The sequence below is a fragment of the Eptesicus fuscus genome, chromosome 21, assembly GCF_027574615.1.
Source record: "Eptesicus fuscus isolate TK198812 chromosome 21, DD_ASM_mEF_20220401, whole genome shotgun sequence".
In the NCBI taxonomy this organism is placed as follows: Eukaryota; Metazoa; Chordata; class Mammalia; order Chiroptera; family Vespertilionidae; genus Eptesicus; species Eptesicus fuscus.
In genome coordinates, this window is record NC_072493.1 from 44,097,300 (window position 1) to 44,233,621 (window position 136,322).

At 54.2% G+C, this 136,322-nt stretch overlaps 9 protein-coding genes, 2 long non-coding RNA genes, 4 other non-coding genes and 1 pseudogene across 22 annotated transcripts in view; 3 read left to right on the forward strand and 13 right to left on the reverse strand.

Annotated features, from left to right (window-relative positions):
- Positions 1–5,951: 5,951 nt before the first annotated feature.
- Positions 5,952–6,428, reverse strand: LOC114227344 (uncharacterized). The gene is made up of 3 exons (XR_003613387.2): positions 6,313–6,428; positions 6,176–6,235; positions 5,952–6,062 (listed from the first exon to the last, which is right to left on the reverse strand). It is a non-coding gene; the product is annotated as an uncharacterized LOC114227344 (long non-coding RNA).
- Positions 6,429–6,771: 343 nt separating this feature from the next.
- ACP4 (acid phosphatase 4) lies at positions 6,772–11,291 on the forward strand. Of its 2 annotated transcripts, none has more exons than XM_008154319.3 (11): positions 6,772–7,027; positions 7,103–7,207; positions 7,279–7,365; positions 8,230–8,376; positions 8,630–8,728; positions 8,803–8,898; positions 9,571–9,703; positions 9,787–9,869; positions 10,525–10,655; positions 10,866–11,044; positions 11,122–11,291. In XM_008154319.3, the coding sequence occupies exons 1-11, from the start codon at positions 6,923–6,925 to the stop codon at positions 11,235–11,237; spliced, it is 1,281 nt and encodes a 426-aa protein (XP_008152541.1). In that variant the 5' UTR covers positions 6,772–6,922; the 3' UTR covers positions 11,238–11,291. The 2 variants fall into 2 exon arrangements, with proteins under 2 accessions (XP_008152541.1, XP_054566125.1); XM_054710150.1 differs by having other exon boundaries at positions 10,552–10,655.
- A 1,464-nt stretch (positions 11,292–12,755) lies between these two features.
- On the reverse strand, positions 12,756–17,164 carry LOC103297747 (uncharacterized). The gene is made up of 4 exons (XR_008554896.1): positions 17,119–17,164; positions 15,591–15,636; positions 14,568–14,603; positions 12,756–14,166 (listed from the first exon to the last, which is right to left on the reverse strand). It is a non-coding gene; the product is annotated as an uncharacterized LOC103297747 (long non-coding RNA).
- On the reverse strand, positions 14,280–14,370 carry LOC114227386 (small nucleolar RNA SNORD88). Its single transcript, XR_003613429.1, has one exon. It is a non-coding gene; the product is annotated as a small nucleolar RNA SNORD88 (small nucleolar RNA).
- On the reverse strand, positions 14,683–14,774 carry LOC114227387 (small nucleolar RNA SNORD88). Its single transcript, XR_003613430.1, has one exon. It is a non-coding gene; the product is annotated as a small nucleolar RNA SNORD88 (small nucleolar RNA).
- LOC114227388 (small nucleolar RNA SNORD88) lies at positions 15,718–15,808 on the reverse strand. Its single transcript, XR_003613432.1, has one exon. It is a non-coding gene; the product is annotated as a small nucleolar RNA SNORD88 (small nucleolar RNA).
- Positions 17,165–17,211: 47 nt separating the features above from the next.
- On the reverse strand, positions 17,212–17,302 carry LOC114227389 (small nucleolar RNA SNORD88). The gene has a single exon (XR_003613433.1). It is a non-coding gene; the product is annotated as a small nucleolar RNA SNORD88 (small nucleolar RNA).
- A 4,431-nt stretch (positions 17,303–21,733) lies between these two features.
- LOC114227339 (uncharacterized) lies at positions 21,734–27,722 on the reverse strand. Its single transcript, XM_028129413.2, has 5 exons — positions 26,322–27,722; positions 25,358–25,641; positions 24,956–25,102; positions 22,393–22,524; positions 21,734–21,994 (listed from the first exon to the last, which is right to left on the reverse strand). The coding sequence occupies exons 1-5, from the start codon at positions 27,494–27,496 to the stop codon at positions 21,927–21,929; spliced, it is 1,806 nt and encodes a 601-aa protein (XP_027985214.2). The 5' UTR covers positions 27,497–27,722; the 3' UTR covers positions 21,734–21,926.
- A 35-nt stretch (positions 27,723–27,757) lies between these two features.
- Positions 27,758–38,075, forward strand: LOC114227338 (uncharacterized). Its single transcript, XM_054710162.1, has 5 exons — positions 27,758–27,813; positions 30,198–30,398; positions 36,656–36,802; positions 37,086–37,214; positions 37,382–38,075. The coding sequence occupies exons 1-5, from the start codon at positions 27,786–27,788 to the stop codon at positions 37,585–37,587; spliced, it is 711 nt and encodes a 236-aa protein (XP_054566137.1). The 5' UTR covers positions 27,758–27,785; the 3' UTR covers positions 37,588–38,075.
- Positions 38,076–38,350: 275 nt separating this feature from the next.
- On the reverse strand, positions 38,351–42,560 carry KLK1 (kallikrein 1). The gene is made up of 5 exons (XM_008154318.3): positions 42,515–42,560; positions 40,739–40,895; positions 39,373–39,659; positions 39,092–39,228; positions 38,351–38,557 (listed from the first exon to the last, which is right to left on the reverse strand). The coding sequence occupies exons 1-5, from the start codon at positions 42,558–42,560 to the stop codon at positions 38,402–38,404; spliced, it is 783 nt and encodes a 260-aa protein (XP_008152540.2). The 3' UTR covers positions 38,351–38,401.
- Positions 42,561–44,686: 2,126 nt separating this feature from the next.
- Positions 44,687–57,761, reverse strand: KLK15 (kallikrein related peptidase 15). Of its 2 annotated transcripts, XM_054710161.1 has the most exons (7): positions 57,746–57,761; positions 50,974–50,998; positions 50,449–50,519; positions 46,180–46,336; positions 45,558–45,841; positions 45,297–45,433; positions 44,687–44,839 (listed from the first exon to the last, which is right to left on the reverse strand). In XM_054710161.1, the coding sequence occupies exons 1-7, from the start codon at positions 57,759–57,761 to the stop codon at positions 44,687–44,689; spliced, it is 843 nt and encodes a 280-aa protein (XP_054566136.1). The 2 variants fall into 2 exon arrangements, with proteins under 2 accessions (XP_054566136.1, XP_008152539.1); XM_008154317.3 differs by lacking the exons at positions 50,974–50,998; positions 57,746–57,761 and having other exon boundaries at positions 46,180–46,333; positions 50,449–50,488.
- A 5,005-nt stretch (positions 57,762–62,766) lies between these two features.
- On the forward strand, positions 62,767–62,935 carry LOC129147839 (U4 spliceosomal RNA; annotated as a pseudogene).
- Positions 62,936–81,940: 19,005 nt separating this feature from the next.
- LOC103297746 (kallikrein-5-like) lies at positions 81,941–93,832 on the reverse strand. Of its 3 annotated transcripts, none has more exons than XM_054710152.1 (6): positions 93,690–93,832; positions 93,068–93,151; positions 89,823–90,282; positions 88,257–88,513; positions 87,742–87,875; positions 81,941–82,309 (listed from the first exon to the last, which is right to left on the reverse strand). In XM_054710152.1, exons 2-6 carry the CDS (start codon positions 93,138–93,140, stop codon positions 82,154–82,156), a joined length of 1,080 nt encoding a protein of 359 aa, XP_054566127.1. In that variant the 5' UTR covers positions 93,141–93,151; positions 93,690–93,832; the 3' UTR covers positions 81,941–82,153. The 3 variants fall into 3 exon arrangements, with proteins under 3 accessions (XP_054566127.1, XP_054566128.1, XP_054566126.1); XM_054710153.1 differs by lacking the exon at positions 93,690–93,832 and adding an exon at positions 93,602–93,683; XM_054710151.1 differs by lacking the exon at positions 93,690–93,832 and adding an exon at positions 93,355–93,461.
- Positions 93,833–99,796: 5,964 nt separating this feature from the next.
- Positions 99,797–109,364, reverse strand: LOC103297600 (kallikrein-6). 4 transcript variants are annotated; one of them, XM_054710157.1, is made up of 7 exons: positions 109,260–109,364; positions 107,489–107,561; positions 107,013–107,060; positions 106,492–106,648; positions 102,932–103,179; positions 101,593–101,729; positions 99,797–100,425 (listed from the first exon to the last, which is right to left on the reverse strand). In XM_054710157.1, the coding sequence occupies exons 2-7, from the start codon at positions 107,526–107,528 to the stop codon at positions 100,267–100,269; spliced, it is 789 nt and encodes a 262-aa protein (XP_054566132.1). In that variant the 5' UTR covers positions 107,529–107,561; positions 109,260–109,364; the 3' UTR covers positions 99,797–100,266. The 4 variants fall into 4 exon arrangements, with proteins under 4 accessions (XP_054566132.1, XP_054566131.1, XP_054566133.1 ...); XM_054710156.1 differs by having other exon boundaries at positions 109,256–109,364; XM_054710158.1 differs by lacking the exon at positions 107,013–107,060 and having other exon boundaries at positions 109,256–109,364.
- Positions 109,365–116,962: 7,598 nt separating this feature from the next.
- Positions 116,963–121,560, reverse strand: LOC103297599 (kallikrein-7-like). The gene is made up of 6 exons (XM_008154313.3): positions 121,516–121,560; positions 120,744–120,871; positions 120,141–120,294; positions 119,750–119,997; positions 119,329–119,465; positions 116,963–117,685 (listed from the first exon to the last, which is right to left on the reverse strand). Exons 2-6 carry the CDS (start codon positions 120,814–120,816, stop codon positions 117,530–117,532), a joined length of 768 nt encoding a protein of 255 aa, XP_008152535.2. The 5' UTR covers positions 120,817–120,871; positions 121,516–121,560; the 3' UTR covers positions 116,963–117,529.
- A 12,385-nt stretch (positions 121,561–133,945) lies between these two features.
- LOC103297743 (kallikrein-7-like) overlaps positions 133,946–136,322 on the reverse strand; it is a 3,249-nt gene continuing 872 nt past the window's right edge. Inside the window, exons 3-5 of the mRNA XM_054711143.1 lie at positions 135,739–135,986; positions 134,676–134,812; positions 133,946–133,951 (exon numbers count right to left, since the gene is read on the reverse strand). Of these exons, the coding sequence (XP_054567118.1) occupies positions 133,946–133,951; positions 134,676–134,812; positions 135,739–135,986 (391 nt within the window). The remainder of the gene's footprint in view (positions 133,952–134,675; positions 134,813–135,738; positions 135,987–136,322) is intronic.

Sequence of the window (136,322 nt, forward strand, 5' to 3'; positions counted from 1 at the left end):
GAGGGAGGCGGAGCCCCGGCCGCGGGTGGATGTGCTCCCGGCGGTGGGAGACAGACAGACTGTCACCCAAGTGGGGAAACAGCTGTCAGGAGACAGCGCATCCCCCTCACCTGACACCTCTCCGCGGCTCCCGGCCCTCCCTGCCGGCTGCAGGCTCCGTTCCTGGGGTCTGAGCACCCACCTCTCCGACCCTCCTGCCGGCGGGGGGGGGGGGGGGACCTGCCTGCCCAGGTCCCGGCCGGGTCCATGTCAGGGTCGGACTCTATCCCGGGAGCTCGGCTTATCGGGTCCCCGGCCTTGTTCGGTGAATAAAACGAAGAGGGGCGGAGCGGCAGCCTAACAGCCTCGTCCGTTCCATTTGCTCTGTGGGCGCCCCCCCCCAATCCTGGGACACGTCCTGTGGCGAGTGGGTGCCGTCCTCCCCCCAGTCTCAGGCTGACCTGACCGAGGACTGGGTTTAGGGTGTTAGTCACGTCCTCCTGTGAGGCTCCTGTGGTGATGACACTGGGGACCCCGGGGGACCCAGACCCAGACTCTAATCCGCAGGAGGCCCCGGCGATGGACAGGGAGGGGGTCGCGGCTGGGACGGAGCAGGTGGGCGGGCCGAGCTCCAGGGGACGCGGCGGGAGGTCGAGTTGAGGGCTTTGATGGGCCTCAGTGAAAGGCCAGGCGGAGGGGCTGGGACTTTGTCCAGGGGCAGTGGGGAGCCACGGCAGGTGTGTGAGCAGGGGAGGGGCGGGCTCAATGCCAAGTGAGGGAGAACGGTGGGGGAGGGGGCGCAGGCCAGGCCAGAAGGGGCCGGAGGGAGTGATGGGAGGGAGAGGCGGGGAGTGAGCGTCTCTAAACCAGGACCCCCTCTCCTCCTCCCTCACCGAGCCCCCCGCCCTGTTGGACACACTGAGGCCCACAGGAGCCTCAGGGCAAGGAGGGCAGAGCCCGGCACCCACTTCCCCTCAGGGCTCCCAGGGAGCTGCCCCACTTGTCCGGCCTGGCACTGAGCCCGCTGGTGTTCGGCTTTGGGGTGCCCCTGGGGTCCGGGGCGCCCTGCACAGCCTCCTGCAGGCCCAGCTGCGCCGGGCCGGGCTCACGGGGAGGCCCCCGCTGGGGGCGCTGCCCGGGGCCTCGGGGGCCCCGCTCTTCCTCCGCTGGCTCCCCTTCCACCTGCTGCTGCTGAGGCTGCTGGGGGCGCGGGAGGCCCGGCCGGACCTGGCCGAGGTCTGGGTGCTGCTCAGACCCCTGGGGCTCGCCCTGGCGGGGGCCAGCGGCTGCCTCAACCCCGGCTCCATGTGTGCGGGGACCAGGCCTTCCGGCAGCGGCTGTGGGGGACCCTCTGGTCTTGCCCAGGGAAAGGTTTGGGGCGGAGACAGGGGGGGTCGGGCGATGGGAATGCAGGTCCAACCTTCCTGCCAGGACCTGAGGGGGGGGCAGTGAGGGGAGGGGGGCAGTGAGGGGAGGGAGGGAGAAGGTGAGACTAGATGTGGATGTGGTGAGAGGTGGTGAGGAGAAGCAGGGGTGGGAGGGGACCTGGATGGAAGGAGACAGAGACCAGATGGAGGGGGACAGGGACCCAGAGGGAGGGGGCAGGGACCCAGATGGAGGGGGACAGGGACCCAGATGGAGGGGGACAGGGATCCAGTGGAGGGGGACAGGGACCCAGATGGAGGGGGACAGGGACCCAGATGGAGGGGGACAGGGATCCAGTGGAGGGGGACAGGGACCCAGATGGAGGGGGACAGGGACCCAGATGGAGGGGGACAGGGATCCAGTGGAGGGGGACAGGGACCCAGTGGAGGGGGACAGGGACCCAGAAGAGAGCAGGCGAAGTGGAAGAGGAGGTGCTGGGGGAGCAGTGGGTGATGCAGACGGGATGGGATCCTGCAGCCCCGAGGCCGAGGCCGCACGGGGAGGGGGTGAGACGGTCCGGCTGCCGGGAGGGACCACCTGGGAGATGAAACGGAGGCCCAGTGAGAGACGGAAACTGGGAGGCCCCGGACAGATGGACGAAGTTGGCATTGGGCCGAAGCCGAGGAGGAGGAGGAGGGGGGGGGGGGGAGGAGAGACAGATGGACGGACGGACAGACGGACAGTGAGTGACACAGCCCAGCGAGAGACGGAGAGCCGCGGCCGGATCTAAGATGGGAATGCAGACATGGGATGGGAATTGGGACCAGGCTCACAGCCCACCCGGGACTCGCTCAACTCCCTAAAACCGAGGGTCCCCGCACCCCGGACGCCTCGCTGGGCCTCCAGCTTCCCGGGGGCCCCAGGGCCTTCGTCCACACCCGGCTTCTCTGTGCCCCCAGCCAGCCCTGCTCTGGGAACCCCGTTGCCTTTCGAGTTCCAACGCCCAAATGTTCCCAAATTAAAGGTTCATTTTTGCTCCACGTTCTGACTTTTCCAACGTGTCCCCGGAGCGAGCTCAGAAACCTGCCGCTTTCTGTCCTCGGAAACCGCGGCAGCAACGCCCTGGACCTGCGGCTCCTGGGGCCTCCGGGGAGTCTTTACCGTTCTCCGCGGCCAGGCCCCGCCGGGCCCCGTGGGTTTGGTGGCCAGGGCGGGCCGGGCGTGGGGAGTTCCAAAGGCCCCAGGGAGCCCGCGCCGAGCCGAGCCCCATCCGTCTCCACGGCCTGTGGCTGTGGACCTGCAGCCGCAGCTCCCGGGGCCCAGCACTAAGTGCTCGGAAGGCCCAGGGGACGCCAAGACCCAGCTCTTTGCCAACAAATCGTTTTATAAACGCGACAGCCGAGATTCACGCTGCGGGTCCGGTCCAGCAGGAGTCTGATTCGATTCCGGGTCTTCCCCCCTCCCCTCCCCCCAGTTATAGCCACTGAAGATAGAGGGGGGAGTAGTGGGGGGGAGGTATATGTGATAGGGAGGGGTTTCCCAGGAAGCCTTCTGGAAGGGCTGACACAGAGCAGAGGTGGAAAAGGACACTCGCGGCAGAGGGCACAGCATGTGCAAAGTCAATGGGGCATGGCATTTACAAAAACAAAACCCTCTCTCAGTTACCGGTGGTTAAGGAGATGGATGAATTAAAAAAATATATATATGTGTGGGGTTTTTTTAAATTGATTTTTTACAGAGAGGAAGGGAGAGGGAGAGAGAGTTAGAAGCATCCATGAGAGAGAAACATCAATCAGCTGCCTCCTTCAAAATAAGATATGTGCAGTGTGCATAGGAATTTGCACACTCCCTACTGGGGATGTGTCTGTAACCAAGGTACATGCCCTTGACCGGAATCAAACACGGGACCCTTGAGTCTGCAGGCCGACGCTCTATCCACTGAGCCAAACCGGTTAGGGCAAAAAATATATATATTTTTTTAATTGATTTCAGAGAGTAAGGGAGAGGGAGAGAGAGAGAGAGAGAGAAACATCAATGATGAGAGAGAATTATTGATCGGCTGCCTCCTGCACGCCCCTTCCCCCCAACTGGGGATTGAGCCCGCAACCTGGGCAGGCGCCCTGACCTGAATTGAACCATGACCTGGTTCATAGGTCTCGGCTCAGGCGCTGAGCCACGCCGGCCGGGCCGGACGCAGGTTTTTAAAGAGGAAGACTGGGGAAGCCGGTGCCCACAGCCTTCAGTGCCGGCCGAGGGGCTGTGACAGGGAGGAGAGGGTCCACTTTGGGTGTAGAGAGACCCCTGTGAGGGGTGGAGGATAGAAATCGGGGGCTGGATCCCGGCCGGCGTGGCTCTGTGGTTGAGCACTGACCTATGTAGGAACCAGGAGGTCTCAGTTCGATTCCCGGTCAGGGCACAGGCCCGGGTTGCAGGCTCCATCCCCGGTGTGGGGCATGCAGGAGGCAGCCGATCAGTGATTCTCTCTCATCATTGGTGTTTCTCTTTCTCCCTCTCCCAAATCAATAAAAATATATTTTAAAAAAGAAAGAAAAAGGGGGTTGGGCCCTAAACGGTTTGGCTCAGTGGATAGAGTGTCGGCCTGCGGACTGAAGGGTCCCGGGTTCGATTCCGGTCAAGGGCATGTGCCTTGGTTGCGGGCACATCCCCAGTGGGGAGTGTGCAGGAGGCAGCTGATCAATGTCTCTCTCTCATCGATGTTTCTAACTCTCTCTCCCTCTCCCTTCCTCTCTGTAAAAAATATCAATAAAAAATATTTTTGGGGGGAGGGTAGGGAAAGGTGGGGGTAAAGGGGGAGATCAACCAAAGGACTTGTGTGCAGACATATGAGCCCAACCAGCGGTTAAGGACAACAGGGGGGTGGGGGCATGTGTGGGGAGGGGGGTGGGATGGAAATGGGGGGACGAGGACAAATATGTGATACCTTAATCAATAAAGAAATTTAAAAAATATATTTTTTAAAAAGGGGGTTGGGGCGAGGGTCCAAGGTAGGCCAGCCAGGGAAGTGTGGGGGTGGAAGCAGCGAGGACACCCCCCCCCCCCCCCACCACACACACACACAACACACACACACACACACACACACACACACACACTTCCCCAGCCTCCAAGTATTGGTTTTGCGGAACCCGCTTCCCTCCTGGAACGGACTCATTTCTGACTGGGAAGATGGCCCAACACTACCCCTATGTGGTGACTCCGAGTATTGCAGCCAAGACTCAATAAGTAAGACTGGCAACCAGGACGCCTGAGCGTTCAAGGGGGCGCAAGTACCAAGTGAGCGGAACCATTGGCCCACAGTGTGGGCGATCCCCAGCCCACGTGGTCCTTTCCCGGGAAGCCCAGCATGTCTGGCCATCCTATGAAGAGGCCGCCTTCTCCGATTTCCAGTTGAAATGCAATCGTTTCTTTTCGGATGAGAAAGTGGCGAAAGCTCAACCAGAGGCTGAGGCAGGGGTCCTCAAACTTTTTAAACAGGGGGCCAGTTCACTGTCCCTCAGACCGTGGGAGGGCCGGACTATAGTTTAAAAAAAACTATGAACAAATTCCTATGCACACTGCACATATCTTATTTTGAAGTAAAAAAACAAAACGGCAAAAACACCCTCATGTGGCCCGCGGGCCGTAGTTTGAGGACCCCCTGGCTGAGGTATCACCCAGGCAAGCCACGTGCTGGGGATGGAGGCGGGGCTGGAGGAGCCCGGGACTGACTCTGTCCTGGGCATCCCGACACTTCGGGAGGAAGGGGCATTGCCGGTGGGTTTTGAAGGTTGAATACAAGTTTGCTAAGGGAAGAAAAGACGTATTGCTATAATGTAACAAAAGAGATGATGACTGCAGGCGCTTGGACGCTTACGATGCTCGTCTTCGGTCTCGGGCTGTCCCTGCAGTGGCCTTCTGGGTCCAGAGGACATCTTTGTCCGATAAGAAAACCGGGGCTCAGAGAGAAGAAATGAAATCTGCTGTACAGAGCGGTCTGTGTTGGTACCGAGTGGCCAATCAGCCCTGCTCTCTCTCTCCTCTGTGCTCTTGCACCCAAAGGTGGAATAAATGCTCCCTCTCTAAACACTCCTGACAGACTCCTACTCACCCCTCAAAACCCAGCTCAAATTCTGGGCCCCTACCCTCAAATCTGAGAATATGGGCCCCCAGCCCCTCCTCCCTCAGCCCCAGGAGTCCAGGCCCCCAGCCCCTCCTCCCCCAGCCCCTCCTCCCCCAGCCCCAGGAGTCCAGGCCCCCAGCCCCTCCTCCCTCAGACCCAGGAGTCCAGGCCCCCAGCCCCTCCTCCCTCAGACCCAGGAGTCCAGGCCCCCAGCCCCTCCTCCCTCAGACCCAGGGGGCCAGGCCCCCAGGCCCTCCTCCCTCAGACCCAGGAGTCCAGGCCCCCAGCCCCTCCTCCCTCAGACCCAGGAGTCCAGGCCCCCAGCCCCTCCTCCCTCAGCCCCAGGGGTCCAGGCCCCCAGCCCCTCCTCCCTCAGACCCAGGAGTCCAGGCCCCAGTCCCTCCTCCCTCGTTCCCTCCTCCCTCAGACCCAGAGGCCTGGCCCCGGGACAGAGCCGCTGAGGTGTTGGGACTGGGACGGAGCTGGCTGTGCTGACTCAGTCACATTTATTAGGTCTCAGAGGCCAGAGTCATGGTCGGGGCAGAGGCAGGGCTCTTGGATTAAGCTGTCCTGTGTCTTCTCTTTCTCATCGCTGAGCCTACGAGAGGAGGAGAGACAGACAGGCATGCAGGGACGCGGGAGAGGGGAGGCCAGGACGCGGGCACGGGGACCCGCTGACAGAGCCGCCCGCCGCCTCCGCCCCGCGCTCACCTTGTTGAAGAAGTAGATGGAGGCCAGGATGGTGAACACGGCGATGGCCAGTGTCACGTTCTGTGGGGAGCGGGAGGTCAGGACCCAGCCCCTCCCGCCCCGCCCCGCCCTCCCCGTCCCACCGGACCCGCCCTCACTTCTTGAAAGTTCATGGCCATGAGTCCTCGGTGCAAGGTTGCTTGACCTCCCTCTGCTGCTCTTGGGCCTCTGAGGGGGAGAGGGGAGGTCAGCCAGTCACCAGAACCTGAGAGGGTTGTCTAGGAGACCAGAATGGTGGCCATGGTGATGGGGAAGGGCATTCTGGGTAGAGGGGCCATTGGGGCAGAGGCTTGGGGGGCCAGGAATGTCCTATGGGGGCCCGGCTGGTGTGGCTCAGTGGTTGAGTGTCGACCTATGAACCAGGAGGTCGCGGTTCGATTCCCGGTCAAGGGCACATGCCCGGGTTGCAGGCTCCATCCCCGGTGTGGGGCGTGCAGGAGGCAGTGGGTCAATGATTCTCTCTCATCATTGATGTTTCTCTCTCTCCTCTCCCTTCCTCTCTGATATCAAGCAAGTATATTAAAAAAAAAAAAAGAGGAAAAAGAAAAGAAAAGAATGCCCCATGGGGTAACCTGAGGCTGGCTAAGGCCGGGGGAGCCGGCTGCTGGGGAGCGTGCCGGGACCTGCTCTGGTGCGGCGCTGGGAGGTAATGGGCAGGTGGGGCTGTGCACAGACGGCCGGCTGAGCTCAGCGTCTGGCTGTGTGGACATGGCCGGGCCGGGGTTTCGGGGCCACCCCATCGGACCTCTCCTGCTCCTGCTGCTGCTCCTGCCCCAGGCCCTGGCGGAAGGACCCTTGGTGTTCGTGGCTGTGGTGAGGTGCCCCCACCCCGGCCCGGTCCCCGCCCCCCCCGCCCCCAGGCCGGCCCTGACTAGGTCCCCTCCCCAGGTGTTCCGCCACGGTGACCGGGCCCCGCTGGCCTCCTACCCCACCGACCCGCACAAGGAGGCCGTGTCCGCCCTGTGGCCGCGCGGCCTGGGCCAGCTGACCTCGGTGAGGAGCTGGGGTGGGTGTGAGCGGTGCGGCCGGGCGGGGAGGGGTCTGCTGAGCCTCTCTGTCCCCAGGAGGGGGTCCGCCAGCAGCTGGAGCTGGGCCGCTTCCTGAGGAGTCGCTATGAGGCCTTTCTGAGCCCCGAGTACCGGCGGGAGGAGGTACTGCCCTGTCGACCTTCCCCTGGCCCCTGACCTCCCACCTCTGACCCCTGCTGACTCCCATGCTCTCCTTGGGCCTCCACCTCTGGCCTTTGATCCCCATCAACTTGATCTGCACCTATGTCTGACCTCTGATCTTGAATCATCGACTTCTGACCTCATCCCAATCTGAGTCACACCTTGACCTCTGACATCTGACCTCCATCAATTCTAGCTTTATTTTCTGGCCTTTACGTCTGTCTTCTCATTCTCACCAACACCAACCAGACCTGCTGACCTCCACCCTCTCACTCCAAAACTTGACCGATTCTGTCTTTAACCTTCATTGAATCAACTTGCCCTCCTGACCTCAAACCTTTGACCTCTACCCTTCACCAAATCTTTCTTTTCCTATCACCTCTTCTGTCTTCTGACATCCCCTAATTAATATCATTCCTCCTGACCTCTGACCTCTGATCCCTGATAGACATGTACTGAACTCTGACCCCGTGTCCTCCATCCCGCTCTCCTATTCTTGGCCTCCAGCTTCCATTCTGATCTTCCTTTTTGACTTTCAATGACTCGGCTGACCCCCTTAATCCTACACACCCACCCAGTCTCTGACCTCCAACCCGGCTGTTCCTGCCATTGACCTCTGACCCTTGATCCCAACTTCTGACCTCCAACCCAGCTGCTCCTGCCATTGACCTCTGACCCTTGATCCCAACTTCCAACATTGAAGTTCAGACATTCAAATCTGACCTGATGTTTTGACTCCTGCCCCCTTTCAACTCCAAAGCGAATCCAAAGCTTTGCGGCTAACCTCTGACCCCGACTGTGGTCCCCTTGTGACCGTCGCCCCCTCGCCTGCCCCTCCCGCCCCAGGTGTATGTCCGCAGCACAGACTTTGACCGGACGCTGGAGAGCGCTCAGGCCAACCTGGCGGGGCTGTTCCCCGAGGCCGGCCCGGGGCGCCCTGAGGCCGCCTGGAGGCCCATCCCTGTGCACACGGTGCCGGTCACTGAGGACAAGGTCAGGGGGTCGGCCAGGCCAGGGTGGGAGGCGTGGAGAGAGGCGGAGGCCCCGAGGAGAGGAGGTGCCGGGCTTGGCGGGCGGCTCCCGGGAGCCTGAGTGGGAGCAGCAGGAGCTCCGGGGGCAGAGTTGTCCGGGTGGGTGAGCCGTGTCCCCGTGCTGCGCAGCCAGGCCTGGGAGAGACAGGGCCACGGCCCCGACTCCCCCACCCCCAGCCATGCTGCTGTCCTCTCTGAGCCTCAGTTTCCCCCAGCTGCTGAGGTTCCCCACGCGCAGCTGTCCCCGATACCACGAGCTGCTGCGGGAGGCCACGGAGGCCGCCGAGTACCAGACGGCGCTGGAGGGCTGGACGGTGAGAGGGCCGGTGGGACGGGGCGGGGAGCGGGCGTGGCGGCCCTCCAGACTCACCGGGCCCCGTCCATCCAGGACTTCCTGGCTCACCTGGAGAACTGCACGGGGCTGTCCCTGGTTGGGGAGCCGCTCCGCAGGGCATGGAAGGTTCTGGACACACTGATGTGCCAGGTGAGCTTCCACCCAGCCAAGTGGCTAAGGCAAGCGGAGTTCAAATCCCAGCTTTGCAGCCCAATACCCATGTTCCTGCAGGCTAGTCACTCAGGCCTCAGTGCCTCAGTTTCTCCATGTGCACCATGGGGCTGGGGACACCGAGTGAACACCTGGGGTTGCTGTGAAGATCAAAATGGGTCAATCCATGCAACGTGCCACACTCAGGTTCAAGGCTACGTGTTGGCAATTCCTCTTTGTGGTTGTCATCCCCGGCGTGGCCTGGTGCTTAGGCCTGGCTTCCCCCACTTGCTGGGAATGTTCCCAACCGCACGGTGGGACTAGCAATGTGTGCGATTAGGGGGCTGCCCCAGACCCTACGGGATGCTAGGAGGTATGTGGTTACCGGCACCATGAGACGGGGCCAACCTCCCAAATGGCTGAATTCCGGAACACCTCTGGCCCCAAGGTCTCAGGTAAAGGCTGCCGGGCTGCGGGGTGATGGTGATTACTAGAAAGAATCGCTATTGCCCAAGCCACCACTTCCTGACCCGGCCAGCCCCAGCCCGTGCAGGGTTCAGATGGGGGTGGAGAGAGGATCGCAGGAACAAGCACAGGCACTGGGAGGGCGAGGGGACCCCGAAGAGCTCAGGACATCCGGTCGCATTGTCCTCTCTCCCCGTCTCTCCCCAGCGAGCCCACGGTCTCCCCCTCCCGTCCTGGGCCTCCCCGGATGTCCTGCAGACACTAGCCCGGATCTCAGCTCTGGACATTGGGGCCCACGTGGGCCCACCCCGGGCAGCAGAGAAGGCCCAGCTGACAGGGGGTGAGGTGTGGGGCTGGTGTGGGGCGGGGGCGGCCGGGCACCTCCCTCTGGGGGTTCTCAGCACCCTGGTCTTGCCCCCTCAGGGATCCTGCTGGATTCCATCCTTGCTAACTTCTCTCGGGTCCAGCGCCTGGGGCTGCCCCTCAAGATGGTGATGTACTCGGCTGTGAGTCTTTGGCCAGGGAGGCGGCGAGGGCACAGGGATGAGGGGGATGGCCGTTGGGGTGAGGAAGAGCCAGTGGTCTCGATGGAACCTCAGCACTGCCTTGGGTAACTCACAGCTGCAGACATATCACTAGAGGTATAGCGTCTGGAAGGAGGGAGGAGATGGTGTTCTGAGAAAGAATTCAGCTCCTCTAGGGGGACAGGCTGTTGGATTGAGCTGTCCAATCATATTTTGCATCCATTTGACCAATGTGTTTTTTTAAAAAAAATATTTTTATTGATTTCAGAGAGGAAGAGGGAGAGATAGAAACATCAATGATGAGAGAGAATCATTGATCGGCTGCCTCCTGCACGCCCCACACTGGGGATCAAGCCCACAACCTGGGTATGTGCCCTTGAACCAGAATCGAACCTCGACCACGTGGTTCACAGGTCGATGCTCAACTACTGAGCCACCGGCAGGGCCATGTGACCAATCTGTATTAAATGATCCCCTGTAACGGGTGGGACTGCCTCCAGGTGAGCAGATTTGGGGGCTGGGATTCTAAGGGGCCTGGGGACAGCTGGGAGGCAGCTGGATGCAGGAGTCTAGAGCGCAGGGAAAGAGGTCGCCAGGGGAGGAGGGAGGAGCCAGCTCAGCCCTGATGTGCCTGCAGCACGACAGCACCCTGCTGGCCCTCCAGGGGGCCCTGGGCCTCTACGACGGGCACACCCCGCCCTACGCTGCCTGCCTGGGCTTCGAGTTCCGGAGGCGTCTGGGGGACCTCGACGAGGACGACGATGCAGGGTGAGGAGGGGGGCGCCTGGGAATGGGCGGGTAGAGCTGTCAAGAGGAGGGATGGTGGCGGGCAGAGGACCGCCCAGGCACGGGCCTGGAGGGGGCGTTGGCCAGGGAGGCCATCAGGAGGGTGACAGGCGGCCAGGAGCCCAGCTCCTCCGCTCACACGCTCTTGTCTAGATTTGGGGTCAGTGGCTGCCACGCCTGCTCTCTCTGCAGGAATGTCACCATCTCCCTCTTCTACCGCAACGACTCCACCGGCCTGCCCCTGAGCCTCAGCCTCCCAGGGTGCCCAGCCCCCTGCCCACTAGGCCGCTTCCGCCAGCTGACCGCCCCGGCCCGGCCCCCAGCTCACGGGGTCCCCTGCCACGGCGCCCGTGAGCCTGCCACTCCCACGGGTGAGGCCCTTGGTGTTGGGTGGGAATAGGAGGGTTCCAGTCCTGACCCTGAGACTCACCCCTCGTTCTCCCCGCAGCCACCATGGTGCCCCTGTTGGCTGGGGCTGTGGCCATGCTGGCGGCGCTCTGCACAGGGCTGGGGCTGCTGGCCTGGAGACCCGGCTGCCTGCGGGCCTGGGGAGACCCTGTGTGAGCCACGGAACGGGGCACCCCTCCCCACCGCTGACCCTGGACCCCAACATGTGCACTCACCCGCTGTACCAGCTTCTGTGACTTTCTGTGTGCGTGTGTGTTGGGGGGGGTGGGCGGATGGACACACAGGGCACCCAGGCCTGGAAGTCACAAGTGGTTGTGTGCACACACATGTACATGCATAGATGTCTGAATGTTTCTGCACTTTATATGTGCAGACTTTCTGCATGTGATGGCACACCTCTGCATGTTGACAGGCCCCTATGCACACATGCAGTCTGTGTTGGTATGTGTGTAGGTGCCTCTAGGGGCGTACTGATGTGTTTCTCTACATGCATGATGGCATGTGGTGGGTATGCTGGGATGGTATTAGTAGGTATGGCACATGTGGTGTGAGAAACAAGGCTGAGTCCTTAGACTTGATGTCCACGAGACAAGTGGCACCTCCAGCCCTCTGAGCTCCTGGGGTGGGGTCAGGCCTGTCTTGTATCTGGAGCTAAGCCTGGCCCCACGGCTGCTCAGCACCGAGCCTGAGGCTGCGTGACTCAGGAAGCCACAGGCCACGTCAAGACTCAGACCGCAGCACCCGAGATTAACCTCCCAGGACCCGCAGAGCAGGTGCAGCTGCACCGTTCTCAGGACCGCCACCCGGTCCCAGCCACACCTCAATGGCTCATGTGCCACACATGGCTGGTGTGGCAGGCCAGTGAGCCCAGGACTCATACAGCACTTCTGCTCCCGCAGCCACTGCCCTCCCCACCAGCCAGGCATCAGGCCCAAGTGTGTGAACACCCCGGATCAAAACACCAGGGGTGGGGGTGTTGGTGTGTACCAGCTGTCACTCACTCTGTGCCCACTACAAATGGTAGAGTTGGAGAATTGGAGGTTGTCAATCCCAGCTACCCGGACCCTCCAACCCTCCCTCCCCTGAGGGAAAACAGGGTGCAGAGCCCCCTGGACTGAGAAGAAAGCTGGGGCGACCAACAGAGCCTGGCCCAGGTCTACCTAATCTCAGCATTGTGGGCAGGGGACAATGCCCTGGGCTCTGAAGGTAGCCATCACCCCACCACCACACCCAGAATACCCTCTGTACTTGGTCCTGGGAGGGACCCAGCTTCTTCTCACTCAGGGAAGGCCCAACTGAGTTCTCAGGTTTCCCTGCCCTGCTGCTGGGGGCGGCTCCCAGGGCTTGGCGGAGCACGGCCCTCTCAGCAGGGCCCATGGAGACAGGCCTGTGTCCAGAACCCTGCGCCATGAGGGTGCTGGAAATGGCTTTGCATGGGGGCCACATCAGGCACCACAGTTCATACACAGCGATGCTCACCATTTAAGCCCTCACTCCCCACCCCCAGCGGGATTCCTGGTGCCAACACTTAACCCAGACACTGGCCAGAAACCACACATGCAGCTGGACACGGGGACTGGCCTGGAAGTCCCTTCCCAGGTGAGCAAACAGCAAGCTGGCTTCAGAAGGGAAAGGCGTTACAAACAAAAGTCTTAAGAGAAAAAGACAAACGAGTGCGCTTAGAACTGAAGTGCTGTATATGCTTAAATATTAAGTGAAAACAATGCATTACAAATAAAAACAGTGCAAGCTTCATGTTGTAGGTCACGGGGCCTCCCCGCTGGGCCTATAGTGCTTTGGGGGCCCACCCAATATGCCATTTCAGCTTAAATGTAAGACACCTGCTGGGTTCTCTATGGAACCACTATGCCCAGCTAGCTAGCTCCCCTCCACCAGCTCTGGCCAGTGACACCCATGAAGTAGCTAGGGGCAAGGACACCTTATTTTTCTGGGCTCCTCAAAACCTAGGTGAGGGTGGCCTGCCCATAAAAAACTCAACAGCCTTAGCCAGCTTGGCTCAGTGGATAGAGCATTGGTCTTCGGACTGAAAGGTCCCTGGTTCGATTGTGATCAAGGGCACTTGCTCGGCTTGCAGGCTCCATCTCCAGTAGCGGGTGTGCAGGAGGCAGCCAATCAGTGATTCTCATCATTGATGTTTCTCTCCCCCTTCCTCTCTGAAATCTATATACATACATACATATATATATGCTCAACCCTTACATCTTAAAAACAGAACAGATGGGCGGTCCGGTCCCTCAGGGGACTTTACATCTTCCCAAGAGCCCAGCTCCCTGAGCCCTGGAAATTAAGGCTCCTAGGCAGGGCCCACAGGCAGGTAAGGAGCCATTGGCTCCTACCCGCAGGCCTGGATAGAGTAAGGGGGAGGCGGGGGCTGCTCCTACTCCAGCATGTAATCCGGGAGCCTGCGGCTACGTGTGGCCTCCTTGACGTGGAGCATCACCCTCCTTGTCCACCCTCTCCTGGGACATGCCGTGGCTCAGGAGCTAGGACAGGTGGTCCCTGAGCTGGTCTCTGCCCTGGACCTCCATCACCGTCATGTCATTGCCTGGCAGGGCGACCAGCGGCAGCTGCATCTCGGAGCACCTGGCCAGTGCCACCAGGCGCTGATGCAAGCCCTTTGTGAAGGGCATGTCCTCAGGCACAGGACATGGTGCCTGCTCAAATGCAGGCTCATGGTAGATCCACTCCAGCATGCTCAGCTGGCGTGCAGCTGGATACCCTGCTCCACGGTGACTCCGAAGGCCCTCTCGGTGACCTCGAAGTGCAGGAAGGACTGCCAGCGCTGGCGCCAGGCCTTCAGCAGCCAGGCGAGCAGTGCCTTGCGGCCGACCCACCGATCCCTGCAGAGGCAGTTGAAGATGGTGTTGCTGGTCAGGTCGCTGGTCAAGTTCCTGGGAACTCAGGACCAGGGCCATGCCGCCTTGGCCATACACCCGCAGGATCCAGGCGATCACGTGCTCGTTGGGCTTCTGCTTGGAAGTGTTGTGCAATGGCCAGCAGCTCGGTGTATGTGTGGTGGCGGTGCGCCTGCGCCATCATGTTCTCGGCCATGGTCACAGCTGCCCTGGAGGGAAACAGCAGGAAGCCTGAGGGGTGCTACCAAGGGAGCTGCAGGCAGGGACACAGGGGCACCAGGCGTGGGAAACAGTTACAGCCCACACCACCTCCCTGGAGCTGGGGCCCCTCAGACCCCTGGGTGTCAAAGGTCCCAGGGGGCACAGAGTCCTCATGAGAGGTCAGAGCCCAGTGCTGGACATCATGGGGGCCCCAAGCACAGCCCCTGACACAGGGTGTCTCTCTGCAGTGCCCCCAGCCCCTCCTACATAAACCTCCCCTTACCCAATGGTATTACTGTGCAGATTCAACCAATTGAGAAGCATGCCTGGCTCAGCTCACTGCTCAGCCTTTGCCTTGACCTTAGCATAATGCACATTCTATGAATGAGGGAGCCTCTTCTGTTCTTACCTAGAGCAATGGCCCTTCAATCCCTGGAGGAAACACCTGCAGGAAGAAGTGGGGGAGGGGAGGTCAGTGGGGCACAGGGCAACCGTGGTCCCCCATCCATACCTCCCAAGAGCCAGGGCCCCTCAGACCCCCAGGTGTCAAAGGTCCTGGGGGGGCACCATGTCTTCAAGGGAAGTCAGAGCCCAGTGCTGGACATCATAGGGGCCCCAAGCACCCCCCACACCGTGTTTCTAATCTAATCCCAACTGCTCCTGCATCTACCTCCTTACACATCTCATCTCTGCACAGTGGAGGTCACATGATTCAGGGGTGGCTTGACAGTTTTGGGGGATGCCCTCCCTGGAGACCCCGCTTTAAGGCCAGGCCACAGCACCCACACAAGAACCTTCACCTCAGCCAGGCAGACAAGTCACAAATGGCCCCTCAGGTCAAAGTGGCATTAGTGGGGATCAAAACCAATCTCTTTAGCCCTAGCAGGCTTAGCTCAGTGGTTAGAGCGTTGGCCCATGGACTGAAAAGTCCCAAGATTTGATTCTGGTCAAGGGCATGTACCTCGGTTGCAGGCTCAATCCCCAGTCCTGGTCAGGGAGGCAACCAATTGTTGTGTCTCTCCCTCTCCCTTCCACTCTCTCTAAAAAAAAAAAAAAAAAAAAAAAAATGGGAAAAATACCCTTGGGTGAGAATTAATAACAACAACAAAAGCCAACCTCCTTGGTTCTGCCGCCTTAGCTGCAGGGAAGAGGGAAACAGAGAGCACCCCCATCACCCTGCAGCACCCCAATGTGCATGGAGGTTGCAGAAATAAGGCCCTTTCCCCTTTCCAAAAAGGAGAGGGGCGCGGGGAAATCAGAGTCTCTGTACATGCAGGTCCTCAGCTGTGGAACACGAACAAACCACCCAGCTCACTGGGCTCCTGAGGTCTGAAGGAACACCACCACCACAATCTAGGTCTTACTAACTAGAAATTTGTAACATTAGAGACGTAACATGACTATGGAGTTAAGAAGACACTTCTGTTCTTACCAAAAAGGATGGGGGTTTGGGGGCTGTTGACTCCTGGAGGCACCACCTGCAGGAAGGAGCAGGGAGGGGAAGCAGTCAGTGGGGTGCAGGGCAGCCACGGTCCCCCATGCATCCCTCCCCAGAGCCAGGGCCCCTCAGACCCCTGGGTGTCAAAGATCCCAGGGGGCACCATGTCCTCAGGGGAGATCAGAGCCCAGTGCTGGACATCACAGGGACCCTAGTCCCCCTCCTCACCCAGGCCCCAGAGCCACTTGCCTACAGATGAACTACCAATAAATAGCATACGTATCAAATCGCATATATATCAACCTACGTGGAACTCCATCTATTGAAAAAAATCCCCATTATTAACCGGTACACCTGTATGCAATACTTTCAACAATAAAGAAAAGAAAAAAAGACAGAGACACTATCTCCCCCGCCCCCCATACACCTGTCCAGCTGGCACCTCCCTCCCTCCACACTTTCCCAGAAATTCCCTCACAGAGGGCGCTTACAGTGAAGAGCATCAGCCCCTCAAAAGACAATTAGGGCCCCGCCGGTGTGGCTCAGTGGTTGAGTGTCAACCTATGAACCAGGAGGTCACAGTTGGATTCCTGGTCATAGACACAATGCCTGGGTTGTGGGCTTGAACCCCGGGGGCGGGTGGTGGAGTGCAGGAGGCAGCCAATCAATGATTTTTCTCTCATTATCGATCTATCTATCTATCCATCCCCCTTCCTCTGAAATCAATTAAAAAATATAAATATGACAATTAGATGATCCAAAACTTGAGCTGACCACAAAAAGCAGCTTCTCCTCCCTAAAGGGCCTGCCAGCAAGTGTGGGAAGACCCGAGAACAGGGAGCAGAGGGAAGGCCCTCCTACAGCCAGAACACGTGCTTCTCTTTGCGTAACTTGTATCCAGGCCCATGTTACGACTTAGATCTTTGAAACACTTGTGAACTACCTGCCATGGTGCCCTAGCATTTTAACAGCTGTAGGTCAGTAAAGGGTAACTTTATTAAATCTAAGTTTATATGTGCATGATTCATGGAAAGCTGTCTCAACTTGGCTGATATACTGTATCCAGTTTAGAAACCAGTGACAGTATTAACTGCTAGCCACTGTTTCTTTTCTCCTGCTAAGTCTGAAAACTAATTTTGATTAGTCCCCCACCAAACCAAAAATATATGTATATTTCTTCCTTTCACAGCTTGTGCAGTTCATTTTATTCAACCCTTCCTTTCGAAGGCAGGATATATCATGCCGCCTCCACTCCTCCCCCACCCCCAACTATGAGAGGGCAACCTCTCTGCTCTTGACATGCTGTGTCAGATGCTAGACACAGAAACTGAGACTGAGGCTCAGGAGTACAATCACTTGACTGACACCTCAAACCCACCAATAGCAGAGCTGGGATTTGTATGTAAATACTGAGCATGACTGTTCATATAAATTAGGTCCCAGGGATATCTGATGTGAAGTCACTTAAAATGCAGGTGTTTTAGACCTGGGTGGGTCAGGGAGTGGGAGCAAGGATTCTTACCAAGATGGGGTAGGTGGTGGGTGACCCCTCAGCTTGAAGAGACACCTGTAACACAGGAAGGCCTTGGTGAGGGTGTGCAAAGAAACAGTCTGGGGGTCCCTTGAACCCCCATGTGTCAAACGTCCCAGGAGGCACTGTGTCCTTAGGGGTGATCGGAGTCTAGTGCTGAGCATCATGGGAGCCCCAGTCCCTCTGCAACCAGGCCCCAAAGCCACTCACCTTCAGGGACTGAGACCACCAGCACTTAAGAGACTGGGAAACATTAGGGGTGACAACGGCATTGTCATTAAATAGGAAATATTATTTCAGGAACGCAACTGGCAACTACTTTGGATGAAATGAATTTACTTTCAAAACACTAAGTGCAGGGGAAAAAACAAACCCTTTAAGTGCAAATAACACAAACATGTGACTTGTTTCAGATATCAAGATTATGTGTATTTCCTGTATGTCTGAATATTTCAATAATAAAAAGTAAAAAGTGTTGCTCAGTAGTTGAGAGTGGACCAATGAACCAGGAAGTCACGGTTCAATTCCCTGGTCAGGGCACATGCCCGGTTGTGGACTCGATCCCCAGTAGGGGGCGCGCAGGAGGCATTGACATTTCGATCTCTCCCTCTCCCACCCTCTCTGAAAAAAATAAAAATAAAAATAAAAAGAGGCACGAATAAAGAAACGCATGGGGCAGTGGCAAAAAGACGGCATGCCAATGACGAATGGATGAGAAAAACCTTTCCACTTGGGACATGACGGTTTGGTGGGGGAGACAGAAAATTAGCTTCAAAAAAAAAAAAAAAAAAAAAGAAAGAAAATTAGCTTCACTGCCGGTAGGCTGGGCGCCTGCCATTGCTCAGCAGCCAGGAAACCCAAGTCCAAGACATTAAGGACCGACTAGCTCAGAACTAACGTTTAACAGACTATTCGGAGGGAAATGATTCCTGAAGGTGAACAAAGGCCTCGTCTGCTTTCTCCTAAGACCATTCCTGTCTGCTTCTCCGAACACCAGTCATTCACGCGGAGACCCCACTCCCACCTTTTCCTTCGTGACCTCTGGGACCCTAACTCCCCTACGTCTTTGTTCGAGGCGGCAAAACAGGCCAGCCGCCGGGGGTTGAAAACACAGAAGCGCGGTCCTAAGGGCAGCACGAGCGGTAAATCTCAGAAGAACTCCGCGCCTCACGCATCGCGCCCCCGAGGAAGACGGACAAAATGGCGGAGGCCCGGGCAGCGCGCCGGCCGACGGCGCAGACGAGGGCGGGACAGCCCAGCCCCGGCGACAAGAGTCCTCCCCACGGCGAGCGTCCCCCACTCGCTCCAGACGCCCCAGCCCACCCCGCGGGGCGAAGGCCGCGACCCCAACCACGCGACAACGTCGCCATCCCGCCACAGCCCCGGGCACCTTACACGCGCGGCCCAGATCCCAACGCCCCGCCGCGCAGACGGAACGAAACCAGAGAAGGAAGAAGAACTCAACCAGTTCTAACTTTCTCCACCAGGAACGCGGCCGGCCTCGCGTCCCACTTTATAGAGCGCGCCGCTCGCAAGGACCCCCACGGCCCGTCTGGGCTCCGCCCCGAGGCGTCTAGTGTCGGCGCCGGTGCCAGAAACCCCGCTTCGGTGCTTGGGGAGGGAACAGTGTCTGTTCCCGTTAGAATCCTCCTGAACGGGACTTAATACGTTGCCCCTGTAGGCGGAGAATAAAAACCAAGGAAATATCGCCGCCTGTTGTCCTGTTATGAGCGTCAGGCAATTCTGTGGATGGCCCCAAAGAAGGATCGGGCAGGGGAAGGACCCCGAATGGGGGCGGGGCCAGAAAGGGGAAACTGGCCCAGCCTGAGCCACAGCCCCGGCGGAAGGGGCGGGGCCGACTCGGTGTAATCCCAGCGGCAGAGCGGGAGGCGGGGCCAGGGCTGAGATTGACAGTGGGGAGTTCTGGGAGAGCGCTCACGTGGCGCGGCGTTAGAGGCTTAGCCTGGACTCCGGGACCGGAGGACTGGACTCTGGTTCGGGGCCGGGAGGCGGGTGAGGGGTGGGGGGAGCGGGTGGCTGGGGTCCTGGACTCCCGGTCCGAGGGAGGAGGGGCTGGGGACAGGACTCTGGGGCTGAGGCAGGACCGGATTGGGGGCTCGTTTCCGGGTTTTTAGATCGCCAGAGGCCTGGGGGCTGGGTTTCATGGTAGGGTTGGCGACCTAAGGCGTGTCTTTCAACAGACATGATTGTAAAACGTTTTGTGTTTTTTTTTCAAATATGAAAAAGGAAACTTTTTTATATCAACCCACACACCGGAGGTCGCCGTTGTGGACAATTTGGTGTGGACTCTATGGCCATACACACACACACACACACACACACACACACACGTGTTCCCTGTGCGACTAGAACACATGTTGTTTAGCTGGTTCCCCTCGTCGTTTGGGATTTTCCTTCCTTCCCGTTGGGAGATTCCTCCCGTGAAGTCTGTAGTCTGAAGTGCAAGGAAGAGACGCGAACTCCTCTCTTGGGAAAACGAGGCATTTCCTACGCGGACCGCACGCCGCGGGAAGCCGGGTCTTCGCTGTGGCCGCCAGGCGGGGAGGGACGCGCCGCGGCCCCCTCTGCGCCCGCCTCCCCCCTCCTCTCTCTTGCCCTCTCCCTTGCCCAGGCCGCACTAGCACGCCGGTCCCCCTGGCCTTCGTAGGATCTGCCAAGCACAGTTGTACCCCAGGACCTTTGCATTTGCTGTTCCCTCTGCCTGGAACTCTTTCCCCCAGTCTAACCGCACTGCTCTCTTCCTCTCTTGAGCCATGATTCCGCTCAGATGTCACCTTAGCATAGAACCCCCCTCCCCCCCAAACCCGCTCCCCTCTATATAACAGACTGGTCTCCCTTACACTCCTTTATTTCTCTTCATAGCACGGATCCCCTAACAGACCTAACGCTTTGTTTGTGGTCATATTATTTTGCCTCCCAGTTGAAATGTCAGTTCCATAAAGACAAGGATTTGTGTCCAATTTGATCACTGCTATAGATCCAGTGTCTGGCACATAGTTACAAATCAGCCTGCGTTAAAAAAAAAAAAAAGAACCAATTTGAGCCCTGGCCAGGTAGCTCAGTTGATTGGAGCATTGTCCTGTACACCAAAAGGTTGCAGGTTCAATCCCTGGTCAGGGCACATACAAGAAGCAACCAATGAATGCATAAATACGTGGAACAACACCCCCCCCCTCCTTTTCCTCCCTCCTTTCCTCTCTCTCAAATCAATAAAAAAAAATTATTGAAAAACGAACAAATTTGAAAGCCGTTTTGTGGGAGACATGAGGAAAGATTATTGTAGCAACACTTACAGAGCCCATACTATATGGATCAGGTGTGATGTTAAACTGCCCACACTGAGGTACTATCATTATCCCCATTTGACAGACGAGGACACTGAGACCCAGATAGGTTCAACGCCTTGCCACAGGCCACAGAGCTAGTAAGTGGTTGATTTTTTAGACTCAAAACCTGGCAGCTTAACCACGGTGTGAGAGGGAGATGGATGGGACTTCCAGGTGGGAGCCCTGCAGGGGGACTGAGGCAATGCTATAACGCTGTACTTGAGTTTCAACCCTACCCTGTCCCAGTAAGTGACTCTCCCGTAGCCCGAGACCATCTGCAAAAGTCTGCTACATACAACAGCCTTCAAAATAAAATACATACATACACACATACATATATACATACATACATACATAAATTAGGGAAAGAATGGGATCCTATAGAAAGAAACTTTAAAAAAGAACATCCTTGCCCTGGCTGGTTTGGCTCAGTGGATAGAGCATCAGCCTGTGGACTGAAGGGTCCCAGGTTCGGTTCCGGTCAAGGGCACATGACCAGGGTTGCCAGCTTGATCCCCAGTAGGGGGCTTGCAGAGAGCAGCCGATCAGTGATTCTCTTTCATCATGGATGTTTCTATCTCTCCCCTCTCCCTTCCTCTCTGAAATCAATAAAAAAATATTAAAAAAAAAAAACAAACAGCCTTGTGTGGGGAGAAAAATGAGGAGGTGGGCAAGGGCAAGAGGTGAAGTGTGGGTGCAAGGAGAATTTGCCTCAGGAGGTGCAAATTATGAAGGGGCCTCAAAAGTAAAGAATGAAGCCCAAAGGGCTTGGGGAGAATCAGCTATTCACTAAACAGTGATTGGGCCCTGGCCAGTGTTGCTAAGTGGGTAGAGTGTCGGCCAGTGCACCTAAGGGTCTTGGGTTCAATTCCAGGTCAAGGGCACGTACCTGGGTTTTGGGTTCACTCCCCACCCACGGTCGGGGCGCCTATAGGAGACAATGTCTCTCTTACATTGATGTTTCTCTCTCTCTCTCTCTCTCTCTCTCTCTCTCTCTCTCTCTCTCTCTCCACCTCTCTCTCTCTCTCTCTCTCTCTCTCTCCTCTCCACCTCTCTCTCTCTCTCTCTCTCTCTCTCTCTCTCTGAAAAGCAATGGAAAAAATATCCTCGTTGGCCTAATTCTTGGCTGACCTTGTGCCTCAAGTCTCTGTCTTGTAATTCCCTTCCCTCACTTCTACCCGTAAGTCCCATCCTTCTACCCAACAGGGCCCAAGGGATGACCTCAGGAGGTATGACAATTCCACGGGACACTTACAAGGTACTAAGCCAAAAGCATATTCTGGGCAAAAGTACAGATTTAAAAATACCGATTAGTAATTTTCAGTGGGGGAGATGCAGAGGGGACTGAAAAGGGACAAGAGTCGTGGTGGGTGTGAGGGCCAGAGAGCAGGCTTGTGAGTTCCTTGGCAGGGAGCGGTGTGAGCAGGAAGGAAGTAGGATCATTCCCGTGTCCTAAGTCCAGACGCCCTGGGGTGCCAGGATGTACCAGAAATTCACGTAGTTCATGTAGGAAATTAAACCTGAGGGAGGAAGAAAGCAGAGGGGGTGAGACGTAGCGTTCACCAGTCCCACCTTGACCCCAGTCCTCTCCCCAAGCCCAATGACACCCCCTACCCTGTCCCCACATCCATCCCTAGACCCAACACCCTCAACCCCATTCCCTCCACGGTCCGAATCCATTTCCAAATTCAATCCCACCCCCAGTTCCATCTCATCCCCTACCCTGTCCCCAACCCCCTTCACCTACATTTTCCTCAACCCTCCACCTTCAAACCCAAACTTAACCCATCCCCTATCCTGTCCCCCATCCATTTCCTAACCCCAAACCCAGCCCCATCCTCATCCCCAACTCCTTCCCGGGCAGTCCCCCTCTGTATCACTGGACCCTGTCCAAACCCAACCCCATCCCAGCTCAGACCAATCGCAAGGAAGAAGAAGATGCCAATCCACGCCAGGTAGAAGCTGCGCCCCAGACTGTAGGTCATGCCTTCCTGCAGGAATTCCCGGGCCTGCAGCAGGTAGAACAGGACGCCCAGTACCATGCTGGTCCCTGCGGGAGGACAGGTGTTAGGAGGCTGGGCAGCAGGTGTGTGAAGACCCTTGCCCATGGTTGTGTCACTGCCTGGCTCTTGCCCATTATTTTCCCACGTCCTTGACCTCCCTGTATCTCTGCTCCCCAGGCAGGGTGAGAGGCTCCCGACAGTGTCATAGTAGATGACAATGCAAGTGCAAGTCTTGGTCTTTCTGTAGGCAATGGGGGTGTCTAAAACCACAGGCTTTGGGGCCAACTGACTGGGACGCTTGTCTTGCCTCTGCACCCCCCCCCCCGCCCCCCGCCTTCGGGACACACTCCGTCTCTCTGAGCCTCATTTCCCCCATCTGTAAAGTGGGCATAATTGCAGGAACCATCTCCTTGGTGGTCACGAAGCGTTATTGAGATTGGCACATTTCCTGGCACACAGTGAGCTCTCAAGAATCAAGCCAGATTAATATCACGGTACTGGGTCTTTCTGAGGTAGTGGATAAGGAACTCTGTCATTCTGGATATTTTAGCTGTGTTTTGAAACGACACGAGTTAAAGATAATTTGTGGAAAGGACAAGTTTTGTGTTTTTTTTTTCAGGTGGTGAATGGAGTACTGGATAATTTTTATTTATACATTTTTGAGAGAGAGGAATGGAGAGAGAGGAAGAAAGAGAGAGAGAGGGAGAGAGAGGAAGAAAGAGAGAGAAAGAAAGAGAGAGGGAAACATCGATTTGTTGTTCCTCTTATTTATACATTCATTGGTTGATTCTTTTAAAAATATATATTTTATTGATTTTTTTTACAGAGAGGAAGGGAGAGGGATAGAGAGTTAGAAACATCGATGAGAGAGAAACATCCATCAGCTGCCTCCTGCACACCTCCTACTGGGGATGTGCCTGCAACCAAGGTACATGCCCTTGACCGGAATCGAACCTGGGACCCTTCAGTCCGCAGGCCAACGCTCTAGCCACTGAGCCAAACCGGTCAGGGCCATTGGTTGATTCTTGTATGTGCCCTGACTGAGGATAAAAATCACAACCTTGGTGTATCAGGACGATGCTCTAACCAACTGAGCTACCTAGTTAGGGCCTGAGTAATTTTTTCTTTATTTTCATAGCATAGGGCGTGTTTTCCATTTAATTGAAAGGGAGACTGGGTGGAAATTATTTTCTTATAGGAAAATGTCCTAGTTTAGATGACCTAAAACCGAGGTGTTTTCCACCCCATGTCCCTTATATTTAAACAACCGGGAAGAGCTAATAGACAAACTGGACACAACATTTGCTAACAAGGAAATGGGACGTTGAGTGGTTGCCCTTCTTGGCTTTATTGTCACTCTCCAAAAATGCTCTCTTGATGCAACTGAGAGTTGTGGTCAACTTCTGCAAGAGAAGACAATAACCTTCATTTCCAAATTAAAGTGCTCCCCACGGCCCCCTTTTCTAAAATGTGTGATTTGACATGCAAATGGAACCAAACTATTCTCATCGGAATATAAATTTCGAGTTACTTGGGGGGGGGGGGCGTGTGGAGATAAGGACATGTACAGTATCTACATTGGGTACTGACATTTTCCAACTCAGTCCTCTCGACATCTCCACGTGGTAGGAAGTGTTACTCCCACCCTCCAGAGGAAACTGTGGCTCAGGAAGACGAAGTAGCTTGAACTAAGTCACTGGTGGTGGCGAGGAGGTGGGATTTGGGGTGGGGCTGGAACTGGAACTAGAGGTGGGTACTTGGTAGAGGTGGACGTTTGAGTGATCAGGATGGAGGAGGTTGAGGTTGGTGTTGGTGTTGGGTGGTGGTTGGGGTTAAGGATGGACTGGAGACTGGCCAGAGGATGGAGCTGGGCATGGGTTAGGTTGAGATTCAGAGTGAGGTTCACACGTGGTAGGGATGGGGTTGCAGTTGGACGTTGACATTGGTAAAGGGACTGGATATGGCTTGGATACTGGAGAGAAGATTGAATTGGAATGGGGGTGGGGATGGGCCTGGACAGCTTGGAAGGGGAGGTGGATGCGTATGTGATGTGTTGGTGATGGAGTTGGGAAGGGAAGTGGGGGCTGGAGATGGGGTTAGGCTGAAAATTGATATATATATATATATATATATATATATATATATATATATATATTTTATTGGGATGGGTTAGGACAGTGGTTGGCAAACTGCAGCTCGCGAGTCACGGTATGCCGTTCTGTTGACTAATGGAGTTTGCCGACCACTGCTAGGGGCTTAATCACAAGGAACAACAACAGCCTGCAATGATTGGAATCGAGAGTCTAGGTCAGTTTGCCAACCACTGGGTTAGGAAATAGGATTTGAATTGGGACTGAAGGTGAGGATGGGGGGGGGGTGCGGTTGGAGTTTGGTGGGAGGGGGTTGGGTGTCATGGTAGGCACTGGGCAAGGTTCGCCTTGTCTTGGTGTCCCTCTGGGAAGGATCCCCGTGCCATGCCTGTCAGGTTGCTGAGGATGATGTTGGAGAAGTCCAGAAGGGGCACGTTGGAGCTGCTGAAGAAGGTGATGTCTATGAGTATGAGGCAGAGGCAGAAGCTGGTGAAGCTGGAAATGAGGAAGAAGGCCCAGGCAGAGTCCAGCAAGTCTAGGGAAGGAAGAGAATCAGGAACACCAGGATGAGGGTCACGTAGGTGAGGAGGAACACAAGGCGGCGAGGATGGTCTTGCAGCAGGGAGGACCCTCCTGGGGAAGGGAGGCTGATCCAGGGGTAGTGAGGACCATTGCGGAGAAGAGAGGACACGCCCAGGGCAGTGGGGTCATCCCAGGGGAGGCAGAAAGGGGTCCCTAGGGACAGAGGAGAAATGAGCGCCAGGAATGGTGTGCCTAGGGCAGGCCTTACAAGCATTGTGGTCTTGCTCATGCAGGCAGGAGATGTCAGGACACCGCACAAAGAAGATGGTGTTGATGGGCATGGTCTGGGGCGGAGGGTCAGCAGGACCCCCAGGGGGTGTCAGTGGCACCTGGAAGTGGACCCAGGGCTGGCCCAGAGTGATGAGACTGATGATCAGTGTGCCCAATAGGCTCATCACCAGGCTCAGCTGGCGGCTGATCTTCTTGGCCTCATGCAGCAGCTTCGTGCCTATGGGCAGCTGTGAGTATCTGCGTTTAGCCCCTTCCAGAAACCTGCAGCAGATATCCCACCAGCAGTGTCAGCACCGAGTCCAGCTCCCCAGCCCAACCATCCCAGGTCCAGCTGCCAGACCCAGTCCCACCCAGTCTAGCCTTTAGATTCTTATCTTCTTTACTAGAGGCCCGTTGCATGAAGATTTGTGCAATAGGCATTCCTTCCCCTGGCTGCCGTCACCAGTTTTCCTCCGGCACCTGGGACCCGGGCCACAGAGGAGCCAAGCCTTCAGTCTTCAGTCTTCGCTCCATGCCTGCATATGCAAATTAACCCAACGTCTTTGTCGGGTTAATTTGCATGCTCACTCCCGATTGGCTGGTGGGCACCATGGAGGCATGGTCAATTTGCATATTTCTCTTTTATTAGTGTAGGTGTCCATCCTCTATACCCTGTATCCCCCAGGTCCTGCCTCTGGGACATGCCCTCCAGGCTCACTTGCCTCCAGATCTAGCTTCTAGACCCTGCCACCCCAAAATTCAATCTCCAGGTTCTGTGTCATGCCCTACCCAGGGCCAGTCTTCAGGTCCAGCTTCCTAGACCTGCCACACCTACGTCCAACCTCCAATCTCTGATATGCCAGCCATGTTCTGGTCCCCGTCCTTTGACTGCTGTCTCTCCCCACCCCCACCCCCAATTCTAACCCAGAACCTGGCCTTCTGCCTGGACCTCTGCCTCTTACCTGGCAGAACTGGCCTCTGTGGAGCTGCGTGGCGGCATGCTGTAGATGTTGCTATCTGGAGTATTTTTGCTGAATTGGAGGCTGTACAAAGAGTTTTTTAAATCCTCCTGAGAGGTCCAGAGAATTGACTCCATGGTTTCCATGCTGGGCTCAGGGCTGTCAGTAATTGAAGGGGGGACATCCACACTGGCCCGGTTTGGGAACTTGATGCCTTGACTCTGGGTTGTTGTCAAGTTGTCTTCCAAACTGATCTGACTGCTGTAGGCAACTGACTCAATACAGGCCAGGGGGATGCGGGGCTTTACCGGAGACCTTGGAATACTTAAGCTGCGAATTTGGAAACTTGGTGGGACAATTTGGGTGGTCAAATGGGAATCGTAGGTAACCGACGGTGTGTCTTGGGTCCTGTCTTGGAGAATGCTGCTAATGGATGGCGCCTCTTGGATACTTTTTTGGATAATGTTACCAGTGGATGGTGCCTCTTTGATACGGCCCCAGAGACTGTTGTCAATGGGTGATGGCTCTTGGACGCTGGCCCGGCGAGTGCGCAAGATGGGTGGAGGTTCTTGGATGCTGACCCGGCGAGCGTGGATTATGGGTGGAGGTTCTTGGATGCTGACCCGGCGAGTGTGGATTAGGGGTAGTGTCTCTTGGATAATGGGTGGATGGTCTTGGACGCTGACGCGGCGAGTGTGGACAATCGGTGGGTGTTCTTGGATGCTGACCCGGCGAGAGTGGGTACCGGGTGGAGGTTCTTGGATGCTGACCCGGCGAGAGTGGGTACCGGGTGGAGGTTCTTGGATGCTGACCCGGCGAGAGTGGGTGCTGGATGGAGGTTCTTGGATGCTGACCCGGCGAGAGTGGGTAATGGGTGGAGGTTCTTGGATGCTGACCCGGCGAGAGTGGGTAACGGGTGGAGGTTCTTGGATGCTGACCCGGCGAGAGTGGGTAACGGGTGGAGGTTCTTGGATGCTGACCCGGCGAGAGTGGGTAACGGGTAGAGGTTCTTGGAAGCTGGCCCGGCGGGAGTGCAGAATGGATGGAGGGTCCTGGACACTTAACCTGTTGGGATTGGGCAAAGGCTCTGAGGTCTCATCTTGGGCGTCATTGTCGGGATCTTCTGGGAGAACATCTGACGGGTTGCTTTGCTGGCCAGATTGGGACTTCCGGGACATGTGGTGGTAGAGGGCCAAGCCAGTCCCTAGGTGCACTCAACAGTCTGCCAACTGCCTCTCAGACCTTCTTTCCTGGCACCTCAGTGGCCACTGGAAGTCTGTTGGTCTCTCTCTGGGGTTCAGGCTCTGTCCCTTGGGCTTTTGATCTCTTTGTTCCTTCTTTAGTGTTTCTTGGTCTCCCCTATTGTCCTCAGGCAAGCCTCAAGGCTCCAGACTGGCCTGCAGCTGGGGCTGGGAGGAGGAGGTTCCGTGACAGTTGGAGAGGTTCCAGGAAGTTGGGACATTGGCCATGGACTCATCCTGCACACTAGACCTGTGTGAGTGACATGGGGGTTGGGACTGGGTCTAAGTGTGAGGTCTGGGCAGGGTCAGGATTGGGACAAGAAGAGGTCACAGCTGGGTCAGAGAGGTGTCAGGACAGGGCAAGGGGTGGGTTGGGAGGTAGGGAGCAATCTCACGGTGGAGAAATTCGTGCACTGGAGGGGGGGGTATCCCTCAGCCCAGCCTGCACCCTCTTGCAGTCCGGGACCCTTTGGGGGATGTCTGCCTGCCCCCAGGGATTGGGCCTAAGTGGGCAGCCAGACATCCCTCTTGCAGTCCGGGACCCCTTGCTCCTTACCACCCGCCTGCAGCCAGGTGGGAGAGGCTCCCGCTGTGCTCCCCCTGTGGAAGCTCTGCTATGACTACCAGGGGACAGCTCCTGCATTGAGCGCCTGCCCCCTGGTGGCCAGTGCGCATCATAGCGACCGGTCATTCCGCAGGTCGTTCCGCCATTTGGTCAGTTTGCATATTAGGGTTTTATTACATAGGATTTCCATGCCCCTCCTGGCTCCCTTTCTGTCTCTGTCTCTGTCTCTGTTCACCGTTCCCTGAGGCCTCGGAGACCCAGAGAAGGTGGGCTGCTCTCCACCCTCAAAGACCTACAATTCACAGCACAAGAAGGGCCCAACAGGGGTGCAGGTGCCCCACGCATACGTGCAGCCTTTCCCATCAGGAGCGGTGACTTGCAAACTGCTGCTTCCCTCTTCCTTTCCTTTGGCTTTTGTGGAGATCTTTTGAAAAACAAACAACCAAACAAACCCCCACCAACCTTTATATCGTTAATTGCATGAATATCCCTTTAACTACTCGATGCCTCTGTTTTCTCATCAGTCAATGAGGATGAAACAGGTGAATGGCATGAAAAAAAGCACTTAGAATCCATCGTGGTAAAAACCTGTTGAATTTTTACTCTTCATGGATATTGATTTCGATTTTTAAAATGTGTGTGGTGTTTTTTTTTCACCATCCTCCACGCTCCTTTCTGAGTTCCTGACCCATATACCCTACTTCCTCTGAAATCCATATTGAGACATACCACTGAAGAAGAGAAAGGAGTGACTATTACTGGGTACCAATAATGCACCCACACCCATTCATTTCTTCACACATTCATTCATTACTCCTTTTACTGAAAAATAGCAAAGGCTGTGTACCAGGCGATAGGGGTGCAGATTTGTTCTCTATCCTAATGGGTGTCTGTCCAGGAAACCTGGTAGGGAGAAAAAAAAAAAAAATCAGTGAAGCCTTAGCTGATTTGACTCAGTGGATAGAATGTTGGCCTGTGGACCGAAGGGTCCTGGGTTCGATTCCAGTCAAGGGCAGGTACCTCGGTTGCAGGTTCCTCCCCCGCCTGGGCCCGGGTCGGGGCTCCTGCAGGAGGCAACCAATCGATGTGCTTCTCTCACATCGATATTTCTCTCTCTCTTTCCTCTCTCTTCCACTCTCTAAAAAATCAATGGAAAACTGCCCTCGGGTCAGGATTAAAAAAAAAAAAAAAGTCAGTGGAATAATGACTGACAAGTCCATGCGGAATTGCACATTGTACTGTAGGAACATTTAATGGGCAACCTGACTAAGAACTGAGGCTGGGGGAGGGGAGGGTGTCAGAAAGGAGATGGGGAAGAAGGGACATTAGAGGTGAGGGTGATTAAGGCAGTCTGGGCAGAGGTGGGAGGAGAGAGCCCCAGGGCGGAGGAGCAGCCAGGACTGTGTGGAGGCGCCCAGGTGGGAAAACTCTTGGAGTGCGGGAGGGACCCTGTGAAGTCTAGTAAGTGGACAGTGAGGCCTGGGGCGGGGGTGGGGGGGTGGGGGGCTGGGGGGTGGAGGGGGAGGGGTCCCTGCCAGCTGGGAAGGTTGGCGGGGTCACAGGGGCTTGGTGAATATTGGGTGCATCCCCTGTGTTCACTCTTTTGACACCATGGGTCATGGCCTTGTGAACATGCTCTGGAACCTGTGTCATTGTGGTGTGTGTCCTGCATTGGGATTTGTGACGTCGAAGGAGCTAAGGGGATGAGGTCAAGAGTGGGATGGTTCTAGCTAGGGCTTGAGGAATAGGGACGGGAGGGCGGGCTTGAGCTTGGAATAGGACTGAGGATGGGGGATGAGTTGGGCGTGAGGGTTGGAGATGGGAATGGGGATGTGTTTGGGGTTGAGGACAGAGACTATTGTGGATGGCATGGGGCTGTGAATGGTGCTGGAGACAAAGTGAAAACTGGGGATGAGACAGGAACAGAGATGGGGATGAGGATGGCATCGGGGTTGGGGTGGAAGGGGATTGAGAATGGGGTTAAAGGGGAGGCTTGGGTGGGGATGGAGACATGGCTGTGCTCAGGGATGGGTGCAGGCCGATCCCGACCTCCAGTACTCGATTCTTTCCCAGCGGACCCAAACTACTCCTGGGAGGAGGACAGGAAGTACATCCTGCGGGGCTGGGCCCTGCTCTTCAGCATCCTCGCGACCCTGATGGTGCTCAGCGCGCTGGATGGGCGGATGGCCTACCTGAAGGGCTCCTACACTGGCTACGTGGGCCTGTGGATTAACTGCAGGAAGTACACGTGCCCCAACCTGGGCCAAGTCACGGGTCAGTGGGGCCATGGACGGGGCTATGGGGCACGCCACAGGGGATCCTTGGAGATGATCAGGGGCAGGGATCTTCAGGGGTCCCTGGGGGGAAATCTTTTCAGAGCCTTTGAGAAAGGGACTCTGGAGATTCTCTGAAGGCCTTGTGAGGGGGTCTCTTGGAGTTCTTTTCTTCTTCTTCTTTTTTTTAAATCACCACTGAAGAAAGAAAAAGAAAAATCACTGAAGTGAGAAGAGAGCTGATATGTTTTTTAAAATAATTTTTTCTTTTTAAATATGTTTTTTAATTGATTTGAGAGAGAGAGGAAGAGAGAGAGAGAGAGAGAGAGAGAGAAACATCGATGAGAGAGAACCACCAATTGGCTGCCCCCTGCACGGCTCCCACTGGAGAGCAAACCAGCAACCTGGGCATGTGCCCTGATCGGGAATCCAACCCGTGACCTTTTGGTGCCCGGGACAACGCTCAGCCAACCGAGCCACGCCGGCCAGGGCTCCTGGAGCTCTTTCTGGCTCATAAGGAAAAGGGACTGTCATATGCTTTGGAAGGTGAGCACTATATTTGACCGGAAACCAGTCTGCCTCATCACTAGGTGGCTGAAAACACCATCATTTTCTCTCTTTCTTTCCCTTAACATTTTGTTTTTCTAAAAAAGATGGCAAGAGGTTTTCAGCAGGAACGTTTTGCCTCCTTGGTCTCTTCATTGCTTTTTAAAAATATTAAAAAATATATTTTTACTGATTTCAGAAAGGAATGGATGGGGAGAGAGATAGAAACATCAACGAGAGAGAATCATTGATTGCCTGCCTCCTGCACGCCCCCCCTCCCCTGCTGGGGATCAAGCCTGCAATCCAGGCACGTGTCCCGGGCTCGAATCGAACCCCATCCATTCCTCTCTATCCAATGAGCCAAACCGGCTAGGACCCTACCTTCATTTTACATCTCAGATGAGCACTTATGGAATTCCCAGAACACTGTGTGGTTATCAATATTACTTATTTATTTTGAATATCTCCTTTCATGCCTCTCCAAATGAAGCTTGTGTAAGTAAGATGACCATGTGGTTTATGGCTTCGAGTGAGGGGGAAGGTCAGGGGCATAGACCTCCCCGGGTTCAGGTAGCGCTGGGGCCAGGCGCTCAAAGGGGGGTCGGTCTCCTGCCACCTCTCCGTGAAGACTTCTGCTCTGTGGGGCCCTCAGGAAAGCTGTTGCCTCTTCAGTGGCCCTGGGGCCGTCAGCAGCTCCTGGAGTCTCCCCATTTCTGTAACCAACATGAGGACGAGAAAATATATTTTATTGATTTTTTTACAGAGAAGGGAAGGAGAGGGATAGAGAGAAACATCGATAAGAGAGAAACATCCATCAGCTGCCTCCTGCACACCCCCTACTGGGATGTGCTCGAAACCAAGGTACATGCCCTTGACGGGAATCGAACCTGGGACCTTTCAGTCCGAAGGCCGACGCTCTATCCACGGAGCCAAACCGGTTAGGGCTGTCTTTGTTTCTTTCTTTTTTTTTTTTTTTTTTTTTAACATATTTTTATTGATTTTTTACAGAGAGGAAGGGAGAGGGATAGAGAGCTAGAAACATCGATGAGAGAAGAACATCGACCAGCTGCCTCCTGCATATCCCCCACCGGGGATGTGCCCGCAACTAATATACATGCCCTTGACCGGAATCGAACCTGGGACCTTTTAGTCCGCAAGCCGACGCTCTATCCACGGAGCCAAACCGGTTAGGGCTGTCTTTGTTTCTTGACTGCTCACATTGGCTTTATCCTCAAAGCTCCATGGAGTGGCAGTCAGGATCTGTGGGAAACGCTCACCTGTCCCAATTCAAATAACAGACTCGGAGACGTGAAGCATGGCGAAAAATGAGACCTTTAATGCGGTCTTGCAAGAGCGGGCGTCCGCGTGCGGGCACACAAGGAGCAGTGATCACAGGCAATTTATCCCTAATGTGTGAGAGCCCCTCCCCCGGTTCCTCATTGGCTGAGTGCTGTGGGGTCAACAGTTTCCCCATACGTCGCCTAGGTCTTATTGTCTCCTATTGGGCTATTTAAAAAAAATGGGCTGAGGCCTTTTCTAGTTGTCTCCACCCCCCTTTGTCTAGTTGTGGTGGGCGGATCTTCCTGGAAATCTTCCCTCCTCCTTACATCCTGGGAAAATTCAGTAACCAACTGGCCACGTGCTGTTAGTTTTCTTTTCTTTCTTAAAAATTTATTTTATTGATTTCTTACAGAGAGGAAGGGAGAGAGAGAGTTAGAAACGTTGATGAGAGAGTAACATGGATCAGCTGTCTCCTGCACACACTCCCTCCTGGGGATGTGCCTGCAACCAAGGTACATGCCCTTGACCGGAATCGAACCTGGAACCCTTACCGTCCGCAGGCCGATGCTCTATCCACTGAGCCAAACCGGCTAGGGCCAGAGACATGGCTCTTCTGCCATTGGCCTCCCATTAGCCAAACCTGATAAGCCAGCGAACAAAGGCGGCTGGGAAATGTAGTCCTTGCAGTACAGAACAAGGAATGGACCTGAATGCAGACAAACGAATGACTGGCAGAACTGCTGACAACTTGGGCCTCAAGTCTAGCAGGAAAGCAGGCAAAAAAGTTCCCGTCCAAGCCCTGGCTGGGTCACACCGGTACCGCCAACCAAGCCTGGTGTCCAGAGCAAGGCAATGCACTGATTGGCTTATGACTGGGGCTGAGAGCGGGGAACAGGGAGGAGGGTGACCTGCGTGGTGGGGAGGTAAGCTAGTCTCTGGGATGACAACAGCCAGTGTCGCCTCAACTCTCCTTCTCTTGCCTGCTTTCCTTTTTCAGTTTTTTTTTCCCATTTTTTTAAAATTTTTAATGAATCTTTATTGTTCAGATTACAATTGTTTCTCCTTTTCCCCCCCATATCTCCCCACCACCCAGTTCCCACCCCCCTCTCCTCTTACCTCCCCACCACTGTCCTTATCCATAGGTGTATGATTTTTGTCCATTCTCTTCCCGTACTCCCCACACAGACACCCCTTTCCCCCTGAGAATTATCAATCCACTCCCATTCTATGCCTCTGATTCTATTAAGTTCACCAGTTTATTCTGTTCCTCAGATTTTTAATTCACTTGACGTTTAGATTCACTTGTTGATAGATATGTATTTGTTGTTCATAATTTTTTATCTTTCTTCTTCTTTTTCCTCTTTTTAAAGAATACCTTTCAGCATTTCATATAATACTGGTTTGGTGGTGATGAACTCCTTTAGCCTTTTCTTATCTGTGAAGCTCTTTATCTGCCCTTCAATTCTGAATGATAGCTTTGCTGGGTAGAGTAGTCTTGGTTGTAGGTTCCTGCTATTCATCACTTTGAATATTTCTTGCCACTCCCGTCTGGCCTGCATGGTTTCTGTTGAGAAATTAGCTGATAATCGTATGGGAGCTCCCTTGTAGGTAACTAACTGTTTTTCTCTTGCTGCTTGTAAGATTCTCTCTTTGTCTTTTGCCCTTGGCATTTTAATTATGATGTGTCTTGGTGTGGTCCTCTTTGGATTCCTTTTGTTTGGGGTTCTGTGTGTTTCCTGGACTTGTAAGTCTATTTCTTTCATCAGGTGGGGGAAGTTTTCATTCATTATTTCTTCAAATAGGTTTTCAGCATCTTGCTCTCTCTCTTCTTCTGGTACCCCCATAATTCTGATGTTGGTACACTTGAAGTTGTCCCAGAGGCTTCTTACACTATCTTCAACTTTCTGAATTCTCTTCTCTTCATGCTTCTCTGGAGGAGTGTCCTTGGCCTCTTTGTATTCCAAATCTTTGAGTTGATGCTTGTGATCCTCTAGTCTGCTGTTGGGTCTCTGTATAATATTTTTTATCTCAGTCAGTGTATGTTTAATTTCTAGTTGGTCCTTTTTCATATCCTCGAGGGTCTCAATGAATTTATTGGCCTTTTCCATGAAATTCTTGAAAAACCTTATAACCGTGGTTTTGAACTCTATGTCCAGTCGCTTGTTCTCCTCCATTCCTTTGGTTTGTGATCTGTTTCCTTGCCTCCTCATTTTCTCTGCTTCCCTGAATTGGTAGGGTAGCTTTGTGTACTAGGTGTCCTATTGGTTCAATGGATCAGCCTCCCAGTTACTTGAGGTGGACACTCTTGGTGTACCCTTGTGTACTGTGTGTCCCCCAGCAGGAGCTACAGCAAGAACTAGTTTTCTCCTCCTTTGCTTGGGCGGTTTTGGAGCAGTCTGACTGGAGCTGCAGTTAATTTGGTTGAGCTGCCACAGAACAGGCCATTTATATGCAAAAGCCGCTGTGTGGAGCCTGGGCGGGTTTGTAGAATGTGCGGGGCGGGGTCTCAGGGCTGGGCGGGGTCTCAGGGCGTCACTAAGCTGGGGCGTGGCCAACGGCGGTGGCTGGCGTCAGCTGTCTCTGCCTTTCCACGTTTCCAAGTCCCTGCGCCCCGCGTTCCAGTGCAGTAAAACAATGATTGCTGGGCGCACTTCTGCAAAAAAGTCACTTTCACTTTCCGACCCGATGGCTGAGAGTCCAGCTTCTCCCCGTAGGTGTCTGGGTCCCCCGAGTGTCCCCAGAAACTGGATTTCAGAATGATCAGGAGCTTGTCTCCCTGCGGGTTGAAGAAAAACCGCGCACCCAGTTGCCCGCCGCCAGCCCGATTCGAGTGCCTCCCTACCTCAGCTTTTCAGCATTTGTGCTCCTTTCTCCCCTTAGTTGTAAATCTACCACTCAGCCAGCTTTCCCGTGGTTCTGGGTGGTAGACGTTTTAAATAGTAAAAATACAACTAAAAGACGTCTTTCAGTTGTATTTTTGAAATTGTTGTGCGAGGCAGCAGATTAGTTGTTTAACCATGCCGCCATCTTGGTTCCTCCTCCCTTTTTCAGTTTTACTCTCTCAGGTCTCCCAACCCCCAAGAGGCTGGGAGCCAGGCTCAGGCAGCTCCAGGCTCACGGTCTTATGGACCAGAGGAGGGAGAGCTGTTCCAACAACTCCAGTCAGAAAAAGTCCCAGCGCAGGGCTTTGATCTTGTGCCCGCCTTATATGGCCCATCTCCATGGTCTGGGGCGTGGGACACTGTGAGTGGCTCAACCAGAGTCACGTGTCTACCTCTGTGCTCCCCCCTTACCCCCCTGCCTGGAGAAGCCTTCCACCAGGGTTTTGTGATTGGTCCAGAGAGCGCCATTGCTATTGTGTATGTAGGGTTAACCTTTTGCTTGCTGGTTAGGTGTTAGAGGTGTGCAGTTTGCCAGAAACAAAGCAGATGGGAGTCTTAGCTCATTGGGCTGAACTGGTCTTGCACTGTTCGAAAGCAGGCAAAGTAGGAAGGGGCTCCTTCTCAGAGGGAGCTGCAAGTCTTGTCACACTGCGGCGTAAGCTGGGTAAATATCGGTTCTCGAGTGAGTGCAATGACATCTTTCAGGTACCCTGATTCTAGATATTTGTAAGTTTTTTTTTGGTTTTGTTGTTGTTTATTTTGTTTTGTTTTTTGCATGTGTACATCTGTGTGTGTGTGCGCTCTGGGAGATGTACGGGGGATGTGGAGAATGCCTGTGGGGGTGTTCTGTGGTGTGAATGGAGGTGACATTGGAGGAGGTTTTGGGGTGTGAAAGGGGTCACTAGGGGACCTAGGAGTGTGAGGGGAGAGGAGTAGAGAGACACCCACCTTCCTGGCTTCCACGCCCCGAAACCCTTCTTCATCACTGAAGAGACTGAAGTGCCTTGGATAACTTTGCGGGTGTGTTTGGGCAGGACTGGGAGGGACAGTGAGGGTGCTGTGTGTTGCTGTGGGACGTCTTTTGGGAGTGTGAGTGGGGCGACTTTGGGAGTGTCCATGGGGGTGACTCTAGAAATGATTGAGATGATTCTGTGGAGTGACCTCAAGAATGTGAGTGGGGGTGACTCAGGCATCATCTGTGGGGTGACCTTGACGTGGGTAGTTGATCAGGAGGGTGTCTGGGGGGTTACCTTTAGGGTGACTGGGAGTTGATTTGGGATAACTCTGAGGGTGTGCGTGGGGATGACTTTAAGTTTACAGGTGCCCCGGGGGTGATTTTTGTGAGAGTCATTTTGGGGTTTCTAGGAGGTGACTTTGGTGATGGGAATGGGAGTGACTTGGAGGATGTCTGTAGTCAAACTCGGGGGGTCTTTTTGAGGGTACTGCTCAGGGGTGTCAGTGAAATGAGTTTAGAGGTTGACCTTGGAGAGCGTGTGGGGGTGACTCTGGGACAATTCTCCCCGCCCCCCCACCTTCCCCACCCCCCCAGTTCTCATCCACATGAGCATGGGCTTCATGATGCTGGCCTTGACCCAGTGTTTCATCCTCCTCATCACCATGGGCCTCTCCTTCTGGCCAGTCTTCCGCCGCCTGAACAAGATCGACCTTGTCTTCAGTTTCCTCAGCTTAAGCATCGGTAAGTGTGGGCTTGGGGGATGGGGTGCCCCGCCCGGGAGGCGGATCTCAGAGTTTCTGTCCTACCGTCCCTGGGCCCGTCTTTGAAAATTTCTCTCACAGTTCTCCTTTCTCTGTCTTCCTCAGTTGGGGTGAGTGTGTGTGTGTGTGTGTGGGGGTGGTGTGGGTGGTGGGTTGGGGGGGGGTGGGCATCTCTGTCTGTCGAGAGCGTATTGTATGTGTGTCTGGAGGTCCTGGGGTGCCTGTTTAGCCTAGTGTCCATCTCTGGCCCCACCCAAGCGCAGGGCTCCTGATTCTCCTCAGCATGACGCTCTTTGTAGTCCACTGCCAGTCACTGAGGCCAAAGCCACAGATTTCCTACCTGATTACCTCCTACCTATGCTGGGGCAGCGGCGCCCTGATACTGTGGACCGGTGAGAGCAGGGGGGGGGGGGGCGGGCCTCGGGAAGAAGGGGCGGGGCCTCGGGAAGAAGGGGCGGGGCCTGGGAGGTGGTGAACCTAAGGAGGCGGGGCCTAGGGGGCCGGGGCGGGGCCGGGGCGGGGCTGGGAGTCCCGCCGCCTACCTCGCCCTCCTCCCCAGGAGTCCTGAGCTACTTGAACTACGCGGGCATGTGGAGCCAGGACTCGTTCTGCTGGGATCGGCGGGTGAGCTATCGCCGGTGGGCCTCGCGGCTCAACTCGGTGAAGCACGTGTCCAGACAGTCAGACTCCAAGTCTGACCCCAAGCAATCCGAGGACCGGACCAATTCGCTCCCGCTGCAGGGGATCCTCACCAAGCCGCTCTAAGCCGTCGTTTCTCAGGACACGGACGGGCACCCGGGCCCGGGGCGGCGATCAGACCTCCACTGAGGCCCCCCGCTCCCTAAGAACGTGCCTCGCCCTCCCTCCGAGGGCTTGTTGACAAAGCCAGGACCCTCAAGCTTGGGCCCACCCTTCGCGACTCTGTTCCCGTCCACAGAGGCCTCACCGTGTCCCCATCCCAGAAGTCAGACACCGCCCCCTTCCGTTCTGCGCGCAGCTCCCGCCCCGTGGCCAGTGGGTGTGGCTCTGCTCGCATCCTAGCGCGGCCCCGCCCCAATCCCAGGCAGGCCACGCCCACCCTGGCTAGGCCACGCCCCTCACCCTCGGAACTCCTCCCCCTCCGAGCCCCTGGACAGGACACGACCCCGCCCAGCTTTGGACGTAGCCCCGCCCCAGGAAGGCGTGGCTTGCAGTAGCATCCCTCGCCCACCTTCCGGGCTTCTGCGCCCCAATAAAATGTGGGCACCATCCTCCATTGCGTCCTCTCCCTCGGGGCAGGGTCGGGCCCAGCATGTGCGAACCAGCCTGGAGTCCCTGCCTCAGTCTCTGCCTGTGTGTCTACTACCTGTCTCTGCCCGGTCCTTTCCCCTGTCCATTACTGCGCGCCTCCCCGCCCCAAGACAGGGCGGGCTGGGGAGACTCCAGCCTGGCCCCGGAGACAGGGGTGGGGGGTCCGGGCTACCAGGTGCTGAGCGCCTGGGAGGCCAGATGACACCAGAACTCGATGCGAATTGGATGCGTATTTGGTTTTACTGGGGGCAGGGGCGGGGGGTGGAGGTCAGGGATGGGACGGAGGCTTTCAGGCGTTGGCTGCCATGGTCTCCTTGATCCAATCCACCAGGGGCAGAATTCTGGTGAAGACCCCGGGCATGCCGGGGCGGGCGCAGGGGGTGTGGCCCCAGGATGTGATTCCTTGAAGGACACCGCCGCAGATCAGCGGGCCCCCGGAGTCACCCTACAGGAGCGGGAGAGGGGGAGAGAGTGAGGTCAGCGAGGCTGGGGGCTCTGCCTGCAGACTGGGGTCCAGCTGTGGGGCGAGACACAATTGTCTCCGGAGCCCACTCCCAGGAGGTGGCAGGATTCCAACAGGGCGACAGTGGGTGGAGTTCTAGTCAATGGGGATGGGACACCAGGGCCCAGGAGGGCAGTCCCTGCAGGGAGGAGGAGGAGGGCATCCATCCACGGGACCCGCCCACCTCAGGGCTCACCTCAGATGTCGCCTCTCCCAGCTAGCTTTCTGTGCCGGGGACTGTGCATGCGTGCTAGAGGGAGGAGGGGGATGCACGGGCCACCCGACTGCGGGTGTGGGAAGGAAAGGGGCGGAGGAGGGAGCTGGAGCACTGGGGAGGGGGCTGTATCCCGCAGCCTTGGAGAGAGATGCCTGGATCGCTCTCAACCCCAGCCCAGAACCTGAGTCCCCCCCCCCCCCGCCCCCGCCCCGCCCCGCCCCCCAGCATGCTGAGGCCCAGCGGGGAGCAGGTGGGCTTACCGCACAGGTGTCCTTGCCCCCCTCCAGGTTTCCAACACACATCATGACGTCCGTCACCTTCTGGGGGTGGGCTTTGGCACACACATTGTTGGGCAGGACTTTGAGGTCCACGCACTGGAGCTCATCAGGGTACTCGGCTACGGGCCAGGGAGAAACACTGGCTGCGGCCGAGGCCACCTGGCTCCTGGGCCCCCTTCCCTCAGACCCCGGAGTCCAGGTCCCCAGTCCCCTCCCTCCCCCCGCCCCCCACCGCCCTGTGTCTGGGTTCCAGGCTGGCATACGTGGGTATGGGTTGGTGCTGCCCCAGCCAGAGGCGTAGCAGGTGCTCCCCAGCTTGGGGGCCTGGGTGGGCAGGTCCAGGGCCTTCACGCTGTCCGTGATCTGCGCGGGCTGGGCCAGGCGGAGCAGCATGAGGTCGTAGCTGTAGTCCTCGCCCGGGTGCGTGGTGTGGTTCTTCAGGAGGCTCAGGTTGAACTGAGGATGCGGGAAACTCTTACTGACCTGGACGTACTGCGCCGAGTCTTCCTCATCAAACAGGTTGTGGCGACCCAGCCAGAGCTGGTAATTGCTGGGGAGAGAGGGGGACGCAGGGCATGAGGAGGGAGGAGGGGGAGAGAGGGGGAGGGGGCAGGGCGGCATGGGGCCGGGTCTCAAAAGAGAGAGAGAGAGAGAGAGAGAGAGGAGGGACAGGGAGAGAGCAGGAAAGAGTCCAAGTCGGTGGGGGAAAGAGACGGCGGTTCCACAGCGTGGAAGGCTGATCCGGGGACAGAGGGAGTGAAGAGGGAGCTTACAGCAGGTGCGGGGAATGAGAAAGCCCGAGGGAGAACAGAGAAAGAGGTGAGAGCCAGAGGGAAGGAAGAAGCAGGAAAGAACAGAAGGAGGGAGGCGCGGAGGAAGCAGAGAGAGAGAATGAGAAGCGGGAGCTGAGGAGGCTGGGGGTGGGGGGGGGTGACAGAGTGAGAGACCAGGGAGTGAGGGCAGGAGGGGCTGGGGCAGATGGGGGAGGGGCCTGCGCCCAGCTCAGCAGCAGCTGGGGCTGTGGGGCTGGTTCCCCAGCAGGCGGTGGCCTGGCCCCCAGCCCAAGGTCAGCGTCCCCCTTCCCTCCCCAGCACCCTTCCCTTCCGCTTCTCATTTCTTCCCCTCCCCCTGGCCCTCAAGGCCCTCAGGCAGCTCCACCGGAGACCAGCCCTTCCCTGTGGGCCTCCTGGAGGGCGGGGCGGGGCTGGGCAGTGTGAGAAACCCCCTCACCTAAAATGTTGGGGACGACCCTCCCTTTTCTCTGGGGGTCCCCTTCAGTCCCATGCTGGGGTGTGTGTGCACAGTAGGGATGGGGAGAGGGGGTGAGGCAGAAACCCAGAGAGAGAGAGAGAGAGAGAGAGAGGACAGAGCAGGGAGCTGGAGGGTGAGACAGTGACAGAGATGGACAGACAGGGAGACACAGAGACATGGAGACAGAAGAGAGAGGGGGATAGAGACAGGATCACAGCCACAGAGCCACACCACAGAGCCACTTACCCTGGGACAGACAGGACAGAGGGAGACAGAGAGACAGGTCTGGGGAGGGACAGAGGCAGACTCAGGTCCAGTCCTGTGGGAGCACAGACCCCGCCCCCCACACACATACCCCCATCCCTCGCCCCTACTCACTCGCTGATGCAGTGGGCAGCCGTGAGCACCCACTGGGGGTCCACCAGGACGCCCCCGCACTCGAAGTGGTTGTAATGGTACAGGGCCGCCTGCCAGGGCTGGGAATGCTTACACTCCCAGCCTCCGACGATCCGGGACTGGATGGGGGGCACGGCGCCTGCAGAGGGGGTGCTGAGTCAGGGCAGATGGGGGTGGCCGCGGGGGGGGGGGCGGCGGGGGAGGGAGCCGTGCTATGGACATGCAGGGATGCAGGGGCAGAGGGCCCAGGGCAGGAGGTGATGGGAAGGGCCCAGGATCCTGCAGGCTCTGAGACTGGGGGTACCCGGGTGGCTGGGCCTGGGGGGGGAGATGTTCTGCTGAGAGCAGAGCTGACCCCATCAGGTGCGGGTTGGGCTTTGTGGGGTGATTGGGGGTCTTGGGCTGTAGGACAAGAGGCTGTGGGTTCTGAGAGGGGAAACCAAGGTTGAAGGCCCCAGGAGGGGCTCAGAGCTGGGTGAAGGGATTTGAGGATTAAGGGGCTTCCAGGCTGATGAAATGATTAGGGAAGTATTTTTTTTCGGGGGGGCGGGGGGAGGTTGGGCTTTTGGGGCTTCTGGAAAGGGTATGAATTTGGGGAATCAGGTGTGAGTGGCCAAGAAGAAGCACCTGGGAAATGTGGGGTGACCGGGGTTCCTGGTTGAGAGAATTCGGGGTTCCAGGCCAAAGAGTGGCAAACAGGGTCTGACTGGGAGAGGGGTCCTGTGACCAGGGCATGGCGTTCTAAGGGGGGGGGGGGGGGGGCCGGGACAGGGTCGGCTCAGGACTGGGCTCAAAAGGAGGGAGAGCTGGTGATAGTCATTCTGGGACGGGGTGAGTGTATGGAGCTGGGTCACAGTCTGGGGACGGAGCGGGGGAGGAAAGTGGGGGGATCTGGGTCCCCTGGGAGCGATGCCAGGACAGGAATGGAGACAGAGACATACGAGGGGCCAAGCAGCTGTGGGAATGCAGGGAGGACCCACGTGATGTTGGGTTCTTTGGGGAGGGAGGGGCAGGACAACTGGAAAGGGAAGGCATATGGGATCCTGGGGAGGGGGTGTGTCCCAGAAAACCAGAGCTGTGCAGGGGGTGCAGGGGGTGCAGGGGGTGCAAGGGGAGAAGGCTTAGCTGGAGGGAGGATGGAGAGTCCACAGGGTGGAAGCAGTGGTTAGGGTGCTGGATGTGGGTCTCAGGGCAAAGCGTGAGGGAAGAAAGGGACAGGCACAGAGCCCCCGTCGGAGGTGTCTGGTGGCATTTGGGGGGTCCTGGGAGGATGGGGGGGGACCAGATGCCAGGGACTGGAGGACCTGCTTGAGAGCTGGCAGCTGGAGCGGTAGGATTTGGGGACCCGGGAGCCAGACCATGGGGCCATAGAGATCTGGAGGGGTGAGAGGGGCGTGATCAGGGTCCCAGGGTCTGGTGGGATTGGGGGGGGGTCCTTGAAAGAATTGGAGTCCCCCAAAGAGCGAGACAGAGATGGCCCAGGATGCCTCCATGGTAGAGGGGCCGGGGGTGGAATCTGAGGGGGGAAGAGTAGGAAGTTCTGGGGGTTCCTGGGAGCGAGGACTGTGGAAAAGGTAAGAACGAGGAGGGGCTGGGAGAGACAGCAAAGAGCCTGGGGCCCTGGGTGGGGAGGACTGAGGGTTGGAGGGGCTCAGGCTGGGGAGCTGGGTGGGAGGGAAAGGACTTGTTATCGTATTGCATTGGGAGGGAATGAGAGGCAGGGCCCGCTCCCCTCCCACACCTTCCCGGCTGGCTTACCAGTACTGGCCAGGGACAGAGCAAGGCCCAGGACCAGGGACCACATGGTGGCAGAGGTGTCCGGGGGCAGGCAGGTGCTGAGCCAGGAGGGCCTCCCCGAGGAGCCTTTAAAAGCCCCGGGGGCCCCGCCCCTGCCCCGCTGGCACTCGGGGCTGGACACCTCCCCCTCCCTGCCTGTGGAGGCCCGGGAGAATGAGCAGCTGCTGCTCTGAAGGGGTTGGGGGGTGGGGGGCGGGGTTGGCTCCTGGGCCCTTGCTCTTGGGGGCAGAGCCGGTGAGGATGTCATGGGCAGTTAGACCCGAGCAGAGCAAGGACGATGGGCCAGGTACAGAAGGTCACAGGGCCGAAAGCCCGGGTGCCCCCCTGGCCCCCCCGCCCCCGCCCGCCCTGAGTAAACTTTCCTCCCCTATGGCATCGCTCGCTGGTCCCCCTCACCTGGCTTCCCCGCCGGGGATAACCACGTCGAGGCCTCCGTTGTGTCTCAGCTCCAGGCCCAGCAAAGCAGCCACACCAGAGAAGTGACGCCATGGCTGCCCATCAGGCCCAGCTGCAGTGACTAATGACCCCTGCCCCCGGGGCCGGCCAATCAGTGGAGACCCGGACCCTGAAAGGACACACCTGGGAGACGGACGCCTATCCTGCTGAAACCCTCCCCTGAGGCCTCCCCTGAGACTGCCCACCTGCAGGAGAGAAAGAACAGCCCTCAGGACGGAGGGCCCGGCCATGCTCTCCCTCTGGGGCGCACACCTGTGCCTTTCCCTCCTCCCACAGGCAGGCGTCTATCTCCTAACCTCTAAGGGACCCCAGGAGCCTTGCAACCAGGGCAGCGGTGGGCAGCGGCAGCTCGTCCCGGGCTCACCCGGAGCCTGTCTCCGAGGACCCCTTTTCTCTGACTTCTTAGTGAGCCAGAGCAGCCCCGCCGGGCTCGCCCGTTGCTTCTTCTAGGCCAGTGGTCGGCAAACTGCGGCTCGCGAGCCACATGCGGCTCTTTGGACCCTTGAGTTTCTAGCAAAGGCCAGCTTAGGAGTACCCTAATTAAGTTAATACAATGTACCTACCTATATAGTTTAAGTTTTTAAAAAAATATATATTTTATTGATTTTTTACAGAGAGGAAGGGAGAGGGATAGAGAGTCAGAAACATCAATGATGAGAAACATCGATCAGCTGCCTCCTGCACACCCCCTACTGGGGATGTGCCCGCAACCAAGGCCCATGCCCTTGACCGGAATCGAACCTGGGACCTTTCAGTCCGCAGGCCAATGCTCTATCCACTGAGCCAAACCAGTTAGGGCAAGGAGCGTACTTTTTTTGTCATGGCTACCAGGAAACCTGGAATGAAACCTTGAAAAAAAAATGTACTCATTCTTTTTTTTTTTTTAAAATATATTTTATTGATTTTTTACAGAGAGGAAGGGAGAGGGATAGAGAGTTAGAAACATCGATGAGAGAGAAACACCAATCAGCTGCCTCCGCACATGCCCTACTGGGTATGTGCCCACAACCAAGGTACATGCCCTTGACCGGAATTGAACCTGGGACCCTTCAGTCAGCAGGCTGACGCTCCATCCACTGAGCCAACCCGGTTAGGGCAAATGTACTCATTCTTGACCATCTAGTGTGTGCGGGGTCCTGTCGGTGGGTCCAGAGATATAGAGTACTTCCCAGTGCCAGGTCCTGTTTGAATCAGTTCATGTGGATTTCCTCCTTTAACCCTGTGAGTGAAGCCATAGGGGGGTCCTTGCTTCACAGATGGGGAAACGGAGGCTGAGCCTTTTTCTCAAGGCCACACAGCTGATCTCACGCGTTGAGTGAACAGAGCCCTGCTTCAGGCCATTTCTCCTCACCCAGGGGTCAGGTCCCGGGGTGGAAAGGAACAATGTACCTTGGGTCTGGATTCCCCGCCCCGTCTCTGGTCCCCACATCCCCTCAGCCCCAGAAGAAAGTCACAGAAACTCTCCCAGAGAAACTGGCATCGAACATCAGACCGGACAAGCCCTTGGCTAACATGGGGCCTTGGACAAATGGGGTTTTGGGGTGTGTGTGTGGCTGATTCTGTCCCAGGTCAGGATGGAGTGGCCATGGGAGTGTCTGCTCAGTCAGAGACACTTGGGGGGGGGGTGAGGGTGGGGGGCGGGTTGGGAGGGGGGTAGGGTTGGTAGGCCCCAAACAGTCAGTTCCTCCTCATGGTGTCCCGGATCCAGTCCATGTATCTGCACACTTTGGTGTAGACCCCAGGCTTGGTGGTTGTGTCGCAAGGGACATCACCCCAGGACACAATGCCCTGCAGGATGCCTCCACAGACCAGGGGTCCCCCGGAGTCCCCCTGCGGGGAGAAAGGGAAGCTGGGGTGAGAACTATCGGCTCTAGTGTTCCCAGCCCCATCCTAACCACCATTCACCATCGCAATCAAGATCCAAACCCACCCCATCTTAACTCAATAGCACCCAGGTGAACCCAAACCAGCCCCACCCCAATGCACCCCAATACTCAGCCAACCCATGTCCAGTCCCCCCCTCCCAAACCCTTCCCCCAACCCCTAGATCTTCCCCATTCAAAACGGAAGCAGGCCCACGCCCACTGTCCCGTCCTTGCATCCTAACTCCAGCCCATGCCATCCCACACCCACCACCATCTCCAACTGCCAATCTCACCCCCACTCTAACTGCCCCTCCTTCTCCTCCCCCAGACCTATCCCTAGTCTCTTCTCTGGCCCCCAAGCCAGCAAAATGCGACCCTGGCCCCTTCCTCTCCGCAGGGCGTGGCCCCCTCTCGGCTCTGACCTCGCAGGAGTCGGTGCCTCCGCCTTCCACGCCCGCACACACCATGGTGCTCATCAGGTGCCCTGGGTAGTCCTTGCTGCAAGAGGCGTCCGAGATGATGCTGATGTTGGCGCAGTGCAAGGTGTCTGGGAGGTTCACTGGGGAGGACAGGGCGCCTTGAGTGAACCCACACATTTTTCAGGCCCTCGTTCTCTGCGCCCAAGAGCCCTTGGAGGGCAGGGTCCCCGGAGGCCTGACCTCCGCCTCCATCATCCCACGCACCTTGAGACTCTGGGCTCCCGGAGGTCTCAGACCCATAGGCAGACACCAGGCCCCAGCCGGACACCACGCAGGGGTCGCCGGCTTGCGGGCAACGCGCGGGCAGCGACGCGGGGCGCACTTGCGAGGAGAGGCGCGCAGGCCGGGCGAGACGCAGCAGCATGAGGTCGTGCAGGTGCGTGCGCGCCACGTAGCCCGGGTGCGGGATGATGCGGGTCACGGTCCGCAGCTGCTCCGTGCCATCGCGCTTGCGCAGGTTGTGCTCGCCCAGGTGCACTCGCATGTGGCTGTGCGGGCGAGTGGTTACCCGCAAGAGGGGGGCGAGGAGTAGACAGAAACATAAAAGAGCGGGCAACCTGGGGCCCCTCGACCCCTGTGGAATCTAGATATCCTATTGCCCTCCCCCTAAAGCCCCAAAGCCAATCGTTCCAGCCCTTTCCCTCCCTCCACCCCTAAGGGCCCCCCTCCCCCGCCCCCCTATCCGGACCAAAGCGTGCACAGGCAGGCATGCCACACCTGGAACTCGGTCCTCAGGCTCCAGCTCGCTCTTCCGCAGAGTCAAGATTCTCAGACCCCTAGACCCTTCCCGCCATGGCCCTCGGGACCCCGAGCCGCGCCTTCCTACCGGGTTTGGCAGTGAGCTGCGGACAGCACCCAGTATGGGGAGACGAGGGAAGCCCCGCAGTTAAAGCGGCCGCGATCGAAGAGGGCCACTTGCCAAGGCTGGGAGTGGGGCGCGCACTCCTGGCCTTTCAGCACCTTGCCGCTGTTGTCCTGAGCTGCTGGGACAGGAGCGGGTGTGTGTGTCAGAGTCCTTTTCTTTTCTTTTTTTAAAAAAGATATTTTTTCCCTAACCGGTGTGGCTCAGTGGATAGAGCGTCGGCCTGCGGACTGAAGGGTCCCAGGTTCCATTCCGGTCAAGGGCATGTACCTTGGTTGCGGGCACATCCCCAGTAGCGGGTGTGCAGGAGGCAGCTGATCGGTTTCTCTCTGGTCGATGTTTCAACTCTCTATCCCTCTCCCTTCCTCTCTGTAAAAAAAAAATCAATAATATATATATTTTTTTATTGATTTCAGAGAAGAAGGGAGAGGGAGAGATAAAAACATCAAAGATGAGAGAGAATCATGGATTGGCTGCCTTCTGCATGTCCCACGCTGAGGACGAAACCTGCAACCCAGGCAGGTGCCCCCACCCGGAATAGAACCCCGGCCTCCTGGTTCCTAGGTCAATGCTCAACCACTGAGCCACGCCGGCCGGGCTGTGTCAGAGTTCTTTTCCTTGCACCCTGCCCTCACTGTGTGTTTTTCACCTGTGCCTCCCCCACACGTTGTATTGATCTGTAAGCACTGCCTTCTCTCCAGCGCAGTGGTCGGCAAACTGCGGCTCGCGAGCCACATGCGGCTCTTTGGCCCTTGAGTGTGGCTCTTCCACAAAATACCACGTGCCCTAATTAAGTTAATAACAATGTACCTACCTATATAGTTTACGTTGAAAAAATTTGGCTCTCAAAAGAAATTTCCATCGCTGTACTGTTGGTATTTGGCTCTGTTGACTAACGAGTTTGCCGACCCCTGCTCTAGTGTTTACGACTTCTGCTGATCTCCTCCAGAACTGTGCCCCTGTCCCTGGCCCCCACCCATTTCCCAGGCCCCTGGGAGAGAGGGGACAGGGAAGGGGCCGGAGGAGGAGGCGTCCTCTGTCACTGGGAGTGGAGAAGGGACCATGGATGCCGCGCAGGCAGATGGCCATTTGGAACCAGCCATTCATTCAAGGTCACTGAGCTGTCCCAGGCACTCGATACGTGTGACACGCAGTCTTGGCTCCGGAGCCTGGACATCTCAGCCAAATGCAGTGTGTCATACGTACAAGGACACAGGCGAGACCACACAAGGTCACGGGCAAGGGAGCGGGCGCAGCGCGTCTCCCACACGTGGGAGCTGACATGGACAGCACTGGAAGCTGAAACTCACGTGCACCGACATGACTTGCAGCTTCAAGAATCACGGCACAGACCGAGCCGGTTTGGCTCAGTGGAGGGAGCACTGGTTGTCAGACTTAAAGGGTCGTGGGTTTCATTCTGGTCAAGGGCATGTACCTCAGTTGCAGACTCGATCCGTAACCCCGGTCGGGGCATGTGTGGGAGGCAACCAATTGATGTGTCTCTCTCACATTGATGTTTTTCTCTCTGTCTCTCCCTCCGCCCCTTCCACTCTCTCTATAAAAAAATCAATGGAGCCCTAACTGGTTTGGCTCAGTGGATAGAGCGTTGGCCTGCGGACTCAAGGGTCCCAGGTTTGATTCCGGTCAAGGGCATGTACTTTGGTTGCAGGCACATCCCCAGTAGGGAGGTGTGCAGGAGGCAGCTGATGGATGTTTCTCTCTCATCGATGTTTCTAACTCTCTATCCCTCTCCCTTCCTCTCTGTAAAAAAATCAATAAAATATATATATATATAAAAAAAAATCAATGGAGCCCGGCCAGCATGACTCAGGGGTTGAGTGTTGACCTATGAACCAGGAAGTGTTAGTTCGACTCACGGTCAGGGCACATGTTCGGGTTGCGGGCTTGATCCCCTGTGTGGGCATGCAGGAGGCAGCCAATCAATGATTCTCTCTCATCATTGATGTTTCTATCTCTCTCTCCCTCTCCCTTCCTCTCTGAAATTAATAAAAATATAGTTTTAAAAATCAATGGAAAAGTGTCCTTGGGTGGATTAACAACCACAACAAAATAATAAATAAATCTTAAAAAAATTCACAGCACAGGGGTTCACATGTGTGTAGGAATGTAGACAGTTAACATGTGGGCGTGTGTGCCAGCATGCACACACACACTCACAGACGGGCTCGCAAATAGAAGACTCAGCGTGGGTCTGCGCACACCAGGTCACAGGTGCTCACACTTGCACATGGGGGTCTGGACATACAAGGTGGGGTCTTTAGTAAAGGTACATGTGGAGAGACACTGATATGTACTCAGGCCCCCCGAAACTTGTTCACAGCCATGGGTCTATAGGATCATGGTTAAATTTGGAGTGATAGAGTTACACCCCAACCCCTGCCCCGCATCCAAACAATATGATCTGTGAGTCTCTGGGCAAATTATTTGACCTCTCTGTGCCTCTGTTTCCTCATCTGTAAGATGGGATTGTTGTAAGGATTAGATAGGTGTGTGTGTGTGTGTGTGTGTGTGTGTGTGTGTGTGTGCTTGCGATGCCTGACATATTGTGACTGCTTAATAAATGTTAGTTATTTTAAACAAACGATTCATAGATTTATTTATGCAGACAGAACGTGTGGATGTTCAGGTTGTGGGCACCAATGTAGCCAAAGTAAGTCAGGTGTATGACCAGACCCAGATCAAGATAGTCCAGGTCAAAGCTGTGACTCATCCCCAAGCCACTCTGTGGAGACTCAAAGGGCCAACACTGGGTCCCCTGGACAGGGCCATGTCTGGATGCAGGTCTGGCCATTCAAGGTCAAGGACATATATTTAGCTGGAGACACAGGCAACCAGAATGGGACATATTTATCCATCTCTAGATCAGCCTCCAAGTCAGTTGCTTGGTGTTCAAGTTGAACCTGAACCAAGAAAAAGTCCTGGAGGTACAAGAAGGAGCTGTGGGGGGCTGGGGTCCGGGGGTCTGGGGGAGAGGGTCACTCATCACAGGTGTGGGGACCTGGCTCACACATGTGAGCAGGATCTTGCACTCCCCCTCCCTCCAACAGCACCATGCACAAGGACATCCACAGGGATGTTTCAAGGTCATGGGACCATGACCCCCTACACTGGGCAACGTGCACATGTCCCCTCAAGGTCACAGCCAGACACACAATGCCACCCACACTGGGGCAGGGTTTCACAGCCAAGATCAAATGCCCATGCTCTGCCCTCTAGGGTTGGGAACTGGGCCAGGAGCCCTGGCAAGGCAGGGAGAACTGGGATGAGGTGGACACGGGACTGAACCAGGGAAGGGTGGGTCGTCCTTCGGAGAAGGGCAGAGGGTGCCGACGGAACAGCTGGGCACCGAGGCCGCACCTGGCCAGTCCAAGCCGGAGGAGGGCGGAGGCCCCCGCGGGCGCAGCCGGCAGGCCGGGAGGCGGGGAGGAGAGAGCACGGACAGAGCCCAAGGGGATGCTGGCAGCGGGGCAAGGGTGGGGGGGTGAGGGGAGGTTGGAGGGGCCCCCTGGGGCGAGAGGGTCATGTGTGTGTGCCAGTTCATGAAAGTCCACCCTGGACTCCTCGGGGTGGAGGCATCAGGTTACAGCTAAGTTCTTCACGGGCGGTAGATGGATGTGGTCAGGAGCTCTCCTGCCACCGAGGGTCACCTTGACCTCGTGGCTGCCCCTCTCTGAGTCACAGCCCCGTCCTCTGCCGAAGGAGAGGCCCGTAGCCCGCCCCACGGGGATGCCGCCTGGATCAGAGGGCCCTCCCTAGTGCTGAGCGCCATGCCTGGGTGCCACTCTTACAGGCCCTCCTAGTGCCTCCCACCTCTGTTGTTCTCTCCGTGGGACAGTGGGGGAACCTGTCACAGACGTTAAGGGACCCCCCCAGAACTGAAACCCGGGTCTACGCCACCCCAGGGCGGTGCCTGTTGTCATGGGCAGTGAGAGGCCCCACGTGGCACGGGGAGTCCACAGCGGTCCCTCCCTGCCCCCCTCCTCCCCTCCCCCCCCTCCCCCAGCGCCTGACAGCTGTCAGGATGGAGTGAGGACTCAAAGATATCGGCAGGTGGCTGAGGTGGGGCAGGGGTGAGGGAGGGAACCGACCATCAGTTGGTTTCTGGGTAAAGGAAGGGCTGGCAGATTGCAGGGCCTGGATGCGCTCGGGATGGGGGCGTTCAGGGGAGCACCCCCCTCCCAAAGACCCCAACCTGGCCCGGGCCCACCTCACCGGCAGACATCAGCAGGAAGGAAAAGACGAGAAGCCACATTGTGGAGGAGGGACCCGGGCGCTGCTGAAGTCTGGGGAGAGGAGAGAGTGAACCGGGGTGAGGCTGGCTCCTCCTGCCCCCATCGGGACCCCTCAGGACACTAACGTATCCCACCTGCGGCTTAAGAAAGGTCTTCTCGCCATCCTCGCTCCCCACCCCCATCCCCAGCCTGCTCTTCTGCCTGGGGAATCCCATCTGCGATGGGTCTGCCATTCCTCCAGGCAGAGGCTATCCCGGCCCCTAGATCTCTCTCCATCTCCCAGGTCCTGGCTCAGGATACATTCTCTCCCAAACCCTATGCCAGCCTCCTGTCCAGCCTCTGGGGTCCCCCGCACCCTCCCCGAGTCCGTGTCTCCATTCAGGTTCCCAGCCTATACGACCCCACGGGGTCTTTCTGCACCTGGAGTCGACCACGTCCCATTCCTGCTCACAGCTGGCACGAATCTTAGTGCCCCCAGGATAAAGTCCCAGCCCCCCAGCCTCACGTTCGGGGACCCGATGGCTTCTCCCCTCCCGGCCTTGCTGGCTGGGTCTCCCAGGACATCACGTTCTAGACACAGCTGATTCTTCCATATTTCCTTCCTGCAATTTCATGCCTCTGTGCCTTCGCTTGGGCCGTTCCTCCTTCCAGGTATGCCCTTCCCTTCAGGGCCCACTGCCTCCTGGAGGCCTTTTCTGACCTCTCCCAGGCTGTGGAGTCTGCCTCCCCCACCCGACAGAACTCCCTGAGGGGGGTCCTCGGCACTGCCCGGCAACCTCCCTAACTCCTCCTCCAAATTTATTTTTCTCTCGGAGGTTCCGCCCCCCACGTCTCGGAGGCCTTGATTCCTGACAGGTACCTCCTCTGGGTCCCACAGTGTCTGTTCTGCCTCCGTCACAGCGCAGGTCCGCAGGAGTGCTCAGGTTGGGTTCTCTCCGTGTCCCCTGCCCTGCCCAGCCTGGGGCCTGGCACCTGACACACCGCAGGGAGCTGTGCCGAGCTGACTTGAACCCGTGATAACTCCTGACCCTGTTCTTGGCTTTGGTTCAAGTGCTTTCAGGGGCATCCTCCAGAATCACTCCAGCCCCCTCCCTGCATCCCCATCCCCCAGCTCCCCCCTTCCCCTCCCCGCCCCAGCTCCTTCTTATATCTCCAGGGCATTTTCTTGGTTCAAGTTCAATGTAGACCACCAGTAAAGGACACATGGGCCTACCCAGGTGACCTTGACACTCAACTCCCACAGGGTGGTCCCTGTGTCTCTCTTAGGGCAGACTGTCTCCCCTCACCACCCCCCCCCCCACTCCTGTCCCGAAGATCTTACCCCCTTCCGATGCTCCAGCAGCATCTGGGGCGGCTTGGATGCCAGAAGAAGGGGAGCGGGCACCCGAATGCCTGAGTTTATAAGCTTGCAGCCCCACCCGGGCCTGGGGAGGCTGGGGAGGGTGGGGTGGGAGGCGGCTGAGAGTCACCTTTACAGGCTGGACGCCTAGGTGGCTGGTGGGGTGGGAGATGAGGCCTAATAAACGTTTATTAGGCTGAAACTTTGGTCTGAGTCTAAAGGAGGAATTTCCCCCGCCAGGGGCAGTTCCACAAGGGGGAAGAGGCAGGATGGCCGGAGTTGAAAATTGGGGGGGGGTCAAAATACAGAACTTTGGATTCTGGAACCTGGAACCTGGAATTGGGGTCTGGAGTGTAGGAACTGGATTCTGGAGTCATACTTCCTGCGCCTGGAGTAGGGTTCTGGATCTTGAATTCTGGACTTGGATCTAGACTCCCAACTCTGGATCTCCGATTCTGAATTCTGGACCTCCCCCCGCCCCCAGTTCTGGATTCTGGATCTTTGATTTCTGACGTTGGGTTCTGAATCTAGTATCTCCAATTCTGGACCTTGGGTTTTGGATCCAGATACCCGATTCTAGGTCTTGAAGTCTAGTCGTCTTAATTTTGGATTTTGGATCTCTAGGGTTCTGGATTCTGGATCCAGATCTCTGGTTGTGGGTCTCTGATTCTGGTTCTCCGGTTCTGGATTCTGAATTTTGGGGTCTAGAGTTGGGGGATTCGTGACCTGAATTCTAGAGTGTGAATTTTGGAGTAGTCTTGCATTCTGGGATTTGGGTCGGGCCTTTGAGTGACGTCTCAGACTTGGATTCTAGATCCTGGGCCTTTGAGCCTAGCATCCAATCTGTAAGTCTGGAATCTAGCATTTGCAACCTAAGACTTGAGGTCAGAAGCCTTCGCTTCTGCTGTGTGAAGCCTGGAAGCTGGAGTATGAATGGTGGGTTTTGAATTTTGGAGCCTGGATCCTAGAGTCTAGGTCTAGATCCTGAGATTTCCTGGGCTGGCGTTGGAGTGTGAAGTCTGGACTTTCAAATCTGCATGGTGTATTTAAGAGGCTGAAAAAAAAAAAAAAAAAGAGGCCAGACATGGACCTGGTTGCCATGATTACTGGACTCCTAAAAATCTTGACTCTGGAGCATAAATTTAGCGACCGGGAGGCTGGAGTCTTTACTCTGGATTCTGCAGTCTTGATGCTGGTTTTGAGGCTTGAAATCTGGATTCTGCCTTCAGGAGGCTTGGAGATCATCCCTAAGAGGACCCAAAGAGTTGGGAATTTGAAGTTGCCTTACCATGCCTCAGAACTCGAGAGGGCCCTGGGCAATGGTTGAGTCTCTCCTGGCGGGTTTGACTAATGAGGAGGCATCGAGAGCTGGAGGACTGACCTCAGAGCACGCACTGAAATTATAAGCATGGCCCCTCCCCAAGTCTGGACAGCCACCCCCTTTATGAGAAGGGGGTGCCATATGGGGGCTGGATGTGTAGGAGGTCAGTGGCCAATGTCTAGGGGGCCCTGGCCCTTGACTTCCCCACGGATAAGATGGGAGAAGGATGGCAGTTAGACCCCCATAAGCAGAGTCCGATGGCGGGCTCGCCGGGAGGGCACCCTGCCCTGCTCCCAGCACGGTGACGTCTGCGTCCCCCCTCCCCCCCCCATCCTGGCGAGTCAGACCTGGGTGATGGGTGGCATTGCCCCACACGTCCTTCACCTTAACCGCAGCCCGAGTCCCGCCCTGTACCCTGCTCCTCCTCCTCCCCGGAGTCTTTCATCAGCGCTCGTGGTTCCACCACCAGCCACATAGCTCTCCTCCGTTTGACCCCGAACGCCTGCCGAGGGCGGCCGCCTGGTCCTGGGAGGCCCCTCTCCCTCAGGGTGTCCTCACTCATTTCTCTCTTTCCCCAAACTTCCATGTTCCCCATCTTAGGGACAGCCCCACCGTCCACCTAGCCATGTGGTGACCTCTGCCCCTGTCCCTCCAGCCCAGAGGTCCCCGGTCTGCCTCTCTCTGCCTCGTTCTCTCCCCTCTGTCCCCTTGGCTTGGCTGCAGCTCGGGTGTCCTCCTAGGCACCCACCCCCAACCCTCACCCCAGCCTCCTCCCCACCTCCCACCTTCCAGTTTATTCCCTCCATCCATCGCCAGGTGGCCTCAGAGGGCTGTCTACACTCAGACCCGCCCCGCCCCTCACCTGCTCACAGCCCCTCAGACTCCTCACTGCACTCGGACAGGTCAGGTCCCCATCATCACAGCCTGGCATGTGAGGTCCTCTGAGGTCCCCCCTGCCAGAACAAGTCTTATCTTGAACCCCGCTCCCCAGGGAGAGAGTCCTCTCCTGCCTGCTTTCCAGGCTGCTCTGGTATCCGACCGCCTCTGGTGTGTGGACCTGGGACGCCTGCCCAGCATCGTGTGTGTCTGAACCGAGTTCCCGGAGAGCAAAGACGGCTTTGCTGTTTGCTGGGTCCTGAGGGGCCTGGGAGCTGTGGACAGGGCTGAGCAGAAGCAGGGCCCGGCCTGACTGGCCTGCTCACGGGCTCCCTCTGGCGTCTGTGTGGGGCAGGCTGCAGAGGCGAGGAGAGGCAGTGGGCTCCACCCGGGAGCCGATGGCATTAACCAGGTTGGTGGTAGGGAGGCGGGGAGAGGGGTCTCCTTCTAATTCCTTTAAAGGGAGCCGGCAGGGCTTGCTGACCCAGCACAGGCAGGAGTGAGAAGCAGCGAGGAGTCAAGGATGGTCCTGTTTTGACCTGAGTAGCTGAGTAGCTATTCTCTACCCAGCCCTACCCCACCACACTCACAGGGGTGCCCCCCCCCCTCCATCCCCACCAAGGCCACTGACCTGCTCCTCTTTCACCCCTGGGCTCCCCAGTCTTCCAGTCACTCAGCCTCCCTCTACTGTCCCTCATCAACCCTTCCCACACCTGGTGCCTCCTGTGCCCTGACCCCCACTGGTGTCCCGTCCAGCCCAGAAACATCAATGATGAGAGAGAATCATTGGTTGGCTGCCTCCTGCACGCCCTCTACGGGGGAGGGGGGGATTGAGCTCGCAACCCAGGCATGGGCCCTTGGCCGGAATCAAATCTGGGACCCTTTAGTCTGCAGGCTGACCCTCTATCCACTGAGCCAAACCAGCTGGGGCTGCATTCAATATTATTAAAGCGTCTTTGCTGGAATTTGTCATAAGGAACCTCCAGATTGAACTTCAGACAGCCTCTTGAGCCCCAGCCAGCATGGCTCAGTTGGTTAGAGTCCCAGGTTCGATTCCCCATCAGAGCACATACCCAGGTTGCATACTGGAGGCAACTGGTTAATGTTTTTGTGTTTTTTTCCCCTCTCTCTCTTTCTAAAATTAATGAAAAACATATCCTTGGGTGAGGATTAAAAAAAACACACCACACAATAAAGAGCGAAAAAATAATAATAAAGAGTGTATCCTCGGGTGGGGATTAAAAAAGGAAGTAACTCCTATCCAGTTTGGCTTAGTGGATAGAGCGTTGGCCTGTGGACTGGAGGGTCCCAGGTTCAATTCCAGTCAAGGGCATGTACCTGGGTTGTGGGCATGTCCTCAGTGGGGGGTGTGCAGGAGGCAGCTGATCAATGTTTCTCTCTCCTCGATGTTTCTAACTCTCTATCCCTCTCCCTTCCTCTCTGTAAAAAAATCAATAAAATATATTTTAAAAAAAGCTAGTCTCACTGGGCTGTCCATCGGGAAGCTCTAGGGGAGAATCCATTCCGCGCCTTTTCCAGCCGGTAGAGGTGCCCATGTTTCTTGGTGGGTGGGCGGCCCCGCCCCTCCAGCATCACAGCCAGCAATGGCATCGCCTCACCCCGGTCACACTGCCTTGTCTAACTCGGCCGGCAAAAATCTTTAATTTAATCCCATCTTCCAAGTCTCCAAGGAAGACCACAGAGTCACAGGTGGGCATTTACTTGATCCACCTCAAAATCACGTGACACAGTTAGTGCTTCGCTTGTTCGTTCCGTCCGTCTCCTCAACTGGGACACGCGCTCCTCGGTGAGGACAAAACATCCATGTCAGGCCCTAACCGGTTTGGCTCAGTGGATAGAGCGTCGGCCTGTGGACTGAAAGGTCCCGGGTTCGATTCCAGTCAAGAGCATGTACCTGGGTTGCGGGCATGTCCTCAGTGGGGGGTGTGCAGGAGGCAGCTGATTTGTTTCTCTCTCATCGATGTTTCTAACTCTCTATCCCTCTCTCTTCTTCTCTATAAAAAATCAATAAAATATATTAAAAAAACATCCATGTCCAGGTCAACCATGCCCAGCACATAGTAGGTGGTTAGTTAATATTCACTGAATGAACCAATGCCCCCAAGGAGGGAAGAAGGAGTGCCCTTACTAACCATCCATTTACCGTGACAAACAGTTTTGAAGCTGCCAGTTGCATTTGACACGGATTAAGAGACAGACTCTGGAACCCGGGCTATTAAGAGTTTAAATCCTTGCTCTGTCATGTGCTAGCTGGGGGATCTTGGGCAAATGACCAAGATTCTCTGTGCCTCAGTGGTCTCATCAGTGAAACGGGAATAATTAACTTTTCTCCTACAATGTTAGAAAAATGAAAGGAGTTATTAGATACTAGAGGCCTGGTGCACAAAATTCGTGCATGGGTAGGGTCCTTAGGCCTGGCCGGCAATCAGGGCCAATCAGTAGGACAACTGGCAGGGCGATGGGGGGGGAGGGGAGTTTCCCACGCTGGTACCCGCCTTGGCTGGCCTGGGGCCTGTGGGCTGGGGGCAGCTCTTGCGTTGAGAGTCTGCCCCCTGGTGGTCAGTGCATGTCATAGCAACCAGTCATTCTGCTGTTTGGTTGATTTGCATATTAGGCTTTTATTATATAGGATAAAGCAGTGGAAACTGTGCCTGGAGCACAGTGTTTGCATTTGTTGTCATTCTTAAATATATATATATAAAAAATATATTGTATATATATTTATATATATTTATATTGATTTTAGAGGAAAGGAGAGGGAGAGAGAGATAGAAACATCAATGATGAGAGAGAACCATTGACTGGCTGCCTCCTGCACACCCCCTACTGGGGATTGAGCCCTTCACCCAGGCATGTGCCAAGACCAATGTCACAAAACTTCCCCTCCGTGTTTTCTTCTAGGAGTTTTACTATTTCAGGTCTTCTGTGTAAGTCTTCAATCCATTTTGAGTTGATTTTTCTGTGTAAGATAAATGTCCAATTTCATTCAAATGTTCAAATGTCCAGTTTTCCCCATACAATTTGCTGAAGAATCTATCTCCCTCCACTCCCGCCCCCCCCAACCCCCTCTCCCCCGCCGGGTATTCTTGGCACCCTTGTCAATGACCAGCTGACCTTATTTGCACGTGTCTGTTCTTGGGCTCTCTGTTCTAGGCATTTAAAAAACGCAGCCACCGGCATTGGAAGGTCAGGAGATCTCGGGCTTCTCTTGGAAAGGCCATGACATCAGACATGACAATGCATCACACATGTATTCCCATGTGGCCCTAGTCCACCCCCAGCAAGCTCCGGATGGCCACTGCCCTGGGAGCGTTCTGTGACGTTCTGTGGCCCACGTCCAGTCTGCTTCCCTCCTTTACAGGACCTGCCTGGCCCAGGAGGCAGAAGAGCTCCCGACCCCGGGGGAGAGGAAAAAGAGGAGACGTGGGCGCAAAGACGTGGACATGAGGAGATCAGAGGGAAAGCAGGTCACAAATAGCAACCACAATCATAGTCACGCACCGCCGTCCTCATCCCACAGAGCCATTATTTTGTTTTGAAGCAGAGTAACCTCCATCTTGTATAAAACTGCTGTTTGAATTCTCCGCTATGTTAGATAGTCCCTAGTCCTGTAAACTCTGTCATTGTCAACTCTTGTCACTTTAAGACAGTCTGTTATTCTGTAAAATGACTTTGTTTTTTAGCTCAAGTAATAGAAAAAGATAAACTTAGCTGTCTGACCTTGCAAGCTAGCCATCTAATGTAATAGACTAAAATAGACGAATACTGATAACAATTCCCATATTCTTATGCCAAGCACAAACTCATTACACTGAGTGGCCAGATTGTTATGATCTCTGAATGCATAATAATCTGGCCACTCAGTGTATATCCTATCCTATATAATAAAAGGCTAATATGCAAATTGTCCCCTCGACCAGGAGTTCGACCAGCAGGCAGGCCGGCCAACCACCCATGTCCCCCTCCCCCTGGCCAGGCTAGCTAGACCCCACCCATGCACGAATTCATGCACTGGGCCTCTAATATATATATATACTGAGTGGCCTGATTATTATGCGTTCAGAGATCATAATAATCTGGCCACTCAGTGTATGTATTCAAGGTTACAACTGTCTGTAACAACAACTCACACAGAGCCCTTCGTAATATCTGCAAACAAAGAGGCTCGAAAAGTGTAAATACGAGACACTTCCTCTATTTCGGGGCTCAGAGATTTGGAAGAGACACATCCCTCTGGGCCGCGTGCAATAAATGACTCCTAATTAATTGGCTCATGAAGGCGTCTTGTATCTCATTCGATGATTTACAATACAACAGTTTCAGGAGCTATTCTACGTTCCTCACGAATGTCGACTTACTTAACCTCCCAGCATCTGATGAAATAGAAACTGCTGTCACTCCCACGTTACAGGAGAAAACAGGAGGCGCCGAGAGGCTGCGGGCTGTTCCCAGGCCTCACAGCAAGAAAGGGCCACGTTTGAACCCAGCGAGGCCTGCATGAGCGTCTGTGTGCAGTACATCATTCCTAGTTCATTAAAAAGCTTTAGAGCTCTTATTTATTGATTTTAGAGAGAGAGAGAGTGAGGGGAAGGGAGAGAAACATCCATTTGTTGTTCCACTTCTTTATGCATTCATTGGTTGCTCCTTGTATGTGCCCTGCCTGGGGATCGAACCCATCACCTTGGTGTATCAGGACAATGTTCTAACCCAGTGGTCGGCAAACCGCGGCTCGCGAGCCACATGCAGCTCTTTGGCCCCTTGAGTGTGGCTCTTCCACAAAAGACCACGGCCTGGGCGAGTCTATTTTGAAGAAGTGGTGTTAGAAGAAGTTTAAGTTTAAAAAATTTGGCTCTCAAAAGAAATTTCAATTGTTGTACTGTGGATATTTGGCTCTGCTGACTAATGAGTTTGCCGACCACTGCTCTAACCAACCAAACGACCTGGTCAGGGCCTCGAGTTAATTTAAAAAAAAAAATATATATATTATTTTTATTGATTTTTTACAGAGAGGAAGGGAGAGGGACAGAGAGCTAGAAACATTGATTAGAGAAAAACATCGATCAGCTGCCTCCTGCACGCCCCCCACTGGGGATGTGCCTGCAACCAAGGTACATGCCCTTGACCGGAATTGAACCTGGGACCCTCCAGTCCGCAGGCCGATGCTCTATCCACTGGGCCAAACTGGCTGGGGCTCTAGTTGATTTTTTGAATGGGTATCATTTCCACATGGTCCAAAAATAGGACATGTGACCCTGGCCTGCGTGGCTCAGCGTTTAGAGCGTCAGCCTGCACACGGTAGGGTCGCGGGATTGATTCCAGGTCAAGGGCATGTACCTGGGTTGTAGGCTGCCCGCCACCCCCCCCCCGGGGGGGATGGATCCCCAGGTCGGGGTGCATGCGGGAGGCAACCAATCCATGTGTCTCTCTCCTCCACTTTCTGGAAAATCAATGGGAAAAAATATCCTTGGGTGAGGATTAACACACACACAAATAGAATATGTTTATATATAAAAAAAAGGGGTAGGGTGGTAAGACTCCACTGTGATCTGGTCTGTCCTGCCGTCATCTCTTCTTAAAAATATGCCCTAGCAGGCTTGGCTCAGTGGATAGAGCGTCGGCCTGCGGACTGAAGGGTCCCGGGTTCGATTCTTGCCAAGGGCACATGCCTGGGATGTGGGCTCGATCCCCAGTGGGGGGTGTGCAGGAGGCAGTTGATCAATGATTCTCTCTCATCACTGATGTTTCTATCTCTCTCTCCTTCTCCCTTCCTCTCTGAAATCAATAAAGAAATATATTTAAAAAAATAACAACTAGACTATGCGTCTCGGTTGTCCGCAAGGGTTTTGTTGGACATAAAGAGCAGCTGCCAAGAGGCAGTCGTCGCTTTCCCCCGCCGCCAGCCGCCAGGCCGGGCTCCTTGCAAAGCAACGCGTCTGCTGGGCTTCAGAACACTCGGTTAACTCTCTAAAATCCTTTTATTTTATTTTTTTTAAATTTCTTTATTGATTACGGTGTTACATATGTGTCCTTATTCCCCCATTACCCCCTAACCCCCCACTCATGCCCTCACCGCCTGTTGTCTGTGTCCATTGGTTAGGCTTATATGCATGCATACAACTCTCTAAAATCCTCTCTCCTGTTTTAAGCATGGGGAGGCCTGCAATGCTGGCTCATTCCCAGGTGAGTGAAACACCGCTTAGATAATGACACACGTTATAAAACAATGGTTGGCGTGAACATGACGGATGATTCATCGGGCTGTTGACGGCTGCAAAGCTTGCTTCTGGGAAGTCTTTCACTCCGGGAGAACTCCGTGGGAAGCTCCCCCCCACCACCCCGCCCCACTCCCCCAAACCCCGCCAGGGGACTTGCTACTCGTTGTGAGGTGATTAGAGCTGGCCAGAAAAAGAACACTGAAAATAGAGCAAATACGATCGAATGAAAAATATGTTGTATATTTACTCACTGAGAATAGTTTTCCAATGGATCTTTAGAGAGAGTGGAAGGGAGGGGGAGAGGCAGAGAGAGAGAGAAACATCGATGAGAGAGGGACACATGGATTGGTTGCCTTTCGCACGCACCCCAACCAGGGCCGGGGAAGGGGCCTGCAAGAGAGGCATGTGCCCGTGACCTGGGACCCTGGAGTCAGCGGGCTGGCACTCTACCCACTGAGCCAAACTGGCCAGGGCACTTTGTTTGTTTGTTTTTTTGAAATTTATTATAACTTTTTATTTTGAACTAGTTCCGGACTCACAAGAAGTTGCTCCTACAGCCCTCACCCAGTTTCCCTCAGGGATAGTATCGTTCACAGCCCCGTACGGGTCCAACACTGGAAAACTGGCGCCGTTTCAATACTATGAACGCAGGTGAATGATCTTATTTTATTTTATTTTTTTCCTACCCTCCCTTTTTTAATTTAAATATTAGGAGGCTTTTGGAAATTTTATAATGCAGTCTTGATAACTTTTAATTTTTTGCACAGAAATATGACTGCTTTGGATTCATTGCATGTGAAGCAATTTTACTATGAGATGAACCATCAATAAAAAATTTAGTTAATACTTTAAGAACAGTTTCCTGCCCAGAACAAGTAAGTTTTCTTGAATAGTCACTTATTTTAATTAGCCAATTTAAATTAATCTGAAATAAGGTTTATTTTTAATTTTTTTATTTATTTTATTAAAATATATTTTATTGATTTTTTTTACAGAGAGGAAGAGAGAGGGATAGAGAGTTAGAAACATCGATGAGAGAGAAACATCGATCAGCTGCTTCTTGCACACCCCCTACTGGGGATGTGCCCGCAACCAAGGTACATGCCCTTGACTGGAATTGAACCTGGGACCCTTGAGTCCGCAGGCCGATGCTCTATCCACTGAGCCAAACCAGTTTCGGCCTAATTTTTATTTTTTTTATATATTTTATTGATTTTTTTTACAGAGAGGAAGGGAGAGGGATAGAGTTAGAAACATCGAGAGAGAAACACCACCCCCACCATCTCTCTTTCTCCCCCTTTCTCTCTATAAAATCAATAAAACAAACCAAAAACATAGTGAAATTCATAGGGACGGAAAGTTAGAATGACAGTTGCCCGGGGCTGGGGGAGGGGAATGGGGATTTCATATTTCACAAGAACAAGATGAGAAAGTTCTGGGGTTCCGTCGCACAATACTTAACACCACGGAACTGCACATTTCCAAATGGATAGAAGGTAATGTTTATTATATATATATATATATATACACACACACACACCAGAGGCCCGGTGCACGAAATTGTGCCCTGGCAGGGTCCCTCACGCCTCCTGGCTGCTGGCCAGGGCCTCCCTCCCTTCCCCTGGCCGGCCCTGACCCCTGGTCGAACTCCCAGTCGAGGGGACAATTTGCATAATAGTCTGGCCACTCAGTGTATATCCTATAAAAGGCTAATATGCAAATTGTCCCCTTGACCAAGAGTTCGACCAGCAGGCAGGCCAGACAACCGCCCATGTCCCCTCCTCCTGGCCAGGCTGGCTGGACCCCACCCATGCACAAATTCATGCACCGGGCCTCTAATATATATATATATATATATATACTGATTGGCCAGATTATTATGCGTTCAGAGATCATACTAATCTGGCCACTCAGTGTATGTACAGGCAGTCCTTGGGTTACGTTGTTTCGTGGTTATGTCGCCATCTCCCATTTACTGTATTTATATATAAAAAAAAAGTCCTGTCATTTCGACGTATGTACACATGTGCTTTATGTTTTTTATTATTTATTTACCACAAGTAAAGGTCAGGAATTGTTCTTTCTTTTACATTTTTTTTTTTTTTACGGTTTCACTTCATTACTGGTGTGTATGAGCTCCATGTGAGCGACGGAGGTGCTTATGTAGGTGGGTTCTGACGTACTGGGAAAATCGCGTTACATCTCGCCGTAGGAACGGATCTCCGACGTAACCCCAGGACCTACTGTATTTTTACCACAATTAAAACAGATTCAGAGACAGAGAAACATCGATCAGACCATCAAACCTCAGAGGGAAGGTAGGGGAGGGCGGGGGTAAGGGAGAAGATCAACCGAAGGACTTGGATGCACGCATATAAGCCTAACCAATGGACACAGACAACAGGGGGGTAAGGGCATGAGTGGGGGAGTTGGGGGGGGGTAATGAGGGAATAAGGACACATATGTGACACCTTAATCAATAAAGAAAATTTTTTAAAAAGTAAAATGTTAAGAAAAGGGCGCCCTAGCTTTGCGCAGTGGCAGTATCGTAGCCAATGAGGTTTATCCGAGGCGCGATTATTGCTAATTGAAAAAAAAGAAAAAGGCGCCCTGATGCTCGAGCTGTTGACACAGTTGGTGAAACACCCTTCAGTCCTTTGCGTAAGGCGTGAAACAATGACTAAGTGTGAAAACTGGCCGGTGACTCTCTTAATTGTTATCAGCTGAGACAGGAGACACACCACAGCCCCGAAGCTTTCTCTGGCTGACGTCTTAAGGCGCATTGTTTCAAAACGCTGCAAACACTCAGCACAAAGGGCTCCTTGTGAAGTCGCACAGTTTCACTCTTCTTTGCCGAAGGCCCGGGACTGGTGTTTGGGGAGAGTGGTTTTCTGAAACCCAAGTCCAAACACAGAGCCCCATTGGATATTAGATTTCACTAGAGGCCCGGTGCACGACATTCATGCACTGGGGGAGAGGGGCATCCCTCAGCCCAGCCTGCACCGTCTTGCAGTCCGGGACCCCTCGGGGGATGTCCGCCTGCTGGCTTAGGCCCGCTCCCAATGGATATCCCCCAAGGGGTCCTTAGTGCTGCAGGGGAGGTGGGAGAGGCTCCTGCCACTGCCGCTGCACTCGCAAGCCAGCCGTGATCCCGGCTTCTGGCTGAGCGGCACTCCCCCTGTGGGAGTGCACTGACCACCAGGGGGCAGCTCCTGTGTTAAGCGTCTGCCCCCTGGTGGTCAGTGCATGTCATAGGAACTGGTCATTCTACCGTTCGATTGATTTGCATATTAGCCTTTTATTATATAGGATTATCCTTGAGACAGCCCCCCCCCCCCGCAAGGCGGTACTGTTATTCTTGCCGTTTCACAGACATCACACCCAATAGATAGGAACATCAAGACGTCAAGACGAGGACCCCACGCCTTGGCTTTTGAAGGCTGTAGGCCCAGCTGTCTGTTCCTTTGCCTCCTTCCAGCGCGCACACAAAAATGCCAATACTGGCCTATTGTTTATTTTTCAAACTTATTATTTGTTAAAACTTGAAACTTAGAAAAATTGATTTTAGAGAGAGGAAAGGGGGGAGAGAGAGAAACATCAATGTGAGAGAAACATTGTGAGAGAAACATTGATCCGCTGCCTCCTGTATGCCCCTCGACTGGACCGGGATCAAACCCAAACCCTTTCTGGTGTATAGGACGATGCTCCAACCAACCGAGCCGCTCGGCTGGGGGCAACATTGGTTTTTTTATTTTTTAAAATATATTTTTATTTGAGAGCGGGAGAGAGAGATAGAAACATCAATGAAGAGAGAGCTCATTGATTGGCTGCCTCCTGCACGCCCCACACTGGGGATCGAGCCCGCAACCCGGGCACGTGCCCTGACCGGGAATCGAACGGTGACCTCCTGGTTCATAGGTTGACGCTCAACCACTGAGCCACGCTGGCCGGGCACAATGGTTTATTTTAATGAGAAACAAAGATGGGCATTGGAAGTGGAGCCTGGTTCTCATCTTCACCTCGGCTGCTGGGCCCAGACTCCGAATTCCCCCCGTGAGCTTCCCTCCCCCGCTGCTCGGCCCGGTCTCGGGAGGTAAGACTCAGTGCGAGCTGCCCTGGAGGGCCCCCTGTCGGAAGGCGGGTGGTCCTGGTCCCCTGGTCACTCTTGCTGACCCCTCACTTCTCACCAGCGCCGTTTCTAGAGCGTTCACTCTGAGTACGTACGTCTGTAACTTGCCCTTTCTGGCTCTCTCTTAAAGATTTTTTTTTTAAACTTTTTTTCAATTATAGCTTATATTCAACTAGTGGCCCGGTGCATGGATTTGTGAACACTGAAAGGAAAATAATTAGAAGAAATGTTTTAATATTGCTATTTGCCCTTTCTCTGTAATAGAAGTGTCAGAGCTGCGGCTGGTCACCCTCGGCGGAGCGATGGGCGGGGCGATCGGGTCCCTGCTCGCACCCGCCTTGGCCTGGTGCCGCCCACTCACCTGCTCCCCCTTCCCACTGCGGTCCTGCTCCCATCAGGGCCCATCAGGGCCGGCAGGGCAGTGCCTCCACTGCTGCCAGCACCGCATCGCTGATGCCCGCCATGTTCCGCGCCGCCCCCTGGTGGTCAGTGCCCATCATAGCGAGTGGTTGAATTCCCCACTGAGGGGACACTTTGCGTATTAGGCTTTTATTATATAGGATATGAATTTCAGGTGGACAGTATAGTGGTCAGACAATCATATACTTTACCCAGTTCCCCCCCCACCCCCACCCCATATTGCCAGTACCCACCGGTTGAAGATGGCATGAACTTTTTGGACAACGCCGCTGGCGCCAAATGCCATCCGATGATGTCGCTCCTCCCTTCCTGACTTAGGTGATACGCAGGGTCCCAGCCTCAGCCCCCTCTCACAGTTCCCCTAGATTAGTGGTCGGCAAACTCATTAGTCAACAGAGCCAAATATCAACAGTACAACGATTGGAATTTCTTTGGAGAGCCAATTTTTTAAAACTTAAACTTCTTCTAACGCCACTTCTTCAAAATAGACTTGCCCTAGGCCGTGGTATTTTGTGGAAGAGCCACACTCAAGGGGCCAAAGAGCCTGCATGTGGCTCGCGAGCCGCAGTTTGCCGACCACGGCCCTAGCTACCCCTGTCCTCCTCACCCCTGCCAGGTTAGTGTGTGATCTGAGGACGTACGAGACCTGCAGGAGTGTGAGAATATACGTGAGTCTGTGTGTGTGTGTCTGTGTGAGCGTGTTGTGTATGCGAGTCCTATGGGCCGTGTTTGAGCATGTGTCTATGCGTGACTGTGTGAGCGTGCATTGGAAAACCCACCTTCACCCTGGCTGGTTTGGCTCAGTGGATAGAGCCTCGGCCTGCAGACTGAAGGGTCCTGGGTTCGATTCCAGTCAAGGGCACATGCCTGGGTTGCGGGCTCAATCCCCAGTAGGGGGCGTGCAGGAGGTAGCCGATCAATGATTCTCTCTCACCATTGATGTTTCTCTCTCTCTCTCTCTCCCTCTCTGTAATCAATAAAAATACATATTCCCCCCCCCCCACCTTCAGCAACATGGTCAGAGACCAAATTCTAGCCTGGACAGTGAGCGGCCTCCCGTCCAGCAAGTAGCCGCCCCTGCCACTCCCTCCTCTAAATGGACTAGTGGACTTAAATGTCATGAAAGCATTTCTGAGAATAACGTGCCCCACCCGGATTGCACAGACTCAGGGCAGAGGCATTGCCCCACACCCTCCTCCCCTCCTGGGTTGGGGATTCAGGCCCCGCTCACCTCTACCCACCACCCTGTCCCTCCGCCCCCCAGTCCTCCCTTTACGGGGATCCCCACAGCTGCTAGGTGTAAAGCTCCCAACAAGAGTTAATGAAGGCATTTTTTAAAAACAATATACTGTATATGTATATATTTATTGATTTCAGAGAGGAAGGGAGAGGGAGAGAGAGAAACATCAATGATGAGAGGGAGTCATGGATCGGCTGCCTCCTGCACGCCCCCTGCTGGGGATTGAGCCCACCACCCGGGCAGGTGCCCTGACCAGGAATCGAACCGTGACCTCCTGGCTCCTAGGTCGATGCTCAGCCACTGAGCCACGCCGGCCGGGCACAGAGCATTTTGATGAGGACGGTGAGGGGTCCAAGGTCCTGGGTTTCTTCTCACTGTGGAGGGCAGCAACCCCAGCTTTTTCCGTCCTCACCTCCCAACCCCACTGCGAGCCCTTCTCAGCCCAACTCCCCCTGCGGCGGTCCTCAGAACACAGGCTCTTCCTTCCGGCTGCCTGTGCTCGCCCTCCTGCTCGCTGAGGAGAGACGTGAGGGCGGAGCAGGGAAACCAGGGGGGGGGGTGAGGTGGGGGAAGCAGAGAGCGTCTGCAGGGGTCCAGCACGCCTGCCTGCGGCATCCTGGATGCCCTCCTCGCCATCACCTCCCTGACTCCCTCGCTTCAGGCCTGCGATCTGAGTTACCTCCCCGGAGAGGCTGCTCCCGACCAGCCGATGGGAAATAAAACCGCTCCCAGCCACTCCCTGTCCTCCTCCCCTCCATCACCAGAGAAGGCACCCGCCCTGGGAGATCATGAAGCAGGCACTGGGCATGTTTATTGTCTTCCTCCTCTAGGGAGGAAAACGGCTGCACGAGAACGGACGTTCTGTGACTTGTTTGATGCTGGAAACCTCAGCCGGGATGTGGCTCTTGGTAGGGGCTCACTAAGTATTGTTAGAGAGTGGGAATTTTTGAGCATTCCAGAGAGGCCGTGGACTATGCCCCAGATAGAGTTGTCAGTGCTGACACCAGGCCAGGCCTTGAGATACGGGCTCATGGCCCCTTCCCAGCACGTAGCCTTCTTTCACAGAACACTGTCAGGCTTTCTGGAGAACAGCATGACCCTGTGAATAACATGATCGTCATTGGCATGATCCTGACGTTGCTTGGGAAAAACTGTTTTGTCTTGGGTTACTTGTTCTGCAAAAACCGGATGTGGTTAATGGGCTTAAAAGCGGTCCTACACAAAGGGTCGCGGCTGCTCTCTGGTCTCCCTGCGTGGAGAATGGCAGAGCAGTCGCCGGGTCGCCTGGCCACCCAGCTAATAAAGGCTCCCTAAATTTTAATTTGGTCTGGGCTCCAGTGGTCATTCACTCGCATCTGCTCCACAACAGTATTTGTGGAATGAATGAATGAATGAATGAACAGACGTCCAGGGGAAAGAGGAGAGCAGCGTGGGTTAAGCTGGTGGCATAAAGATGGGGAACTTGGCCACTGCGACTCAGCCAGACACAGGCCTGAGCTCCCTCCCTTCACCACGAACATCTGCAAACACCTGGCAGAGTGAGCACCCATACAGCCACTACTTCGATCCCACCATTACTGTTTTGCTACCAGAGGCCCAGTGCATGAAATTCATGCACGGGTGGAGTCCCTAGGCCTGCTGGTGATCAGGGCCGATCTGTGGGGCAACTGGCAGGGAGATTGGCCCCCCCCCCCCGCTGGCACCCGCCTTGGCCGGCCTGGTGCTGCCTGCTTGCCGGCCCGCGCCCCCTGCTGCCACTGCCACTCGCCTCCCTCTGTGGGAGGCGATCAGGGGGCGCTGATCTGCTCGCCAGCCAGCCCCGCCCCCTGACGCTGCCCACTCGCTGGCTGGCCTCGCCCCCCGCCTCTGTGGCCGCTGCTCACCTCCCTCTGCAGGGTGACTGGCAGGGCGATCGGGAGGCCCCCACTGGCACCCGCCTTGGCTGGCCTGGGGTCTTCAGGCTGGGGGCAGCTCCTGCATTGAGCATCTGCCCCCTGGTGGTCAGTGTGCATCACAGTGACCGGTCATTCCACCGGTCGTTCCACCATTTGGTCGATTTGCATATTAGGCTTTTATTATACAGGACACTTGCTTTATCCTTCCATCCATCTTATTGGTAGTATTTATTCCTCACCCGAGAATATATTTTCATTGGTTTTCAGAGAGAGAGGAAGGGAGAGAGAGAGAGAGGCCTCAATGTGAGAGAAAAACATCCATCACTGTCTCCTGCCTATTGACTGCAACTCTGGGCATGTGCCCAGATCGGGAATTGAACCCACAAATGTGTGTGTGTGTGTGTGTATGTGTATGTGTGTGTGTGTGTGTTTACACAGGACGACGCTCCACCAACTGAGCCACACTGGCCAGGCAGCCTTCCCTCTTCTTACAAAGGCACCAGTCGTATCTTTGTACCTGATTCTGCAAGGACCCTATTTCCAAATAAGGTCACATTCTGAGGTCCTGGGGTTAGGACCTCAACATACCTTTTTGGGGGACACAACCCGCCCCCTACATTATGCCCAGGGTCCTCCTGAAGGTGGTAGGACGTCTCTCAGCACCAACCCGGGGACAGGTGCTGTGTGTGAGGTGGAATACTCGCCCCAAGTGAGCCTGGGAACCCGGCTGGGCCACTCCCCGGGCAGGCCACGCCCACGGCTTTCCCAGGGCAGTTCTTCCCCGGGCCGCACGGGGGCGCCGGAGAGCAAATGCTGGGGTTTCAGCGCCCGGCTTTTAACATTGCTTCTGCCCGAGGTGCACACGATCACACACACACACACACACACACACACACACACACACACACACACACACACACACACACACACACACACACACACACACACACACACACCACACACACACACACCACACACACACACACACACACACACACACACACACACACACACACACACACACCACACACACACACACACACCCACACACACACACACCACCCACCCCCCCACACACACACACACACACACACACACACACACACACACACACACACACACACACACACACCACACACACACACACACAGACACACACACAGAAAGTGCACACGAACCACAGGCGTCTCTTGTTAAAATGCAACTCCTGACTTGGTGGGTCTGAGGAGGAGCCGAGAGTGTGGCTTTGAACAAGTTCCCAAGGGGGGGCCCCGGGCTAGAGCCTCTGGTGGGGGGCTGGGAGAGGCGAGGCTCTGAAGTGAGGGAGAGTGAGGTTAGCACCCTTCTTCATCCTGGGCTGCCCCCCTTACACTCTCACCACAGGATCTCTCTCTCTCTCTCTCTCTCTCTCTCTCTCTCTCTCTCTCTCTCTCTCCCCCTTCTCTCCCTCTCTCCATCTTCCCAAGCCCTTCGTCAGAAGCTTTTTTATGGTTCTGTTTCAGTATCTCTCACTCTTTCTATTTTTTTAAAAAAAAGTATCTTGCTTTAGCCGGTTTGGCTCAGTGGATAGAGCATCAGCCTGTGGACTGAAGGGTCCCAGGTTCGATTCCGGTCAAGGGCATGTACCCGGGTTGTGGGGGATGCAGGAGGCAGCCCATCAATGATTCTCTCTCATCATTGATGTTTCTATCTCTCTCTCCCTCTTCCTTCCTCTCTGAAATCAATAAAAATATATTTTAAAAAATAATACAACTCCTTAAAAAAATAAGTATCTTAAAATTTTTTTTAATTGATTGCAGAGAGAAAGGGAGAGGGAGAGAAACATCAATCATGAGAGAGAATCACCGATCGGCTGCCTCCTGCACGCCCCCCACGGGGGATCCAGCCCAGACCCGGGCATGTGTCCTAACCAGGAATCGAACCATGACCTCCTGGTTCACAGGTTGATGCTCAGCCACAGAGCCACACGGCCCGACTCGCTCCCTCTTTTTAAAGTTCCTCAAAGTGCAAGCTCTCTCTGTGTCCCTCCTTTTAAATCCGAGTCTGCCTTCAAATCACTCCTAGTCTCTCTTTCTTTCTTCTTTTTTTAAAAAAATATATTGTATTGATTTTTTTACAGAGAGGAAGGGAGAGGGATAGAGAGTAGAAACATCGATGAGAGAGAAACATGGATCAGCTGCCTCCTGCACACACCCCTACTGGGGATGTGCCCACAACCAAGGTACATGCCCTTGACCGGAATCGAACCTGGGACCCTTCAGTCCGCAGGCCGACGCCCTATCCACTGAGCCAAACTGGTTTCGGCTAGTCTCTCTTTCTTTAATGCTCTCAGTCTCTCTCTTCCCTCCTCCATCCCCCCTCCCTGTCCTCCCTCCCTCCCTCCAACTCCCACCGCCCTCTCTCCCTTCGCCCTGGGTCCCTGCGCTTCTGCTGGCTCCAGTGCATTGTGCTATCCGGCGTAGCCTCAGACTCCTACTCATGGTTTAAAAAATATGTTTTTATTGATTTTTAGAGAGAGAGGAAGGGAGAAAAATAAAACCATCAATGAGAGAGAATCATTGGTCAGCTACCTCCTGCTCAGCCCCCATCGGGGATTGAGCCCACAACCTGGGCATGTGCCCTGACCGGGAATCGAACCTGTGACCTATTGGTGCATGGGACAATGCTCAACCACTGAGCAACACTGGCCGGGCAGGACTCCTACTCTCTCTCTCTCTTTAAAAAAAATATTTTTTTTATTTATTTCAGAGAGAAAGGGAGGGAGAGAGAGAGAGAGAGAGAGAGAGAGAGAGAGAGAGAGAGAGAGACATTAATGATGAGAGAGAATCATTGATGGGCTGCCTCCTGCATGCCCCCCACTGGGGATGGAGCCCACAACCTGGGCACGTGCCCTGACCGGGAATCGAACTGTGACCTGGTTCATAGTCTGACGCTCAACCATTGAGCTTCGCCGACCCGGCAGGACTTCTACTCTCTGGGTTCACATTCCGGCTCTGCCCTGTGCCAGCCTTCATGCAGAAATGGAGCCAAATCCACCCCACCTCGCTGCCCCCAGCCTCCCCACCGGCTCAGAGCCCCCTGGTTGAGAGCTGGGGGCCTGGGGGATGGCTGCGTGAGGTGTCTGGCGCCCAGTCACGGGGGCTGTCCTCATTGTCATCGTGATTGCTAATAAAAGGCGGCCCAGAGCCCGCCTCCCGCAGCCAACAATTAGATACTTATCTGGCGTGTGGAATGCACGTGGGAAACACGCCCACGCACTAAACCGGGCCACTCCCTGACCCGGGTTTCTGGCCGGGGCCCACCACCCCAGCCGCGAGGACACCCAGTTTTCTGAGTCACACCCCAGGCACGACACTCATCACCCTTAGCCGCGGCCTCTCTCGGGTCGGAGCCGATTCTGTGCATTTCAGGGCGGGGGGAGGGGGTGGGGGAGTGGGGTTGGAAATCAAGCGAGAATCCGCCACAGCTGGGTTAGATGACGTGTTCATTTAATAAGTCAGGGATATAAAATAGTGTCAGGAGGTGGCCACAGCGGTCGGCAAGGCTCAACACACACACACACACACACACACACACACACACACACACACACACACACACACCTTCCCTAACCCCTAACCCTGCATGGGGGCCCAGCCCCAGGACACAGTCCTTGCAAAGTGTGGCTTGACAATTTTACAATCTTATGGCTTTTTAAAAAATTTATTTTGTATTGATTTTAGAGAGGGAGGAAGGGGGAGAGAGAGAGCGAGCCAGATGTGAGAGATACATCGATTGGTTGCCTCCTGCATGCACCGACTAGGGATAGAGCCGAAACCCAGCTGTGTGCTCTGACATAGAACCCACGACCTTCTGGGGCTCGGGAGGACGCTCCAACCACCCGAGCCACACTGGCCGGGCCAACACGCTTAGTTTTCACTCCCTTTAGACTTAGGTGCAGAGGCTGAACATCAAATGCATCATTATCATTACTGGTTTGTGTAGAAGCTTTTTCTCCTCCCTCCCTCCCTCTTCAAACCCTCCCTCAGCCTCACAAAATGTGTACTGTGGTTCTTATGGGCCTGTAATTTTAATCGGCATTAGATTATATATCTCGTATTCTAAGTCTATTTTCTTTTTTAAATAGTATTTTTAAAAATATATTTTATTGATCTTTCACAGAGAGGAAGGGAGAGCCAGAAACATCAATGAGAGAGAAACATCAATCAGCCACCTCCTGCACGCCCCCACACTGGGGATGTGCCCGCAACCAAGGTACATGCCCTTGACCGGAATCGAACCTGGGACCCTTCAGTCCGCAGGCCGACGCTCTATCCACTGAGTCAAACCGGTTTCAGCAGTCTATTTTCTTTTTTAAAAAAATATATTTTTATTGATTCTGTTCAGAGAGGAAGGAAGAGGGAGAGAGATAGAAACCTCATTGCTCGGCTGCCTCCTGCACGCCCCCTACTGGGGACAGAGCCTGCAACAAGGGCACGTGCCCTTGACCGGAACCGAACCCGGGACCCTTCAGTCCGCAGGCCGATGCTCTATCCACTGAGCCACACCGGCCAGGGCTAAGTCTCTTTCCACACAGTGCTGTGTGTTGAAGACCCATCCACGTTGCTCTGATCATGCACCTGCCCCACTGCACCTAACCCCACGGTGACGCCCACACACTTACCCAGCAATCCCCGCGGGACCGAGCGGGAGGGCTGCCAGCTCCCAGCCTCCACGAAGCACACGGCCCGGCACATCCTCCAGCGTGTTTCCTTGTGGGTGTGGAGACGTTCCTTGGGATGTAGAGCCGGCAGACTGCTGAGTCACAGGGTGTGAGTCATTTAAGTTGATGAAATAGTGCCAGATCCTTCCTCAGAACTGGAGGCAGCACACTCACCTGGGCAGCACATAAACCTTCTTCAGCACTAGAGGCCTCGGCCTGGCCTGCGGGATCGGGCCGAAACCAGCTCTCCAACATCCCCCGAGGGGTCCCGGATTGCAGGAGGGTGCAGGCCAGGCCGAGGGACCCCACTGGTGCATGATTGGTGCTGGGGAGGGACTGTGGGAGGGCTCCAGGGCGTGTCCGGCCCATCTCAGTCCCAATCAGCCAGACCCCAGCAGCAAGCTAACCTACCGGTCAGAGTGTCTGCCACCTGGTGGTCAGTGTACGTCATAGCAAGCAGTTGAGTGGCCTTAGCATATCATTAGCATATTACACTTTGATTTGTTGAATGGCTGACTGGACGACCAGACACTTAGCATATTAGACTTTTGTTATAGAGGATACCTTTTTGTTGTTGTTAATCCTCACCTGAAGATATTTTTCCCCATTGATTTTTAGAGAGAATAGAAGGGAGGGAGGGAGAGAGAGAGAGAAAGAGAGGAGAGAGCATGTGTCCTGACCAGGGTTTGGGATGGAACCTGCAACCCAGGTACATGCCCTTGACCAGGAAGACAACTAGAGACCCTTCAGTGCTTGGGCGGAAGCTCTAACCATTTAGCAGCACTGGCCAGGGTGCACCCAAACATTCTAACGTCTGTGTACCCCCGACACTATCCAACCTTAGCATTTTCTCCGGCCTAATTGGAGCAGACCAATAGCTCCTCATCGCTTCAATTGACATCTCCCCGATAATGAATGAGTTTGCACCCCGCCTCACGCCCATGTTAGCTTTCGGAGTTCTGCTTGTGCAAAGTGCTGTCCGTGTCCTCTACCCACTTCCCCACAGGGGGTCCACCTTTTTTCTTTTCCACCCACAGATGCTTCTTGCATCTTACAGGTTCTAGTCCCTCGACCATTTTTCACACGACAAATAGCTTCTCCCACTCTGACAATGCCTATGACCGGTTCCTTTTACCCAATTCTTAATTCTTTATTTTGTTTTTGTTGTTGACAGTATGACTGATGTCTCCTATTGCCACCCCTTTGTCCCCCTTCACCCAGCCCTCGGCCACACCCCAGCCCTTCCCCACACTGTTGTCCGTGTCCATGGGCTATGCATAGGGGCATGTAAGGTTTTCGGTTAATCTTTTCCTGTCCCTCTCCCCCTCCCCCCTTCCCCCCCTCCCGCCCCTGTTCCTGCTGAGATCTGCCAGCCTGTTCCATGCATCCATGCCTTTGGACCTATTTTGTTTGTCAGTTTATTTTGTTCACTAGATTCCACATATGAGTGAGATGATGTGATATTTGTCTTTCTCTGACTGGCTTATTTCATTTAGCATAAGCACTCCGGGTCCCTCCACGCTGTTTCAAAGGGTAAGAGATCCTTCTTTTTTATGGCTGCATAGTACTCCACGGTGTACATGTACCACAGCTTTTCTATCCACTCATCTACGTATGGGCACTTGGGCTGTTTCCAGATCTTAGCGATTGTAAATTGCGCTGCTATGAACATAGGAGTGCAGACATTCTTCCTGATTGGTGTTTTGGGATTCTTAGGCTCTATTCCTAGAAGTGGGACCACTGGGTCAAATGGCAGTTCCATTTTTAAAATTTTTTTTTATTTAAAAAAATATTTTTTACAGAGAGGAAGGGAGAAGGATAGAGAGTTAGAAACATCGATGTGAGAGAAACATCGATCAGCTGCCTCCTGCACACTCCCTACTGGGGATGTGCCCGCAATCAAGGTTCATGCCCTTGACCGGAATCGAACTTGGGACCTTTGAGTCCACAGGCTGATGCTCTATCCATTGAGCCAAACCAGTCAGGGCCATTTTCAATTTTTTGAGGAAACTCCATACTGTTTCCCACAGTGGCTGCAGCAGTCTGGTTCCCACCTCTTAATTTAGACAGAATCAAACAAATCAGTGTTTGGTCCTAGGATCTGTGCTTTTGAAGCCTTGAGAGTCATTCTTTTTAAAAAATATATATTTTATTGATTTTTTACAGAGAGGAAGGGAGAGGAAGAGAGAGTTAGAAAGATCGATGAGAGAGAAACATCAATCAGCTGCCTCCTGCACACCTCCTACTGGGGATATGCCCGCAACCAAGGTACATGCCCTTGACCGGAATCGAACCTGGGACTGCTGAGTCTGCAAGCTGACGCTCTATCCTCTGAGCCAAACCGGTTAGGGTGAGAGTCATTCTTAAGAGTCATTCCCTGTCACAGAGACTCAAAGATATCCTCCTTGATTTTCTCCTATTAAGTGTATAATGTATCTTTCACACATTGGCTTTTAAATACAGCTGGACTCCATGTTCATGGCTGGTGTTACAGAGGAATCTAGGTTTATTTATTTAAAAATTTTTAATTTTATTTTTTTCAATTACAGTTGACCTTCAATATTATTTCATACTAGGGATCTGGTGCATGAGTTTGTGCACGGGTGGGGTCCAGCCAACCTGCCCCGATTGGGACTGATCGGGGCCGGGTGGGCCAGGGGAGGGGCTGAGGGAGGTTGGCTGGTTGGCCCCACCCCCAATTGGAGTAGCGGGGGGCCAATCAGGGCGCAGTGCACGTCAAAGCAACGGGTCATTCCGGTCGCTTGGCTTTTATATATATAGATTAGTTTCAGGTGTACAGCATAGTAGTTGGATATTTATATAATTTACAAAGTGTGCACCCCCACCCCTAAGTTTAACCTCCGCCTGGAACCATACATAACTAGAGGCCCAATGCACGAAATTCATGCAAAAGTAGGCCTTCGCAGCCGTCGCTGCCTCGATCCCTCCCTCACAACCATGGGTGGCTGCCTGGATCCCTTCATCCCAGGAAGGACATCTGGAAGGTCGTCTGGAAGGACATATGGTCTAATGAGCATATTATGCTTTTATTATTATAGATTATTACAGTATTATCGACTCTATTTCCTAGGTTTATTTTTCTTTACACAGTGAGCCAGTTTTCCCTATACCTTTTACTAAGCCTACAGTCTCCACCCCATTCATCTCAGTTGCTATTCTACCATATTTTATGTGTGTTATATAATACGAGAGGCCCAGTGCACGAAAGTTCATGCATGGGGGTTGGGGGTGGTTCCCTCAGCCCGGCCTGAGTCCTCTCACAGTTCAGGACCCCTCGGGGGATGTTCCACTGATGGCTTTAGTGCTGTCACGGAGGCAGGAGAGGCTCCCGCCACCACAGCTGTGCTGGCCAGCCATGAGCTGGCTTCTAGCTGAGCAGCGCCCCCCCCTGTGGAAGTGCACTGACCACCAGGGGGCAGCTCCTGCATTGAGCGCCTGCCCCCTGGTGGTCAGTGTGCATCACAGCGACCAGTCGTTCCCCATTAAGTTCAATTTGCATATTACCCTTTTATTACATAGGATTATATTGAGTTCTCATGGGTCTCTTTCTGAGCTCCTTTTTTTTTTTTTTTTTAAAAAATCCGCATTAGAGGATATGTTTTTATTGACTTTTAGAGAGAGAGAAAGAAAGAGAGAGACATCAAGGTGAGAGACACATCGATCAGTTGCCTCCCATATGCACCTTGACAGGGGTCGAACCCGCAACCTGGGTATGTGCCCTGACCGGGAATCGAACCTGCCACCTTTTTCCGGTGCACACACAGGATGACGCTCCAACCAGCGGTGCCACGCGGCCAGGGCCTGCTCTCCTCTGTATCACCGATCCAGCTGTCTGTCCTGGCCTTCACGCCACCATTTTTTTTTTAATTTCTTTATTGATTAAGGTATTACTTATGTGTCCTCATCCCTCCATTAACCCCCCCCCCCCCCCCCCACACTCATGTCCTCACCCCCCTGGTGTTCGTGTCCATTGATTAGGCTTATATTCATGCATACAAGTCCTTTGGTTGATCTCTCTTCCTTTCCCCCACCCTCCCTACCTTCCCTCTGAGGTCTGGCAGTCTGATCGATGCTTCTCTGCCTCTGGATCTGTCCCTGTTCGTCAGTTTATGTTGTTCATTGTATTCCACAAATGAGTGAGGTCATGTGGTATTTATCTTTCTCCGACTGGCCTATTTCACTTAGCATGATGCTCTCCAGGTCCATCCATGCTGTTGCAAATGGAAAGAAATCCTTTTTTTTACTGCAGCGTAGTAGTCCATTGTGTAGATGTACCACAGTTTTTAATCCACTCATCTGCTGACGGGCACTTAGGCTGTTTCCAAATCTTAGCTGTGGTGAATTGTGCTGCTATGAACATGGGGGTGCATATATCCTTTCTGATTGGTGTTTCTGGTTTCTTGGGATATATTCCTAGAAGTGGGATCACTGGGTCAAATGGGAGCTCCATTTTTAGTTTTTTGAGGAGACTCCATGCTGTTCTCCACAGTGGCCGCCCCAGTCTGCATTTAGATCCCTGAGTCGTGCTTTGTAGCACGTCTTCCTATCTAGTGGGGCAAGAAGCTCATGTCTTGCACCACCGCAGCCCTGTTTTCTACCAGTTGCCTCACCGTGCAGGAAATACGCGGTCCTCTCCACCCTTCACAGACTCTGTTCTCAGGCCTCCCTCCCCTCTGGCTTCCGGAGCCGGCCTCCATCCTGGAGAAACACACACAGGAGGAGGAGGTCAAACCTCTCCAGGAACACTCTGCACAGTGTCTCAGCTCAGCGCTTCCTCCCAAGAAACTCAGTTTCCCCGCCTTCTCCTCCGTATCAGCCCACTGACAACCAATGGCCGTAGCCAGATCCGTGAGGTTTCGCTCCGTTTCCAGCCCAGAGGCTGGCGGCCCATGCCGAGGGCAGGCGCCTAAAGCTGTTGTATCGCAAATCAGCGAGCGAGATACAAGACGGCCTCATGAGCCAATTCATCAGGAGGCGTTTATTTCTTGAGGCCCAGAGGGAGGTGTCTCTTCTAAATCTCTGAGCAACACATACAGGAAGTCTCCCGTATTTACACTTCTCCAGCCTCTTTGTTTGCAGGTATTACAAAGGGCTCTGTGTGAGTTATTGTTGCAGGCAGTTGTAACCTTGAATTCATAATGAGTTAGTGCTTGGCCTAAGAATATGGGAATTATTATCAGTATTAGTCCATATTACTCTATTACATTGGATGGCTAGCTTGCAAGGTCAGACAGTTAAGTTTATCTTTTTCTATTATCTGAACTAAAAACAAAGTCATCCTATATAATAAAAGCCTACTATGCTAAGTCCAGTTTGTCCGGTCATCCGTTCAACCAATCAAAGCGTGATATGCTAATGATATGCTAAGGCCACTCAACTGCTTGCACTCAACATGCACTGACCCCCAGTAGCAGACACTCTGACAGGTAGATTGGCTTGCTGCTGGGGTCCAGCCGATAGGGACTGAGTGAGATGGGCTGGACACGCCCTGGAGCCCTTCCGAGGTTCCTCCCTGGCTAGCCAACCTCCCACGTCCCTCCCCAGCCCCCATTGTGCACTGGTGGGGGTCCCGTGGCCGGGCCTGTGCCCTCTCGCAACCCAGGACCCCTCGGGGGATGTCAGAGAGCCAGTTTTGGCCCAATCCTACAGGCTAGGCCGAGGGACCCCACTGGTGCCCGAATTCGTGCACCGGGCCTCTAGTTTTATAGAATAAGAGACTGTCTTAAAGTGACAGAGTTTACAATGACAGAGTTTACAGGGCTAGGGACTAGCTAACAATAGCAGAGAGCTTCAAACAGCAGTTTTTTTTTTATACAAGATGGAGGTTACTATGCTTCAAAGCAAGTCACCCAAAGCGCAGGCTTCTTACTTCATGTGGGCCCAACCTTTTTTTTTTTTGTTTGTTTTGTGACTCCTCGCCCGAGGATATTTTTCCATTGATTTTTAGAGAGAGTGGAAGAGAGGGAAAGACAGGGAAATATCCATGTGACAGAGACACATCGATTGGTTGCCTCCTGCACACGCCCCAACCGGGGCCCAGGCTGGGGAAGAGCCTGAAACCGAGGTACATGCCCTTGACCGGAACCAAACCCCGGAATCAAACCCGGGACCCCTTGGTCTGCAGGCCGATGCTCTACCCACTGAGCCACCCCACGTCGGGCCTGTGTGGTCCCATCTCTATCCTGTGGCTGTTGTCTTTAGGATGCAAGATGCCTGGCCCACATCCGGGCACCCACATTCCCGGTGAGAAGAAGGGGGAGGTCCAAGCGTAGGCCCTCCCTTTTCTCAGCAAAACAAAAACTTCCCAGGAAAACCCAGCCACTAGGTTCCAGCTTACAGCTTACGGCTGGGAACCAGATGGCGTGGCAGCCCAGGTGTGTGTGTGTGTATGTGTGTGTGTGTGTGTGGGGGGGTGTCTTTATCTGGGTCACGGGCCCCTGGAGGAGCAGCTGGCCTCAGAAGGTAATGCATGGGGGACAGAATGACAACTGCAACTCAGTTTTGCCCCACTTGCCTCGTGGCTTCGTCGGACTCGTCCACCCGCCTCGGCCTCCTGGCTCACACGCCTCCCTCCCGATATTCCGCTCGCCCTTCCGCCTAAAGCTGACCCCCGTGCATCTGGGCTCTGCCATCAGGAAGCACAGAGATCGAACAGATAGTCAAGCTCACTGCTTCTCTCCGCTTACAATTTTACAAGAGTACCTAATGCATTCGTCCCCCACTCTCTTCTTATTTTATTTTTGTTGATTTCAGAGAGGAAGCAAGAGGGAGAGAGAGAGAGAAGAAACATCGATGATGAGAGAGAATCATGGATCGGTGGCCTCCTGCATGCCCCACACTGGGGATCGAGCCGGCAACTTGGGCATATGCCCTGACTGGGAATCGAACTCTGAACTCCTGGTTCGTAGGTCGACGCTCAACCACTGAGCCATGCTGACCAGGCTGTCTCCCACACTCTTCATCGTAAATTTAGCAAAAAATATACACCAGCACATTACCTTCACACGGGCCAAATTCACAATAAGAATTGTTAAGCCAATTGGAGTACATTTACACAATAGTGATGAGGTGAGATGTTTTGCAACGATAGACAAAAATCTGGAGGAACCACACAAATAGAATATTGAACAAAAAACAAATGCTGTGTGATTTTTTATTTTATTTAAATCCTCATCTGAGGATATGTTTTATAGATTTTTGAGAGAGAGGGCGAGAGAGAGAAACATTGATGTGAGAGAGAAACATCCATCAGCTGCCTCCTGTATATGCCCCGACTGGGGATCAAACCCACAACCTAGGTACGTGCCCCGACTGCGGAAATCGAACCCACAACCTTTTGGGTGTGTGGGATGATGCTCCAATCAACTGAGCCACCTGGCCAGGGATGCTGTGTGACTTTATTTATGTAAATGTATTATATTCCTATAAATCTATCTAGAACAGTGATCGGCAAACTCATTAGTCAACAGAGCCAAATATCAACAGTACAACGATTGAAATTTCTTTTGAGAGCCAAATTTTTTAAACTTAAACTTCTTCTGCCCTAGCCAGTTTGGCTCAGTGGATAGAGCGTCAGCCTGTGGACTGAAGGGTCCCAGGTTCGATTCCGGCCAAGGGCACATGCCTGGGTTGCAGGCTCAATCCCCAGTAGGGGGCGTGCAGGAGGCAGCTGATCAATGATTCTCTCTTATCATTGATGTTTCTATCTCTCTCTATCCCTCTCCCTTCCTCTCTAAAATAAATAAAAATAATTAAAAAAAACCCGAAAAAAAACACAAACAAACAAAAAAACTTAAACTTCTTCTAATGCCACTTCTTCAAAATATACTCGCCCAGGCCGTGGTATTTTGTGGAAGAGCCACACTCAAGGGGCCAAAGAGCCGCATGTGGCTCGAGAGCCGCAGTTTGCCGACCACGGATCTAGACAAACACATTTCGTGTTCTTCACGCAGAACACAGCTAACCTGGTTTTGCTTGTTCCGGCTGGTCTCTGTGTCCGACTTCAACAGGGACACGCCCCGCCTGTCCTCACCTCTGACCCTTTGCCCTTGTCCTCCTCTCGGGCTGGAACCCCAGGCCCCCGGTTAACCATGGGGTTGTCACGTGTCAGCCTGCAGGTCTCAGTGCAAATGCCACCCACAGTGCCCCAGGGCTGCTGTGACAAATGACCACACGGTTAGGGGCTTCAAACAACACACGTTTATTCTCGTTCAGCTCCAGGTCGGACGTCCCAAACGGGCCTGGATGGGCTACAGTCAAGACTTTGGGAGGCAGCCGGGGTCCTGGGAGGCTGGTGGGGCGGGGGCGGGGGCGGGGGGGGAGTCCATTGCTGCCTGCACTCCCAGGCCCCGGCTCTGCCTTCATCCAAACCAGCTCTTAGCATCATCGCATCTCTCATTCTGACCCCACTCCCTCTTTGAGGATCCCGGGAATTACCATGGTCCCACCCAGATAACCCAGGACAATACTTCTATCTCAAGACCCTTAACATAACCACACCCGCAAAGGCCCTTTGCCCTACATGGTCACGTATTCACAGGTTCCAGGGTTTAGGACATGACCATCCCATAGAGTAAAAGGCTAATATGCAAATCGACCGGCCTGGGGAACGACCGGTCGCTATGATGCGCACTGACCACCAGGGGGCGGACGCTCAAATGCAGGCGCTGCCCCCTGGTGGTCAGTGCACTCCCACAGGGGGAGCGCCGCTCAGCCAGAAGCTGGGCTCACAGCTGGCGAGCACAGTGGTGGTGGCGGGAGCCTCTCCCGCCTCTGCGGCAGTCGGACATCCCTCAAGGGCTCCCGGACTGCGAGAGGGCGCAGGCCGGGCTGAGGGACCCTGCCCCCACCCAGTGCACGAATCTCGTGCACCGGGCCTCTCGTCTAATATAAACAGCCCCCTCCCCCCAGCCTCCCTCTCTTTCCTCGTGCCCCGTTCTCATTTGATTCGGGTCATTTACACATTCTCAATCACACCGAATGTGTTTGTCCATCTCCTTATGCTCTGTCTTCTCTGCCTGGAGCGTGAGCTCCAAGGGGCAGGAATTTTTTCTGTGTTTTGCCCGTTGAGGTGTTCCCAGCCCCTGGGACAGTTCCCGGCACCCGACAGTCAGACACTCGCTCAATATTGGGAAGAACGTGGGAAGCAGCTGGAGAGGACCTGGGTCTTGCCTCGGAAATAACCCCCCAGAGCCAGCCCCGTAGCAGGGAGGGGCTGCCCTGCCCGGGGTCCAGGGAGTGCCGGGGGGTTGGGGGGCGAGGGGGGGGGAAGAAGACCACACACAGAGTCCACTTCTCCTTGGACGCTTTATTTCTGGCCTTTGCAGGACAGGCCCCCGGGAGCCAGCTGCAGGGATGGGATCAGTCCCCTGTCGGGGAAGGGAGGCGCTGGAAACTCGGGGGGCTGGAGGTCACATCCTCAGCATCCTCGGGGAAGGATTGGGGGGTCTGGAAGGAGTGTCAGGTCCCTGCAGCGGCGAGAGGACATGCAGGGGGCCTGGGAGGACTCAGGAGTTGGCCTGGATGGTGTCCCGGATCCACTTGGTGAACATGCAGAGGTTGGTGTAGACGCCGGGCTTGTCGGGCTGAGCGCAGGGGAAGTCCCCCCAGGACACCAGGCCCTGCAGGGTGCCGTTGCAGACCACGGGGCCCCCGGAATCACCCTGCGGGGAGGAAAGGGGGGCGCAGGGAGAAGCAGAGACGTGGGGAGGTGGAGAGAGGGAGACACAGACGAAGAAGGGGCGGGGCATCCAGAGAGACACAGAGATGGGAAGCGCAGGCAGAGGAAGGGACACGGATAAAGACAGAGAGAGACGGAGAGGGAGGATGTTAACAGTCCACCCGACACCCATCTTTTGTCCCTCCCTCCCTCCGTCCGTCCGTCCCGACCCACCCCCACCCCCTCCACTGTCTGTCTCTCCCACGCATCTCTCGCTGTTTCTCTCACGCTCTCCTCCAGGCGCAGAGTGCCGTGTTTCTCCAACCGGACGCTCCTTTCTCTCCCTCCCTCGCTCTTCACCCTCCCCCGACGGCACTTCTGCTCCTACTGAGACCACCTCACTTTTGCAGAGCGGCAGATCTCAGTCCTGGGGAGACACTCTCAACCCGTTGACACTGGGGCCGGGCAATTCCTCGCAGGGGGAGGCTGTCCTGTGTGTTGTAAGAGGTTCAGCAGCCCTAGCCGGTGTGGCTCAGGGGATAGAGTGTCGGCCTGCGGACTGAAGGGTCCCAGGTTCAATTCTGGTCAAGGGCAGGTACCTTGGTTGCGGGCACGTCCCCAGTAGGGAGGTGTGCAGGAGGCAGCTGATCGATGTTTCTCTCTCATCGATGTTTCTAGCTCCCTATCCCTCTTCCTTCCTCTCTGTAAAAAAAATCAATAAAATATATTTAAAAATAAAAAATATGGGAGGTTTGACCGGAGGAAGTACCTTAAAAGTGTGACCATCCATTAAAAAAAAAAAAGAAAAAGAAAAAAAGAAAAGAGGTTCAGCAGCATCCTTGGCCTCTGCCCACTAGATACCAGCAGTTTCCCTCCTTTCTCTTCCCCCCAGCCCCCTCACAATCAAAAGTATCTCCAGGCATTGCCATATATCCCCTGGGGGGTGCAGAATTACCCCTCCCCTCCCTCCGTTAAAAACTGTGAATGAAAAGGGGGCTCCCTGGTGAGTCTGATGAGCTCAGCAACTGAAAGTAACCCACCCCCCGTTTTCTCCCACCTCCTTCACCCACCACCCCTGGGTATCATGCAACCTTCCTTACCGCTTCTGCATTGATGCTGATCTATCTATATATATAAAAGCCTAATATGCTAATCGTCCCTCCGACCGTTCGACCAGTTGTTATGACGTGCGCTGATCACCAGGGGGCAGATGCTCCGACTGGTAGGTTAGCTTGCTGCTGGGGTCCGGCGGATCAGGACTGGGTGAGACGGGCCGGACACACCCTGGAGCCCTCCCGCGGTCCCTCCCTGGCCCTGATCGTGCACGGGTGGGGGTCCCTCAGCCTGGCCTGTGCCCTCTCGCAATCCGGGACCCCTTGGGGGATGTCGGAGAGCCCGTTTCAGCTCGATCCCCGCAGGACGAGGGCCTCTAGTAATAAAATAAACCACTAGCCTGCCATCCCCTGGACCATGGTCTCAAGCTTTTGAGATTTTGCTTTGGGGTCTGGCTCAAATAAACTCTTTAAACCTTTCTTGAGGTTTGGGACTTCTTTCGCGGACAGAACTGCCCCCACGGACTCATCTGGGTTGCTGAGGCTGGATTCTCCGTAGCTTCCCTGTAATTACCCCCCTATAATAGTACTCGCCACTCTTTACTGCCTTTTCTTTTTTATGTCTTTACAAATTGTGAATGACTCCGCAGAGCCTGGCGTCGGTGGAAAGAAAGCCTAAGGCCTGGCCTCTTTCCCCACCAGCAGACACCATTTCAAGGCAAAAGACCTTCCCTCCCCAGACCTCTAAATTTCAGCTCTCTTGTGGCTTAATTTGTCTCATGATTTTCGGTTTACTCTCCCTGGAGGGTTTCTTTGGAGAGGCCGTGGGTTAAGTGCGCTGAGCCGAGGCTCCTGGTCTGCTAAGGAGAGCCAATAATAACAACCCTTAAGGGAAGCTCATCGGCTGACTAAGCGAACCACTTCAGCAATTAGCCGCTCTCGTTATTATATCACTCATGTTAATATTGTTGTTATTATTTCCTGCTTTTAGTGGCCAAGCCCACACACTGGTATGAAAAACCAACTTGTAGTCTGCAAAAAACCCCAACAAAACAACCAAACCAAACCAAACCAAACCATACAACCCCCCCCCTCCCCCAAACAAAACAACGAAACACAAGGTACCAGGCTAAACGGTTTCAAAGGCTGGCATTCAAACTAGATGTGTTTTCTTCCGATAACCCCCACCCCCACCCCTCTCTCCAGAGGTGCGTGCGTCTACGGTTAAGTGGGAACAGAACTGAAATGGGGAGACCTGGGAAGCTGCTGCAATGGTGAGGTTTGTAAAATTTGGGGGGAAGAGGGTGTTTAAGAGCTTGATAATGTACATCCCACTAGAATCCTTGGGGCCCGCGTACAGGGCAAGGATCCTGATTGGTGTTTAATTTTAATTTCTATCATCCTCAATAGATGTAGCTTCCATGAGAACACAGAGAAACTCTGTGTTGGGGATCAAGAAATATTGTTGAACACTGACCCCCATCCCTCTCTCCAGCCTCAACTCCTACTGGTCCCCATTACTCCCCCAGACACTGTCCCCAAACACACTGGCTTCTTTCTGTTCTTTGAATCAGCTAAACTCCTCTCTGCCTCAGGACCTTTGCACATGCTTTCCTTGCCCTTTAACCTTCGCAAGGCTGGCTCCTTTGTGTCATTCAGTCCCTGCTCATATGCCACCTCTTCCAGGAGGCCCTCCCAAGCACCATTGTGGATGCTGCCCCCCATCACTTGCTATCATAGAACTATGTTTTATTTTCTGCATAGCCCTTACCAGTCTCTGAAATGACTCGATTTATGCAGTTTCTTGGCCATTTTTAAAAACCTTTTTGCTCCTCTAGCCCTTTCAACAACTTCGGTATCAATCTTATATATTAAACATTCTTTAAAAAAAAGATTTTTACTGACTTTTTTTTTAGAGAGAGAGGATGGGAGAAGGAAAGAGAGAAACATCAAACATGGACCAGCTGCCTCCTATGAGGCCCCCATGAGGGATCGAGCCCCCATCCCGGGCATGTGCCCTGACTGGGAATTGAACCGGCAGCCTTTCCGTGCACGGGATGATGCCCAACCAACTGAGCCACACTGGCCAGGGCTCACATTCTTCTCCTTCTTTTTTAAGTACCTAGCATGGGTTTCTGTTTTCCTTCTTCAAGACATCTTACTAGCATTTGTTGAAAAACCTTCATGCTACAAATTTTGTGGGAACAAGACACTTCCCTGCCGTCTGCGTGAAATTCGCCATAATACACAGGAGACACTGTGAGGTGCCTCATGGGAAGGGTGCCCCCTGAGACCCGATCTCTTTGTGCAGTGCACACCATGCACAGCCGCCTTCCCCTCTCCCTCTAGAGCTGTGCTGTCTTACACAGGAGCCACTCGCCACCGGGGGCTGCTGAGCACATGAAGGCTAGCCCACGTTGGCTGGCCGTGGAGAAGTATGTACACACTGGCTGTCCTGGCCGGGTGGCTCAGTTGGTTGGAGCCCTGTCCCGAACACCAAAAGGTGGTGGGCCCATACCTAGGTTGCAGGTTCGATCCCCAGTCGGGATGCATTTGGGAGGCAACCAATTGATGTTTCTCTCTTTCTCTCTCTCCCTGACTCTCTCTCTAAAAATCAATAAAAACATATCCTCAGGTGAGGGTTAAAAAAAAAAAAAATTACACACTGTCTTTCAAAGACTTACAATTGAAAAAAAAAAAGGATGTAAAATAGTTCATTTTACAATTGATTTATATTAATTGCACTAGAGGCCCAGTGCACGGATTTGTGCACTGGTGGGGTCCCTTGGCTTGGCCTGCACACTCTCGCAATCCGGGACCCCTCGGGGGATATTGGACTGCTGGTTTCGGCCCAATCCCGGCAGGCCAGGATGAAAGACCCCACTGGTGCACGAATCCATGCACTGGGCCTCTAGTATGCATGTAAGATCTTTGGTTAATCTCTTCACATTCTCCTCCCTCCCCCTTCCCTCTGAGATTCATCAGTCTGTTGCATGTTTCCATGCCTGTGCACTGAGTGTCTGCCTCCTGGTGGTCAGTGTATGTCATAGCTACTGGTTGAACGGTCAGACGGTCGCTTAGGCTTTTATGTATATAGATTGTGAAATTAATTAAGACACATTGGGTTAAATATAACATATTATTAAGATAGTTAATTTCACCTAATTTTTTTTACTTTAAAAAAATGTTGCCAGCCCTAGCTGCTTTGGCTCAGTGGCAAGAGCGTCAGCCTGTGGACTGAAGGATCCCTGGTTCAATTCCAGTCAAGGGCACATGCCCAGGTTGTGGGTTCGATCCCCAGTAGGGGGCATGCAGGAGGCAGCCAATCAATGATTCTCTCTCATCATCGATGTTTCTATCTCTCCCTTCCCTTTCCCTTCCTCTCTGAAATCAATAAAAATATATTTAATAATGTTGCTACTGGAAAACTTAAAAAATTACAGGGCCGAAACCGGTTTGGCTCAGTGGATAGAGCGTCGGCCTGCGGACTCAAGGGTCCCAGGTTCGATTCCGGTCAAGGGCATGTGCCTTGGTTGCGGGCACATCCCCAGTAGGGGGTGTGTAGGAGGCGGCTGATCGATGTTTCTAACTCTGTCCCTCTCTCTTCCTCTCTGTAAAAAATCAATAAAGTATATTTAAAAAAAATTAAAAATTACAGGCATGCCTCACACTATTATATTCTTATTAGTGACCCTGTGCACAGATTTGTGCACATTGAAAGGAAATTAATTAGAAGGTGGCCGGTGGGGTGGGACTGGGCGAGATGGGCCGGACACGCCCTGGAGCCAACCTCCCGTGGTTCCTCCCCAGCGTATTCAGAGTGAGTGGGGTCCCTCCGGCAGGTGGGGTCCCCCGGCCTGGTCTGTGGGGATCGGGTCGAAACCAGCTCTCCGACATCCCCTGAGGGGTCCTGGAGTACAAGAGGGCACTCTGCAGAGTTGCTGTCATACAGGATGTGGAACGCAAACACAAGTGTGCAGTAAACCAGATTTAGGGCCGACAGTGCCCCAGCAACAACATACCCCACGGCCGAAGGTGGAATCGTGCGGCCCCACGAGGAATCGGGCTCCCTCCTCTCTGGTTTCAGGGTGCGTCACCCAAGAACCGCTGCTGCCAAGTCACTGCAGCTCGGCAGCCCCTGCGCTGAGCATCTGCCCCCTGGTGGTCAGTGCACATCATAGCGACCGGCCGGACAGTCGGACACTTAACCTATTAGCCTTTTATATATATAGATGGACAGCGCTGTCCACAGCATGAGCACGGTGAGAACCGGGGTCCTGGCGGGTTTGGCCGTGGCTGGATTCGCAGCGCTGAGCCAGGTCCCGGGTTCCACAGGCGGCACTCAGCGTGAACCTGCCGAGCGCATGGTCGTCTCAGCTCTTACCTGGCAGGAGTCTCTGCCCGCTTCGTCGCCGGCACAGAACATGGTGTTGTCTATCTGGTTCGGGTAGGCCTGCTTGCACCTCTCGTGATTCAGCACTGTGATGTTCAGGCACTGGAGGGCCTTGGGGAAGTTCACTGCAGGCAGAGACGTGCAGGGTGGGACCTCCGTGAGTGGCGGGGAGAGACGGGGAGGGGCAGAGTGCTCAGACAGAGACAGGGAGAAGGCAGGCATGCGTGAGCATCAGGAGGGACCTGGAGCCCTGGCTGGTGTGGCTCAGTGGATGGAGCGACAACCTGTGCACCGAAGGGTCATGGGTTGGGTTCCAGGTCAAAGGGCATGTGCCTGGGTCGCAGGTTCGCTCCCCACCCCAGGTTGAGGCAACCAATCGATGTTCTCTCTCTCTCTCCCTCTCCTTTCCTCTCTCTCTCATCCATGAAGAGCGTATGCTCAGATGAGGAGTGACACACACACACACACACACACACACACGCACACACACGGACCTGGACACTCACCTTGGGGGCTGCTGGTTGTCCCCCAGCCGGACACCAAGCAGCTGGTGCCAACGGCTGGACAGTGCGAGGAGATGTTGATAGGCTTGACGTTCTGCGTCTCCATGATTCTCCGGTTCAGTTTGATGAGCATCAGGTCATTGGTGTGGCCAGGGCGGGAGAAGCCAGGGTGGGGGATGGATTTGACCCCTCGGAACAGCTGCTGCCCTTGTTCATATACCGGTGACAGGGAGTGGTGGCCGAGGCGGATTTTGAAAATTCTGAGGAAGACGGTGCAGATCACCACCAACCCCGATCCCTAGCCCCGTATCCAAGGCCAACCGCAGCCGAAAACCTGGTCCCAACCCCAATCCACCAGCCCAACACCATCTTTATCTCCAACCCCATGCCTATCCCCACCCCAGCCCCAACTCATCCCCACCCCATCCCCAACTCCCACCTGAATCCTTTCCCCACACAGAAGCCACCAACATATGCATCCCCAACCCCAAACCTAACCATCCCCAACCTCCAAGCCAACCATCTCCAACCCCACCCATAACCCTAATCCCGCATCTATTCCCAATATCAACTTTATCCAACACCATCCCTATAGCCACCCATTCCGACTCTAGAGCCAACCACAGTGCCGTGCCCATCCCAAACCATCAGCAGATACATGCCCATCCCCATTCCCAACCTCAAGCCCAACTCTAACCCCATCCCTAATGCCTTACCCACCCCAAACCATCAACCTGTGCATTCCTACCTCCAAATCCAACCCATCCCTAACTCCATCCCCACCCACAACCCTCTCCCCAACTTAACCCTGTCCTCACCCCACTCTTTCCCCCAACTCCATCCTTAATATATATATATATACACACACTGAGTGGCCTAGATTATTATGATCTCTGAATGCATAATAATCTGGCCACTCAGTGTATTCCTATCCTATATAATAAAAGGTTAATATGCAAATTGTCCCCTCGACCAGGAGTTTGACCAGCAGGCAGGCCGGCCAACTGCCCATGTCCCCTCCCCCTGGCCAGGCTGGCCGGACCCCACCCATGCACGAATTCATGCACTGGGCCTCTAATATATATATGTATTTAAACCAGGAGGTCACGGTTCGATTCCTGGTTAGGGTACATGCCTGGGTTGCAGTTTCAATCCCCAGTAGGGGCCATATCAATAAATATCAATAAAAATATATTATTTTTTTAAAAAAATTATTATTTTTTTTTATTGATTTCCGAGAGGAAGGGAGAGGGAGAGAGAGATAGAAACATCAACGATGAGAGAGAATCATTGATCAGCTGCCTCCTGCACGCCACCCGCTGGGGATGGAGCCTGCAACCTGGGCATGTGCCCCTGACGGGAATCGAACCTGGGACCCTTCAGTCCTGGAGGCCGAGGCTCTACCCACTGAGCCAACCCAAGCAGGGCTCCAACTCCATCCTTGATCCCATCCCCAACTCTACCTCCTCTTGCTCCCTCAGCCCCAACCCACCTCCCCCAGCCCTGGGCCTCCAGGCCGCCTCCCCGTCCCCCCACCCTCCAGCCCTGCTGGGTGAGGGCCCCACTCACTTCTTGTGGCAGTGGGCGGCCGTGAGCAGCCACTGCGGGGCCACCAGCACCGCCCCGCAGTAGAGCTGGTTGGGTTTCAGCAGCAGCGCGGCCTGCCACGGCTGGGCGTGCGCCTCGCATTCCGTCCCGTTGACGATGCGGTCGCTGCTCTCGTTCTCCCGGGTGCCCTCTCTGGTCCCGGCTGGGAGGTCCCGGGTGCCCTCTCTGGTCCCGGCTGGGAGGTCCCGGGTGCCCTCTCTGGTCCCGGCAGGGAGGTCCCGGGTGCCCTCTCTGGTCCCGGCAGGGAGGTCCCGGGTGCCCTCTCTGGTCCCGGCTGGGAGGTCCCGGGTGCCCTCTCTGGTCCCGGCTGGGAGGTCCCGGGTGCCCTCTCTGGTCCCGGCTGGGAGGTCCCGGGTGCTCCCAGATGCCCCGGAGGCAGGGGCGTTGCTGCAGGCAGCACCATCATTTGCAAGAACAGGCTCTGGGCGCAGGAAACAGGAGGGAAGGGGCTCGGAGGTGGAGCTGGGACTCAGGGTGGGTCTGGGACAGCCCGAGGAGGTCAGGTGGGATTTCTGAAGGGCGCTCCCGTCGGGGGGAGGGGGGCCAAGGGTCTAGGGGCGGGGCCAGGGGTCTAGGGGCGGGGCCAGGGGTCTAGAGGTGGAGCTTGGAGATCAGTGAGCCGCGGAGGGAGCGAGGCTTAGAGTTCAAGGGCAGGGTCCAGGCTCAGGTGGTGAGAGTGGACTTGGGCGAGATCTCGAGATCCCTAGGAGTGGTCAGAGGTTAGTGGGTGGGACGGGGAGGGTAAAACTGGACAACCTCAGGGGTGGGTCCAAGGGTCAGGGGGTGGAGCTGGGGTGCTCAGGGGGTGGGGCCTGTGGCTGGGGCTTTAGGGGTGGGGCCTGGTTTCGAGGAGTGTGGCCAGGCCTCAGGGAATGGGGTCAGGGCTGGAGGCGGCCGAGCCTGGGTGTGGGAGGGGCTTGGAACCGACCTGGGTGGGGCCAAGGCCAGGGTCACCTGGGCAGTCAGACTACAAAGAGCCGGGCTTTGGGGAGCGGAGGTGGGGCTGGGCTCTAGGAATTGAGGGCGGAGGTGCAGCAGGGGAGTCCTAGAGGCTGAGGGGTGGGCACAGCCCAGGGCCCTGACTGTGGGTGTGGCCTGCACTGAGGTGTGGCTGAGGGCAGGGTCAGGGTCAGGGCGCACAGGTGGGCCCAGCAGAACTCAGCCTGGGGAGCCCCGCGGAGGGGAGAGCAGAGCTGGTTCTCCGACACAAGGCGCCTCCTGAATGCTCCTCCCCCCACAAACCCCCAGACACGACACCCCACTCCATCACCAGCCCCCCATAGCTTGTTCAGTTCATGCTCTTGCTGACGACCCAGGAAACACGCACACACCCTCAGGAAACACGCACACACCCTCAGGAAACACGCACACACCCTCAGGAACATGCACACACTCCAGGAAACACGCACACACCCCAGGAAACACGCACACCCCCAGGAAACACGCACACACCCCAGGAAACACGCACACACCCCAGGAAACACGCACACCCCAGGAAATACGCACACCCCAGGAAACACGCACACACCCCAGGAAACACGCACACCCCAGGAAACACGCACACCCCCAGGAAACACGCACACACTCCAGGAAACACGCACACACCCCAGGAAACACGCCACGCCCAGGAAACACGCACCCCCCCAGGAAACACGCACACACCCCAGGAAACACGCACACACCCCAGGAAACACGCCCCGCCCAGGAAATACACACACACTCCAGGAAACACGCACACCCCCAGGAAACACGCACACCCCCAGGAAACACGCACACACCCCAGGAAACACGCCCCGCCCAGGAAACACGCACACACCTCAGGAAACACGCACCCCCCCAGGAAACACGCACACCACAGCTGTCACAGACAAGCGCACACGCATTGCCTCCCAGGGAGAGCTGCACACACCGCTGCCTCGTGGTGCACACTGCCCAGACGCACACACTGGGGGAGGCCTTACCTGCTCTCACACCCACAGTGCCTCAGTGACACGCCTGCATACCTCATACGCACGCATGTGCAGACCATGCACACAGGCATGTTGGTGCCATGGCACACGGGCACCATCCGCCTTCACACAGCCACTGTCTCAGAGGGAGAGCAATCCCACACTGAGCTGCACTGGCGCACACACAGCCCCGCACAAACACGCAGTCACCTACAGTCACCTGCACAAATGCACAGTCACCTGCAATCACCCGCACAAACACACAGTCACATTCAATCACCTGCACAATCACAGTCACATTCAATCACCCGCACACACAGTCACATACAATCACCCGCACAAACACAGTCACATTCAATCACCCGCACAAACACAGTCACATTCAATCACCCGCACAAACGCACAGTCACCTATAATCACCCGCACAAACACGCAGTCACCTACAATCATCCGCACACACAGTCACATTCAATCATCCGCACAAACACGCAGTCACCTGCAATCACCCGCACAAACATGCAGTCACCTGCAATCATCCGCACACACAGTCACATTCAATCACCTGCACAAACATGCAGTCACCTGCAATCACCCGCACAAACACGCAGTCACATTCAATCATCCGCACAAACACGCAGTCACCTGCAATCACCCGCACAAACACACAGTCACATTCAATCACCCGCACAAACACACAGTCACATTCAATCACCCGCACAAACACACAGTCACATACAATCACCCGCACAAACACACAGTCACATTCAATCACCCGCACAAACATGCAGTCACATACAATCACCCGCACAAACACAGTCACATTCAATCACCCGCACAAACGCACAGTCACCTATAATCACCCGCACACACAGTAACATACAATCACCCGCACAAACACGCAGTCACCTGCAATCACCCGCACAAACACGCAGTCACCTACAATCACCCGCACAAACACACAGTCACATTCAATCACCTGCACAAATACAGTCACCTATAATCACCCGCACACACAGTAACATACAACCACCCGCACAAACACGCAGTCACCTGCAATCACCTGCGCGTAGGGCCTCACGCCGTCCAACGGGCCTAAGTGGAGCCACACAAAATCTTGCACCAGCCACAGTCACACAGTCACTGATACGGACGTGCACTCACACTCGCCCGGGGTGCCAGTCCGTGCAGCCCCCACGCCCTCAGGTGCCCCCGGGCCACAGAGCCCCCTCCCCGCACACAGCACACCTCTCTGCTTACCTGTCACCCGCAGAAGGAGAGCTGCGAGCAGGGCACCCACCATCCACGTCCAGGGCGGTCCTGTCGTCGCCATGGTCACTGCGCCTGGCAGGGGGACAGAGAGCGGGAGGCCCGAGTGGTGAGGGAACCCCACTCTCCATCCTCCCCGCCCCCGGGTCCCAGGGCGGAGAGGGACCTGGTAATCGACCCTGCAGTCGGGGCGAGGAGGGAGGACAGAGAGAACTGCCTCTCCCTCGCTGCCCCCTCCCCGGCCCTCACCTGCGGGGGTCCCCCTCCCCCGGCCTCACCTGCACGTCCCCCAGGCAGGGGGGTGGGGAGCCCGCTCCCAGCTCAGCGCAGACGTCTCGGGCCCGCGCCGTCTGGCCTCCTCCCCGGCTCCCGGCACCCCGTCTGGGTTATAACCACCCACTGCCGCCCGGGGCGCATTCCCAGGTAGTGAGGCGCCCTGGCGGGTCTTAGCAATCACTCCTCTTGCCTCCCCCCCACTTCCGCCCCCGGAGCACCCCCCACCCAGTCCCCAAAGCCACTCCCTACCTCCTGGCCCCGGGGATGGGGAGGGGTCTGCGCTCTGGGCGCGCGGCTCGGCCCAAGGCTTCTCTTTGTCCCCCGCGCCGTCTCTCACCCCCTGTCCCCCTTCCAAGCCTCGTCTCCGCGTTTCAAACTCTTCTACCTTCCGCCTCCCCCTCTTTGCTTCCCTCCGAACCTTCCCGCGTCCCTTTCGGTGTAAGGTGTCCACAGAGTACCACTTTTGGCCTCTCTCTCTCCCTCCCCGCACCTCCTTCCCACCCCCACCCCCTTGGAAGGATCCCGGTCTCTCTGTGTCTCAACGTGTCTGTTCCTCTGTCCCTCCCCCTCTGCCTTTCTGTGTCTCTGCGTCTTGCTCTTGGTGCCTCCACGATCCTCTCTCTCTCTCTCTCTTTTTTTTAAATTTCTTTATTGATTAAGGTGTCACATATTTGTCCTCATCTCCCCATTCCCATCCCACACCCCTCCCCACGGATGCCCCAACCCCCTGTTGAACTTAACCATTGGATAGGCTCATATGCATGCACACAAGTCCTGATCCTCTCTCTTTTGAATGCTTCTGAGTACTTGGCTCGTCAAACACCCCTTGGAATGGTCGAGTCTGCTTTATTTTTTTTAAACGGCTTCATTGACGTATACTTGGGGCACAAGAAACTGAGTGTACACACGTGTGCAGTGTCCAGCCATCGCCACCACCATCATATTCATGGCCCCCTCCTGTGCCTGTGATTCCTGGTCTATCTCTCTCCACCTCTGGGTCTCTGTACCTTTCCTCCCCTGTTCCTCTCCTCTGTGACTCAATCCTCCTCAATCTCTCTCTCTCTCTCTCTCTCTCTCTCTCTCTCTCTGTGTCTTTCTGTCCCTCCGTCTCCCCAACCCTGCATTTTGGGTCCAGAAGACTCAGGCCACTTTGCCAAGACACCCCACAACCCCTTCTCCTGCCCTTCACCCCGGTGCCGGAGCAGGGAGGAGAACGGGCCGGGATCCAGGCCCCGCCCTGCCCCCGCCCTTCCCCCACCCTCCCCCGCAGGTGAGGTGGCCCAGCTGCAACAGCCAGGCGTGGGTGAGAAAGTTGGGCAGGGCCACCTGAGGCTGATGGGTGCCTTTGAGAAATGGGGCACTGGGTGGGGAACCCAAAAGGTGACCTCTCCCTCCCTGGTCCCTGGTCCCGGGCCATCTGGGCTGCCTCTCCTGACCTCTTCCTCCATCCGGGTGCAAACATCTCTCACTGTGACTCCAAGTCTCTGTCCCCACTAGGCTGTAAGAGCCACACACTCATTCAGCACGTGCATGCTGAGCACCTACTGTGCGCCAGACCCATCTGTCCAAGAACCAATGGACACAGATGCTGGCCTGGTGGAGGTCACATGCCTTGAAGGGAAACCATAGCTGTCTCCCTCCCTCTGTCACAAGGGGGAGGGGGTGTTAGAGCTCTGAGGCTGGCTTAGTGCACAGGGGGAAATATAAAAAATAAAATTCTGCCCTGGCCGGTTTGGCTCAGTGGATAGAGCGTCGGCCTGCAGGCTGAGGGGTCCCAGGTTCGGTTTCAGTCAGGGGCATGTACCTTGGTTGTGGGTACATCCCCAGTGGGGGGTGTGCAGGAGGCAGCTGATCCATGTTTCTCTCTCATCGATGTTTCTGGCTCTCTATCCCTCTCCCTTTCTTTCTGTAAAAAAATCAATAAAATATATTTAAAAATATAAAATTCTGAGGTTTATTTTGACTATTACATGCGTTAAAGTGACACATCCACAACCTAGTCCTTTCTTAGTTTTTTAAGTTGGGCTTGCAAACCTTTTCATTCTAGATATGTCTTTAAAAATATATATATTTTTATGGATTTCAGAGAGGAAGGGAGAGGGAGGGAGATAGAAATATCAATGATGACAGAGAATCATTGATTGGCTGCCTCCTGTGCACCCCACACTGGGGATCGGACCACAACCCCTGCGCGTGCCCTGACCAGGAATGGAACCGTGACTTCCTGGTTCATAGGTCGACGCTCAACCACTGAGCCACACCAGCTGGGCTCATTCTATATATGTCTTAACACGTTTTAAAAAAGCGTCACCTGAGGATATGTTTTTCATCGATTTTTATTTTATTTTTTTTATCTTTCACTTAAATTTTTATTTATTTATTTATTTTATTGGTTAAGGTATTACATATGTGTCCATATCCCCCCATCGCCCCTCCACCCCACTCCTGTACGTGCCCTCACCCCCCTGCTGTCTCTGTCCATTGGTTATGCTTATATGCATGCATACAAGTCTTGGTTGATCTCAATTTTTATTTTTTTAAAAAGATATTTTATTAATTTTTTACAGAGAGGAAGGGAGAGGGATAGAGAGATAGAAACATCAATGATGTGAATCATTGATCGGCTGCCTCCTGTATGCCCCACACTGGGGATCGAGCCCAAAACCCAGTCATGTGCCCTTGACCGGAATCAAACCTGGGACCTTTCAGTCCGCAGGCCGATGCTCTATCCACTGAGCCAAACTGGCTAGGGCTTCATCGATTTTTAGAGAGAGAGGAAGAGAGAGAGAGAAACACTGATCAGCTGCCTCCCATACTCTCCCTGAACCGGAGATGAAACCCGCATCCTTTTGTTGTACTGGACAATACTCTAAGCAACTGAGCCACTGGCCAGGGTTTAACACACTTTTGTGATTTCTTTATAATAACGTTCGGAACGAAGTATCTTCACACATCTCAAACTACATCTCTAAAACCAACACATTCGATCTCTTCAGGAAGTCCTTCAATGGTTAGACACACCTCCCAGCATTAAAGTACATTCACACATCCTATATAATAAAAGGCTGATATGCAAATCGACCAAACGGCAGAATGACCAGTTGCTATAATGGCCACTGACCACAAGGGGGCAGATGCCAATGCCAAATGCAGGAGCTGCCCCCTGGTGGTCAGTGTGCTCCCACAGGGGGAGTGCCACTCAGCCAGAAGCCCTGAGCCAGTGCGCTCCCATGGGGAGTGGGCCTAAGCTGTCAGTCGGACATCCCCTGAGGGCTCCTGGACTGCGAGAGGGACACCCCCCCCCAGTACACGAATTTCGTGCACTGGGCCTCTAGTCTCTGTATATTACATGTATATATGTGACCAACGTTGCCTTTCTCAAGTCTCCCAACACTGGATAGGAAGTTGGTGCAACTCCAACTTAAACATCGGACACCGATGACATACGTGAAGCTGAAGTCACGAGGCTGTCCCTAGGACGAGTGAGATTCTCTTAGACACACAAGCACCTTAAGTACCAAATGTGCAAAGATTCTGCTTAAAAAAAAAAAAAAAGAATTCGTTAGCCCTGGCCAGTGTTGCTCAGTGGTTAGAGCGTCGTCCCGTGCACCCAGTCAGGAAACATACCCAGGTTGCAGGTTTGATTTCCAGTCCGGGCAACGGATCGCTGTTCCTCCCCCACATTGATGCTTTTCTCTCTCTCCCTCTCAAAAAAGAATCAATAAAAATATATGCATGTAAAAGACTGGGCCTTCAAACAGTTTTTCTGCTCAATTTGAAAGCATATAGGAATTGAAAGAAGACTTTCACATAGCAGAGCAGGGAGGAGCTCAAACTCGGCACCAACCTCCTGATGCTCAAATTCTGACGTGGCATCTGCTTGTTGTTGTTGTTAATCTTCACCCGAGGATATTTTTTCCATTGTTTTTTTTTTTTTTTTTTTTTTTAGAGAGAGTGTAAGGGAGGGAGGGAGGAGAGAGAGACACACAGAGAAACCTCAGTGTGAGAGAGACACATTGATTGGTTGCCTCCGGCACGCACCCCCACCTGGGCTGGGGATGAACCGACAACCCAGGTAGGTGCCCTTGACTGGGAATCGAACTCGAGACCCTTTGGTGCCCCGGGGGTTAATGGTCTAACCACTGAGCACACCAGCCAGGGCAATGTGGCCACCTATCTATACTAATAAAAGGGTAATATGCTAATTAGACCGGGTCAACCGGACATCTTCTGGATGTCCGACTTCCTTCCGGACAGTTAGGGGGCGACCAGGCCAGCAGGGGGGCAGTTAGGGGGTGGCCAGGCCAGTAGGGGACCAGTTAGGGAGTGATCAGGCCGGCAGGGGGGCTGTTAGGGGGCAATCAGGCTGGCAAGCAGAGGCAGTTAGGGGCGATCAGGCAGGCAGGCGAGTGTTTAGGAGTGATCAGGCAGGCAGGCAGGCCAGCTGTTAGGAGCCAGCAGTCCTGGATTGCGAGAGGGATGTCCGACTGCCGGTTTAGGCCCCATCCCACAGGGGTCCCGGATTGGAGAGGGTGCAGGCTGGGCTGAGAGACCCCGTCCCCCATGCACGAATTTCGTGCACCAGGCCTCTAGTTATCTATAAGGCTCTGGGCTATCCCTGGAGCCTCTCTAAGCCTCACCGCCCTCTCTGTAATTAGGGAACAATAATGCTTGCGGTGAGGATTAAATGAGTTAATAGATACAGTCCTTTAGAACAGCGTACGGCATGTGCCAGGTGTTTATTGCTATTGTTGGCCGTTAAGAAAGAGGGTGAGCTGAAGTTGGTTTTGGCCTGGACATGGATTGGGTTCCTCCTGGTGACCCCTTTATAACTCGCAGAAGGGGTTGGTCAAAGCGGGCCCAGTCCCTTCCCAGGACTCAATATTTCCCTGTCCTCATAAAAGTCAACCACTGCTTCCTATCGCATCCCCTTGACAACATTTCACATTTCCGCCCTAGCCGGTTTGGCTCAGTGGATAGAGTGTCAGCCTGCAGACTGAAGGGTCCCAGGTTTGATTCCGGTCAGGGGCATGTACCTTGGTTGCGGCACATCCCCAGTGGGGGGTGTGTGGGGGCAGCTGATCGATGTTTCTCTCTCATCCAATGTTTCTAACTCTCTATCCCTCTCCCTTTCTGTAAAAGAATCAATAATATATATATTTCACATTTCCTTGGCTCTTAAGACATTGTAATGCTTTTTCTCCAACTCTAAAGATCTTTGGAGCTGAGGGACTCTGTTCTTCTTAAATATCCCCTCTGTCTTGGGACCACATCTCTCTTCTAGTGAAAATGACACGGGGTCGCCCCAGCCGGGTGGCTCAGAGGGATAGAGAGGGTAGTTGAAGAGCCCTCCTGTACGCCAGGAAGGCTGCAGGTTCAATTCCTGGTCAGGGCAGATACCCGGTTGGGGCGTGTACGAGAGGCAACCAATCAATGTTTCTGTCTCACATTGATGTTTCCCTCTCTCTCTCTCTCTCTCTCTCTCTCTCTCTCTCTCTCTCAATAAATAAAAATATATCCTCGGGTGAGAATTAAAAAAAAAAAAAGAGAGAGACAGAATTGACTTTGAATGTTTAATAACTTCCAATTTCATTCCACTCTGGGCAAAATAGGGCTGTCTTCAATATGTGTGAAACAAATGGATTATCATTTCTGATACTCCCTCTGGTCCTGAGTATTTCTTCGCTCCTCACCCCAGCCCATGCAGGGAGTATTTCAACATAAAATTGTATTTGTCTTAAAAAAAAAATATATATATATGTGTATATATATGTATATATATATATATATGTGTGTATATATATATATATATATATATATATATATATATATTTCTATTGATTCCAGAGAGGAAGGGAGAGGGAGATAGACACATCAATGATGCGAGAGTCATTGATTGGCCGCCTCTAGCGCCTCTCTCCGGGGAGCTACCACCTGTCGCACTCACATCCTGGGAGGACACGTGACTTAGTTGTTGGTTTGTCTTCCTCAGGGGTGGGGCCGTGGGGGTTGTAAGAGAAGAATGCCTCTCCGAGGACAGGCCTGGGCCTGGGGTTTGGGGACAGAGGGGTGTAAAACGGGTTGGGGTCATGCGTGGTGCGTGTTGGTGGGAGAACCCCAGAGAGCATGGGGAAGCCTGGGCCCTCACTCAGCTCTGTTTGTCTGCTCCCCTCATTTTTTTGAGGGCCTCCTCTTCCCTGCCCATCCCCCCCACCTCGAATGCACCCCCGTGAGATTTTTCTAATACCCAGATCTGACCCCGTCCTTCCTTCTCTCAAGGCCCTCTGGATCAAGGCCCCCTTCTTCCGCCTGGCATTCAAGGCCTGGCACGATCTCCCATGGACCCTGGAGGATGAACCGCCTAACCCGGTTAGGCTGCTGAAAGAACCAAGCATATCTGGGCTCCAGGGCAGCAGAAGTGGGAGAAAAGCAAAAAGCGTCACCAGCAATGAAATCTACTCTTTATTCAGCAGGCAGGCGAGCCAGGCACTGGGGCCCGTTTCCCATGCTCGAGACCTTGAACCCTCCCAACTGCGGCCCCTGAGTTATGAGGAGCATACTGTTATCCTGTTTTACAGATGTGAGTCTGCACGGGCAGCAAGAGGCAGAGCTGGGATCCCAACCCGGGTTTCTCCAGGCGTGAGACTACTCCTCTTCGGGGAGACAACGCGCCCCTGGGATAATCAGGAGGGAGGGCTGCTCGGAAGCGACGTCCCTGTTTTCTCTTAGTGGTGGGGCCAAGACCTCAGCCTGTGTCCCCACTCACCCCCAGGGATGGGGTTGGGGTAAAATCAAGCAGCATGAAGCATTAAGGGTTGATTCTGGACGGGAGTGGGGGGAGGAGGCATGGTCTTGATCAGAGATATTTTAGAGGCGGTGAGTGGGGGCCGAGGTCAAGGGTTGGATGCCACATGTCAGAATGAGTTGGCCCAAATGGTTCTCCGGACCCACTGGTGATATCTGCAGACGTTGGTGTAGACCCCCGGCTTCTCCTTGGATCCGCAGGGGACGTTACCCCATGACACCAGGCCTCGGAGACGGTCTCCACACACCAGCGGACCCCCAGAATCGCCCTTCGGGGAAAAAGGGAGAGAGTCAGTAATACAGCGAGAGAAAGACAGAGAGACAGGAGGAGACTCGGACATGTAGAAAGGGAGAGACACCCAGAGATGGAGAGAAATACTCGGGGACACACACACACACACACACACACACACACACACACACACACACACAGAACAGAGCCTGACAGGTGGAGGGAGGGAGGAAGGGAGAGAGAGATGGCCTTTCTTTTCACTGTGTAACCCAGTTCACTGTGTATTATTCATCTTGGTCTCTTTCTCCTTCTTGGCTGGCTCAAGTCCTTCGAAGATAAGTTTTGGAATAAGTTGGGGAGACCCAGTGGACCACAGTGGAGGAAACCCAAGTTAAAGGTATTGGGAGGGGGATGGAGTCCCTTCTCTCCCCAGCTTGGCCGGTCTGAGCAGGACCTGTGGGCTCTGTTTGAGGAAGGACGGACCCCTCATGCCATCTGCCTCTTTACGGTGTCTCTCGGGTTCTTGCTCTCTCCATCTCCGTCCCTGGTGGCATTTCCCGTCTCTGCTGGATGTGTCTCTGAGTGTGAATTGAGTCTCTCACCCTTTTCTTTTTCTTTTTTTTAAAAAAATATTTTTGTCCTAACCGGTTTGGCTCAGTGGATAGAGCGTCGGCCTGTGGACTGAAGGGTCCCAGGTTCGATTCCGGTCAAGGGCATGTACCTTGGTTTCGGGCACATCCCCAGTAGAGGGGTGTGCAAGAGGCAGCTGGTCAATGTTTCTCTCTCATTGATGTTTCTAACTCTCTATCCCTCTCTCTTCCACTCTGTAAAAAAGGCAATAAAATTAAAAAAAATTTTTTTTTATTGATTTCAGAGAGGAAGGGAGCGGAAGAGAGAGATAGAAACATCAATGATGAGAGAGAATCATTGATCGGCTGCCTCCTGCACGCCTCCAACTGGGGACGAGCCCACAACCCGGGCATGTGCCCTTGACCAGAATCAAACCCAGGACCCTTCAGTCCGTAGATTGACGCTCTATCCACTGAGCCAAACTAGCCAGGGCTCTCTCACCCTTTTCATGCCTCAAAGTCTCTGTAAAGCCCAGTTAAGGTCTCTGTGTGTGTTTCTCTTTTCCTGTCTCTGTCTGTGTTTTCGTGTCTCTGTCCTTTGCTGTATAACTGGGGGGTCCCGTCACCGGCCTCACCTGGCAGGAATCCTTGCCGTACTTCTCGTCCCCAGCACACACCATGTTTTGGGTGATCTGGCCAGGGTAGGCACGCTCACAGTCCTCACGAGGTACCAGGTGGACGTCTGCACACTGGATGGTGTTAGGGAACACACCTGATGAGAGAGAGACGGGGGGAGGCTCACTTCAGAACCCGTCCTTCCCACATCTTCCCCCTCGACCACCATCCGAGCCCTACCATCCCTCCCTCCTCTGCGGGCCCCCATCCCCCACTGGTTCCCTTCTCCCCATTTGTCTCTTGTTCTTTAAACCCATTTCCATTGGCCTTGACTCTTGATAGGTCCCTCGTTATGCCATATTTCTCTCCCATTGGCTTGTCTTCCTCATTAGTCCCTCCCTTCTCCATGAGTCCTCATTTCCTGTTGGGTTTTCCTTTCTCCTAGGTCCTGCCTCCGCTTCTCTCTCCTCCACTGGTCCCACCTTCTCCACTAGTTCCAGCTGACCTCCAGACGCTTCCTCTATTAGTGACCGCCCCTGTCACACCCCTTTGTCATTCTTGCTCGTTGGTTCATCCTGGTTGGTCATCACTGAACCATTAGTCCTTTCCTAACTGGACCCTTCTTTGCCCATTGGCTCTCCCTTCCTATTGGCCCTTCATCCAATGGTCCACCTCCCTCATTGGTCCTTTCCTAAATGGCTCTCCCTTCCTATTGGCTCTTCATCCAATGGTCCACCTCCCTCATTGGTCCTTTCCTAAATGGCTCCACCTTTCCATTGGCCCTTCATCCAATAGGGGACCTTCTTTTTTGGCCCTTCACTTACAGGCCCACCGTCAATGATTCCCGCTGATTTATTGGACTTCTTTCGTCTTCTAGTGACTCCGTTTGACTATTCACTCTTCCCCCATGGTCCTGCCCCCATTAGCTGTCTCTACCTATCCACTCTGTCAATTCACACCCTTCAGCTGGCTCCCCTGCTTTATTCATCTCTCTTCTTCCATTAGTCCCTCCTCCACTTACCCCTTCTTGATCATCAGTGCAGCCTGATTGGTCCCTTTCGATAACTAGCCTCCTTTCTGATTGGTATCTCCCCATTGGCCCTCCCCCTCCTCACTGACCCATCATCCTATGGCCCATCCAGCCATACCATTCACCCATTGGTCTACTTTCTCCATTGGCTATTCACTCATTAGCCCAACTTCCATATTTGTCTTCCCTCCCCTTTGACCTTTCACCCAGCGATACACTGCCCCATGGGTCCTCACCATGGGACCACCTTCACCTTTGACCCTTCACCCTTTGGTCCACCTTACCCATGACCCATTGGCCTGTTTCCCCATCGTCCTTGTCTTACTGACCACTCGCTGTCTTGCCCCAGCCCAGGATTTGGCAGCTGGTGCGGTTGGCTGAGCAGTCCCTCTCCAGGGCCAGGGGCCGGATGCGGTCCGAGAGATTGGCTGGGCGCCTCAGGCGTAACAGCATGATGTCCTGGTCATGAGTGGCAGCGTCGAAGCCAGGGTGGACCACGGTCTGGACAACAGAGCTCTGCTCCTGGAAACTCTCTCTCTCGTAAATGTTGTGCTTCCCCAGGTAGACCTGGAGATTCCTGGGAAAGAGGGGGAGGGCGGGGTCTCACCTGGAGCCCTCGGGCTGCGGCTGAGACTCCAGATGGGGTGGTGGCGGGAAGCGGGGCAGCCTGGTACACCATGAACTATCTGGCCTTGTTTCCTTCCGTCTTCCCAGATCGGTAAATGACGACTCTATCCTTCCAGCATAAACTTGGAGACTATTCTTCACTCTTTATTTCATGCCTCCCATCTAAGTGGCCCAGAAATCCTTTCGTCCCTTCAAGGTTTGTCCAGAATCTGACCGCTACTCGCCTCCCCGACTGCTACCATCTTGTTCTGAGCAACCATCATCCTTTACGCGGACTACAGCAGTAGCTGCCTCGCTCGACTCCTTGCTTCTGCCGTTGGCCCTCTGTAGTCTATCTTCCAGAGAACAGCCATAAATATTTTATTTTATTTTTAAAAAAATATATATCTTATTGATTTTTTTACAGAGAGGAAGGAAGACGGATAGAGAGTTAGAAACATCGATGAGAGAGAAACATCGATCAGCTGCCTCCTGCACACCTCCCACTGGGGATGTGCCCGCAACCAAGGTACATGCCCTTGACCGGAATCGAACCTGGGGACCCTTCAGTCCGCAGGCTGACGCTCTAACCACTGCGCCAAATGGGTTAGGGCAGCCATAGATATTTTAACAACATACGTTGGTCCTGTCCTTGGCCTGCTGAGAATTCTCCCATGACTCCCAACTCACGCTGAGGAAAGACCAAAGGACTCATCATGGCCTACACGGTCCTGCCTGTCACCTCACAGGTGTCTCCTCCCATCCCCCCCCCCCCCCCCCCCCCGCCTTTCTTCTCTGGCCACACTGGTTTCCCTGCCTTTCCTTGAACACAACAGTAGTCATCCTCCTACCCCAGGGCCTTTGCACTGGCTGCTTCCTCAGCCAGCAACTATTTTCCCCCCCAGATGTGTGCATGGTTCCCTCCCTCACCTACTTCAAATGTGACCTCCTCATCTGAGGCCTTCCCTGCAACCCAATTAAGATGTAAATATCCACCCCAACAGGTAATCCTTATCTCCCTCTCCTGTTTTCTGCTCCACCAGAAAACCTATCATTATTCTTTTCTGTATAATATAGGTGTTGTTAAATATCTACCTGTTTTATTGTCTCTCCTCCTCCCACCACGTCAGTGCCCGACAGAACTGTCTGCAATGACGAAAACGTATCTGTGCTACGTGACCCAGTGGCCACTAGCCACAGGCAACTACGGAGCACCCGAAACGTGGCTCGTGGATTTGGGGTTTCGTCCCGTTTTTATTCATGTCAATTCAATGCGCCACAGGCGGCCGGTGGCGTGACTCTAGACCAGTGGCCGGCAAACTCATTCGTCAACAGAGCCCAATATCAACAGTGCAACGACCGAAATTTGAGAGCCAAATTTTTTTAAACGTAAACTTCTTCTGACGCCACTTCTCCAACATAGACTCGCCCGGGCCGTGGTATTTTGTGGAAGAGCCACACTCAAGGGGCCAAAGAGCCGCATGTGGCTCGCGAGCCGCAGTTTGCCGACCACGGCTCTGGACTATCAAGACGGGATGTTTGTTTTGTTCGGATACAGTATCCTCAGAGCCTAGGCCAATACCGGGAACGTGACGGGTATTGAAGACATATTTGCGAAGTGGATCAAAGAGCCACTCCCTTCCTCACAAGCCTCCCACAGTTCCCCATTGCCCTCAGAATACAGCCCAAGTGTCCCATCCCGCTATTCTCCGACCCCCCCCCCCCGTCCCCCCCGTGGACTGGTAACGCTCCAGAATGTTCTCACTCCAGGGCCTGTGCCCTTGTGTTTCCTCTGCTCTGAATGCTCTTCCCTCAACTTCCCTGGGCCACACCGTCTCCTTGCCCGTGCCTCCGCTCCACTCTCATCTCATCCACCCACAGTCGGCGCCTCTGCTCCCTTCCCTGGAGAAGCCATTCCTGTCCTTCTTCACGGGACTTAGGGTAATTTGTAGTTGTATGATCTCTTCGAGGGTTTGTTCGCTCACTGTCCTTCTGTCCTCCCCTCCTGAATCCCCACGGCCCATTCCAATCTGGCCCTGAGTGGGTGCTCTCAATCAGGGGGGCTCTGAAGGAATGAATGAGGATGGCAGGGGGGCGGGGGTGTGAGGCCAGCCCTCCCTGAGCATGGAGGAGCCCGCCCTGGGGTCCTGGCGTCCATGGCGAGACCCCCTCCTCCCATAGGAGGTGAGGTATCAGTTGCCTGCCTCACACTTGCGTCGTCCCTGGCTATTTCCCTGAGCCTCAGTTTCCTCATCTGCAAGATGGGGCCAACAGGCCCTTTCTGTGGAAACGGAATGTCCCTGCTTCACTGGGCACCTGGCCCGTCGTCAGCGCCCAACAGCCGTTTGTTCATCTAACGTGTGGTTTTTCGTGCCCCGGGGATCTGTCCCAGGCCCTCGCCGCTCCTCTATCCGGGCCCGCTTTTTGGGTGATCTCATCTGGTGCCGTGCCTTTAAGTACTACCTGCTGGCGGAAGACGCCTTCGTCTTTACCTCCCGCTCTGACCTCTCCCCGGAGCGCCAGCGGCCAACCTGGCATCCTTCCTGGCCATCTCCCAGGTCTCTCAGACGCGTCTTGGCGAAAGCAAAAATGTCTGACGCTCCCCCGCCCCCGATCCAAGCTGCTTCTCTGTTCCCTCTTCCCCGACGCAGCCAAAGACACAACCTAACACCCCGTGGTCCAGGTCAAATCCTTGGAGGCCAGCCCTGCTTGCTCTCTCTTCCCCTCCCATCCCACATCACCAAGTCCTGCTTTCTAACGTCTGTGCATCCTCCCTTCCTCGCCCCCTCCCCCAGCCAGCATCCCGGCCCCAGCCAGCATCTTCCGGCGCTGGATGGTGGCCCGGGCCTCCTCACGCACCCGTTCACCTCCTCTTGCTCAGTGCACATCCCACAAGGTAGCCAGATTGCTTTGGACAATGAAAGCAGATCTTGCTGCTTCCCAGATTCAAACCCACCCGTGCGGGCTCTCCCCTGCGCTTAGAACGAACCCGTCTCTCCCTACAGGCCCCCCCCCCCCCCCCCTGCTCGGCTGCCTCCCCGGGAGAAGGCCAGTTCACCAGAGGGGCACTTCTGCTTGTTTGCTTCTCGGCTCGATCCCCGGGGCCCCACACAGCGCCTGGCCCACATTTAGTGCTCAATTAACTATTGGCCAAATGAGACTGGTTATCAGATGGCCTGGTGCTGGGACAGGGGGAGATGCGTGCCATCCCGAGCCTGAAGCCTGCAAGACCTTGGCGGGCTCTAATTGCCACCACTCCCCCGTCCGCGGTGTGGCAACTCACGGTTTCTTGCAGTGCGCAGCCGTGAGGACCCACGACGGGTGGATGAGCACCCCCCCGCAGAGCAGCTGGCCGGAGTTGTAGAGGGCAGCCTGGTAGGGGTGAGACATCCGCTCGCAGGGCCCGCCGGACAGCACCTTATCCTTCCTCTCGGCCTGGACTGCGGGAGGGAGAGAGGGTCAGCGTCGGAGGGGAGGTCTGGAGGGAGCAGGTGCGCCCGCCAGGGCGAACCCAGTCCTGTCCTAATCCTCCAGATGGTCCCCATCCGTCCCCACACCCAGATGCGGCCAGCACCATCCCCAAAGCCAACCCCGTCCTCCGTCTCTCCCCCACCTTCGCCGCCCCCTCCCGCCCCCGTCCCTGGCTGCATCCCCCATCTCTCACCTCGTCTCCCGCATCTTCCTCGTTCCAAACCCACCCCCCTCCGCACCTGTGTGGCTCCCGTCTCCAGTTCCAATCTCTGCCCCGCCAGCAACCCCCACCCTGTCCCCAGACCTCCCCATCCCCCACCCCCCTTTTCCCACCTGCTGCGGTCAGGACCAGAGCTGCAATCAGCATCTTCATGGCCGGTCCTGGGAGGGGAAGCCAAGTGCTCCATCAGGCCCCGCTCAGGCCCCACGCAGGCCCCTCCCTCTTCTCCCTCCTCCTGCCCCCGCCTCCCCGGCCTGCCACAGTCTCCCGACCCCTGACTTCTGATCTTTATCTAGCCTCCGGATTTCTGGTCTCCTGCACCCCTGCCCCCAACTGAGGATCCCTTGAAGGCGGGTGCCAGGGAGACCCCAGCATTGCACCTGCTGGTCCCAGGGGCCCGCTCAGTGCAGCGGGAGTCTCAGGCAGTCTTTCTATGCCCCTCCTCTCCCTCTCCGTGGCGTCTGCCTGCCTAGTCACAGGGAGGGTGGGCCCCAGGGGGCCCCAGACATCCTTCCGTCCCATGCACCTTCCTCTGCACCTCGGCTCTGGGCCCCCACACTTTAGATGCTGGGGTGCGGTGCGGTCTTACCTGCTGGGGGCCACTGCCTACGGGCCCAGGGACAGTGCATGTCACAGGCAGGCAGAGTCGGAGACACAGGGCGCTGAGGGGAGGAAAGGAATTGGCAAAGCAGTGAGGATCCCTAGAAACAGGAGAGAGAGACAGACAGACAGAAAGAGAAAGAGGAAGAGGCAGGCGGAGAGCAGAAGACGTAGGGGCCGTGGGGCCAGGGCGTCAAGGGCCGCCTGACGGATACCCCAGGCTCCCGGCCTCCCTGCAAGAGGCTGGTCTTTCCCCCACAAGCTCGGGTGCTTCCTTTTAACCCACATCTCCCAGGTCCCCGAGGCTGCAGGCTGCCCCTCCCTCTTCCTCCTCACCGGCCCTCCCACACACATTCTTCCACCCCCCACAGCGCTGCTCCTGATGACCCCTGACCCCAGCTTCCAGGAAGGAGCACATTGTCCCTAAGTGCACTGGGAGCCCAGACTCCTGGGTCTGAGGGAGGAGGGGCTGGGGGCCTGGACTCCTGGGTCTGAGGGAGGAGGGGCTGGGGGCCCGGATTCCTGGGTCTGAGGGAGGAGGGGCTGGGGGCCTGGACCCCTGGGTCTGAGGGAGGAGGGGCTGGGGGCCTGGACCCCTGGGTCTGAGGGAGGAGGGGCTGGGGGCCTGGACCCCTGGGTCTGAAGAAGGAGGGGCTGGGGGCCTGGACTCCTGGGTCTGAGGGAGGAGGGTCTGGGGGCCTGGACTCCTGGGTCTGAGAAAGGAGGGGCTGGGGGCCTGGACCCCTGGGTCTGAGGGAGGAGGGGCTTAGGGCCAAGACTCCTGGGTCTGAGGGAGGAGGGGCTGGGGGCCTGGACCCCTGGGTCTGAGGGAGGAGGGACTGGGGGCCTGGACCCCTGGGTCTGAGGGAGGAGGGGCTGGGGGCCTGGACCCCTGGGTCTGAGGGAGGAGGGGCTGGGGGCCTGGACCCCTGGGTCTGAGGGAGGAAGGGTTGGGGGCCTGGACCCCTGGGTCCGAGGGAGGAGGGGCTGGGGGCCTGGACCCCTGGGTCTGAGGGAGGAGGGCTGGGTGCTGGCTCCTGGGTCTGAGGGAGGAGGGGCTGGGGGCCTGGACTCCTGGGTCTGAGGGAGGAGGGGCTGGGGGCCTGGACCCCTGGGTCTGAGGGAGGAGGGGCTGGGGGCCTGGACCCCTGGGTCTGAGGGAGGAGGGCTGGGTGCTGGCTCCTGGGTCTGAGGGAGGAGGTGCTGGGGGCCTGGACTCCTGGGTCTGAGGGAGGAGGGGCTGGGGGCCTGGACCCCTGGGTCTGAGGGAGGAGGGGGTGGGGGCCTGGACCCCTGGGTCTGAGGGAAGAGGGGTTGGGGGCCTGGACCCCTGGGTCTGAGGGGCTGGGGGCCTGGACTCCTGGGTCTGAGGGAGGAGGGGCTGGGGGCCTGGACTCCTGGGTCTGAGGGAGGAGGGGCTGGGGGCCTGGACCCCTGGGTCTGAGGGAGGAGGGGCTGGGGGCCTGCACTCCTCGGTCTGAAAGAGGAAGGGTTGGGGGCCTGGACTCCTGGGTCTGAGGGAGGAGGACTGGGTGCTGACTCCTGGGTGTGGGGGCGGGAAAGATGGCACCTTGCCCTCCTCATTCCCTGGACTTCTAGGTCCTTGAGCAAGAAAGTGTCCAAGGACCCAAATGTGAGCCTCCTGGGTAAGCCAACAGCTGCCAGGCTAGCAGGGGCCCCACCACCCGTGTCCGTCTCTGTCGGGACCCACAGGTCCTTGGGCGCCTGCTGGGTCAGTGGGGTTGGGGTGACTCACCGACCTGCCGTCACGTCCCTCTGTGTGTGCGGACGACCTCCTTGTCCCCACGAGAGAGTGAGCCAGCAGTGAGGAAGCGTGTGTCACCGGGCTGGGACTCGACCCTGCCCCGGGCTGGGGTGCAGGCTGGGGCGCAGGCCGGGGCGCTGTGGGGAAAGGCCCGGAACAATCCGGCTTTGTCCGCCCCCAGCGCCCCGTGCCACGCTCCTGGCAGCTCCTTTCCCAACCTCGCTTCCAGGAAGGCGGGCGGGCGGCGCTCAATAGCTCCCTTGTCCCCGCCGCTGTCCCCCACCTCTGCCCCGTCTCAGGGCCCCTCTTCCACGGCTGCCCACCTCTGGGGTGTGGTCCCTTTCCCTCCCTGGCCCTGGCGGGCCAACCATCTCTCTCTCTCTCTCTCTCTCTCTCTCTCTCTCTCTCTCTCTCTCTCTCTCTCTCTCTCTCTTTCTCTGCTTTCACCTCAGTCTCTGTCTCTTTATTCCTCTGCTTCTTTCTCCATCCTTTTCTCTGTGTCTGTCTGGCCCCTAAATCTCTGAGCCTCTAAATCTCTCTGCTCACCTGCCCCCAGGCTCCCCCTGCACTGGGGAGAGGGGTGCCCCTGCCAGCGGGGCGTCAGGTTCCCGGCCCCCAGGGGAGACGTGGATGGAGGGGGAGGTGGGGAAGCTGGCGGGGACGCAGGAGGGTTTGGGGACCGGATGAAAGGGAGAGACAATGCAAGCAGCAGGAGGGTCCGAGCTGAGGGGCCCGCGTGTCCGGGAAGGGCGTGGGCCGGAGCAGCGAGGGTGTGCGGGGCTGCGAGGAGGGAAATGCGCGTGGGTGTGGTGATCCCCGGGACGGGGTGGGGTGGGGGCGGTTGGGGGTGTGGTGAGAAGGAAAATGGGGGTGGGGGGGGCTTTCAGGAAGGTCCTTGGGCAATGAGGTCAGCTGATGGCAATAATGAACGTCTGTCTCCGCACCAGCTGGGGCCTGGCGCTGCCTTTTTTTTTATTGCATGAAATAGAATTGTCCAGAGTCCTGGCCGGGCTGCTCAGTGGTTAGGACGTGTCTCTCCCCCGAAGGTTGTGGTTGGAGCCCGGGGCCAGGGCACATCCAAGAATCAACCAATGAATGCATCCACAAGGGGAACAGCCAATGGATTGTCTCTGTCACTCTCCCTTCCTCTCTCTCTCTAAAATCAATTAAAAAAAAAAAAAAGTTGTTGGGCCCCAGCCCCGGTGGCTCCGTGGTTAGAGCGCCCACCTGCACACCAAAGGGTCGCGGGTTCGACTCCCGGTCAAGGGCATGTACTTACGTAAATTGCAGGTTCGATCCCTGCCCAGGTCGGGGTGTGTTCAGAAGGCAACCAATCCGATGTGGCTCCCATCGATGTTTCTCTCTCTCCCCCTCTCTCCTTCCCTTCCGCTCCCTCTAAAAATCAGTGGGAATTGGCTGATAGAGCGTGGATAGAGCGTCGGCCTGCGGACTGAAGGGTCCCAGGTTCGATTCCGGTCAAGGGCATGTACCTTGGTTGTGGGCACATCCTCAGTTGGGGGTGTGCAGGAGGCAGCTGATCGATGTTTCTAACTCTCGATCCCTCTCCCTGTAAAAAAATCAATAAAATATATTTTAAAAAATCAATGGGAAAAATACGCTCTGGTGAGGATTAACAAACAAACAAAAAAAGTTTGGGGGTGCTCTCTGTGGAGCACACCCCTGCCTTCCTCCCCTCTCCCCCCCCCCCCCGGGGGGCAGGTTTTCCTTGCCTTTCTCTTTCTCCGAAGCTCCAAGGGTTTGAGCTTTTGCCTCTGTGCCTGGTTTCCTGAGCCCATTTCTTTTGCAGCTTCTTCTGCCTCTGTGACTTTCCGGAAAAACAAATCTAATGGTCACCCCCTTTGCTTGGCCTCCACGACTCCCTGGATGAAACCATTGGGCATTCAGCGTACTCTTTGGGGTGCTGCCCCTCCAGCCCCCGGATCCCCCCGGCCCTTCACACTCAGGTCCCCCCTGAACTCAGGACCCACCATTCTTCCAGGCGGCAGGCTAGACCTCTCAGTGGGTGACCCCCAAGCCCCGTCCCCCTGCCTCCCCTCCCTGAGCGGCTTCCTCCGCTCTGTCCCCATTTCCCGGCTTCAGCTCAGCCCTGCGTCTCTCCCACGTGGACCATCACCTCCGGCCCTTCCCTCGCCCCTGCATCCTTCCTTTGACCCCAGAGGGTTCTTCTTGCACCCTGACTCTCTCCTGCTCACAACCCTGCTCTGGGCCCCCCCATCATCCTGGGACAAAGTCCTAACCCCTCAGCCTGGTGTTGGGAAACCTGCAGCATCCAGAACGGTGCTGGCCAGTGGGAATAAATGGCAGGCACACACGCCAGTTAAAAAAAAAAAAAAAAAGTGAAAAGAAGCAAGAGTTACTACCCATCTGTACTTCTCAATCCCTTCACCTTTTAAAAAATATGTATTTTTATTGATTTCAGAGAGGAAGGAAGAGGGAGGGAGAGAGAGAGACATCTATGATGAGAATCACTGATCAGCTGCCTCCTGCACACCCTCCCTACTGGGGATCGAGCCTGCAACCCGGGCATCATAGTGTGCCCTTGACCGGAATTGAACCCAGATCCTTCAGTCCGCAGGCTGATGCCCTATCCACTGAGCCAAACCGGCTAGGGCCCTTCACCTTTTTCACCTAGTCCTCCTCACGGGGATGTAAAAGTACAGCATAACAAAATAGAGTCAATAATATTGTAATAACTATGGATGATGCCAGCTGGGTACTGGAAATATCAGGGGGGATCACTTCATTAAGCATATGATTGTCTAACCACTATGTTGCACACCTGAAATGAATGCAAGATAGCATTGAATGTAAACTGCAATTGAAAAATTAAAGTTAAGAAAATAAAAAATAAATGAAAATCTCAAAAAAAAGTTTATTTTAACATTTCATTAACTCATTACATGCAAAATCAAAATTGGAAAAATTTAACCCATTTAAAAAATATCTATAATAATAAAAGCATAATATGCTAATTAGACCTGACGGCCGAACAGCGGAACGACCGTCCAGATGACCTTCCGGATGACCTTCTGGATAAAGCCGGGCCGAGCCCCTTGCATGAATTTTGTGCATTGGGCCTCTAGAGTGTGTGTGTGTGTGTGTATGTGTGTATGTGTGTGTGTGTGTATGTTGATTTCAGAGAGGAAGGGAGAGGGAGAGAGATAGAAACATCAATGATGAGCCATTGACCAGCTGCCTCCTGCACGCCTCCTACTGGGGATCCAGCCCACAACTTGGGTATGTTCCCTTGACCCGATTCAAACCTGGGACCTTTCAGTTTGCAGGCTGACTGACGCTCTGTCCACTGGTTAGATTTTCCAAACCGGCTAAGGAAAAATAGGAAAAAATTTAAAGAGATCGTTTGCTTTCTTATTTTTTGCACAATTAGCTTTTGGGACCCGATGTGCCTTTTTCTCATCAACAGCACGTCTCAGGTGGATCTCGCCACCTTTCGAGCGGCCGAGAGCCACGGCCATGGCCAGCGGCTGCCACGGTCCCCGGCCCGGCTCTGCCCACTTCTCTGGCTGCACTCCAGCCATGGAGATGATTCAAGGCTTCCCTGAACCGTGCCATGCCCTCTGACCTCTAGGCCTTCACCCATTCTATGCTCTCTTCCCAGAACGCTCTTCTCACAACTCGTCCTGCAAGTCTGCTCAGGCACCACCTCCTCCAGGAAGCCCTCCCGGAACACCACCCAGTTCCCACTCGCTGCGGTTGGGTTAGTCACTCTCATCTAGATTCCCACAGCAGGTGCCTCCCTCAGGTCACCCTGCACCTTGACCGTGTGTGTTCGCTTCCGTCTCCCCCGTTGGACTGCAAGGTCCTTAAGGGCAGGCCCGGGGCTGACTCAGCCTGTGTCCCAAGCACCGCCAGGTCCTGGCCCAGAGGAAGCCTTCGGAAATGTTGACACACTGACTAAATGACTTCATTATGCCCACTCCTGGTTTACAGATAAGAAAACCGAGGCTCAGCCCTGGCCAGTGGCTCAGTTGGTTGGGTGTCGCCCCATGCACTGGAAGGTGGTGGGTTCAATCGGAGGTCTGTCCCTTGTAGGGGACGTGCAGGAGGCAACTGATCGATGTTTCTCTCTCTCCGTCTCCCTTCCTTTCTCTCTAAAAAATCAACAAAAACAATATAAAAAAAGAACGAAAACGGAGGCTCCGAGAGACAAAGTTAATTGCTCAACGTCAAACACCCAGGAAATGATGGAGCCTGAACCGAAACTCGGCTTCCAGCGTGGTGATGGCCATGACGCGTCTCTCGGCACCCCCACTCGGTCTGTCTTGCTACAGTGTGGGCTGGCGGATTGAGGAGGAATAGCCGAGAGCCGTGTAGGGAAGGAGGGAGGTGGTAGGCCGAGGGGAGTGGAGGAAACTCTAAGAGAGAGAATTAAGTCCCCAACTCCAGGCACTTGCCTCTGGTCCTTTGGGCTTTGTCATCGTCACGTGCCACACACACACATGCTTAATTATGGGATGTTTTTCTCCTATTGATATGCTCTGTTGTATACAAGTTTTATAAGAAAAAGTCATGGCCCTCACCGGTTTGGCTCAGTGGATAGAGCGTCAGCCTGAAGGGTTCCGGGTTCGATTCTGGTCAAGGGCACATACCTCAGTTGCAGGCTTGATCCCCGGGAGGCAACGTGTGTTTCTCTCACGTCGCTGTTTCTCTCTCTCTGTCCTTCCCCCTCCTTTCTACTCTCTCTAAAAATCAACGGAAAAATATCCTTGGGTGAGGACTAACAGACAAAAATAAAAAGTTACGAGAAATAAATATTGAACTCTAGATAGAGAGGCAGATGCCAGCCCTGGCTGGTCGGCCCAGTTGGCTGAGCGTCATCCCACACACTGAAAGGTGGTGGGTTTGATTCTGGTCAAGGCACATGCTCGGGTGGCAGCTCGATCCCCAGTGGGGGGTGTGCAGGAGGCAGCAGATAGATGTACCTCTCTCTCTCCCTCTCCCTTCCCCTCTTTCTAAAATCAGTAAAAATCGTTTTGTTTTTTTTTAAAAGGATATACATGCTGAAGTATATAGGAGGCAGTGTACCAATGTCTATAATTTATTTTGAAATATATTAAAAAATCAGTTATTTTATTTTATTGTTTAAAGTATTACAAATAGTAGTACTTATATCTCCCTTTTTTCCCCCCATTGACCTTCCCCCGGCCTCCCCTAATTTTTAATAATTTTTTTTTAAATTAAAAGAGTAATATAAGTTCATTGAAGCAAATAAAGTAAAAAAAGAAAAGAAAATCAGTTTGATTAATAGATGACTAGAGCAGTGGTCGGCAAACTCATTAGTCAACAGAGCCAAATGTCAACAGTACAACGATTGAAATTTCTTTTGAGAGCCAAATTTTTTAAACTTAAACTATATAGGTAGGTACATTGCTGTTAACTTAATTAGGGTACTCCTAAGCTGGCCTTTGCTAAAAACTCAAGGGGCCAAAGAGCCGCATGTGGCTCGCGAGCCGCAGTTTGCCGACCACTGGACTAGAGCAAATAGGTGGATGCGAGATAAAGGAAATAGAGTAAAATGCTAATGGCAAGATCTCCGTGGTAGATGGATGGGTGTCCGTGGTAAGTTGTTCAACGCTGCTGCATGTTAGAAACGTTTCACAGTACAATGCTGAGGAATGCGCATAAAGGAGCTTTAGGAGAGTGTAACCAGGAAAAGTGGCAGAAGTGACAGACAATGAAAAACCAGCACCCACTGGAGGCTTAGTCTGTGGCGGACAGCGTGCCAGCGCCCTCTGACTGCTGTTCTCCGATTTCAAAGATGAAGGAGCGGGGAGGTAATGTGCTCAAAGGCAAATAGCTTACAGGAGCCAGACCTGGGGTTGGAACGCACAAAGCCCCGTCTCTAGAGTTAGTGCCTTTAACTGCTGTGCTATCCTGCCTACCCCAAGGAAAATGAAGCTGTTTTTAAGGAATTCCACAAGAGGACTATGGGAGGTCATTGCAAGGACACCCACCTGCAGACTCGTGCAAAGGAGCGGAGGCAAGGCCAGGCAGCTCCAGCCAAACTCAGGGCCATGGCCGTGTTTTGTTACTTTTTAAAGTTTTGGTTTGAATATTGATTTGGGGTGGCATGCTGGACAGAGGGGACGTTGATGGAGCTTCATGGGGTGGATGTCTCAAAACCCTAGACATCCCATCAACTTGACACTGATCCAGAGGAAGGACAAGGCCAAAGGCCTGGACCACTGGGTCTGAGGGAGGAGGGGCTGGGGGCCTGGACTCCTGGGTCTGAGGGAGGAGGGGCTGGGGGCCTGGACTCCTGGGCCTGAGGGAGGAGGGGCTGGGGGCCTGGTCTCCTGGGTCTGAGGGAGGAGGGGCTGGGGGCCTGGTCTCCTGGGTCTGAGGGAGGAGGGGCTGGGGGTCTGAACTCCTGGGCCTGAGGGAGGAGGGGCTGGGGGTCTGAACTCCTGGGACTGAGGGAGGAGGGGCTGGGGGTCTGAACTCCTGGGTCTGAGGGAGGAGAGGCTGGGGGTCTGGACTCCTGGGCCTGAGGGAGGAGGGGCTGGGGGTCTGAACTCCTGGGCCTGAGGGAGGAGGGGCTGGGGGTCTGGACTCCTGGGCCTGAGGGAGGAGGGGCTGGGGGTCTGGACTCCTGGGTCTGAGGGAGGAGGGGCTGGGGGTCTGAACTCCTGGGCCTGAGGGAGGAGGGGCTGGGGGTCTGAACTCCTGGGTCTGAGGGAGGAGGGGCTGGGGGCCTGGACTCCTGGGCCTGAGGGAGGAGGGGCTGGGGGTCTGGACTCCTGGGTCTGAGGGAGGAGGGCTGGGGGTCTGGACTCCTGGGCCTGAGGGAGGAGCGGGCTGGGGGCCTGGACCCCTGGGTCTGAGGGGGGCCGGGGCTGGGGGCATGGACTTCTGTGTTTTGTGGGAGGAGGGGTCTTGGTTTACCCTATGCAGACTATTGGTGGAGAGTGGGGTCCAAGGGAGACTCAAGAGGGAGATGAGTTGAGGAGAGGAAGGATCTGGAGAATGTTGGCCAGAGGGAATTCTGGGAGAAAAACTGGAAAGACAGGTGAGAGGGTTGAGTCCGGGCTGGAGAAGATTCCTCTGTCAACTGAGTCTGAGATATGATTGCCCAGGGAGCCTCTGATAGCTGGAGGCCCAGGGTGTGGCCGGGCCCTGAGTCACAGGGGACTCCTCCCTCCTCCTCCTCCCTTCTCCGTCCTCTCTTCCCTGAATTCTTTGAGAACAGGAGCCCACCTACACAGGCATCCAGCCCCATCTTTCTCTCCCACCTGGGACACTGGGTGCTCACGTGTGGAAGGCTCTTGTTGGGCCAGTCATAACCTCCGTGGAGCCTCCTCCCTCTGACCTAGTTTGCCACCTGTGAGATGCTCAGAACCACTCTCACATCCATTTCAACCCTCATGAAGTAGGCACTTCTCATTTCTCTTCTCTGTCTGTCTGTCTGTCTCTCTCCCACTTAATGTGTGGGGAAAACGGAGACCTGGGAAATAAAGAGGAACACCCTCCCCCCGGCCCAGGCCATTGGGGGGCAGGAGATGGGGTGAGGCTCAGCATCGGATGCACTTGCCCTTCCCGTCGCCCTCTCTGAAGGTCTCCTCTCGCCAACCTTGGCCCCTCAGAGGTCCCCACCCGTATTTTTCAGGTTGTAGAAAGGGAAACGGAAGGAAGGAGGCACCCCTGACTCCGTCCACAGGCAGTTTAGTACATGCTCTTTATTCTGTGAATATTTCATTTTACATGGTGATGATCGATTGCATACATATGTTTCTTTTTCATTTAACATCAGAGAGCATACACGGAACAACTCTGCATAATGATTATCCTGAGCAGCTTCATTAATATCCTTGTCCCGGATGTATTTATTGTTTACATAAAGAATCCACTAATTCTAACCTTGCTCCACGTTTCGGATTTTACCAGAATTTCCAGACCCAAGGTGATGAGTAAGGGTCTTGCTCTCCCTTGCCCAAGTGCCTTCCGAATATATCTGACCAATTTACAATTCCAGTGGTTGAGGCTCCTGGTCTCATTGGCATCTCTGCTGGCACGGAGGTGGTGTTGTCGTTGTTGTTTTTTAAAAAATCTTAAGTGTTTTTTTTTGCTTGATTTCCATCGGTTTACACACGTATCCTTTGGTTGAGGTTTTACTATGACTTTGAGCAAAGGTGAAGTCAAATATGACTGCAGGTCATGGATGTCCTGGTTTCTGTCAGTTTCCGGTTCAAGGCATAGAGCTGGAGAGATGGGAGCTTGGAGAGATTAGCTGTTGTTTTTTATGGTCTCATTGATCCAGTCGGTGAACTTGCAGACTTGGGTGTAAACACCGGGGTTGTTGGGTTGGCCACACGGGAACGCGCCCCAGGACACCAGGCCCTGCAGGGTGCCTTGGCAGATCAGTGGTCCCCCTGAGTCACCCTGGAGGGGAGAGAGCAGATTAGTTTTGGCTTCCTAGCAACCAGCACGGAGGTCTTATATTAACACCGCCCCCCCCTACACACACAGTTATCAAGTCTTTGTCCTGCCAGACCACTGCCTTCCACCCTATCCAATGGGAAGAGACTCGTCGTCTCTGTGAACCAATGGGAGAGCAGGAATTAATGCTATCTTGCCAGAGGACATTGGCTTGAGCCCCCAGCCAATGGGACCAATCACGGGAAGGGGGCGGGGCTTCTATCGTGAAGGACTCTTTGCTCTGCCACTAAAAGAAAGCCGATTGTCTCCAGGGAATGCACCATCCAGGCTCTTGCCTGGGAGTGTGGGACAAAATACTCCTGGGAACCAGGAACAGAACCAATGACCTAATCCACAGGGTCAAGTGCAAAATTAAAATGAAGACCACCTGGAGCAAAGAGATGAGTTTCAAAACAGCCACAAGAGTTTAAAGCAAGTGTGGGCCTGCCCCTGAGTGTGGGGCTCTGTGTCCCCGCACACCTTGCACATTCTTGAATCAGTCCTTCCGTGGGGGCAAGGAGGACCCCCATGCTTTAGGACACACAGCCCTGTCCTATCACCCCTCTGCCTAACACACACATCCCCCTGCCTCTGAAAGCAAATGTGAGCAAAGATAGTGGAGGTGCTAAGAGGCAAAGAGACAAAGAGAAACAGAGAGAGAGGTAGGGAAGAAGGAGGGGGATAGAGAAGCAGACATTTTGGGGTGGGAAAAAAGGCAGAGGTGGAAGAAATGGAAGAAATGAAGAGATTGACCGAGGCAGAACATGAGAGAGAGAGAGAGAGAGAGAGAGAGAGAGAGAGAGAGAGAGAGATCCCAACACAGAAGGAACACAAACGTAAACAAGTAAATGATATGAGGTGTGAGGAGAGATGATTCTCAGAGACCGCGATGAGGTTACAGAGACGGAGAAGGGGGGACACAGAGGAGGGAGGGGGGACAAAGAGGAGGGAGGGGCTCCTTCTTTCCCAGGCAGGACCCAGGTGAGGTGAATGAGACATAAGCTCTGGCAGGAAATCTCAGTGATGGCAATAAATAATATTTTTAGTGCAATGCTTTGAGAATCACATTTAATATGAAGAAAAACACACACAGCTGTGACAATCAGTTTATCCCAATTTCAGATAACTGAGGACAGTACCATGCTCTGCCGAACCAAACGGAAGCCGAGAGGCAAATGGAAAATTGGGTCGAACATGGGTCTTTACTGAAAATTCCGACATTTTTGCCCATCAAGGACTTTTGCAATGAGTTAAAAAAATATTGCACTAGAATAGGATTGATCTTGGCCACTGAGTGTGCGGTGCCCCCTGAAAGTTGGTGCTTGAAGCCACTGCCTCACTCCCCTTCCCCACGCCCCACCCCCATTTTCTCACCGTCAGTCCGTTCCCTTCAACTTTGTGCCCAGCCCCCGGGCCACACCAGCCCCCATGGGCCCCCACTCAAGCCCTACGCAGAGAACTGGGTAGAGAGAGCCAGGAAAGCGGGACGGTGAAGTGTGCTACAGGTGGTTCGGCACCAGGGTCGGGCCCCCAGACTCTGGGCTGAGAGGAAGCAGGGCCAGGGAGGGAAGGGTGGCAGCGGGGGGCGGGGGGGGAGGGGGTCTCACATTGCAGGCGTTGGTCTTCGAGTTGGGTTCACCGGCACACACCATGGATTTTCCCAGCAGGTCCTTGTAAATCCTCTTGCAGTTCTGGGAGGAGATGAGCCTGATGTTTGTGCACATGAGCTGCGACGGGAAGGTCACTGTTGAGGAGGCGGGCAGTACAGGCCAGTCAGAGGTGTGGACCTGGAGAGCCATGGGTGCTCATGGGAGAAGGGGTGGGCCCTGGCCCTGGACCTAAGAAGGGGCTGTGGGGCTCAGTACTATAGACGTGAAAAGGGGCCATGCTTTCTGGTCTCCTGGGTTGGTCGGAGGGGTGGGGGGGTGGGGAGGGGGGGACAGGAGACAAGGACCTAGGACCTAAACTCCTGGGTCCAAGGGAAGAGGGGCCGATGGGCAGTGCTCTGAGGTCACCGAGCAGCCTCACCGTCGGGGCTGGTGATGGTGCCCCAGCCAGAAACCATACAGGGGGTCCCGGGCGGATCGCATTGGGTGGGCAGGTTGACTTTCTTCACGGCCGACGACAGCTGGGCGGGCTCGCTCAGCTTCACCAGCATGATGTCATTCTCGTGGGTCTGTGTGGAGTAGTTGGGGTGGACGAATGACTGCGTGGCCTTGATCTTCTGGCCTCTCCTACTGTTCAGCCGAAAACTGCCCATGTACACGTTGTAGTCACTGGGAGAAGAGAGACATTCAGAGAGAGGCCGGGCCCCTGAGAGAGAGGGCTGGGGCTCAGAGAGAGGGGAACAGGGGTGCAGAGATGAGGGGTCAGGGACCCAGAGGGAGTGCTGGAGACGCTCGGGCTCCCAGCCACGGACCTCATCTGGCAGTGGGCGGCGGTGACCACCCACTCCTCGTTGACCAGCACGCCGCCACAGTGCAGCTGATTGCCTTTGAGCAGGGCCACCTGCCAGGGGTGGGAAGCTCTTGGGCATGGAACTCCGTCGATAATCCGGTCCCCCGAATTCTTTTCTGGAGAGAGACACCGAGAACAACTGGGTAGCACGCCTCCTGGCCAAGCTGAGGAGTCACTGAGGGATGTGCAGAGACAGACAGAGAGGCGTGGAGAAGGGCAGAGGCAGGCACGGAGCACAGGGCAGAGACAGCTGCAGACGGAGACGGAGAGAGATGGGGGGAGCCTGCTCAGAAACCCAGGGCAGCAGCTGGTTCGAGGCCACCCCAGCATCTGATGAGAGAGACACGGAGGGCAGGAAGCAGCCTGGAGGGCACCCAGAGCCCAGGAGTCAGGAGGGAGCAGGAAGGAAGGGGCCACAGCCCAGGGGTGGTGTCTCCATGGGAGGAGGCTGCTGCAGGGGAGGGTCCTGACTCAGGGGCTCCTTGGAGAGAGAGGGCCCTGGAGAGGGGAGGTGGGGGACTGTGAGGCCCAGGGTCAAGGTCAGGACTCCCAGGCTGGTCCTCACCTGCTTGTCTAGCAGATCCCAGGGCTAAGGACAGCAGTAGGAGCAGCAGGGTTGGGAGCAGGGGACCTGCCATGTGTCCTGTGTGAGCCTCTGTGGCTGCCACAGAGGAACGGCCTCTTCTGCTGGGGCTGGAATGACAGAGAGTTCAGGAGCGGGACTCCTGGTCTCCAGGTCCCTCCTCTTCGCTCAGACCCAGGAGCTCCAGTCTGCAGCCACCTTCTCCCTCAGACCCAGGAGCCCCAGTCTGCACCCACCTTCTCCCTCAGACCCAGGAGCCCCAGTCTGCAGCCACCTTCTCCCTCAGACCCAGGAGCCCCAGTCTCCACCCACCTCCTCCCTCAGACCCAGGAGCCCTAGTCGCCACCCACCGTCTCCCTCAGACCCAGGAGCCCCAGTTTCCACAACCCTCCCCTACCCCACTCAGACCTAAGATCCCTAGTCTGCACCTGCCTCCTCCCTCAGACCCAGGAGCCCTGCCCCTCAGCCTCCTTTCCTGCCTTAGACTCAAAAACCTTGCTCTCCTGCCGCATCTTCCCTCCAGCTCAGGCTTTAGGCCCCCAGAATCCCTTCCTCTGGGGACCTAGGACTCTGGCCTCCCATCCCTCCCCGTTTGTAAGTCTGTACCCCTGTTCCTTTTCTCTAAGGGACACAAAATTCTACCTCCAGCTTCTCATCTCTCAGAACCAGGACTCCACACCCCCCTGCGCCCCTCCCCTCAGGAGTCAGCTGTCGGGCCAGCCTCACCTCCTGCCCCTGAAAGGCCCCTTCTCACCTGTCGGTGGATCTGATCTGATCTGATCTGGGCTCTAGACTAGGTTGGGAGCCAAGCTTGTCCAGCCCTGTGCAGGGCGGCCCTCTTATAGCACACCCGCCCCCGCCCCGCACCCAGGCTCCTTGGGTGCAGGTGGAGCCAGCTCTGAGACACCCCCTTCCTGAATTTGCGGTTATCTGGAACCCCTGAGGCAGCTAAAGCAATAGGCCTGCCCGGTCTCCACCCTAGCCTCCCTCCCGAGGCTGTGTGGGGGCGGTACCCAGCCGGTTCACCCCCGCACATTCTGGCCCTGGTGGCAGCTACCCAGGGAGGGACCAGGTGCGGGCGCGCGGAGGGGCAGGAGCTGCAGGGCTCAGGAATGGACTGTGTCCTGGGTCCTTCAATGTGGCCATTGTTCTTGCCCTCGCCCCCTCTCAGGGGTGGCCTAGACCCCACACCCTCACTCTGCTCAGCCTGGGGGAACTGGTCTAGGCAGAATCCCAGACGCATCTTTGAGCCTGAACCCAGCGCCAACCCTAATAGAGGGGTACGAATGAGAAAGGGCAGGCTCTCGCGACTCCACCCCACTAAATGCTCACTGCTATCACTTGGTCTGCGCCTGATATTACACATTGATTGCTACACCTACTATGCATTTGTTAACAAAGATACCTGTACTGAGTACTGTCTCATGCAAACTTTTATTTTACTCTATGAAAGATCCTCCAGGGAACATTTCCCCTCTTAGTGCATTTGTTTCTGCTTTCTTTATACGGTTGCATAATGTTGCACATTGCAGAATTATTCCGATTCACGTGATCTGCTTCACGTTGAAGTACATTCGAATAGTTTTCATTATAATAAAGTGGGATGGATTTCTTTGTATAATCTTATCTTTGCTCACTGCATTCATTCATTCAAAAAAATAAAAATAAAAAAATCCACCGTGCGTTTACTCTGAGCCAGAAACTATCCTGGCCTCTGAGGACACAGCATCAGCAAAACAGAGAAATTCCCTCACAGAGCCTCTTGTTCCACTGGGCGGAGACCTTGACTAGCAAAATAAAAGCTTAAGATACGTAGTTTGTTTTTGTGTTTTTCTTTTTATTACGTTTATTGGGATGACATTGGTCAATGCATTTATACAGCATGGGACAAAAGCAGGCTTACAATTGTTCGTATGGAAAATCGTACAATAATGAATAAACGGTAATACAAGAACAAATTGCATTTCGTGTGCTCACAACTATAAACCGATGTTTGCCCCACCCTGGATAGGTTCCAAGTGTATATTTCTATGATACATGAGCTGTATGTTGCATTGTGTGCCCACCACCCGAAGTCAAATAATCTCCCATCACCATACATTTGACCCTCTTTACCCTTTAAATAATAATAATACATATATATATATTTTATTGATTTTTTACAGAGAGGAAGGGAGAGGGAGAGAGAGTTAGAAACATCGATGAGAGAGAAATATCGATCAGCTGCCTCCTGCACACCCCCTACTGGGGATGTGCCCGAAACCAAGGTATATGTCCTTGACCGGAATCGAACCTGGGACCCTTGAGTCCGCAGGCCGACGCTCTATCTACTGAGCCAAACCGGTTAGGGTGACCCTCTTTACCCTTTGCTTCCCCTTAGCCCCCTTCCCAGTGGTAACTGCCATACTGTTGTCCGTGTCTATGAGCTTTTGCTTGTTTGTTCTACTTGTTTGTTCATTTGTTGTTTTCAGTTTTATATCCTACCTATAAGTGAAATCACATGGCTCTTGACTTTTTCTGTTTGACTTATTTTGCTTAGCATGATATTCCATGTGGTCATAAATGACAGCGTTTCATCTTTTCTTATGGCTGAATAGTATTACATCTATAATAATAAAAGCATAATATGCTAATTAGACCAGACAGCTGAACGACCTTCCAGATGTCCTTCTGGACAAAGCTGTGGCAGCAGGAGCTGAGGCAGAGGTGGTTAGGGGCGATCAGCCAAGCAGGCAGAGTGGTTAAGGGGAGATCAGGCAGGCTGGCAAGCAGTTAGGGGCCATCAGTCAGGCAGGTGAGTGGTTAGGGGCGATCAGGCAGGCAGGCAGGTGAGCGGTTAGGAGCCAGCAGTCCTGGATTGCAAGAGGGATGTGGGATCGGGCCTAAACCAGCAGTCAGACATCCCCCAAGGAGTCCTGGACTGCAAGATGGTGCAGGCCGGGCTGAGGGGACCCCTGCCCTCTGTGCACGAATTTTGTGCACTGGGCCTCTAGTTATATGTAAGTACCACATCTTCTTTATCCAATCATCTATGGAAGGACACTTCAGTTGTTTCCATGTCTTTGCCACCATGAATTATGCTGCAAGGAACATAGGGGTGCATATGTCTTTGCAAATACATATTTTCAAAAAATTTTAATAGATACCCAGAAGAGGGGTTGATGGGTCATATGGTAACTCTATTCTTACATTTTTGAGAAACCTCCATCCTGTTTCAGAGTAGCTGTGCCAGTTTACATCCCCACCAACAGTGAATGAGGGTTCTTTTTTCTCCACAATCTCACCAACACCTATTACTACTTGTCTTGTTGATAACAGCCATTCCAACAGGTGTGAGGTGGTATCTCATGGTAGTTGTGATTTGCATTTCTGTAAAAGCTAGTGACGTTGAGCATCTTTTCATATATCTGTTGGCCATTTGTATGTCTTACTGGGAGAAGGGCTTGTTCAGGTCCTCTGACATTTTTAAAAAAATATATTTTTATTGATTTCAGAGAGGAAGAGAGCGGGAGATAGAAACATCAACGATGAGAGAGAATCACTGATGGGCTGCCTCCTGCACATCCAGGGGACAGAGCCCCCAACCCAGGCATGTGCCCTTGGCTGGAATTGAACCTGGGACCCTTCAGTCTGCAGGCCAACACTCTATCCACTGAGCCAAACCGGCTAGGGCTGATATTTTTAATTAGATTGTTTGTTTGGTGTTGAGTTGTGTGAGTTCTTTATGTAGTTTAGATATTAACCCCTTGTTGGACCTGTCATTTGCAAATATCTTCTCCCATTTGGTTGTTTGCCTTTTTTTTGTTGTTGTTGGTGGCGGTTTCTTTGCTGTGCAAAAAGAAGCTTTTTAATTTGATATAGTCCCATTCACTTATTTTTGCTTTTACTTTCCTTGCCTTTGGGGTCAAATTAATAAAATCTTATCTAATACATAGGTTCATAAGTTTATTACCTATGTTTACTTCTATGTAATTTATTGTTTCAGGTCTTCTATTTAAGTCTTTGATCCATTTTGAGTGAATGTTTCCATACGGGCACTGGTGGCAGTAAGTGCTATGAAGAAAATACACTGAGTGGCCAGATTATTATGATCTCTGAACGCATAATAATCTGGCCACTCAGTATATATATATATATTAGAGGGGCCCGGTGCATGAATTTGTGCATGGGTGGGGTCTGGCCAGCCTGGGCAGTTGGCTGGCCTGCCTGCTGGTCGAACTCCTGGTTGAGAGGACAATTTGCATATTAGCCTTTTATTACATAGGATATACACTGAGTGGCCAGATTATTATGCGTTCAGAGATCATAATAATCTGGCCACTCAGTGTATAAGACCAGAAGGATAGATAGGAAATCATTGGTCCTCTTCCCTCTCAGGAACCTCTGGGGTTATAGTGTTAGGTAAAACCATCAGAAAGACCCCAGGTGAAGAGGACCTTTGAACAAAACCTTTGAAGGAGGTGGTGGATGAATCATGTAGCTACTTGGGATGAGCCATCTCCAGGCAGAGCGAACACTAAGTGAGAAGGGAAGGGGTGGCCTAGAATGTTCTAGCAGATAAGTTGTCTGTTTTTTTTTTTCCTGTATCTGAATGAGTCAAAGGGAGAAGGGTGGGCAATGAGGTCAGAGCCATCACAGGACTTGGACATCACAGGGATTGAGGACCATGGTAGGACGTCGGCTTTACTTTGAGCAAGATCGGAGCCATTGCCAGATGACTACTAGACAGCCAATGTCTGTCAGTGGAACTGAACCTCGCGTCTAAGTCAGACCCCAGATGATAACTTATTTCCCATTCTGAGCTTACATCTCATCTCAATCCTGACCCCTAACCCAATTCTACCTCGGTCCCACAAGTTGACCCATCATAGACATGGTTGTTGCCTACCCAGCATGCACTCCTTCTGCCATTCTTTGTCAGAACCGTGATTTAGTTGGGAGAGCCTGCTGTGCTCACGTGACCACAAATGAGCTTGACTGCACGGAGCATGGGAGCCCATGTCTGTGGTCCAGGGATTGTTAAGAAAAGGACACGTGGTGCGGTTCTGGCCAATGAGGAGTGAGGGGAAGACCACTGGGTCACTTCCGGGAACTGCTTTCTTCTTTCCAAAGCGAGACGTCAGAAGACTTCTCCTTCACTGTTAGATGGTGTCCCTTATGGATGTACATTTTGGAAGTGATACAGCTCTCTTGGACCTATGGAGGGAAGTGGCCAGTAGACAATGTTTTAACATTACCAGGTGGACAGAAAGGTGGAGATAGGGTCTCTGATGAGGTCACTGAGCTGGAGAGTTAATGCCTCGTGGAGCCCCCTTATCTCATGTCATATCTCCTTCAGGTTTACTTTCTGGTTTGAAGATATTTTGGTTCCGACAACCAAACTTTTCCCTACTAAGACCTCAATGTTGAGTTCAAATCTCACATTATATCCAAAATCCAATCTTAAGCCCTTAATGTAAATCCAATTCTCTGAAGCCCTGGTATTTACTAATAAATAACCAGACTTCTCTTCTGCTAAGATTTGCACATCTGTCAGTGTTTTTAATTATTTTTTTTTCTGATTTTGTTGCTAAACACTTGTCTGTACAAGCAGAGGGGATGTGTCTGATAGTCACTGTTTTCTTTAGCACTCAGCCCAGACCAGAGAACACAGGAGGCACTTAAATAATACTAGTTTGAAAATCATTGGCATCCACAGTTCTGACAACTTTAAAAAAAAATATGCTTTTATTGATTTCAGAGAGGAAAGGGAGAGGGAGAGATAGAAACATCAATGATGAGAGCGAATCATTGATCGGCTGCCTTCTGCACCCTCCCCACTTGGGATCGAGCCCACAACCTGGGCATGTGCCCTGATCAGGAATCACACTAGGATCTCCTGGTTCATGGCTTGATGCTCAACCTCTGAGTCACACTGGTGGGGCACAGTTCCCACAACTTTGGACTCAGTCCTTCCTTGATCCCTCAGCCACACGGCCATGGGACGTGACAGAATTTGGCTTCACAAGCCAGCCCAGCCCAGACTTGCATCCTTATCGCCTTCCCTGTCATTCCAGGTAAAGTAACTTAATGTTTCCAAGCTGCACTGTGTCCCCTGCTCTCTCAAGTGGGGAACAGCAAATCTACTTCTCAAGGCAAATGGAAGGGTTTAATAAAACAATGAAAGAAAAATGGAGAGGCTGTAGCAGGCACTGAATTTATATTAGCTGTCTGACCACATCGCCCAGAGAATAAAGCAGCTTTTGATTTCTTGTTGTACGTTCTGCGCGATGTGTCAGATGCTTGTTAGATCTTGTCACGATTCCTCACGTAGATTCAAGCGAGGGTTGTCTCCCATGTTTTTATAGATGAGAACACGGAGGCTCACAGAGGTGAGCTCACTTCTCTAAGCAAAGTCATTCAGGTCAGGAGTCAAAAGGGGTAGAATTCGAAGGCTGGGGACTGCTCACGGCATCACCATTGCACAAGCTCACGTCCCACAAAGGAAATTCCCCTGGGACACCCTCCCCTACTGTCAGATTCTCAGTTGGCTGAAACCAAATTCAGGTCCCCAGGAGGCTATTAAGGATGCAGGCTCCCCCCTCCCCCCTGCCCCTGCCTGCACCTCGGCAAGAATCCCACATCCCAGCCATGCCGTGCCCTTGGGTTTAGTCCCAGACCCGTTCCTAAAAGCCCCCCTCCCACCTCAACTCACATCACCCATGTCCTCAGACCTACCTCCTGAACCTATGGCTGATGACTCATTTCTAGCTCCTGTTCTCACCTCACCATTGGCACCTGACTGTCCTGCCAGCTGTGTTTGCCCCGGCGGGTCCTGGACACTGATCCCGAACCTTCTGGTTTAGCACCTTTGTGTTCTGAAGGCCGATTGTTTCTGATTCCTGGATTCACTTCCCTGCTTCTCCAAGAACAACTCTCTACTTCTTGGAAAGCTGCCTACTCTTCTTCTTTTGGCGAGACTGCCAATTAGGCGTCTATAGACCCTCCCACCCATTGGGATGGATGCATGACCCAGGCTAAGCTAACACAGGCACGGCCTCTGCCCTAGAAATGGTGATGGAATCGAGGGAGGGAGCTCTGTTCAAGATGAGGCTAGAATAAGATCTTCCTACGGAGGGTAGAATGAGATCCACAAGAGAAGGAAAGAGATGCTATAAGCCACGATGAGAAACAGCTGACACATGTGGGAGAGAGAAACAGAGACAAAAAGAGGCAGGCAGAGTGACACACACACACACACAGTGTCCCAGGGAGAGAGAAAGAGAGCTGAGTAGCTTCTCTGGGATCCATGCCACCTCCTCTAACATCACGCAGTGGTCGGCAAACCGCGGCTCGTGAGCTACATGCGGCTCTTTGGCCCCTTGAGTGTGGCTCTTCCACAAAATACCACGGCCTGGGCGAGTCTGTTTTGAAGAAGTGGCGTTAGAAGAAGCTTACGTTTAAAAAATTTGGCTCTCAAAAGAAATTTCAATCGTTGTACTGTTGATATTTGGCTCTGTTGACTAATGAGTTTGCCGACCACTGCCCCAATGCACTGTGATAGGGCCGTGTCTGACATCTGTGAGTTCTGTATCTCTGTCCCTGCTTTAACTGCTGCAAAGGCTGGGTGTCAGAGAAGTAAGGATTCTTCCTTTTCAGAAAACATTTTCTCTTTTATTGCTATTTCCTCATTACATTATTTTTTAATGTTAATTAAATTTGTTGGCTAATAAAATTACGTGTGTTTCAAGTCTATCACATATCATCTGTCTATTGCATGGGGTGTTTGCACTCAAAGTCAAAGCTTCTTCTGTCACCGTATAGTTGACCCCCTTTCCCTTTCACTGTCCATGCCCCCCCCCACCCCCCGCCCGCACCTTTCCTCTAGTAACCAATATCCTGTTGTCTGTGTCCATGGGCATTTTTTTCTCATTTGTTCATTTGCCGCTTGCAGTTTTATATCCCACACGAGATGGACATCATGTGGTTCCTGGTTCTCATCCTTTTCTGTCTGACTTACCTCACTTAGCGTGATATTCTTGAGGTCTATCCATGATGTCACAAATGGCAGTATTTCATCCTTTCTTTTAAAAAATATATTTTTTATTGATTTCAGAGAGGAAAGGAGAGAGAAAGAGAGATAGAAACATCAATGATGAGAAAGAATCATTGATGGGCTGCCTCCTGCACATCCCCTACTGGGGGGTGGGGGATCGAGCCCACAACCCAGGCATGCGCTCTTGGCCGGAATTGAACCTGGGACCCTTTAGTCTGCAGGCCAACGCTCTATCCACTGAGCCAAACCGGCGAGGGCTCATCCTTTCTTACGGCTGAGTAGTATTCCATTGTATACACGGACCACATCTTCTTTATCCAGTCATCTATTGAAGGTCACTTATTTCAATGTCGTGGCCACTGTGAATAATATGGCAATGAACATAGAAGGGGCATATATTTTTGCGACTAAATGTTTGCATATTTTTTAGGTACTCAGAAGAGTGGTTGACGGGCCATAAGGTAACTCCCTTAGTTTTTTGAGGAGATGGCCCCAACATTCCTCATTGTTATCTTTTACCTGAAATACGTTGGTAAGCTATGTGACTTGTTAACTATCCCAGCATCACCTGTAAAAGGAACATGTATCTCTCCCTTGTACTGTCTATCCAACCCTACAGATTTCCCTGCTTTGCTTTTTAAAAGTTCAACACGAGGACTACCTCATGTCATTGCAAAGAATTCCAGCCCCAGACCCGTTCAAAGGAGCTGAGAGGCAGGGCCAGGCGTCTCCAGGGACGATTTAGTGCAACTGCCATGTTTTGTTACCTTTAAAAATTTTTTAGATTTATTTTTTAAAAATATATTTTATTGACTTTTTACAGAGAGGAAGGGAGAGGGACAGAGAGCTAGAAACATCGATGAGAGAGACACATCGATCAGCCGCCTCCTGCACACCCCCTACTGGGGATGTGCCCGCAACCAAGGTACATGCTCTTGACCAGAATCGAACCTGGGACCCTTGAGTCCGCAGGCCTACGCTCTATCCACCGAGCCAAACCGGTTTCAGCTTAGATTTAATATTGAAGTTGGGTGGCATGCTGGAGAGAGGTGAGGGGATGTTGATAGAGCTTCACCTTGTTGGGTGGCCCAAACCCCCAGACATTTCTTCAACTCACCAGAGGCAGGCTGAGGCTAATGGCCTGCGATCCAGGATCTGGGGGAGGAGGGTCTCCAGGTCAAGTGAAGGGTCTGAGTAACGAGGGGATTGCGTGCACCACCTCCCGTGTTTGAAGAGGAAAGAGCTGAAGGGTTGGCCCTCTGTCTGAGAGAGGAGAGGCTCGGATCCTGTAACTTTGGGTCTAAGAGAGGCAGGGGCCGGGGACCTTGGCGCCTTTATTTTGTGGAAGGAAGGTGTCATGGTTTCCACTCTGCAGAAATTTGGTGTCTGCAGGATTTTTGCGATGCGGGAGTGTTTTGTCTGGAACCAGGGAGACTCAAGAGCGGGATGATCTGAGGAGAGGAAGTATCCGGAGGATGTTGGCCAGAAGGAATTCTGGGAGAGAAACTGGAGGAGGTGAGAGGGGCGAGGCTTGGGCCGGGGAAGATCCGTCTGTCCCTCTGTCCATGTGTCCGCAGGGACTGGGGTGTGGCTGCCCAGGGAGCGCAGGGCACCAGAAGTCTGGGGACCTTGCCAGGCTCTAAACAGGGGGGATTCCTCCCTCCTTCCTTGGAGAGGCAGTCTCCTTCCCCACAATCTTTGAGAGCAGGAGCCCGCCAACCCGGGTTCCCAGCCCATCTTTCTCTGCCCCCCAAGACGTGGGATGCTGGCGTGTGCCAGGCCCTCATCGGATTCTGGTGTCCTATCAAATGGCAGATGTATTCTTCCTGCCAACCGCCGCCCTCTCTCCTAGCTTGTCACCTGTGACCTGCTCAGAACCGTTTCACATCCCATTTGCTCTCTGATGAAGAAGGCAGGCACTTACCTCCTCTCTCCATTCCTTCCCCACGCCCCCCCCCCCCTCCACTCCTCTCTCCCATTTTACAAATGGGGAATACTGAGGAGAAACACAGATCGATTGGGGGCAGGAGACAGGCTGAGGCTCAGCATCAGATGCATTTTCCTTCCCCACCTCCCTCTTTTAAGGTCTCCTCTCCCCAACCTTAGCACTCCAGAGGTCCCCACCCGTGCTTTTCAGATTACAGGAGTGCGCAGGCACAGGGAAGGAAGGAGGCACCCAGGACTCAGTCCACAGGCAGATTGGTACACGCTCTTTATTCTGTGAACATTTCATTTTACACCGTGAGGATCACATGCCTATACTACAATTTTTTGGTTTCTTTTTTTTTCATTTAACACCAGGTAGCCTACACATTCTTGTGTGACAACTCTGCATAATTATTATCCCGGCACAGTTTCCTGAGTATCCTGACCTCCATCCGTTTATTGTTTACATGAACAACCCAGTCACTTGGGACATGGTCAGCATGGTCTCTCTTTTGCTATGACAAGTAATGTTGTGATGCATTCAAACCTTGCCCACCCACATTTCGGCTTTATTAGAATGACTAGATCGAAAGAAATGCACAAATCTCTTGATTAATCTCCCTTTCACAAAACCTGTAGCAACCCACAGCCCCAGTGGTGGAAACTGCAGGTCTCATCACATTTTTACCAGTCCCGGGGTTTTTAGGTCCTGTGTTCTGCTTGTAGATTTTAGATAATTGTAGTGTTCAATTAGAATATCGTTGACATTTTATTTATTTTTTATTATTTTAAAAAATATATATTTTATTGATTTTTTACAGAGAGGAAGGGAGAGGGATAGAGAATCAGAAACATCATGAGAGGGAAACATCGACCAGCTGCCTCCTGCACACCCCCTACTGGGGATGTGCCCGCAACCAAGGTACATGCCCTTGACCGGAATTGAATCTGGGACCCTTGAGTCCGCAGGCCGACGCTCTATCCACTGAGCCAAACCGGTTAGTGCTATTGTTGACATTTTATTATGACTTTGATAAACAGTCAAGTCACATATGTCTGTAAGTCATGGATGCCTTTATTTTTTTTTTTTTTGCGAAGTAATTGTTCTAGGGCGTAGGGATGAAGAGATGGCAGTATGGAGAGATTAGGAATTCCTTTTCATGGTATCGCTAATCCATGTGTGGTACCCGCATACACGCGTGTAGAAGGTTGGGTAGGAGGGTGGATGACAAGGGGAAATTCCCATGGACACCAGGCCTTGCAGGGAACCTTCGCACATCAATGGGCTCCCCGAGTCACCCTGGAGGAGAGAGAGCAGATTAGCTTCCGTTTCAGAGCCACCATCCCTGAGGTCTCATATACCTTCTGGTTATCAAGTCTTTGTCCTGCCAGAAGACAGCCTTGCACCCTGGCCAATGGGAAGAGACTCATGGTCTCTGTAGACCAATGGGAGAGCAGGAATGGATGCTATCCTGGAGAGGACCCACCAGGTTTTCTGAAGACATTGGCTTGAGTCCTGGCCAATCACAGGGAGGGGGCGGGGCTTTCAGGAAGTCAGAGCCCCATTTATTTTCCGTGGTAAGGGACGCTTTGCCAAGCCACTGGGAGAAGGTGCATTATCTCGGGGGAATCAACACATTTTCTTACTCTGGGATGCGGGCCAGGGTTGTCGTGGAAACCAGGTGCAGGATCAATGACCCAATTCAAAGGGTCCAGTGCGAATGAGAATGGGGCCACCACGTTCAAGTATATGAGTTTTCACACAACCGGAAACATACGTCAAACCAAGTGCGATATGCTGTCAAGTGTGGGGCTGTGTCCCTGCACAGCTTGCCCATTCATGAATCAGCTTTCCCTGGGGGGACAGGGAGAGCCACCCCCATTCTTCAAAAACACGCCCATTCCCAAGATGCACCATCTGGTTGACCCTGGAAAGCGGAGGGTGAACATGTGAAGGAGGAGAGTGGGAATACAAAGAGGCCAACAGTCAAAGAGAAAGAGTTAGAGAGAAGGATGGAGAGAAGAAAGGGAAGGTAGAAAGGGACAGAGAAGCAGAAATATTGGGGGTGAGGAAGGAGGAAGAGATGGAGGAAATAGAAAGAATAACAGAGTCAGAATGAGAGAGAGAGAGAGAGAGAGAGAGAGAGAGAGAGAGAGAGAGAGAGAGAGAGAAGGAGAGAGAGAGAGAGAAGGAGAGAGAGAGAGAGAAGGAGAGAGAGAGAGAGAGAGAGAGAGAGAGAGAGAGAGAGAGAAGGAGAGAGAGAGAGAGAAGGAGAGAGAGAGAGAGAATACAGAGGAAAACAAAATAAAGTGAGGAGTAAAGAGAGATGAGGGGAGATAATTCTCAGAGACAAGAGGGGGTTACAGAGATGAGGAAGAGGGCACAAAGAGGAGGAGGAGGAGGCGGCTCCTCCTTTCCCCAGAGCCAGGACCAGGTACAAAGACATATAAGCAAGCCAGACAGTAGCTCCGGGCACAGCATCTCAGTGATTGCAACGAGTATTTTAATGCAATACCTTAGAAATCAAATTTACTAAGAAAAAAAAAATCTATGGCAAACACGGTATTTTAATTTTAGATAAAGTCGTGGCCATCACCGTGGTTTGAAGAACCATGAGGAGCCAGAGACAAATGGAAAATCCAGTCAAAACTGACTGCTTTTGTTGAAAATTCTATTTTGTTCACACGGGCTTTGTTTGCAGAGTTAATTTTTAAATATTGCGTTAGATCCTAGCCATGGAGACCAGACAGAAGGAAAAAAAATGAAAGGCATCCACATTGGAGAGGAGGAAGTAAAACTGTTATTATTCGCAGATGACATGATACTGTACATAGAAAACCTGTCAGAATGGCTATCATCAACAAATCAACAAATGACAAGTGCTGGGGAGGATGCGGAGAAAAAGGAACCCTCGTGCACTGCTGGTGGGAATGCAGACTGGTGCAGCCACTGTGGAGAACAGTATGGAGTTTCCTCAAAACAATTAAAAATGAAACTCCCATTTGACCCAGTGATCCCACTTCTAGGAATATATCCCAAGAAATCAGGAACACCAACCAGAAAGGAGATATGCATCCTTATGTTCATAGCAGCGCAGTTCACCATAGCTAAGATTTGGAAGCAGCCCAAATGCCCATCAGCAGATGGGTGGATTAAAAAAGCTGTGGTACATCTACACAATGGACTACTACGCAGCAGCGAAAAAGAAAGAACTCTCATCATTCACAGCTGCATGGAGGGACCTGGAGAGTGTTATGCTAAGCGAAATAAGCCAGTCAGAGAAAGACAAACGTCACATGATCTCACTGTATACGTGGAGTCTAATGAACAAAATAAACTGATGAACGAAATAGAGCCAGAGACACAGAAGCATGGAACAGACTGCGGAATCTCAGAGGGAAGGCGGGTGTGTGTGTGTGTGTGTGTGTGTGTGTGTGTGTGTGTGTGAAGAGATCAACCGGAGAACTTGTATGCATATATGTCACAACCCATGGACACAGGCAATAGGGTGGTGAAGGCTTGGGGTGGAGGGCGGCGGCAGGTTGGAAGAGGGAAATGGCGGGGGGGCGGAAAGGGGGGATGTATGTAATACTTTCAACAACAAAGATTTAAAAAAATGAATAAAATAAATATTGCATTAGAATATATTTCATCCTGGTCACTGAGCTTTTGGTGGCCTCACTGCCCTTCCCTTCATTTTAGCCCCCCTTTTCCAACTCACGTTAGGGTCTTTGTGCCCACCCCCAAGGCCACGCCGGCCCCCGTGGGCTCCCACCCTGACCGAGGGCAGAGCACTGAGTAGAGAGAGCCAGGAAAGTGGGTCTGGTAAGGTGTGAGGGAAGGCTCAGCCCCAGGGTCAGGGCGCCCCCTAACCCCCCCCCCCCACACACGGGATGGAGGGGAAGACGGCCTGAGAGGAAGCAGGGCACAGGGCAGGGGAGGAGGGACTCACTTTACAGGGGGAGGATTGTCTGTCCGGAGCAGCAGCACAGAGCATAAATCTCGTTGACATGTTCGGGTAAAGCCTCCTGCAGTCCTGGTAGGAGATGATGCTGACGTGGGTGCACATGAGCTGTGATGTGTTTCTCACTGTTGGGGAAGTTAGAGTGCGGTCAGGGGCGTGGGTGGCTGGACCCCTGGATGCTGATGAAAGAGTGGGTGGTGGTGGGGGGGAGGCGTCCTGGATGTTGAGTAAAGAGAGGCCGGGTGACTCAATGCTATGGTCATGAAATAGGCCCCAACGTTCGAACTCCTGGATTTGAGGGAGGAGGGTCTGAGGGCCAGGACTTAGGGGCCTGAGGGTGAAAAAGGCTGGGGCTTTTGTCTCTATAGAAGGAGGTGGCTGGGAGCCAGAAGTTGTGTGTGTGAGAGCCTGGAGGCTGCTGGGGGCCTGGATCCTTGGCTCTGAGGGAGTACCTGGGGGCAGGGACTCTTGTGTCTGATGGAGGCAGGGGCTGGGTCCTGGACGTTGAAAAATCTGGAGATGCATCTGAGAGACAAACATACTTGGTCTGCGTGAAGGGGTGATTGGGGCCCTGACCGGTTTGGCTCAGTGAATAGAGCGTCGGCCTGAGGACTCAAGGGTCCCAGGTTCGATTCCGGTCAAGGGCATGTACCTGGGTTGCGGGCACATCCCCAGTAGGGGGTGTGCAGGAGGCAGCTGATCGATGTTTCTCTCTCATTGATGTTTCTAACTCTCTATCCCTCTCCCTTTCTCTCTGTAACAAATCAATAAAATATATATATAAAAAAAAAAAAGAAGTGACTGGGGTTCTTGAACCCCTGGGTCTGGAAGATGGAGGTTTGGGATTCAAGGATTACGGGTTAGGGGAAAGAGGGTCTACGGCAGAGTCCTCAATCTGCTGGGAACAGGCCTGGTGACTTGGACTCCTGGGTCTGGCTGAGGGAGGAGGGGTTTGTGGGTCTGGGATCTTGGGTTTGTTACCTGTATCCTGTGTCTTAGAAAAAAGGGAGCTGTGGGCTGGGCTATTCCTGGGTCGCAGGGGCAGCCTTACCTACATTTGGGGTGGTGCTGCCCCAGCCTGAGACAGTACAACTCGTCCCGGGCGGTTTGCAGCTGGAGGGCACGTTGACTGTCCTCACGGTGGACGAGAGCGTGGCCGGGCTGCTCAGCTTCACAAGCATGATGTCATGAACTTGCCTGGCTGTGTCAAACTGGGGGTGGACGAAGGTCTCTGTGGCCCTGATCTTCTGGGCATTTGGATCAACCAGAAGATCACTGCCCATTTGCACGATGTACTCACTTGGAGGGGAAAAAAAAAAAAAGCAACATTGAGAGGGAGACCCTGTGACTGGGTAGGGCAGTGGTCGGCAAACTCATTAGTCAACAGGGCCAAATGTCAACAGGACAATGACTGAAATTTCTCTTGAGAGCCAATTTTTTTAAATGTAAACTTCTTCTAACGCCCCTTCTTCAAAATAGACTCGCCCAGGCCGTGGTATTTTGTGGAAGAGCCACACTCAAGGGGCCAAAGAGCTGCATGTGGCTCGCGAGCTGCGGTTTGCCGACCACTGGGGTAGGGCAACACAGATCCAGAATGAGGGGGACAGAGAACCAGAGGGGGGTTTCCAGAGACCT

Coding starts and splice junctions, on each gene's coding strand:
- ACP4 (XM_008154319.3), top strand. CDS start 6,923: ATGGCCGGGCCGGGGTTTCGGGGCCACCCCATCGGACCTCTCCTGCTC. Junction 8,729..8,802: donor CGGCGCTGGAGGGCTGGACG/GTGAGAGGGCCG, acceptor CCGTCCATCCAG/GACTTCCTGGCTCACCTGGA. Junction 9,870..10,524: donor AGATGGTGATGTACTCGGCT/GTGAGTCTTTGG, acceptor ATGTGCCTGCAG/CACGACAGCACCCTGCTGGC.
- LOC114227339 (XM_028129413.2), bottom strand. CDS start 27,496: ATGTCCCGGAAGTCCCAATCTGGCCAGCAAAGCAACCCGTCAGATGTT. Junction 25,103..25,357: donor TGAGCAAGACCACAATGCTT/GTAAGGCCTGCC, acceptor TTCCTTCCCTAG/ACTTGCTGGACTCTGCCTGG. Junction 21,995..22,392: donor CTTCTTCTTCCTTGCGATTG/GTCTGAGCTGGG, acceptor TTCCTCCCTCAG/GTTTAATTTCCTACATGAAC.
- LOC114227338 (XM_054710162.1), top strand. CDS start 27,786: ATGGACTCATCCTGCACACTAGACCTGT. Junction 30,399..36,655: donor CAACCTGGGCCAAGTCACGG/GTCAGTGGGGCC, acceptor CCACCCCCCCAG/TTCTCATCCACATGAGCATG. Junction 36,803..37,085: donor TTTCCTCAGCTTAAGCATCG/GTAAGTGTGGGC, acceptor ACCCAAGCGCAG/GGCTCCTGATTCTCCTCAGC.
- KLK1 (XM_008154318.3), bottom strand. CDS start 42,560: ATGTGGTCCCTGGTCCTGGGCCTTGCTCTGTCCCTGGCCAGTACTG. Junction 40,896..42,514: donor TCTGTCCCTGGCCAGTACTG/GTAAGCCAGCCG, acceptor CCCCCTCTGCAG/GCGCCGTGCCCCCCATCCAG. Junction 39,660..40,738: donor GCTGCCCACTGCATCAGCGA/GTGAGTAGGGGC, acceptor CTCTCTCCCCAG/CAATTACCAGCTCTGGCTGG.
- KLK15 (XM_054710161.1), bottom strand. Junction 45,434..45,557: donor CGGGAGCCCAGAGTCTCAAG/GTGCGTGGGATG, acceptor TGTCCTCCCCAG/TGAACCTCCCAGACACCTTG. Junction 44,840..45,296: donor GAGGCACCGACTCCTGCGAG/GTCAGAGCCGAG, acceptor TTCTCCCCGCAG/GGGGACTCCGGGGGACCCCT.
- LOC103297746 (XM_054710152.1), bottom strand. CDS start 93,140: ATGGCGACGACAGGACCGCCCTGGACGTGGATGGTGGGTGCCCTGCTC. Junction 90,283..93,067: donor TCTCCTTCTGCGGGTGACAG/GTAAGCAGAGAG, acceptor TCCTGCGCCCAG/AGCCTGTTCTTGCAAATGAT. Junction 82,310..87,741: donor CGGGCAGAGACTCCTGCCAG/GTAAGAGCTGAG, acceptor TCCTCCCCGCAG/GGTGATTCCGGGGGCCCCGT.
- LOC103297600 (XM_054710157.1), bottom strand. CDS start 107,528: ATGCACTGTCCCTGGGCCCGTAGGCAGTGGCCCCCAGCAG. Junction 107,061..107,488: donor TAGGCAGTGGCCCCCAGCAG/GTAAGACCGCAC, acceptor TTCCCCTCCCAG/GACCGGCCATGAAGATGCTG. Junction 106,649..107,012: donor TCTGGTCCTGACCGCAGCAG/GTGGGAAAAGGG, acceptor TCCCTCCCGCAG/TCCAGGCCGAGAGGAAGGAT.
- LOC103297599 (XM_008154313.3), bottom strand. CDS start 120,816: ATGGCAGGTCCCCTGCTCCCAACCCTGCTGCTCCTACTGCTGTCCTTA. Junction 120,295..120,743: donor GGGATCTGCTAGACAAGCAG/GTGAGGACCAGC, acceptor GTCTCTCTCCAG/AAAAGAATTCGGGGGACCGG. Junction 119,466..119,749: donor CACCATCACCAGCCCCGACG/GTGAGGCTGCTC, acceptor CCTCCTCAACAG/TGACCTTCCCGTCGCAGCTC.